Source organism: Pipistrellus hanaki (genome assembly GCF_964339955.1).
Source record: "Pipistrellus hanaki genome assembly, chromosome: 15".
Classification (NCBI taxonomy): domain Eukaryota; kingdom Metazoa; phylum Chordata; class Mammalia; order Chiroptera; family Vespertilionidae; genus Pipistrellus; species Pipistrellus hanaki.
Genome location: NC_140517.1, coordinates 29,293,558 through 29,403,369, shown reverse-complemented (window position 1 = coordinate 29,403,369; position 109,812 = coordinate 29,293,558). Strand labels below are relative to the sequence as shown.

General features: G+C 44.1%; 1 protein-coding gene and 1 pseudogene across 5 annotated transcripts; both read right to left on the bottom strand.

The window, feature by feature from the left end:
* Window positions 1–5,398: 5,398 nt before the first annotated feature.
* Window positions 5,399–105,238, bottom strand: GARRE1 (granule associated Rac and RHOG effector 1). Of its 4 annotated transcripts, none has more exons than XM_084905129.1 (15): window positions 105,153–105,230; window positions 77,890–77,944; window positions 69,548–70,819; window positions 41,602–41,802; window positions 33,358–33,498; window positions 33,047–33,142; window positions 32,769–32,930; window positions 30,944–31,102; window positions 28,228–28,325; window positions 21,771–21,896; window positions 19,064–20,097; window positions 13,449–13,614; window positions 11,852–11,989; window positions 8,683–8,761; window positions 5,399–7,935 (listed from the first exon to the last, which is right to left on the bottom strand). In XM_084905129.1, the coding sequence occupies exons 3-15, from the start codon at window positions 70,040–70,042 to the stop codon at window positions 7,627–7,629; spliced, it is 3,204 nt and encodes a 1,067-aa protein (XP_084761255.1). In that variant the 5' UTR covers window positions 70,043–70,819; window positions 77,890–77,944; window positions 105,153–105,230; the 3' UTR covers window positions 5,399–7,626. The 4 variants fall into 4 exon arrangements, with proteins under 4 accessions (XP_084761255.1, XP_084761258.1, XP_084761256.1 ...); XM_084905132.1 differs by lacking the exon at window positions 105,153–105,230 and adding an exon at window positions 97,788–98,102; XM_084905130.1 differs by lacking the exon at window positions 105,153–105,230 and adding an exon at window positions 84,181–84,203.
* On the bottom strand, window positions 56,817–59,835 carry LOC311633774 (serine--tRNA ligase, cytoplasmic-like; annotated as a pseudogene). The gene has a single exon. The product of its transcript is annotated as a serine--tRNA ligase, cytoplasmic-like (transcript).
* Window positions 105,239–109,812: the final 4,574 nt, after the last annotated feature.

Here is a 109,812-nt window from a genome sequence, read left to right as displayed (position 1 = left end):
GCCTCTATGTTTCCCAGCAGGCTCAACTATTCTGAATTTCCCCAATAATATTTTAGGTTTACCATCATACTTTGAAATTCCAAAGTTGCATATATTTTCTACATTAGCAAAAACTAGGTTCATACCTGGAAGGCCAAAAGTCACAGCAGCCAAGGAAAGAAAACAAAAAGGAGTAGAACAAAGGAAGATTGTTATTAATTGAAACCCTTACAACATTCAATTGACATGGTGATTATTCCTGCCAGTTTACTCTGTGCAGAGTTCTGTGCTCGATTTTCTCCTTTGCAACCCTCAAAACAGCCTATATTGTACCAAGCCTGGTCTGCAAACCTCAGAATATAGGGTTCAGGGTCCCAGGAATTCTGAGGGTAGTGAAGTTCCTAGGGGTCTTATGTGCCCAGGCCAGAGGCTGATTAACCACAACCGAGAGGAAACCTGGTTCAGAACGTTCAAAGACCCTGCTTCAGCGCTGGGCGCCTTCCAGTGATCTCAGTAGGCCTGACGGAGGAGTGAACTGGAGGGTGGACCTGAATGCAGAGGCAAGTTAGGAAGTCCCAACTTTACACAAAGGTTAATTTCAGAGCCTAAGGAAAACCAATTGGCTTCCACTGAATATTTGCAAAACTAGCCCTTACTGAGCCTGTGGCGGGCAAAGTTCCAAAAAAGAGCCCTGTTATACAGATGCGGAAACGGAGTCAGACCTTAATTTGGGGCCGCTGACAGGGCTAGGCAGGACCTGGAGACCAGGATCACCCGGCAAAGGAGGCCGAGGGGAAGGGAGTGTGTGGCACCGGAGCTGAAGCAGCCCGCGGGAGGTGGGGCGCGAGGGGACCCACCCATGACTCTTCATAAGCTGTTCCGGTTCCGGCGAGGCGCGCCCACCGGGGATGCTGAGTCACGGTGACTGACCGAGGCCGAGCGCCCCACGCCTCCCAGGGCCTCCGCGCAGCGCCGGGCGCCGCTCCCGCTCTCGCGAGGGGCGCTGTGCGCGTGTCTACCCGCAGGGAAGGCGGAAGGAGGACAGGCGGGGGGCGGGGAGCGGAGGGGGGGCACCCGCGGCGGCGTGTGGGCTCGCACGTCCGGGGTGCGTGTGTGCGCATGTCCCCGCGCCGAGTTGGGGGCGGGGAATGCAGAGGGGCGCTCGCCGACGCCCCAGCCCGCACGTTTGGGATGGACTCGCGCGCATGTGCGCATCCTCTGCGTGGGGATGGGGTGCGCCTGCGCACGCGGGAGTGGGAGGGGGCGCAGGCGCCCTGGGGGGCGGGGCAAGCTTGTCCTGCGTAGGCGTGACGCTTGGGGATGTCGCTCCGGTTTTCCGTGTGAATCCATTGTTAGGTATATTAACAAAATTTCTCCGCTACTCAGTCCTATCCACCGTTCCTAGTGTCAACCCCTCCTTGCGGTGGAAGAACAAACTCTGGTCATCACGTACTTCAGTCCTAAATGAGGAGGCGATTTCATTTTAAGTCTGGTTCTTTTTGCTCTATATTAGAAGTTTGCCTCTGGCCCCAGCAACAGCTCCTTCCGCTGGCTCGCGTGGAGCTGCTGCCCGCGGTTCTGTACCGGGACATGTGGCCATGAATGAGTTGCTCCTTCCTACCATGAAGCCCTGGTCCTAGTGAGAAACAAACTCAAACACACGATTCCAAGGGAGCACTAATTGCTGACCTGAGAAACAAAGCCGGGTGGAGGCGAGGCCTGGCCCAGAACTGATGGAGAGGCCCTGAGCAGGCGCAGTCCCAGGAGCACAGGAAAGCTGATGTTGAGGTAGCCGGGGTGTAAGGAAAACCCTGAGGCCAGAGAGCAAGGCAGGAGCGCAAAGGAGATGTGAGAGAGAACCTGGGAGAATTTAAATGTGGGTAAATATACACTGACAGGACTTCCTGAATGAAAAGACGAAAGACTGTCTTCTAGGCCATTTCCAGTCCCTTCAGACATTCAGAAGCCTGGGTGCAGCCCCCCTACCCCGCTGGAATCATAAGGCCAGCTATGTGTTACTTCCAGGAGCTTGCCCCTGACGGTTCCTGTGGTTGGGAGCATGCTGACCAGGTACAGTGCCTTTTGGCAGTCGAAGAGCTATTTCCTCCTCATCTCCAGATCACAACAGGGGCCACACAGTGCAGAAGGCCATCCCCTCCAAAGGGTTAGCATTTGGCATTTCGGCTACATCCTGGAGCTGGATGCCACACCCAGGATACCCCAGGTGAGAAGGGAGTATCGAGCCGAAACCGGTTTAGCTCAGCGGTAGAGCGTCAGTCTGCGAACTGAAGGGTCCCAGGTTCGATTCCGGTCAAGGGCATGTGCATTGGTTGCGGGCACATCCCCGGTAGGGGGTGTGCAAGGGGTGGCTGGTCGATGTTTCTCTCTCATCAATGTTTCTAGCTCTCGCTCTCTATCTCTCTCCCTTCCTCTCTGTAAGAAAAATCAATAAAATATATTAAAAAAAAAAAAAAAGAGAGAGAGAGAGAGAGAGAGAGAGAGAGAGAGAGAGAGAGAGAAGGGAGTATCCAGGCCGGTTTGTATGCTTCACATCTCTCAACGGGGGGGTGGGGCCTCCAAGGGCCCTCTGGAAACTCAGATGTAACTTCTGTTCTGCTTCCATCACCACCCATCCAGCACAGAAGCCAGGGCTGTATGAACCCCCTATCTCCACAATTGCTCATCAGGTCAGTGTTAATACCTGGTACTCGTGTTAAATAGGAACACACTTGGATAAGTGTTTTTCCAGCTAGCTTTTTTTTTTTTTTTTTTTTTAATCAATCTTTATTGTTCATATTATTACAAAGGTTCCTCATTTCTTCCCCCCTCCACCAGGTTCCCACCCCACCCTCTGCCCCCTCCCCATCCCCCATTGTCCTCATCCATAGGTGCACAGTTTATGTTCAGTCTCTTCCTCCCTCCCTTTCCCCGATAGTAAATCCCTTTTCAGATAGTAAATCTGTTACTTAGCATTTTCTCATATCAATAATACCTCCACATGCCCAATGATACATTTCACACAAAAGACATTTCCAAATAGGTCAACCAGCCTCATCCAGGCCCCACCCAAGGCACTCACAGATCAACACCCCAGCGCTATACTAACTCAACACATCCAGATCTAAGCCTTCATCACTTGATTCAGCAGACCCTCAAGTTCCCGCAAAAGTTTCCAGCCATGTCTGAGAGGCAGCCGTGGGCAGGGACAGGAGAGGAGCGAGCTGTTTCGGGCCTGGCTGCTCCGGGCCTGGCCTCTGTTGCTCTGGTTCGTTCCACAACCAGCTGCTCCGGGTCTGGTCACTGCCGCTCCCAACCTAGTTGCTCTGGACTTGGCTGTTGCTGCTACAGGCCTGGCCGCACCCAACCCGGCTGCTCTGGGACCGGTTGCTCCGGTCCCGGCCGCTCCGGGCCTGGCCGCTCCCAGCCTGTCAGCCGCTGCTCCTGGCCTGGCCGCACCAGACCCGGCTGCTCCGGGCCTGGCCGCTCCCAGCCTGGCAGCTGCTGCTCCGGGCCTAGCCGCTCCCAGCCTGGCAGCTGCTGCTCCGGGCCTGGCCGCTCCCAGCCTGGCAGCTGCTGCTCCTGGCCTGGCCGCACCAGACCCGGTTGCTCCGGGCCTGGCCGCTCCCAGCCTGGCAGCCGCTTCTCCAGGCCTGGCCACTCCCAGCCTGGCAGCCACTGCTCCGGGCCTGGCCGCACCAGACCCGGCTGCTCCGGGCCTGGCCGCTCCCAGCCTGGCAGCTGCTGCTCCTGGCCTGGCCGCACCCGACCCGGTTGCTCCGGGCCTGGCCGCTCCCAGCCTGGCAGCCGCTTCTCCAGGCCTGGCCACTCCCAGCCTGGCAGCCACTGCTCCGGGCCTGGTCGCACCAGACCTGGCTGCTCCGGGCCTGGCCGCTCCCAGCCTGGCAGCTGCTGCTCCGGGCCTGGCCGCTCCCAGCCTGGCAGCCGCTGCTCCTGGCCTGGCCGCACCAGACCCGGCTGCTCCGGGCCTGGCCGCTCCCAGCCTGGCAGCTGCTGCTCCGGGCCTGGCCGCTCCCAGCCTGGCAGCCGCTGCTCCTGGCCTGGCCGCACCAGACCCGGCTGCTCCGGGCCTGGCCGCTCCCAGCCTGGCAGCTGCTGCTCCGGGCCTGGCCGCTCCCAGCCTGGCAGCCGCTGCTCCTGGCCTGGCCGCACCAGACCCGGCTGCTCCGGGCCTGGCTGCTCCCAGCCCGGCAGCTGCTGCTCCTGGCCTGGCCGCACCCGACCCGGTTGCTCCGGGCCTGGCCGCTCCCAGCCTGGCAGCCGCTTCTCCAGGCCTGGCCACTCCCAGCCTGGCAGCCACTGCTCCGGGCCTGGTCGCACCAGACCCGGCTGCTCCGGGCCTGGCCGCTCCCAGCCTGGCAGCTGCTGCTCCGGGCCTGGCCGCTCCCAGCCTGGCAGCCGCTGCTCCTGGCCTGGCCGCACCAGACCCGGCTGCTCCGGGCCTGGCCGCTCCCAGCCTGGCAGCTGCTGCTCCGGGCCTGGCCGCTCCCAGCCTGGCAGCCGCTGCTCCTGGCCTGGCCGCACAAGACCCGGCTGCTCCGGGCCTGGCCGCTCCCAGCCTGGCAGCCGCTGCTCCGGGCCTGGCCGCACCAGACCCGGCTGCTCCGGGCCTGGCCGCTCCCAGCCTGGCAGCCGCTGCTCCGGGCCTGGCCGCACAAGACCCGGCTGCTCCGGGCCTGGCCGCTCCCAGCCTGGCTCCAGCTAGCTTTTAACATGCTTTCCTAATTCCCTCATGCAACATAGCTGTCCCTGAGGTGCAGGTCCCCATGCTCAGCTTCTGGGCATCACAGAAGAAAGAAGCATGAGTGGTGCTTTCAGCTAGAGTATATATTAATGCTCACACTAAGCTTATGAAAAAGTTTCAATCAAGTGGTGTCTTGCAGTAAATGAAATGAGTTGAAATTCCTCTGTAACCCAACCTCTAGTTGTTCTCGATGTACAATCTATTCTGCTTAGCAGGATGATCATCCAGTCAGACTAGTCCTCCTTACCCCTCTGAGGTCCGGTCTCTGCCATATATCGGGTCCCTTATCCCTGGGTCTGCTCCCTGGAAAGGCTGCCTGGGCAGCTGATCACACACATGCTTGGTGGAGTGTGGGTGCTGGCAGACCACAACCCAAGGAGAGCTGGTATCCTTCCAAGTGGTCTTCACCATGACACTGGCTCCGCCCACACAGAGACCTTAGCTTTGGCCTTGGGGAAGCCAGGAGAGGTGTGGTGGGTTGTCTTGCTTCCTGCGCTCTCACCCCAGTTCACCTTATAGCCTCAGTGGTCTTTCCCCTTTCACATTTTTGGAATCAGACAACAGACCAATTCAGGTGTAGCTTTTCCAAGTAACGAACCAGTTAGGGCTTCTCACATGGTTTCTGTTGCAGTTCATTTTAAACAGACATACAAAATATATTATTAAATGTATATTTTTAATAAAGCCAATAGTTAATTTACTTATAGGAGCTTTAAAAGTAAGATACAAAATGTAGAGTTCCAGTTTGGAAGCATTGTAACTACTCACACAATGTCCTGCTGATGCCTGAGCAAGGCAGCCATGCCGGACACACAAAGGACACGCACGCTCACACACGCAAACACACGCGCTTTGGAGACTCCTCTGCCAAGCGCAGCACCTGGGATTACCAGTGTTCAGAACGAGGTGGTGCTGGGAACCAGCACCTACCAGGAGACCACACAAACAGCTTCACACAGTCTCACAGCCCATGGAGATGCAATTAAAAAACGTCTTAAGAAAAACAGACTAGATTGGACAATCAGCAAATTTGACGTCAGCTGTGCTGGGGCATCAAGGACTGACCTCTGACCAGGGTGAGGTCTTGGGGAGGCACTATTAAAACAAGAGTACTTCAGTATATCAGAACTTGAAATACAGGGTACTGTGGACACACTGCTGAAGGAAATAGAAAACTATGTTACAAGTCAAAAGCCACAGACAACTTCAACAGAGTTTAGTGCACACACTGTGACGGCGAACACAGACAAGAGCCACGCAGGGTTGGTGCAAAGCACATGCCTGAAAAAGTCTATGTACAAAATAGTCTCTGTAAACATGGTGAGGTGAATGCTCAGAACCCACGGGGAAAGGATCGTAAGTACAGGCAGCACTGGCATCCCCACACAGCACAGGACAACACCCGGGCCTGGAAGTATTGAGAATTCAGGCGGCTGGGCTCAGACACCCTCAGGGCCCTCTATAATTAGTGTGTATACAGACATATATATATATATATTTTTTTCTTTTTGGTATTTTTAAAATATAAATTTACTTATATCTGTAGAAAAATGAGAACATAAATGTGTTATTACAATCTTTGCTGGAAAAGGTTATATGGAGTTAGAAAGAATAAACCATTTATTAGTAGTTAACATATATTAAAATGGTTTAATGATTTAAGAAAATATAAAAAAAATATTAATACTGTCAAACTTTCATACCAGAAAATATTACAGATTTTTCTCAATTAGACTTTTTCAAAGATGAAATATGAAAAATTTAAATAAGTTTTATATAAAGAACTTCTGTAACCTCAATTAATATACAGTGGGATGTCTATTCTATATAGATATATTTATTATTAATTCTCAATTTAAGCACCATTCAATTCTTCTGGATCCATTCTGGCTGGAAAATCCATAAATCCACAGGATGTTATCTATTTAATGGCACGTTAACTGAAAATGAGGTGGGTTTTTAAAAAAAGAAAATACTTTAATTCCTGTCTATATCTTAATTGGTTTGTCTTGAGCCAGCTCATAAAAGTTACTGCAATTTCAAGTGCCAGTGTCTCTGTCCAGCCCCCTGACCACACCCAACCTCTGGGACATATGAAACCTCTGGCCATGTGTGGAGGGACCTGAGGGCAACAGGTGTGTCTCTGTCCCGCAGACAGCAGCCAGCTGGCTCATCTCCACGCACCATCAGGAATACGCCTCCGACTTCAGTTTTATGATCCTGCTTTTGTAAATCGAATAAAAGCTGCACTCCCTGGGTGCTGCTGGGGTGGTGAGGGGCTGCCCACACAGAAAACCCAGGTAACTGCTTCTGGTCAGAAATATTCTATATGTTGCCCATTTTGTATAAGCTTAAATAAAAATAGTGTTGAACAAACCTCCAGCCGCTATTTTATCTTAAAAACTTCAATGCATTTTAGGCAGGAGATGTTTTAACTGAAAACCTCTATGAAAAATAGCTATAAAATACAGTGATTGGTGTGGTCATCACTTAACATGTTAAAAAGGGAGAGGTTTCAGAAGAATGGTCAGTTTTGCAGTCATTCTTCCAGCCTGATGCCTTCCCAGCACACACAGTGGGACTACAAACTTGAGAGCTATTTCTCAGAGTGTGGCCTGTGGCCCAACTGCATCAGAATCACTAGAAGTGCTTATTAAGCTTGAAGATCCAGCATTTCCCTGAGGAGGGTCAGAGACCTCCGTCTTCAGCTGGCCCTCCAGGGGTCTGATGCCTCCGAAGTTCGAGAAGCCAGGCCTTAAAGGCTTGGAGCTGCCAACCACCCCATCCCCAAGGATCTGTGCCTGGGACAGGGGTGCACTGGTCCTCTGGGGGTTGGTGCCAGCTAGTCAGCCCTAGGATGGGGACACTGGGCAGGCAGGCCTGGGTCAGTACTGGGGCAAGTAGGCCGGCCTGCGCTCAGCCTTCCCTGGGAAGGCCTTGAAGCCCTTGGGCGCTGCCTTGTGTGCTGCTGGGGGTGGGGGCTGTGGTGGGGTCTGCACGTAGGAGAAGGAGGCCGTGCTGCAATCACTGGTTGCAGCCCACACCGGGGACTGCAGCATCTGCATGGTGTCGTTCCATTGGCTGCCAGGGCTGGTGACTGCATAGAGTGGTGCACCTGGGTTAGGCAGTGTGCTGGGTAGCGGAGAAGGGTGTTGCCAGGGTGCTTTGGGTGGCCATGTTTTGGTTTTGTTATCCTGAGAGACAGAAGAAGGTTTTTAGTGGCATTTCTGGCAATTTATCATCTTTCCCACCACCCCGATCTCTGCCTCTCCCTCTCCCTCCCACAGCCCTGGAACAGCGCTGTCCAAGAGAACTGGCAGTGACAGGAATGTGGTCTGCGCTGTTCAGTGCAGCAGCCACACACCTGTTAAGGCCAGTGCAACCAAGGAACTCAATTTTATTTACATTAATTTCAATCCACATAGCTACATGTGGCTAGTGTCTACCTTACCAGGCAGCACAGTCCCGAGCTTCCTCTACATGTGGCTCTGAGTCAGCTGAGCTGGCTGCTCATTTAGACAAGATTATGGGAAAAAGCTGTTCATCACAAACAAAGATCCCATCATTTCTTTGATGCCCTCTTAAAATTTCAGCTTTGGGCTCTGGCTGGGTGGCTGGCTCAGTTGGTTGGAGCGTTGTCCTGTACACCAAGAGGTTGTGGGTTCGATTCCCCCAATGCCCAGTCAGGGCACATACCTAGATTGTGGGTTTGATCCCTGGTTGGGGAAAGTTTGGGAGGCAACCAATCAAAATTTCTCTCTCACAGCCATGTTTCTCTCTCCTCCTTCTACTCTCTCTAAAAATCAATAAACATATCCTTGAATGAGGGTAATGAAATAAATGAACAAATAAAAAATGAAAAAAATACTTCAACCTTGGAACCCTGCTTATGGTCTGAATCCACCAGAGCCAGCGGTATGGCCAGAGCAGAGCCCCAGTACCTGATTCACATCGTCCACCGTGGTAAGAAGAGGCGGCGAGGGCAGCGTGCCGGTCTCCTGCTCTCCACTGCTGTGTTTCCTGAAAGAACCAAGAGCTCAGGGCAGTGGTTGCCTTGTTTCTTGTCCAGCTTACCTCCAGGGGGCCCTTATCACTTGTCTCTGGCATTCTGGGGCACTGATTCTAGGTGGGTGTGTGGAGACGTGCTTGGATACACAGTGTATAGGGGGAAAAAGTGAGTCACCATCAAATGCTGCATTCCTGCAAGTCATCACAGGGTTGGGATAGAGTAGGGGTGGCAGGCATGAGGACAAATACTGGCCCTTTCAGCTGCTCTCTGAGTCCATCATCTACGGCCTTTTGTTAATTTATTCAACAGATATTATTTACCATGCAATGTGGATATGTGACTATAAACTAAAAGCACGTTAAGTTTCACAACTGACATGAAGTTTGTTTTAACAATAGAAAAGGCAGGATGTAGCAGGCTCAGAGCCAGGTAACGCAGTCTATCCGCGCTCCTGCACGCAGACAGCAGTCTCTGCAGAGGTAGTGCTATAGGTGACTTAGATGTCTAACCAGCCTTCCTGATGTCCCATGTCTCTGCAGAGGCAGTGCTATAGGTGACTTAGATGTCTAACCAGCCTTCCTGATGTCCCATGTCTCAAACAGAAGTCTTAACCTCCACCCTAGCTCCATCCTGCTTCTCCTGCAGTCCTCCCAGTCTTGGCTCATGGCACCCCCTTTCACACAGATGGATTGGTCAGGCCAAAAACTTGCCTATAATCCTTGATTCTTCTCTCTCACACATACCCCTCTGCCAATACCTCACCAGTTGTTCCCTCATTGTGTTCAGCTTTCTGCTCATCAGAGGCCTTCATGACTCTCATTCTGAAAACAGAAAATCCGCCTGACCCTTGCACTCTGCCCCCAAAACCCTGCTTTATTTTTCTTCATAGCATCTAACCTAACCTGACGTATTTTGTTGCTGTTTTAAATCTGCCTTCCCACAATAGAATATACCTTCCACAAGGAGGGGGATTTTGTTTTGTTTGCCGTTACATTATGGTGCCTGGTACATGATAGGTGCCAACGAATGAATGAATGAATTTAACTTTTCCGAGTGTCAACTTCTACACCTATGAATTGGGGGTAAAACAATCCTACAAAATACAGTGGTGCCTCACACAACGAACTTAATTCGTTCCAGGAGCAAGCTTGTTATGCGAAAAGTTCGTTATGTGAAACGCGTTTTCCCATAACAATACATGTTAAAAAAAATAATTCATTCTGTAGCATAAAATATGCTAAGATGACATAAAAAAAATATGCTAAGATGACATATTTTTATTTAGATACATCTAAAAACATAATTTTTTTTAAAAAAAAACACACATTTTTTTAATTTTAAGACAGACTAAGTAGAGTCTACCGAATCTTGCACATCTTCATCCATTTTCTGCTTTTTGGCCGATGGTTTCATGAAAAACCTGTCCAAAGTTCGCTGTGCGAGGCGTTCGTTATGCGAGGCACCACTGTAAAAGGCTAATATGCAAATGACCGAATGGTGGAATGACTGGCCACAATGATGCGCTCTGACCACCAGGGGGCAGACACTCAATGCAGGAACTGCCCCCTGGTGGTCAGTGCACTCACAGGGGGAGCACTGCTTAACCAGAAGCCGGGCTTACGGCTGGTGAGCACAGTGGCAGTGTTGGGAGCCTCTTCCACCTCCGTGTCAATGCCAAGGATGTCCAACCGACAGCTTAGTGGGCCTAAGCCATCAGTTGGACATCTCCCAAGGCTCCCAGACTGTGAGAGGGCACAGGCCAGGATAGGGACTCCCCAGCAAGTGCACAAATTTTGTGCACCGGGCCTCGAGTACTCATATAAGATGGTTGCTATGGGCTGCATTGTGTCACTCCTCCTCCCCCCAATTCATCTGTTAACTCTAGATTCATATGCTGAAATCCTAACTCCCAATACCTTATACTGTGAGTGTATTTAAAGATAAGGTGCTTAAACACGTAAGTTAAAATGAAGTCATTAGGGTGGGTTCTAATCCAATGTGACTATTGTCCTCTTAGGAAGAGAAGATTAGGACATGGACACACACAGGAGAAGACATGAAAAGATACAGGGAGAAGATAGCTGTCTGCAAGCCCGGGAAACCAGCCCTGTTGACACCTTGATCTCAGACTTCCAGCCTCCAGAACTATAGGAAAATAAATTTATGTCATTTAAGCCCCCAGTCTGTGGTACTTTGTAATTGTAGCCCTAGCAAATAAAAAGTGGTTGAGAGAACTGAGTGAGAAAATGTATGTAAATGCTTACCTGGGGCTTAGCTTGTATTAGCAATCACTGTCATTATCACTGTTACAACTCTGTGACTCACCTACCCGCTTCCCATCTCTTATCCACCAAGCCCAACTGTCACACAAGGGCCGTGTACCCTGGCCTCCCTTTCCTCTCCGCAGCATGACTTCCGACGCCCAGGCAGCCCTGCGTTCTATTTCCTGCCCACATCCTTTAGACTGCCACTTCTGGGCCTCTGCTTTCTCACACCCACGAAGTCTCTTTACTTCTCTATAACCAAATTTTCCTCTTATTTTAGGATCCATTTAAATATGAGATCTAAACTTCTTAGATCTGAATATACTATGTTACTATTTTTTTTCAACTCTGAAATATCAGTCAGACGTCATTTTACCCAGACCTATCTTTCACAAGGAAACTGAGGGTCAGCCTTTTGTTTGGAGCTGCAAAGCCTGCTGGGAGTCCTGATTAGAACTTGCTTGTCCTGGTCCTGCTCTCCTCCGCCCTGAACACACCCCCGCCTCCCCCACACACACATACACACAAGTCTGCCTCTTGCAAGGCACAGACCAACAGCGGCAAACCCTGTCTCAGAATTCTCCCTTGCCTGACATACTGGAGTATTTTGACTTCCACTGGCATGAGACTATTCTGCCAGCAAAAACTCAGCCCAATGTTAAGTCACCTGGACTACAAGCCTGTGTGGTGGCCTCTGTGGGACAGTGTGGGAAAAGGTCCTATGCCTTTTTCACACAAGGCAGATTGGGAACAATGGGCTCCTGAGCTTTCCAGAGGACTGAGCTGTGGATCACATTCACGTGCCCCCTGTCCTTTTATTTAGAAATCTCTTCATACCTTCTCTGCTTGACAGCAGCAACGAGGTCAGGCCCTGAAAACATGGAGAACAAGCTGTCGCCATTGGCAGAGGACGTCTCATCACTCGAGCTGGCTGAATCTCCCTGAGTACCCGACCAGCCGCTGTGCAGGCCATCCCTGAAAGCCAAAGAGAGAAGTTGGTCCTGGGCCCCCTGCAGCCAGCCTGGACACCGGCAGCCCAACTAAGCTCTAAAAGAAGTCTTTACCCTCTACTCAAATAGTGGTTTCTTTTCTTTTTTTTAATAATATATTTTATTGCCGAAACCGGTTTGGCTTAATGGATAGAGCGTCGGCCTGCGGACTGAAAGGTCCCGGGTTTGATTCTGGTCAAGGGCATGTACCTTGGTTGTGGGCACATCCCCATTGGGGGGTGTGCAAGAGGCAGCTGATCGATGATTCTCTCTCATCGATGTTTCTAACTCTCTGTCCCTAAATCATTTCCTCTCTGTAAAAAATCAATAAAATATATTAAAAAATATATATATTTTTTATTTTTTTACAGAGAGGAAGGGAGAGAGATAGAGAGTTGGAAACATCGATCAGCTGCCTTCTGCACACCTCCCACAGGAGATGTGCCCACAACCAAGGTACGTGCCCTTGAACCGGAATCGAACCCGGGACCCTTTAGTCCGCAGGCCAATGCTCTATCCACTGTGCCAAACCGGTTTCGGCTCAAATAGTGGTTTCTTATCTCTTATATGCAGGTCCACATGCAAGTGACTTGTGCAGTTCAAACCTGCTTTATTTAAGGGCCAACTGTAGTTTTGTTCCATAGTTAGGAACCCATGTATGCAGTCAATCAACTTAAATCTGTGTGGATTTTTAACTGCATGGTGGGTTGGTGCCTCTAACCCCTGTGATGTTCAACTGTAATACATACGCATCACTGCCCTTTATTCCTCTCAGAAACCTGTGGTTTACGTACAAAGTTCATCAGAGCAAATAAAAAGTTGAGGTGGTCTTTAGCTGTCCTGATTTCTTTCTTTTAATTTTTTGATTCCAGGGAGAGACAGAAGTATATGCCCTGGACCAGAATCGAACCCAAGACCCTTCAGTCCACAGGTCGATGCTCTATTCAGTGAGCCAAATCAGCCAGAGCAGCTGTCCAGATTTCTTAACCAGGTAGCAATAAGAGATGTGAAAAACCAATCCCCAGTTGTCCTTATGATGAAAATTCACAGTTCTCTCCTTTCATTGAAATCTGAACCATATACCTTTACCGTTTGTAAATGGTAAGGATCACATTCCATAAATCACATGGGTTTCATAGACATGCTCATTTCAGCATAAAAACTTTGTGAAACATGCAATTTCTTTATACTATCAAATAAGATCCTTGTCTAGAGTGGACGAGTCTGTCTAGAAAATCAATTTTATACCAATGGTGTATTCACAGGGGCACTTTATGCCACCGTGAATGCCACAGTCAATCACAAAACTCTGCCTCCTGAAGATCTGACCATTTGTCACTCTCACATTCGGGTTTGGAATTGAATTACTTAATAAGAGTGCACAAAGGCCCCATGGGGGACGCCCAGATCCCCAAATCAGCTTTACTGCCACACCCAGCACTCACCCTTCTGTGAAGAACTCTGGGAAAGGCCAGGTCCGATGGGCATCATCCATGGGTGGCCAGTGTCCACGGGGGTTGCCTGGACGGCGACCATGTTGGACTTGCCGCTTCTGCTGCATTGCCTGGCTCACTCCTGCCACGTAGCGTGCAAATTCAGGGTCTGAACCCACTGTGTTGAGACAAAGGGATAAACAGGGTTTGGAGCCAAATTAGCCTCATTTCCTTTGCTACCTTCTGAGGATGTGCTGGTCACACACACAGAAAAGTGGTGAGCTGCCAGCCTGTGCCGAGCAGTCTGCAATGGTGAGCTGGGGCTTGTAGCACATCGGTCCGAGGTTCACCTATGGTGCACATAGGGTTGTCAGGAAGGCTTATGCCTAAGACAGAGGCAGAGTGGATGTGAACAGGAGACAGAGAGAACAAAAAAGGTTTGTTTTATCCATGACTAAATATTAAGGACAAATACTTTAACATTTTCCAAAATCTAATATTACATCGGTAATAACCTGGAAAGTCATGTGAGCAGCCAACTAACCTGGACGTTATCAAAGCATCAGGGTTAGCCAGATAGAGAATATATGCCATTCCCACTTGGGCCCAACTCTGATAGAATATTTCCACGGATATTGGATGGCAAACCGCTCATTCAGTCTGAAGAAATAAGAGTGGTAATAGGCCCTGGCCCAGTGGCTCAGTTGGTTAAAGCCTTGTCTTGACATACCAAGATTGCAGGTTCGATCCCCAGTCAAGGTGCATATAAGAACCAACCAATGATGCATCAGCAAGTGGAACAACAAACCAATGTCTCTCTCTCTTTCCCTTCCTTTTTTCTCTCTCAAAAGTCAATAAATTTTAAAAAGAAAAGAAAAAATTGGTAATAAATAACACGAAATTTCCAGGTGCCTGGAAACATACTGGATAGAGCTGAGTAATGTGCAGGGCAGTAAAAGTGGGAGAAAAGAACAGCACAGAAGGTATCTCTCTTAGAGAAAGAGCCAAACAGAAAGCTATGGCATCTCTTCCTCTCTGAAATCAATAAAATTAAAAAACAAACAAATAAACAAAAAACCCCAACCTGTGTGGTTCAGCAGTTGAGTGTTAACCTACGAACCAGGGAGTCATGGTTTGATTCCTGATCAGGGCACATGCCTGGGTTGCAGGCTCGATCCCTGGTAGGGCATGCAGGAGGCAGCCCATCAATGATTCTCTTTCATCATTGCTGTTTCTATCTCTCTCCTCTGAAATCAATTAAAAAATATTTTTAAAAAGCTATAGCAGCCGAAACCAGTTTGGCTCAGTGGACAGAGCATCGATCGGAGGACTGAAAGGTCCCAGGTTCGATTCCGGTCAAGGGCATGTACATTGGTTGCGGGAACATCCCCAGTAGGGGTTGTGCAGGAGGCAGTTGGTCGATGTTTCTCTCATCATCGGTATTTCTAGCTCTCTATTCCTCTCCCTTCCTCTGTAAAAAATCAATAAAATATATTTTAAAAAAATAAAAAATAAAAAAAAGCTATGGCAGGCCCTGACTTTTTGGCTCAGTGAATAGTGTTGGCCTGGGGAATGAAAGGTTCTGGGTTTGATTCCAGTCAGGGACATGTGCCTGGGTTGTGGGCTTGATCCCCAGTGGGGGGCATGCAGGAGGCAGCCAATCAATGATTCTCTCTCATCATGGATGTGCCTATCTCTCTCTCTCCTTTTCTCTCTGAAATCAACAAAAATATATTTTAAAAAATAAAAGAAAGAATACAGAATCCAAAGCTGCCAAAACCAGTTTGGCTCAGTGGATAGAGCAACAGCCTGTGGACTGAAAGGTCCCGGGTTCGATTCCTGTCAAGGGCAAGTACCTTGGTTGCAGGCATATCCCCAGTAGGGGGTGTGCAAGAGGCAGCTGATCGATGATTCTCTCTCATCGATGTTTCTAACTCTCTATCCCTCTCTCTTCCTCTCTGTAAAAAAAATCAATAAAATATATTTAAAAATGAAAGAAATTATAACAAAGAGCTTAAAAAAAAAAAAAAAAAAGAATCCAAAGCTTCAGCATAGGTAACATCAACTCACCTGGATTATTTAAAAAACAAAAACAAAACAAAAAACAGTGATAAAATTCTGCCAAATACCATCTATGCTCTGGTTTACCCTATGTGACTGTCAGTAAATGTACAGATTGTTTATCAGCAATGGAGAAAATGTGCCATGTCTCTCTAGCAGTGCCAAAGCAGGCTTGCTCCTCCATAGCAGTTGGAGCTGTTTGCCCTTCCAGTACCCCAGGGTATAAGGTTCCCCACATCACCTACCCAAGGGCAACAAGAACAAGAAAGTATGAGCAGCAGCTTGAGAAATTTTTAGGAGAAATAAGAAAACACTTCTGCCCTTTAACAATTAAGGTTGCGTTGTTTTGTGAGGGAAACTCCTCTTCTTGTGTTAATATAAATATATACTAGAGGCCTGGTGCACGAAATTTGTGCACAGGGGAGGAGCCTATGTGTCTCTCAGCCCAGCCTGCACCCTCTCCAATCTGGGATATCCCTCTCACAATCCAGGACTGCTGACTCCCAATTATTCACCTGCCTGCCTGCCTGATTGTCCCTAGCTGCTTCTGCCTGCCAGCCTGATCATCCCTTAACCACTCCCGTGACAGCCTGATCGATGCCTAACTGCTCCACTGCCAGCCCAATTGCCCCTAATTGGCCCCCCCCCCGCCAGCCTGGTCACCCCTAACTGCCCTCCCTTGTTGGTCTGGTTGCCCCTAAATGCCCTCCCTTGCTGACCTGGACACCCCCAACTGCCCTTCCCTGCAGGCCTGATCCCCCCTCCCCCCCCAACTGCCTTCCCCTGAAGGCCTGGTCTTCCCCAACTGCCCTCCCCTGCTGGCCATCTTGTGTCCACATGGAGATGGCCATCTTATGTTGGAGTGATGGTCAATTTGCATATTATCCTTTTATTAGATAGGATAGTTACATGCAATATTTCAGAGTATTCCCCTTGTGAATAAAATGTCTTCTACTTCTGTATACCTTTTGTTAAATGAGAGAAAAAAAAGCAATTTTTATAAACTTACCTTGCATCTACACTTTATCAGATTTGTTTACTAATTCTACAAGTTTTATTTTTTTTTTTACCGAGTTTTGTTTTTTCCAATTCTATAGCTAGCAAAGAGATGTGCTTTATAATCTATCATTTTCTAAAGCTTATACCTCTTATTTCCCTTGTTTTTGTCTTGATGTATTTGTTAGAAAGTTCAAGACAAAGTTACATGCTATTGGTAGCGATAATTGCCACCTGTCTGGGTCTAGATTTTATTTATTTAAAAAAATATATATTTTATTGATTTTTTACAGAGAGGAAGGGAGAGAGATAGAGAGCTAGAAAAGTCGATGAGAGAGAAACATCGACCACCTGCCTCTTGCACACCCCCTACCGGGGATGTGCCCGCAACCAATGTACCTGCCCCTGACCGGAATCGAACCTGGGATCTTTCAGTCCGCAGACCGACGCTCTACCACTGAGCCAAACCAGTTTCGGCAGGACTTATTTATTTTTTAAGAACTGCTGGTGTCTTTTATTAAATGTCTACATGGTATCTATTACTATGAGTTTTTCTCATTTAATTGGTTGATCCGATGGATTACTGTACATTAACATAGTTCCTTCTACTGAACCACCTTATAACCCTGAAGTAAACAGGGTTTAGGTAACATATGTACTGATGGATTTTCTCACATATATCCACTCATGCATGAGATGCACTATAGTTTACTTTTTGTATAATTCTTATAAAGTTTTTGTGGTAAAAATCACGTTGGGCCGAAGCCGGTTTGGCTCAGTGGTAGAGCGTCGGTCTGCGGACTAAAAGGTCCCAGGTTCGATTCCGGTCAAGGGCATGTACCTTGGTTGCGGGCACATCCCCGGTAGGGGGTGTGCAAGAGGCAGCTGGTCGATGTTTCTCTCTCATCGACGTTTCTAGCTCTCTATCTCTCTCCCTTTCTCTCTGTTAAAAATCAATAAAAAATATTTAAAAAAATCATGTTGGCTTCATAATTGCCTTTATAATCTCTTCTACTGAAATAGATCTATAGATCTAGGCAGGTTTTCTATGTCTTGGTACAATTTTGGTAATGTATATTTTATTTGGAAAGAATCCATTTTCCATTAAGTTCTCAAATGTGTTGTCATCAAGTCATATATGTAGTAATGTTTTACGAGTTCTAATTGCTCCTGTATCTGTAGTACTTATGTCTTGTTCTTTTCTTTTCTTGTTTCTTTTAGCTGTCTCTTTTATTCATTAATCCTCACACAAAAATATTTTTTCCATTGATTTTTAGAGTAGTAAGGGAAGGGGGGAGGGAGGGAGGGAGGGAGAGGGAGAGGGAGAGGGAGGGAGGGAGGGAGGGAGGGAGAGAGAGAAACTTTGATGTGAGAGAAACACATCTACTGGTTGCCTCCCACACACATCCTGCAGGGGATTGAGCCTGCAACTGAGGTGTGCCCTTGACCGGAATCGAATCCGGGATCCTTTAGTTCGCAGGCCAGTTCAGCAGGGCTCACTCTCTCTTTTTTTAATCCTCACCTGAAGATGTGTTTTTGCACTTGTTTTTTTTTGTTTGTTTGTTTGTTTTGAGAGGAAGGGAGAGGGAGAGATAGGAAGTCAGTGATGAGAGAGAATCATTGATCAGCTGCCTCCTGCATGCTCCGCACTGGGTAGTGAACCCACAACCTGGGCCTATGCCCTGACTGGGAATCAAACTGTGACCTCTTGGTTTATAGGTTGATGCTCAACCTTTGAGCCACGCCAGCCAGGCGAGGATGTGTTCTTTTTTGTTTTGTTTTGTTTTTTGTTAGCCCTCACCTGAGGATATTTTTTCCATTGCTTTTCCAGACAGAGTGGAAAGGAGGGAGGAGGAGGTGGAGAGAGAGGAAGAGAGAGGGATATGTGAGAGACACATGGATTAGTTAGTTGCCTTCTGTGTGAGCCTAACTGGGCTGAGGAATGAATCTGCAACCCAGGTACATGCCCCTGACTGGGAATTGAACCCTTGAAGCTTCATTCCACAGTTGGCGCTCTAATCATTGAGCACACCAGCCAGGGATACTATGTTTTTCTTTTAAATTTAAGTAATCCTGGCTCTTAACCTTAATTCCTCCTCCTAGTTCATTTTTGTTTTGTTTCTAAGTTCTTTTTTCCAATTTCCTAAGATAACTCTGGTGGTATATTCACACTGTGTATGTTGGGAGAAGCTGAACTCTATGACGGCAGGAGGGTAACCTACACCTTTCCTAGGTCCTGGAGTGTAAGCAGAAAAGAACACCGCAGGAAAAAGCCCCCACTGCCGTGGCTCCCATGAGCGGGAGGGCCCTGACTGGAGCCCTCTTGCACTAGTAGCTTCTCTTATGCCTCACCCTGTCCTCTGCAAAGTGAGAAAAAGAGTTCCATTTATCTTTTCAGCCTCAACCTCACTGCTTCCCACCTTTGCTGGGTCTGTCCCATGCTTGCCGTCAGACAATGAAAAGGGGTCTTTAAAATCACTTCTCCACAAGGCTGTGGCCGACTGGCCCTGTGATGTCCTCAGTGATTATATTTATGTTACAACCCTGAGGTGGGGAGGGGACTCACGTACCTGCAGGATCAAAAGGCAGAATCTCTCCCAACATTCCGAAGACTCCATCACTTTGGTCACGATTTGGCCAGGTATTATTTCTAGGTCCCTGAGGCTTCTGCCCCAAAACCTCTGACATCATGTTATCCATGTAGCTGCTCACCAGACCCAAGCTGTACAAGTCAGAACTGAGGTCAGACATGCCAGGCCACTGGCCAAGAGGAGACAGACCCACGCCGACGGGCTGTGCTGGCTGCTGGGATGAGCCATGCACCCATTTCCCAGGGGCCCGAGGCTGGGGTGGGGGCTGCTGCGGTCCAATGGGTTGGAGCAAGTGTTGGTAGTATTGAACCTGGGGTGGTTGTTGCTTTGGGGACTGCTGCTGTGGTGCCAGGCCTGGTTGGGGTGTCAGAGGTGTGTGTCCCCCAGCCTGGGGTGGCCGTGGTGGAGGGGGCACAGGCAGTGGTGGCTGTTGTGGCTGCATGGCTCCTGCCTTCTGTTCCGTCACCATGGCTGTGGCAGCAGAATTACGCCTTGTCACTAACGGGGAGCCCTGATGTGACTGGCCCATATTAAAGCCGGAGAGAAAATCGATCACCTCCTGCATTTCCTGATCAGTTGGTAAGTTCATACCCTTCTCATCCTTGCCATCATCCCCTTGCAGAAAACTGTCACGCCTCTCCATGAGAAAACCATTGGCCATTTGATTACTGGAATTCTGAGCTGACTGTGAAGGGTCTGCAGTCCTAGGAAAATTACCAATGTTCAAAATGCTTTGTAACCTTGAATCAATATTACTGGGCATTTTGGCTTTCTCTTCTGAACACCCAGCTAAGAAGATGCTTTTGGAAGGGGTATTTAGGATGGAATAATTGGTGCTGCTGCCAGAGCTGGTACATGAAGCTTTCTTGGTGAAGCGGGAGGTCAGTTTGGAGAAGGTCTTTTGCAGGCCGCCTGAAGATTTGTTCCCATTTCCAGAAGGGAGGTCAGCCTGATTCCCAAAATCACACATCTCCCTTTGCAGCTGGATCTGTATGCAGGGCAAAGCTTGTTCCCTATTTCAACAGAAATGTGTGTTTTTTTTAAAAGACAAATATACAAATTGGATAATTAAATAGACCTCTTTATATTTAAGAAAGACTTCAAGAACAAAAAAGACCTCTCTGCATATTATTAGGTTCACTTACCTATATGTATAAAAAGCCAGCGACTGAAACGACCCTAATGACTGGTGATGTCCACTGTGGCCAGTGAACCTGCCCGATGGGGGCTGGGGCTGGCTGGACAACCTCCTGTAGCCCCTCCCCGCAGCTGGCCCTGCCCGATGGGCCCCCACTATCCCAACTGGCTCATGGCCCCTCCCCCAGGCCACTGGCTCCCAATTTGCCCCCCCCACCCTATTCAGGGGCGGGCCAGCTGGCCCACCACCCACAACCTCTCCCCACAGCTGGCCCCACCCTGGTCAGTCCCCACTCCCCCAACTGGTCTGTGGTCCTGCCCCCAGACAGCTTCACATCTGATCAATGCCCCCCAATACCAATCAGGGGTGGGGCTGGCCAGCCAACTTCCCACGGCCCCTCCTCTGACTGCTGATCCCTGATCAGCCCCCCCCCCCCCCAATTGCCTGTGGTCCCTCTCACCAGCCAGCCCGGCCCTGATCAGGCCCAATTGGAGCTGGCCAGTTGGCCAACCTCCCGCCATCTCCTCCACCTGATAGGCCCAGCCCCAATCCACCCCGACTGGGGTCAGGTTGGCCAGATCCCACCCCAAATTCGTGCACTGGGCTTCTAGTTTTATAGATAATTGTGCATAACTTAAGTACTTACTATCTATGTTTATTTTAAAGAAACCTATGGTGTCTAACATGGGACTGTGTTGAAAACTACATCAGGATTCTGGCTTGAGGAGTTTGAGCAAAACCCTTTAACTGCAGAATAGGAAAGCAAAGCAAGACTAGAGTGGGGATGTCGCCAACAGAGGCCTGCTGTGTGCCTGGAGAACAGGAATTGAGAGTCTGGCAGATCCAGCACAGGGACAGTGGACAAATTCACACAGCAAAGAGGGGTGGGTGGCGAAGACTCGGACACATATATATATGAGGCAGCACTTTTGTCTTTGGGAGTAATTTGCAGACAGTGCCAAGAACAAATGGCTTTTACTTCCAAAGTTTCCCGAGCAATCATTTCTGGCCCTGAAAGAGGGCCCTGGAGATAGAAAGGGCTCTGGGTGGGGGCTGAGGCAGGTGACGGCTGGTGCAACCCTGGATGAGCCATCTCACTGCTCCAGACCTGTTGTGTTCAGAAGGACACGTGGCTAGATTTTAAGGTCCCTGTTAACCTGTTCTAAGGTTAACAATTCACAAAGGGATAATTTTATGTGTCAACTACAAAATTTGTAAACATTTCTTTGCTCTTAGTTCATAAGGAGAATACAGTTGTGTTAAAATCCTTTGATGGACTTATTCTCAAATAATAAAACAAATGAAGACAAAAATGTTAACAAAATGGGGAGTCTGGGTAAAAGACAGAGAGCAATTCTCTGGACTATTCTTGTAACTTTTCTGTAAGTTTGAAATTATTAAAAAAAAAATTAACAAAATGTTTTCTTTCTTGTTTTATGTACTCACTCTCTCAGTGACATGAGCACACATGACACTGTACGTGGTTATACAGGCCCTTGGTGTGGACCAGAATGCCAACCAATTCAAGTGACAGTGGGAGACACCAACCTCCCTGCCCTCCAGCGGCTGAGGTCCAGCACAGCCGTGTAGAGCACGTCCACCAGGCCCAGCGTCTTCTCAGGATCCAGGCTCCTTTGCAGCAGGGACATGGTGGCAGGGTCTTCTTTCAGGCACCTAGGCACAAACCAGGCTGGGTCAGTCAGGGCTGCATTTCTCAAGAAGGCCTCACACAAAGGCAACAACTTTTTAAAAAATATGTTTTATTGATTTCAGAGAGGAATGGAGAGGGAGAGAGAGAGAGATAGAAACATCATCAATCAATTGTCTTCTGCACATTCCCCCTCTGGTTACCAGGCATGTGCCCTGACTGGGAATCGAACTATTGACCTCCTGGTTAATAGGCTGATACACAATCACTGAGCCACACCGGCCAGCCAAGGCTACAATTTTTACACTTTTGCACTGATTAAAAATTTAGTAATCGTAAGAACGTTAGTAAACGTAGAGAATGACAGGGCTAACAATGAACTTGTTGCTCTGCAAAAGGAGGAGGAAGCAACAGGACCTAGTGTGTCCACGGATTTCTAACTATCTAGAATGCCTAATGCCTTCTCACTTTCCAACACTGGCTCCGGCACTGACTTTCCTCCCTACCCTGTGTGGTTCTGTGGTCTGGCACCATATTTAGCCCTTTGCAAACTCTTTCTATAAGACCTCTGCCCCTCCCTTCCTCTACAGCTCTTCACACCTATACCCAAGAAACATGGTCAACAGAGGTGGAAATCCACACAGTATGCCCCGGACTCACTGCAAATTTGAGTAAGCAACAAACATGACCTTCCCATAAGTTAACGTTTTCCTTTTCCAAGATGACTTTCACCCCTCCTTGCCTCTCCTAAAGCACTGCCATCCCCACCATGTCGCCCATTTCTTCCTATTTCAACTGTCCCTTAACTGAGAAACCACATAAACAGATGAGATCTACTCCATCTCCCTCATCACTAAGTCCACCACCTCACCGTGTCCCTGCCCACCTCCCTGCCTTTCCCCCGTCACAGTGGAACACAGTCCCTGCTCTTACTGCAGGCTGACATCTGAGTGCTATGTGCCATCCTCTTGCTTGCCCACGGACTCCTCTTATGCAATCACCCACTCCTTCCCTGGACATTCCCTTTGGCAAACATACAGTCTCTCTACCTACCTTCTCTTAGCCCCGCATTCCCCTTTAAATACTGTCCCAATTCTCTGTTCCCTATTCTCCTCTCATTCCACTCTGACGGAGCTTTTATCACCATAACTTCACTAAAATAACTTTTTTGCCGGGTCAGTGCAGCTCAGTGGTTGAGTATCAACCTATGATCCAGGAGGTCACGGTTCAATTCCTGGTCAGGACACATGTCCTGGTTTCAGGCTTGATCGCCACCCAGTAGGGGATGTGCAGGAGGCAGCCAATCAATGATTCTCTCTCATTATTGATGTTTCTATTGCTCTCTCCCTCTCCCTTCCTCTCTGGGGAAAAAAAAAAAATTATATATATATATATATATATATATATAATAACTTTAAAAAATATATATATATTTTATTGATTCTCCACAGAGAGGAAGGAAGAGGGATAGAGAGCTAGAAACGTTGATGAGAGAGAAACATTGACCAGTTGCCTCCTGCACACCCCCTGCCGGGGATGTGCCTGCAACCAAGGTACATGCCCATGACCAGAATCGAACCTGGGACCTTTCAGTCCGCAGACCAACGCTCTATCCTCTGAGCCAAACCGGTTTCGGCATATAATAACTTTTTTGTTATTGCTATTAATCTGCACCTGAGGATATTCCTTCCATTGATTTCCAGAGAATAGAAGGAAGGGAGGAAGGGGGAGACAGAAGGAAAAAGGGAGAGAGGGAAGAGAGGGTAAAGGAGAGCGAGAAACATTGATGTGAGAGCCACACGTTATTGATTGCTTGCCTCCCACACATGGGCTGGGGATTGAACCTGCAACCCATATACGTGCCCCTGACTGGGAATTGAACCCAAGACCTTTTGGTGCATGGGCTGATAGTCTAACCACTGAGAGTATCGGCCAGGGTCCCATTAAAATAACTTCTTAAAATTTTTTAAAATTTATTTCGGAGAGGAAGGGAGAGGAAGAGAGATATAGAAACATCAGTGATGAGAGAGAATCTTTGATTGGCTGCCTCCTGCATGCCCCCCACCAGGGATCGAGCCTACAACCTGTGCATTTGTCCTTGATCAGAATCGAACCCGGGACCCTTCAGTATATAGGCTGATGCTCTACCCACTGAGCCAAACTGGCTAGGGCTAAAATAACATTTATCAACCAGCTTAGATCTCAACAAAGGGCCAGTTACCTGTCTCTACCTCAACCCCTCAACCTCTGAATGTTGTACAGGTTTCTTTTCTCCTGGATCACTGTCTCTGCAGCTTTGGTGAACCCAAACTTGCTCGTTTCCTTCTACCTGTCTGGCAGCTCCTTCTTGGTCTTCTCTGGACTCCTGCTCCTTTTACCCCTGCCTCTGTATTGTGGCATGATACAGGCTTTGTCCTCTTCCCTAGACTGCATCTGGTCCTGAGGCTTCACAGACCACGCTACACTGAAGATTTTCATATTTCCTTCACACCTAACAGGTAGCTCAAAGGTAGCCTCTGGTCAACCGGATCTGGTATTGCTCAGTGTGTAGAGCGTTAGCCTGTGGACTGAAGGGTCTTGGGTTCTATTCCAGTCAAGGGTACATACGTTGGTAGCAGACTTGGTCCTCAGCCTCAGTTGGGGTGCATGTGGGAAGCAACCAGTTGATGTGTCTCTCTCTCTCTCCATCGATGCTTCTTTCTTTGTGTCTTCCCTCCCTTCCATTTTCTTTAAAAAAATCAATGGAAAAAATATCCTCGGGTGAGGGTTAACAATGAGAGGAAAAAAAAGTAGCCTGGTTAGTACTACTTTTGATTCCTCTCTTACCCACAACCATTCCGATTCCTACAGATTTCCTCAATGACTAAACAACACAGCTGTCTACAGACCTATAAGCCACCTCTAGCTCCCTCATATCCTACATCAATCTATTAGCAAATCCTGACAGTTCTTCTTCCAAAATACAGTCTGCACCCAACACTTCTCACCCTCCCTTACTACTGCTCTACTCCAAGAAACCACCACCATCTGTGTGTCAGGAACACACTGCCAACTGGTCTCCTTTTCTCCTCTCTGGGCCCTCCAAGGCCCACCCTCCACACAGCAGCTGGAGTGAGCCTCCGACACCACAAAGCAGAACACATCCCTTCCATTTGAAGCCCTTGACTGGCAGCCTGTCATACTGAAGTGCAGTCTAAACTCCTCAGCCCAGCCCTCCAAGCTCTCTGCTCACACCTCTCCACCATCACCTCCGCTCACCCTGTCCTAATTACAAGGCCTTCTGTCACTCCCTGAATATGGTGGGATTGCCCACATCTCCGGACCTTTGCTCTTGCTGCTGCCTTCTCCCAACTGCTTTCCTGTGAGAGCTACTGCCCACCATGCAAGCCCCCAGTGCCCATGCAGAGCATCTCCACCAAGAGGCCTTTCTGAGAGGGAGAACCAGAAAGAGGTTGTCTGTCGGCTCCTGGGCACTCGGGAGTTAAATGGGGAGAGAAACACTGGCACAGCCACCCTGAGAGGCAGCAGCTAACTCTCCAAATGGCTGCACGAGAAGAAATGAGTGAGCTGGCCAGTTTCAGGAACACTGGAAAGGCAACAAGGCAAGCGCTGACAGTGTCGCACCAGCCTCTCGACTCCTGGAGAACTCAGCCAGTGGACCCGGCCCAGGTTTGTGCACTGAATCCCCTCAGCCTGGAGTTGCTCATTGTTAGGACACACGTGCTCTATGCTCCCAAGCCACCTGCTGCCTGTCATCTGGCTGGTCATATACGCTGGTCATGCAGAAAGGAGCACTACAGATCCTAGTAATAATTTCTATTTCTGAAAATCAACAAATTGGCATTTTTATTTTACTTATCCGTCTTGAGAACAGTCCCCTTTAAGAGACTAAAGCTATTCTTTTCACACATCACTCAGACTTGCTTAAGACCCTTTACCCATTCTTAAATATCCAAGTCTCTTAAGGACCCTGCAAGTCCTGGCGTCTATAAACCCTCCTCTCCCCCCACTTCTTAATCATCACCTACCATATCTCCCAGCCATGCTGGGTGACTCCCAGGCCTTTGTGTTCCTTCTGCTTGGAATGTTTTCCTCATCTATTCTCCACATGGCCAGCTCCTCTTAAATGTCACATCCTCAGAGGCCCTTCATAACTGACCTCATCCAAAATAGCCTCCCTTACCCATCTCTACCCTAGTTATTCTCTGTCATATGACATCATTCTGCTCTTATTCCCTTCATACACTCCCAGTATGAACTTAACTCTTATGCTTATTAGTTCTTCCTTCCTTGTCCCCATTACAAAGTCAGCTCAGTTAGGGGCAGGGACCCTATCTTTCTTACTCATGATTAAATTCCCAGGGCCCAGGCAATGTCTATCACACATTAGGTATTTAGTATTTGTTTAAAGAAAAATGGATAGCTCAAGTATGATAGTTTAAAAATTTAAGTAAAGTATTACTTTGGGAAAAAAATCTGGCAGCAAGGAATATAATAAATTCTTGACTGGCTTTGCTAACAATTTCATTTTCTCGAAGGTGCAGTCATCATTTCTATTTGAGTCCGTCTGTCTCAACAAGCACATAATTTTATAACTTGAAAGAAACAAGAAAGAAACTTTGTATTTTTACCAAAAGCAACCAGCAGAGGGAACCACTCCAAGGCCACATAACCCATCGAAGTTCAATGATTACAAAGGAAATCAATCATACAGTTTTGAAAGTAAACTGGAGTGCTACCCATTTCAGTACTAGCTGTTTATAATAGCCAAGTTATTTAAAAATTCAAACTTTTTTTCAAAATGGGAATCCAAGTTAAACAGACTGTTTCTTTTTTCTTTTTTTAAAGAGAATTAAAATTATCAATTGATTTATTTTAGAAAGAGACGAAGAGCGAGGGAGAGGGAGATATCAATCAGTTGTTTCACTTATTTATGCATTCATTGGTTGATTCTTATATGTGCCCTGAACTGGAGATAGAGCCTGCAACCTTGGTGTATGGGACGACACTCTAACCAATTTACCCAGGTTAAACTGAGAATTTCAAGAACTTGCACTGGAAAACAAATTAAGAAATTGGGAACACAAAAATCTTACAGAAAAATAAGCTTTAAATGTATTGTATGATAGGAATAAAAATATGCATATAAATTACTATTCATTTCAGAAAACAGTATACCATCTGAATAATCAAATTATAAATTTTGGTTGGGGAGGAGAACTCATAGATGGGAGATTTGGGGACATGAAGTGTACTGTCAACCCCTACTTGATATATCAACTAGTTCTAAAACTTTGGGAAGAATCTACTGCTGGACCCTCACATTTCAAGGAAAAATGGTTTAAATATAATTTGCATTTCTCATCTCTCACTTTAGTCCATACAAGCACCGACATTGCCACTGCTCCTTACTATATCTATTCCTATCTACATGCTTTAAATATTTTCTATACAGTTAAATATTAATTCAGATTTTAACTTTAATAGCAAAAGTCTCCCAATATATGTTTAATTTTTGCTGTTTACTGATAAAACTATGACTCTGGTCCTTATAGTTGAATCTGTACAGACATCACTGGGAAAAACCCCTACAGGTGGAACTGTGGAATTGCTGAGGTCGTATCTCTTATTTTAGGTCTCCGATACATTAAACTACTCTCTAGGAAGGCTGTCATTTATTCAATAACTAACTTCTGTGTCTGTTTTTGTACAGTCTGGCCCAAATACAGTATTCTAAAATAATATATTATTCCAAAACAAATCGAGCATGGTAGGCAAAATAGTACTTAGTGTTTCTTTACTTTGCCTTTATTAGGGGAGGTTACAGTTTCTCCATGTATTTGTTAACTATATGTCTTCTGATTTACCTGTTCCTTTATCTTGCCCATTTTCTTAGGAGTAGTCAAAATAAAAATTGTTCAGTTTGTCCCCAGATAGGCAATGACACTGGGTATGTAATGACATGAACTTGAGATCATCAGAGTTGCTGGAATAGACAAAGGTGGAGGAGGAATTCTATGTTCTGGACTCAGCTTTAGAGAAACACTGGTGACTTGGAGAAAATGATATATTCTGTCTAAAAGCAGTGGACAAAGAAAATAATATTGCTCATTATGATTCATGAGTATATAACATTTTAGTTATATTTTTGGTCAATGAGACTTGGCTTCAGGCACCTTGGCTTCCTCATCTTGGACTGATAATCATGACATGGCAGTAATACAGCACCACTGCCATAAACCTGCATAAACAGAAGATGTGTCCTATCAGCTAGCAGAGAATTTGTCCATGACAGCAATATTATCAAATAAGTGAAAACTTCTATCACAGCTTAGGCTTATGTTAATATAACATTACCATGTGGATGGGACTTGAACCACGATTCTTGAGCCTTCTAAACTGATTTGGGGGGCATAGGCTTCCTTATTTTCTATCTGTGCTGTGTCAACTACCACCTAAGAGAGAAATAAATATAATGATCAGCATTCAGAGAGAAAAATGTTCACAAACAAATCCCATACATGAACCTATCAATGCTAAGTGACTCTGGCAAGAACTATTCCCCTAGCAAAGCAGGTATGCAGAGGCCAGTCAGGTAGGTAATAAAGATGACTGAATACAGTAATCCTATATAATAAAAGCCTAATATGCTAAGTGTCCAGTCATCCAGGCAGCTGTTCAACCAATCAAAGTGTGCTATGCTAATGATATGCTAAGGCCACTCAACTGCTCACTATGATGTGCACTGACCACCAGGAGGCAGATGCTCCGACCGGTAGGTTAGCTTGCTGCTGGAGTCTGGCCAATCAAGACTGAGTGGAACAGGCTGGACACCCCCTGGAGCCCTCCCGCAACCCCTCCCCTGCTGGCCAACCTCCCAACCTCCCATGTCCCTCCCCAGCCCTGATCATACACTAATGGGGTCCCTCAGCCTGGCTTGCACCATCTTGCAATCCAGGACTCTTCCGGGATGTCAGTCAGACTGGTTGCTATGATGCACACTGACCACCAGAGGGCAGATGCTCCACAGTGGGAGCACCCCCCAGCCAGAAGCCAGGCTCAGGGCTGGTGAGTGAAGTGGCGGTGCCTGGAGCCTCTCCACTGCAGTGCTAAGCAGGCAGTGGGACATCCCCAGAGGGCTTCCAGACTGCAAGAGGGCACAGGCCGAGCCGAAGGACCCCCTGAGTGCATCAATGTCGTGCATCAGGCCTCTAGTATTTCAATAAATAGAAACCAATTTCTAGGTGTAGGATGTGCTGAATTTTGCAAGCACTTGTAGCACTTCTTCCAAACTATAAATGTTAGTTAGGAACTGCTTTGTTTCCTTTATCTCAGTATTTAAAAAATTTATGCACTTGAAAGGAGTAAAAATGCCACAAAAAATCAAACCAATGCTTCAGAAAAGCCCATCTATAATGACCAAAAACAAGCCAGAAGTGGATGAAGCTTTTCTTAAAGATCATTTTAGTCTCAACCATCAATAAAAACACAACTACTTCAGGAAAGGTAAAGAACCAGCCCTTCCTTCAATGGTTTCCTCTTATTTGGAGGACAGTCTTTAATATTACAGAATGATATAGTATCCTACATAATTTAGAGTTTGATAAAGTGATGAATTTTCAAATAACTAAAATAACTTTAAGAAGAGAATCATAAACCACTTGAAACCCAAGTCTGTGACATATCAGAAGGGTAAAGCCATGCAGAGTTGTTTATTTTGATTCCAAACACAGCCTGTGATGGAGCTCATTTCCACTGCTGTAAACAGTTCCCACAGCTGGTCTCATGTCCTGTGGAAAAGACTTCCTGTCCAAGTAATACCCATTGTTGGGCCAGGCAGGTGTTTCCTCTCTCCTCCAAGCCCCAGAACCATAATCTAAAGGTTCTTTGTCAGCCTGTACAAAGGTGCCCTGAGATCAAGGGGTATGGATCTAGAACAAAGTTTCTGATCTTTGAATAATAATGGGACTTTTTTTTTTAGCCTCCAACATACTTGTCTTTTTCTACACATTCCTTTATGGAAAACTGATTGCCATGGTTCTCCTAGCTTCAGTTCAATCTCCCAAAGAGAGTGGGCTATTCTATACTTCAGCAGGGGGTCTCCAGTCTATGCTTCTTATAGGATTCCTATACTGAGGAGCATGTATACCTCCCCAATGTGGACGGGCCTTCATCTGGCCTCTACAAGGCAGCACCATCCTGAGCTCAGCCACCGAAGCCTTCGCCCACATGAAACAAAGGGACAGCACCTGCCCAGCAGCTACTTTCATAAAGTAGGGATTAGACTAAAACACAGTTCTTTCATTTTCTTAGTTCTAATTAGCTTCTTTTAGCCCAACTGAAATGCTATATATTTTCAAAAAGTATTTAATTCAAGAAAGTACAAACACACACAAGGTTATGTGGGTCAGCAGTGTCAAATAAAAAGCTAAATGGTGACTTCAGATATTGATCCCATCCAACTTTAGCAAAAGTTATTCTCTCCAATGGTGATAAAGACTAAGCTTATTTCTGAGTTGACACTTACTCGATTGCTAAGGAGGAGAGAGCAGGGATACAAAGTAACTGGATGGAGAGTTACTTATACCACTGAGGTCTCTGAGAGGTGATATCTGAGCTGACATTAAGAAGACTGAGAAGAAGTGAGCTACATGATAATCAGAGAGTATTCTCAGGTAAGAGGAGCATCAAATGCAAAGGCCTCAGACAGGTAGAAGCTTGGCCTGTTTGAGCAACAGAAAGACATCCATTGAAGCTCCAGAGTAGTCAGGTCAAGTCAAAGGACCCTATCAAATCATTTCCAGTGAAATGGTTTCCTTAAAATGAGGAAAGCCTGCAACATCATTTTACAACTAGGTTCCCTACCAATACATATTAAAAATCTACAAAAAAAAAAAAGACTTTTTAATGCTACTCTTTCCTTACCTTTCTATCTGGTCTAAACTCTGCAGCACCCAGGAACCGTTAAAGTTACTCAGCATTTTCACACATGCCCGCACCCCATCCTCACATGCTTAAAACATCGTCTGTCTCTTTTCTCTCTCTCCCCCATCCATCACACATATTCACTCACCAGTCCAGCTTGGCCAAACAGCAGCTGTACAGCAGTCTTGCAGGCGCTCCGCCAGGTGGATGGGCACACCTGGTTCAGTACTTCAGTTACAGGAAAATCATCCCTTGGTGTGATTCCATTATAGCAGCCTGCCTCCTTGATCAGCTGTAACATTGTATGCTATAAATATATAACAAGAGTGGTCATATCTTAAGATAAAGCTACACAAGAGTGTTCATATCTTAAGATAAAATTGTAGACTGAAATGCATTTACAGGTACACAATAGTCCTCAAAAGAAAAGTATTTTGTTTAAGTACCCCAAATAATGGAATTTAATTTGTTAAGTAATTATCATCAGACACTCTCAGATATTTTCTCAATCCTATAGAGTGAATGATTATATACATCACATTCATTGATAACATGTTGGTATTTCTATACTAGTACAAAATGCAGCATTATCTAGCAATCTGGTTGAGGAATTTTGAATTCTGAATTCCTCTAAATAAGGAGACAAAATCATCTGGTAGAAGTAAATACCAATAAAAACCTCAACTTTGCTTTGGATTACCAAGTGGTCAGGTATGCAGGCTCTGGAAACAGATTGCGTAAGTTCAAATTCCAATCCACTACTTTCCAGCTATGTGACCTTGGGCCTTAGTTCCTCTTTCTCCAGTGGGGTGAAGGGTATGCTCATGAGTGATCATTAAAAAAGACGACACAAGTGAAATGGTTGGCATAGTAATGCTTGACTCATGTTGCTCCACAAATGGAAATAATTGTGGCCATATTATGACAAGATTTCTCCTCTTATTTTTCATGAAAGTCCACTGGAATATTAACCATAAAGAGTATTTTATAATGTGCTTTCAAAAACCTTTATGTTAGCCGAAACCAGTTTAGCTCAGTGGATAGAGTATCGGCTTGCGGACTGAGGGGTCGCAGGTTCGATTCCGGTCAAGGGCATGTACCTTGGTTGTGGGCAGATCCCCAGTGGGGGGTGTGCAGGAGGCAGCTGATCGGTGATTCTCTTTCATCGATGTTTCTAGCTCTCTATCACTCTCCCTTCCTCTCTTTAAAAAGTCAATAAAATATATTTAAAAAAAACAACCACCAAAAAACCTTTATGTTAGACATTTGAACAAAATTACAAATAAAACTAACTTGACAAACATCTCATTAAAAAAGTTACCATAGCCCTAACCTGTTTGGCTCAGTGGATAGAACCTCGGCCTTCGGACTGAAGAGTCCCAGGTTGAATTCCAGTCAAGGGCATGTACCTTGGTTGTGGGCACATCCCCAGTAGGGGGTGTGCAGGAGGCAGCGGATCAATGTTTCTCTCTCATCGATGTTTATAACTCTCTATCCCTCTCTCATCTTCTCTCTCTAAAATCAATAAAAACATATATATTAAAAATAAAAAAAAATAAAAAGTCACCATAGCCCTGGCCAGTGTGGCTCAGTTGGTTGGAGCACTGTCCCATACACCAAAAGGTTAGATTCCTGGTCAGGGCACATACCTAGGTTGCAGGTTTGATCCCAGGCCCTGATGCAGCACATGTGGGAGGCAAGCAATTGATGTTTCGATTGCTGTTTGTCTCTCACTTTGATGTTTCTCTTTTTCTCTTCCTGCCCCTCTCTCTAAAAATCCTCCCTTGAGGGAGGATTAAAAATAAATTCACCATAGTTCATTTTTAAATACCACTTTATAGAGAAAGGTTAATGCCTCCTGACCCAACTTCAGTTTTGTTTTTTAATCTATATTCTTTACAAGCCTTTAAGTTTCCTTAACAACTCTATTTTCAAGTTCACACCCATGTTGTTGGAACCCCATGGAAAGCTACCGTCTTAAGTTTCAGATTGTCAGCGGCTGACTCGTTGAAGGAGACTCCCTTCAGGAAGTGTGATCCAATCTGCACAGGGACAGTAGGAAGCTCACACTGCATGGGCTGCGGGGGCGTCTGCCTCCGCCCTGTTTGCTGTGCTTCTGCCTCGCTGCAGCAGCCCTGGAAGAGGTTTGGGTGGGAGAGAAAGGGTGACCCACAGCTCATCTATCAAGACACTTGGTATGGCGAGACTGCCATGCCACAGCTTCCAAGAACTACCAGAAAGAAAAATATACCTGCAAACTGGCTTCAATTGCTTTTGGATTCAAGTGGAAACCAGCTTTCATTGCATATTCACAGTGGCCTAAGCGTTCCAGAGCTATTTTATATGCCTGCAAAGAAATTATTTAAAAAAAAATCAAGATTACACAGATTATAAAATAACAAAGTCCAATGAAAATAGAAACTTAAAATTTCTATAGTTTTTAAAACACATAAGGTCAGCTACTATCATATTACTCTTTCTAATTGGTTCAATATCACAACTGAAACTCCCTCCCTTGTCCCTATCCCAGAGGTATCGCTGTGCCAGCTCTGAAAAACTTACTTGCAAAGCACTGTCAATTTTTATGTTCAGTTCTTTTAGCTGGTGCTCAGGAATCGCTGCACTTTGAGAACAGAAGAGCTGTTGAACTTCAATTCCTGCCAGGCGGCCATCACAGCCTCTTTCTCTGAGTCTAGATGTTGCCTGCAACATGAATAATTACTAGTAAGTAAAAGAGAATGCTGCAGACACTGGCAAAATTAAAAAGATAAAATACAAAAACAAAGGAGATAAAGCAAGAAATCATCTAAGCATTAAGATATAAGCCAGATATTCTGGATTGGTTGCATTAAGAAGAGGGCAGCCAGAAATTTTGGAAGATTCCAGCAAGCATCCTGAAGAAAACATAAGCCTGACACAACACCATCTTTAAGAAACCCTGGAAAGCTGGGCGAGTTTGGTTCAGTGGATAGAGCATCGGCCTGTGGACTGAAGGGTCCCAAGGTTCGATTACGGGTCCGGGCATATGCTTGGGTTACGAGCTCGATCCCCAAAAAGGGGGCATGCAGGAGGCAGTCGATCAATGATTCTCATCATGTTTCTCTCTCTCCTGAAATCAATAAAAATATATTTTAAAAAAGAAAAGAAACCCTGGGGGAAAAAACTTCCTGACCTGTTATTTTTTATATATAAAAATATTTGCATTTAAAAATTTTCTGCTCTAGCCAAAACCGGTTTGGCTCAGTGGTAAGAGCACTGATCTGTGGACTGAAAGGTCCCAGGTTCGATTCCGGTCAAGGGCATGTATACTGGTTGCAGGCACATCCCCGGTAGGGGGTGTGCAGGGGGCAGCTGGTCGATGTTTCTCTCTCATCGACATTTCTAGCTCTCTAGCTCTCTTCCTTTCTCTCTGTTAAAAATCAATAAAATATAAATAAATAAATAAATAAATAAATAAATAAATAAATAAAAATTTTCTGCTCTAGAAAAACAAGTAACCTAGAATATTGGCATCTGGTGTTTCCAGAATAAAAACAAAACAAAACAATGTATATAGTTGGGTGTTCCTATATATCAAAGTAAAAGTTATACCAATACAGAACAATAAAAAAAATATCAGAACATTAAAGGAAAAACAGAACTTTTGAAATATTAAATACTAATTATTCAGGCATCAAACATGTTTATGAAGAGTACATAAGCAAGAAAGAAAATAAGAAAAAACTAATCTTCCTTGTGATAAAATGTAAGTTATGGTTCATGACTACAGAGTAAGAAAAATAAGTATCTGATTTGTTAGGTGGGAGGAGAGCTTCAGGATGAACTCTCTGTCAATTCTCCAATGTCTATTTTTGTTGCAATAATAGTGCAACAAATAACATTTTTAAACAGTTTTGTTCTCTAGGCTAGTGTAAGAGTTGTAATGTTTACCAAAGATGTAGGACTAAGGAAAAGTAGTGAGCAACTCTCTATATACTAGAGGCCCGATGCACAAAATTTGGTCCCTAGGCCTGGCCGGCAATCGAAGTGCGAGCATCTGACATGGAAGGGCAGATCCCAGCTGACCTCTGGGCCCTGGGCAACACCTGGGCCCCCAGGCCCATGCACACCTCCCTCCGCCTGAGCCACAGTGCCTGAGTCCCCACATGGAGACGTGGTGAGTGCAACCTGATGCTGCGGGCCGCGGCGCAGCGTGGGCCTCTGGGCCACCCAGCAGCACTGCACAGAAGCCAGGCAGGCAGTGTGGTCTTTCCCGGCCAGCCTCACAGACACGCTCCGGTGCAAACCCACGGGGAGTCAGACCGGCCCCTGCGGTCCCGGTGGCTGTGGCCTTGCTCACCCAGAAGAGGCTGTGTGGGTACGGGGCAGGCTCCTTGCAGGTGCCCGGCACCTGAGTGCATGAGCTCTGGTATCCTAGTGGGGGGGTGAGGGGGAGCAGGGGGAATGAGAATGAGCTTGGTGGACAACCTGCATTCTATATAACAGCACCTTCATCCCGTCACCCCTTCCCCCAGGCAGCTGGCCAGAGGTCATAGCCCCCCGCCAGGGCACGGCGGGAGGTTGGTTGCTGCAACCCACCCCCAGTTCCAAGTACCAGCCCGGGGCCTGCTGGCCACTGGTTGCCATCTGTGGGGCGATCTTTGGGGTGATCGGGCCCCCACTTGCACCTGCCTTGGCCAGGCCTAGGGAGCACACCCGTGAACAAATTTCGTACACCTAACAAGACCTGTATGTCTTGGCCTGGCACTGCCCGCTCACCTGCTCCAACTTCCCACTGTGGTGCTGCTTTCATTGGGGTCCATTGGGGCCAGCATCTGCCATATTTCATGCTGCCCCCTGGTGTTTAACACATACCATAGCAAGTGGTCAAATCCCAGTGGAACAATTTGCATGTTAGGCTTTTATTATCCTAACTAATAAAAGAACGATATGCAAATTAACCACCACTCCGCTATACCAACAAGCCAATCAGGAGCGAGTATGCAAATTAACCCGACCAAGATGTCTGTGGCCATGGAGCAAGCAGGAGGCTTGGGTTTCCCTGGCAATGGAGAAAGCCAAGCTTTCCACACACCCTGGCCTCTGCTCAAGGCTGCAAAGTTTCAATTATAGAAAATAAATAAATCCCAACAAAAATGGCGGCAGACTTGGAGCTGGAGAGAACAGGAGGCTTGAGTTGCCCCCAGCAATGGAGGAAGCCAAGCTTCTGCCGTCTTGGTTGGCCTTCACTTCAGGCTACAAAGTTTCAGTTATAGAAGATACATAAATTCCCACAGAAATGGCTGACACCACGGAGCAAGCAGGAGGCTTGGTTCTGATCCAGGCTACAAAGTTTCAATTGTAGAAGATAAATAAATTCCAGATACCAGGGCCTCTGCTTGGGTCGCTGGGGGGTGTGGCCGACCTGCAAACCACCACAGGCCTCTCGCTCAGGCCGCCACACACTCCAAGGGAACCCCCACCCTGATCCGGGACACACTACAGGGAAAATCAGCTGGCCTCCACCCATGCACCAGGCCTTTATCCTATCTAATAAAAGAGTAATATGCAGATTGACCATCATTCCAACACACAAAATGGCTGCCCCCATGTGGTCAAAGATCCTGTTCCTGCCCCCATGACGGCCACCACAAGATGGCCAGCAAGGGAAGGCAGTTGGGAGGCACCAGGCCTGCAAGGGAGAGCAGTTGAGAGGGATCTGGCCTGTAAGGGAGGGCAGTTGAGGGCAATCAACCCTGCAGGGAAGGACAGTTAGGGGTAACCAGGCTGGCAGAAGAGGGAAGTTGGGGGCAAACAGGCTGGCAGGGGAGCAGTTAGACATCAATCAGGCTGGCATGGGAGTAGTTAGGGGGTGATCACATTGGCACGCAGAAGCAGTTAGGGACAATCAGGAAGGCAGGCAGGCAAGCAGTTGGGAGCCAGCAGTCCTGGATTGTGAGAGGGATGTCCCACTGCCCATTTAGGCCCAATCCCAGTGGGTCCCAGATTGGAGAGGGTGCAGGCTGGGCTGAGGGACACCCCCCTCCTGTGCACGAATTTCGTACACCAGGCCTCTAGTAGGATATAAAAGCCTAAGCAGCTATCGACTGTCCACCTGTTAGCTATGACCCACAATGACCACCAGGGGGCAGATGCTCCAACCAGTAGAGGAGGGAGCCCGATTTCTGGCGGAATCAGCTGTGGGTTAGGTTGCTGCTGAGGCACTGTCCAGCTGGAATCGGGCTGAAACCAGCTCTCCGATAGGGGGTCCCGGATTGCAAGAGGACACAGCCTAGGCTGTGTCCTCTTGCAATCCGTACCTTGGTTGAGGGACCCCACAGGTACACAAACCCATGCAATGGGCATCTACTAATGCTATAACGTTCCAAAGCAGAACAGAGTATTCAGGTATACCACTCCAACCATTCCCTGAACCTTAAGAGTCTCACAGTAACACAATTTGACTTTTTAAAAGAATCGTTCAATCAAATATTTCATACACAAGGTCTTGTTAGATGTCATTGGATAGACAGTGAAATACAAAACTGTTCCCTATTATCTTGGAGCTGGTAGCCTCATGGGCCAACAAGGAACACAAATAAAATATTTATCCCTGGCTGGTATAGCTCAGTTGGGTGGGCATTGTTCTGGGCACTGAAGGATTGCTGGTTCAATTCCCAGGCAGGTGTATGCAGAAGGCAGCCAATAGATGGTTCATTCTCACATCAATGTTTCTTTCTCTCTCTTCCTCATTCTTCCTCTCTAAAAATCAGTAAAAACATTTTAAATAAATAAACATATAAAACATTTAAAAATTAAAAATGGAGGCCTTGGCCGGGTAGCTCATTTGTTCAGAGCATCGTCCTGATACGTGAAGGTTGCGGGTTTGATCCCAAGTCTGAACTACATAAGAATCAACCAATGCATAAATAGGAGGAACAACAAACTGTTTTCTCTCTCTCTAAAAAAACCAATAAATAAATAATAAAAAAATATTTATCTAAAATAATTAAAAGTGGATAAAAGTACATGGACACTGACATTTAGGCTGAAAGTTTAAGGAGAAGGAGGTAGTCAATGGAAGTGTGGGATGGAAGTAGAACAGGCTGCCATAGCAGCAAAAAACGAGAACCAAGTGCACGAAGGGGACAGTGGCCCTGATAGCAAGGCCAGACTATGCAGAACTAGGCAGGTCATAGTGAAGGGCCCACACTTTACCCTAAGGAAATGGGATGCAACGTCACCCAATTTTATTTATTTATTTATTTATTTAGTTAGTTAGTTATTAAAAATATATTTTATTGATTTTTTACAGAGAGGAAGGGAGAGAGATAGAGAGCTAGAAATGTCGATGAGAGAGAAACATCGACCAGCTGCCTCTTGCACACCCCCTACTGGGATGTGCCCGCAACCAAGGTACATGCCCTTGACCGGAATCGAACCCGGGACCTTTCAGACCGCAGACCGACGCTCTACCACTGAGCCAAACCGGTTTCGGCCGTCACCCAATTTTAAATGGAAAGAGATGAAGAATGGCCAGACAGGAAGGGAGAAAGGAGTCTAGCCACTAAAAGTGGAAAGAAAGAAAGGGACATGGAAAGAAAGGGACATATCTGGGATATTTTGCAGGTGCGACCTATTAGCCTTTCTTATGGATAGATGTAAACATGATAGAAAAACTGGAGGATAAATCTCAGGCTTATTGCATGAATGGCCCTGAGTGGAATGGCACCACTTGTTGGCTTGGGAAATATTTTTTTTTTGAGAGGCAATAGGTTTGTGGGGATAAATTAAGCCTGAGACACCTAGATACCTGAGGTAAGCAGAAGCTGAATACGGGGCCTGGAGCCCACAAGAGAAGTGGACTGGTCACACACATCTGAGGGGCCCGAGAACACAGTTTTTAAAGACCCAAGATAAGATGGAGATTCCCTAGAATTGAGCCTTAAGAAACTCATATTCATAGGTTTTGTTGAAGAGAAGCAGCTAGCAAAGTAGATGGAGAGGATGGTCTGAGATGTTCAAGGGTGACTAAGAGCGCCTGGTTCCGAAAATGCCACAAGAAGAAAGGATTTCCGAGCGCTCATGTTGCTATGAGCTGCTGAATGGAGGCAAAGGGTTTCCTGGACTTGGCAACACAGAGACAGCAGTGACTTTGACAAGAGAAGTCATGTTCTTGTGTAGGAGTGGAGGCCAGATTTCAGTGAGCTGAATGATGCTATTCATACAGTTTCACATTGTATAAAATCAAACCTTATACTATTTATGAATATATGCATATAGAGCAAAAATATGAAAATATACACAGGAGTCACAGATTCCACACTCAAGAGGTTATCTTTACAGAGGAAGGAATGTAAATAAGATAGTGGAAAGGTATAAAGGGGATTCATTTGACTTTGCAATAATATTTTTCTATGAAAAATAGAAGGTATAGAGCAAATGTAGCAAAAGATTCATTTTACAAAGCTAAAAGGAAGATAGATGAGTTTGTGTGACATTTCCTATGTGCTTGAAATGTGTCATAATAACATTTTTAAGACTGAATCAGCCGAAACTGGTTTGGCTCAGTGGATAGATTGTCAGCTTGCGGACTGAAAGGTCCTGCAGATTCGATTCCGGTCAAGGGCATGTACCTTAGTTGCAGGCACATCCCCAGTATGGGGTGTGCAAGAGGCAGCTGATTGGTGTTTCCCTCTCATTGATGTTTCTAACTCTCTATCTCTCTCCCTTCCTCTCTGTAAAAAATCAATAAATTAAAAAAAAAAAAAAAGACTGAATCAATGGTGAGTTGAACAGTTCTAAGAAATTGGCTAGGGAAAGAGTAGAGAAACAGGGTAGGGCAGGGTGGACTTTTGGGATAGTAAGCATGTCTGTGCCCTGGTGGGAGCACGCTGAAGGGGAGAAACACAGGGTCCCACACAGAAGCCTTGAAGGCGAGGAGAGTAGGCCTTGGACAGGAGCAGAGGGCACCTCCTCCACGATAATGAAGGGAAGGAAGAGAGGAGGGTCTGCATTGAGGGAGGGATGTAACTTGGTGATGTGAAGAAGAGGGGCTGCTGCCGAGCAGATTCTATTTTCTCACCAGTGTGGGGCACTGTCGCTGGCTGGAAGCAAAGTAAGGAAAGGCAGAAACCTATGGGCAGACTGGAGTGAGTGAAGGACAAGGTCAAGGCGAGCAGGTCAAGGGACCCCCAGGAGGCCTCACGTGGGCTGGATTCCCAGAAGGAATGATGCCAACAGGTGGAGAGGAGAGCACGGTGAGCCAGGTACTAAGGACATAAATGTGATCAGGAGGCTGAAGCCAGCAGCTGCAGGACACACAGGATTGTAAGATGGCAAGACAAAGGTCTGGATCCTACTGCTCAGCCACCTGCAATCAAGTCAACAGGTCCCACTCTCACATTTGACCCCCAATTAGCACTTTAAAGGCTGCTCTGATAAACAGCAAGAAAGCTAAGAAGATAGTATGAACAACATAAACTGATGAATAAAAACAGATCCAGAAACAGAAAAGCATCTATCAGACTGTCAAACCTCAGAGGGAAGGTAGGGGAGGGTGGGGGTAAGAGGTAGAGATCAACCAAAGGACTTGTATGCATGCATATGGGCGTAATGAATAGACACAGACACCAGGGGGGTGAGGGGCATAAGGGGGGGGGGCGGGCAATGGGATGATAAGGACACATATGTAATACCTTAATCAATAAAGAAAAAAGAAAAAAAAAAAAATATATATATATATATAAAAGAAAGCTAAGAAAAGCCCTTAATAGGAAAGTGAGACCAAAACAAACAGGAAAAAACTGAAAGGAAATTCAAAAGAAATCACAACAATGCAGCAGAATAGTATAAAACTGAATTAAGAAAATGACAGGATATAAGATATCAAGGTGTAAAAAATCACATTTAAAAATTTGATTAAGCTCGGCCGATGTGGCTCAGTGGTTGTGTTGACCCATGAACTAAGAGTTCACCAGTCTGATTCCTGGTCAGGGCACATGCCTAGATTATGGGCCTGATCCCAGGTAGGGGGCTTGCAGGAGGCAGCTGACCCATGATTCTCCCTCATCAATAATGTTTCTATCTCTCTCTCTCTCTCTGAAATTAATGAAAACATATTTAACAAACAAAACAACTGTTCTTTAAAAAAAACTGATTAAAGAAGACCTCTAAAACATAAAATGAAAATTTCCCCAATTTAATTATGGAATGATTCAAACTAAATGTTATATAATAATATTTATATAATAAATATTATATAACCAATATACTACTCCTTATACTACTCCATAAATTATCTTTTACTCTGTAATTCAAAACTAAGTGCTAGTTAAAGTCCCAACTTGAAAAGGCTTCTTTTCCCCTGCCTTGGAAACAAAGGAATATTAAATTGCTGACAAGAAATGTGTTCTCACCAACTATATACCCACCCAGCTGCCTGGCTGACTACTCACCCTCTGCAGCCAGCTCCAGTCTGTCTTACAGAAGGAGGCACCTGCCTTTTCTCCCTGGTCCCTCTAGAAGCTCTGCTGCACTGATCCCAGTTGCAGGCAGGCCCCTTCCTCTGGGTTCCCACGCACCTCCATCACAGTCCCTTACCCGGGTTTGTAAGCCCTTTCTCCAACAAGGATGAGTAGAGGCCGTCACCCCGTGCCTGGTGCATGTCTGACACAAAGTGGGCATTTACAGAGACAATCTCTGATAAATGAACGAACAAGTTATTGGGTACAGTTTAAAATTCTAAATAAGAAGGCTCTTTGAAAAACCCACAGGCAAAGGCCTCGCCTGTTTGCACAGGGCAGCAATCTCCCCAAAGTCAGTTACCTCAGCAGCCCCTCTCCAGGATCGCACAGCTTCCTCCAGTTCAGGTGTGTGGCCCATGCCAGATAAGCTGCTGCTGCTCTTCTTTTCAGGCACAACCACCTCAGCAAAACAAGAGTGAGCCACTGACTGGACCTTCTGTAACGCCTGGGTCAGAAACTGGAAATGGACCTGCACCACGGTCAAGAAGCATCGCCCCAACACCTGTGAAAACAAGTGCCAGGCGTTTTTAGATTATGGGTTGCTACTACATTAATACAATAAATTCTCAGCCATTGACCTTATGCAGTTGTTGCCAGGATTAAATGAAATGATCTGAGTAGAAGGTTAACAATGAACTGGAAACCTGAAATTATATGAAGTTTAGAAGTCACCATGCTTTAGAAGGATCTTCCTTTGTTTTCATCTTTAGATCTGGATGCCTGATGCCTACAAGTCAACCGAATAGCAAGCCCCAAGGTTCATAGGCTCCTTCCAACTTCTCACTCTTCCATTCCTGTTCTCCACTCCCCTCACAGTAACCTGCCTGTCTGTGAGCTCCGGCTAAAGCAGAGCAACCCACAATTCCAATTATATCTACACAGCATTCAGAGTAAAAGCCATGTGATTAAAAATCTAAAAAGTCGGTTTTACTCTGAGAAGGCATTCCATTGGAAATGGAATCCAAAGATATAGGTTACTTTGGTAACAGTTATTAACATAGTTATTAACAGTTATTAACATAGCTTTATGTCATACCTCTACTCTTATAAAACAAAGCTGACAGACCAGTCTTCTAGGAGTCAACAAAACTTACTGGGCAATTCCATTTGTTAGTCCAGCAGAAACCCTCACCGGATCCATGTTAGTAATTGGTTGGTTGGTGAAGTAGTCCATTAAAGAAAGAAACTAATTTTAACCGAAACTGGTTTGGCTCAGTGGTAGAGTGTCAGCCTGTGGACTGAAAGGTCCCAGGTTTGATTCCGGCCAAGGCCCCTTCCTCTGGGTTCACACTCGAGTGGCTGTTTCCTTGCTGTGTTAACCCAGGCAATAAGGTGTTCTCTAAGATGAACTATTTCTTTTTCTTTAAAGGAGAGTAAGAACTTGCCACTTAAAAGGCAACTTGAGCAGAGATCCTCCAGGTTACTAATATTTCCCCTAATCTTTTTTAAAAAAAATGTATTTTATTGATTTTTTACAGAGAGGAAGAGAGAGGGATAGGGAGTTAGAAACATCGATTAGCTGCCTCCTGCACCCCCCCACCCCCACCCACTGGGGATGTGCCCGCAACCAAGGCACATGTCCTTGACTGGAATAGAAACCGGGACCCCTCAGTCCGCAGGCTGATACTCTATCCACTGAGCCAAACCAGTTTCAGCTCCCCTAATCTTTTACATTTGTTTTGTCCATACCAAATTTGACCATAAAAACTTTTGCCACTTTTATCATGTACCATAAAAATCACATTTTTTTCATGGAATGTATTTCAAATTTTACTGGCTTACATAGGAGGTTACTTAAAAAATTTACTTTATTGAGTTTGCAATTTATCCAACTGGCAGGGGCACAGATGCACTCAGTGAACTGCCTTGGGAAGGTGGTGAATGTTGGAAAACAGTTTCCATTGCCTTTTGCAAGGAACTAAAATCTTATGAAACAATGGCATTGTCCAGTAAGTTTTGTTGGCTCCTAGAAGACTGGTCTGTTAGCTTTGTTTCATAAGACCCCAATGCCGAGCCTGTGGCCAAGTCCTGTCCCTTGGAACAGCCAAAAATAAGACTTAAACTTGAACTGCTCTCTTCCTAGTGCACATTTCAGATGCCTGTTTGTGAGCTCCTGTCCCACTAGTCAAAGAGTTCTGCTTCCTGGAGAAAGAGACTCAGGGAAGTTCCTAGTGGTGACAATCCCTCTGAATTATTTTTCCTGGTGGAAATCTCTAGGACCAAACTAAAACAAACAAATAGAAATCTCACACCAAAATAGCCACCCTCTAAACAATCAGAACTACAAGCTAAACTAAAGGTACGGGTTTCTACTCACAAACCTCCTCAAAGCTATACCCCATCAGTGATCTGTGTCAGATGGGGCAGGGTGAGGGACACAAAGGAAGTAGACTTAGCAGCCTACAGACGAGGCATGAATGAAGTAAATGGCATTTAATTTGTACCATACTTAACAGCCAGCTTTAATAGAACACTCAGTCTGCATTTCTCCTATGTTAAAGATATCACATGGATCATTTCATTTAATCCTGGCAACAACTGCATAAGGTCATTCCCATTTTACAGAAAATAAGGCTAAGACACAGAAAGGTTTAAACTTTGTCAAGGGAACACAAACTGGATGTGGCAGAGTGGTCACAAGACTCAGATGTCTATGCACTTAGCCAGTATGTCCCACTGCCTTCAACAGGCTCTAAACAACTGGATACAGCTGTGGGCTGGATGCACTGAGACCAGGGACATGACAGAAACTCGACCTTAACTGGCATGCACCAGAATGAGGGTGTCCCGAAGCTCCACACAGTACAAACACAGGAGGAGGAGAGCTGGGTTCTCAGGTATACAAACTTCCTCCTCCTTCCTCAGTTTCTTGGCAGGCTACGGCAAAGGGAGGAGGAAGGGAAGTAGAGATGGCATGCACCTTGTGCTCTGGGGTCACACTCGAATAGCTTTAGACCAATACAACCAAATCATTCATTTTTCCAACAATATGTTGTATGTGAATGCCTGATGTATACAAGCACAAAAAAGGCCTGAAGATACTACCAGAAAGCAATAAGCAAATCCCTGTCCTCATGAGAGTTGCCTTCTATCGTGGGGAACAAATCAATAAGCAGATATGCAAAGGCAGGGCTACTGGAGGAGAAATGCTAAAGGGTGAGGTGGGAAGGAAGAGAGGACCAAAGGAACAGAGCGAGTTACCACATCCTCTTCTAAAAGGGACAACTCGGGAGGAATAAGTGTGGGGAGAGATGCTGCACAGTTGGTATGTTGTCTCCATTAACCTACTACATATCTGACCTTGGGTGAATTAGTCTAAATTTCCGCCCTAATAAGGACGGATGAGAACAAGAACTAAATCCCTCCCTACATGATGCATGGAACAACAACGTAAATATGTTTGTGACAAAATATTTGAACGATGAGACAGAGGGCCGGAGACCAGGACACAGGCTTTATTAGAGAAGGACCCTGCAGGGCTGCCTCCAAAAGGAAGAGAGCACACGTGCAGGGGTGGAGACGCCTTTTGAGGGGAGGAATGGGAAGGGATGGGGCTTAGGGTACTCGGTACACGATGACTGGTGATTTCATATAAGGCACATGATTAGGCACTTAGGTACTTAGGAATCGGGGGCTTAGGGTATTTGGTAGGTGCTGATTGGTGGTTCAAAGTACAGTCCATATAAGGTGCCTGGTTAGGTTCTCAGGAATGTCCAGGCTGCAGATACAGTTTACGTCATACTCGTCCATCAGTTGGGGAAAGGGAGGATCTATCAATATTTGTGTTGTAAGCAATTCATTGAAAGCCAATCAAATCCCAACCGGTATGGCTCAGTGGATAGAGAATCAGTCTGCAGACGAAGGGTCCCAGGTTCGATTCTGGTTAAGGGCATATACTTTGGTTTCGGGCACAACCCCAGTAGGGAGTGTGCAGGAGGCAGCTGGTCGATGTTTCTCTCTATCCCTCTCCCTTCCTCTCCATAAAAAAAATTAATAAAAAAAAAAGCCAATCAAACCAATAGTTACTCTGGACCTTAAAAAAAGCCCATTTCACAGAATATCTGCTCTAAGTTTGCATAAATTAACAGATGCATAAACAGCATATCCAGAGAAAGGATAGAGCTCAACCTCCAGCCTGCCTCTACCCATCCTTTCTTTTTTTACCCATCTTTTCTATACACATTGGCCTTAGCCCACCTCCCCTGTTGTAACAGACTCCACACTGCTTGACCCGGGGATGGACTAGTCCTTGGGATCTTCCTGAGAAATCTGGAGGAAATACAGACTCTAAAGTTATGAGCATGGAAGCATGTGATCCCAGGGCAGCGGATGGCTGCTTTTCACATGGAGAGTTTCCTGGACTGCGGTATTAAGTGAGGTTGCAGAACAGATGTCGCAAGCAGGGGAACAAAAGAGAGACATTTGAATTTAAAACGCCAGTGGAGCGATAGTTACAGCTCTATCAACAATAACCATTTATTGAAGGATTAACCCATACCAAGCACTTTATATGCAGTGAAACAACTCTGCGGGCGACATCCATTTACAGATGACACCACTGAGGCTCACAGAGAGAAACTTGATGTGTGTAGAGATCCAATGCCAGGTCTGTTTCACTCCAAAGGCTGTATTTCTAACCACAAGGCTGCTCTATCTTCCTATGACAACAGTGGGCGGATGCTCAGAGGAGGAGAGGAACCTGGCATCCTCCAGATTCTGTCAGACATGGGGATGGGAATGCAGACTGGGAGGCAGAGCTCAGTCTTCTCTGACAGTGGGAAAGGGACTGAAGCAAGAGTAACAAGTGGGGTGCCCTGTGGTATTCCTGTGTGACACAAGCCTCAAATTTTATGATCTCCACAGCAGAGAACATCTGCTAAGCCTGGATGGAAAAAGCAATGATAAACAGGAGGAAGGCTTAGAAAAAGAGCAGCTTCTCCTGCCTCTTAAGAAATTCCCAACCCCAAAACATCTGTCCAGTCCTTCAGTACATCAGTTTTACTCTTGGCATTTGCATTCAAAAAATAAATCCATTCACCCCAAAGCATCCCAAATGGATGGAATTTCAGATAACAGGGCATTATCATACTTTTGCATTAGGAGAAACCTTTGGGTGTGACTTAAATTCCTCAGTTACTGAGTATAGACAATCAGTGGCCCTTCCCCTTGTGCCTCCATGGAACATTCTGGATTATAAACATCAATCAAGGATCTGCTGAGACCGATTTTTCTGGGAATCCCTGATGGCAGAGAGAAAGGGCATGAATCCGCTTTCCCATCCCCCTGTATATGCACAAGATTTGCTGCTAAGGGTATTGTGTTTATGGACATAACTAGAAAACCTTTTCTTTTGGTCATTTTTTGTTGTTAATTCTCACTCGAGAATATTTTTTCCATTGACTTTCAGAAAGGGTGGAAGAGAGGCATGGAAGGAGGGGGGGAGGGAGAGAAAAAAAAGCATCAGTATGAGAGATACATCAACTGGTGCCTCCTGTACATACTCCTACTGGGGCCAGGGATTGAACCTGCAACCCAGGTCCATGCCCTTGACTAGGAATCAAACCCAAGATTCTATAGTCTGTGGGCCGCCTGGCCAGAGCCTTTTTGGTAATTTTTATACTTTATTAATTAAAACAGGTTTTAGTTTAAGGTCATCCTATTTTGAACCCTAAAAGACCATCTTTTCCACACCACCATAATTTTGAAGGATTTACTCAACTTTACTACTTCCTAGAATATTTCAAAAAAATTATTTTAAAATATATTTTTATTGATTTCAGAGAGGAAGGGAGGGAGAGAAATATAAATGAGACAGAATCACTAATTGGCTGTGCCCTTGACTGGAATCAAACCAAGGACCCTTCAGTCTGCAAGCTAACACTCTATCCACTGAGCCAAACTAGCTAAGGCCAAAAATTTTTTCATTATTCCTCATCTAGAGCTGAGGCCTAAGTCCTTAAGATCTGCTGTTGAAATTACAGAATACCGGAGACCTCCCCATCTCCCCACACACCAGTTATCTTTACCTCAATACACACAGTGTCTCACTAAGTTCATTTTCTGCTCAACCTCACTTAACATTTGTCTTTTTCAATCCCAGCAGAGTGAAGAAGTCTTATATGTCATAGTGTCAAACATTTCCAGGGATTTTAGCATTTATTTTTCATCAGTTTAACTTAGGGGTGTCGAACTCAATCAGAGAAGGGGCCAAAACCTAAAATCCAGCCTAAATCGCGGGCCGAATGGTTTACTGAACAGTCATAAACTGACAATGTCATAAACTGACAGTGGAGTGCAGTGATGACAGCACGGTGCTGGCCACATTGCAAGGCCTGGCGGGCTGGATTTGGCCCGCGGGCCTTGTGTTTGACACATGTGGTTTAAATGTTTAAAGTGAATGAAATGAAGTCGATTCAAATTGGTTGCTTTATTAGAAATTCCAAAGTCAGCCGAGATCGGTTTGGCTCAATGGATAGAGCGTCAGCTTGGGGACTTAAGGGGTCCCGGGTTCGATTCTGGTCAGGGGCATGTACCTTGGTTGCGGGCATATCCCCAGTAGGGGGTGTGCAAGAGGCAGCTGGTCAATGACTCTCTCTCATCGATGTTTCTAACTCTCTATCTCTCTCCCTTCCTCTCTGTACAAAATCAATAAAATATATTTTAAAAAATTAGATACATTTCAAAATACAGTTATTAAAAAAAAGAAAAAAAAGAAAAGAAATTCCAAAGTCATTCAATCATTTCTTTCTCCTCAATCCTCATACCTCAAACATTACTTTGTTTCCAAGTGTCCTCAACCTTGCTCTTTTGTTATTATGACAATTCCAGAGTCATTACATAATGACCTAAACAAAAGACCAGAACTTGATACAAAGATCTAAATGTGTCTCCAGAAGATAGAGAAGGAAGTAGACCACGCATCGCATCGTCTGTGCAAAGTGCCTTATGAAGATTAGATTACAGTACGAAAATGTAAAAAAACAAGCTTATGGAAACTAGCATGTATAGTTTGACCTAAAAACTGATTATAGTGAGTGTTTAAATATTTACAATTAAAAGAGCAACGAACAAAACAATAACAAAGATCTCTGTGCAGTCAGTATTGATTTAGTGCATAAAGAAGTAACCATGCTATGTTTAGGAGAAAGAATGAAGAAAAGCTAACATATGCCCAAGGGTGGCTGAGCCAACACCAAATGCTAGTCATTCAGACAAAAAATTATATTCTGCCCCTGGACATACTGCTTTACTGCTGGTGAGAATATCAACAGATGGTTTCTGAACTACTACTTCATGTGCCCAAGCGCTGTGGTACACAAAACCTTTTACATCAGTAATATATATTCACTGCAAATAAGTCAGGGGGAAAAAGATCAGCTACATATATAAATAAATGTACCAAATATTACTAAATAGAATAACCGCCGGGACCGGTTTGGCTCAATGGATAGAGTGTCGGCTTGGGGACTGAAGGGTCCCGGGTTCAATTCCGGTCAAGGGCATGTACCTTGGTTGCGGGTATATCCCCGGTAGGGGGTGTGCAAGAGGCAGCTGATCGATGACTCTCTCTCATCGATGTTTCTAGCTCTCTATCTCTCTCCCTTCCTCTCTGTATAAAATCAATAAAATATATTAAAAAAAAAAAAAAAGAATAACCACCCACTTACATATACATATTTTATACAGCCTACATTTGTACCTATAGATGGTTTTTGGAAAAACTAAATCATGTTGTGTGTTGTTTTATAGCCTTCTTTACAAAATAAAATACATACGTCAAAAATGTATTATCATGTCAACACAGAGGAAATATTATATTTCAGCTACACTGCTATAAATCTTAACTAATTAGGATAATTGTAAAATATCATCCAGGACATGAATAAGTTAAATGCAACTTAAGGTAACTAGGTATACATTAATTATAGTAAAAGAGCAAAATAATACTGTGGGTTTATGTAGGGCAGGGATAAAAATATATTTAAGTCACCAGACTGCAAGTGGCCTAGGAGCCTACTAGAATTTAGAAAATTCTTGTTGACATGAGTGTATTTTTTATTAAAAATTGTCACTTCAATCAAGAGGAAAATACTAAAATATTTCTATTGATAAACTGAAAAGGCAAAAGGAATTCACAAGTGGAAATCTGACTCCATAAACATTATCTTTATCACTTAGGAGAGGGGCTCTCTCTGCATCTTAGGTGATATGGCACTAGATGCCTCTCAGGTGTTACTTCATTGAATACAAATCCCCATGCCCCTTTGACAGGGATACCCCCAGCCACTTTTATTCACATGGTAACCCAATTGGTGATAACTGTGGCAAGTCTTGGGCTGAGGCAGGCAAGGAGGTCTCACATCTCTCAGCAGCATCTGAGATGATGGGCCTCCTTGAAATACTTGCTTCCAAGACACTGCACTGCTCCACCATCGTCCTCCCTCTTTGTTCCTTTTGCACCTTCCTTGGCTGCTTCCTATTCATTTCCTGACCTCTAAATGAGCCCAGGACTCACTGGTGCGAGATCCCCCTTTGGTTCTCTAGCTACATTCACTTTCTTGATGACCTCATCCAGGATCATTTTAGAGCTTTAAATACTATCTACTAACTGATGGTTCTCAAATTCCCATCTCCAGTATGGACCTCAGTCCCGAATTCCAAAACTGTATATTCAATTATTTACTTGACATCACCTCTTGGATGTCTAAAAGGCATTGCGGACTACCCTTCCCCAGTGGCCCCATCTCAGTATATGGCACCACCAGTGCTCATGTCATAAACCTTGGAGTCATCTTTGACTTCTCTCTCTCTCACACATACACACACCACCACCTCCACCACCCCAGAAAACTCTAAGGAAGGGTAGACTGGATATTGGGAGGAAACTAGCAGACTCTCTTCTCTTCCCTAGAGGCTACTTTCCATACAGGCAGCCTTATAAAGCAGAAATCAGATTATTTTACTCCCCTGTGCAAAATCTTCTGATGCCTTTCTATTACAATCAGAATAAAATCTAAATTCCTCATTGCGTCCTACAGTATCCTACATGATCCGGCCCCTTACTATTCTCTGAACTTATTCCTATCCCTCTTCTCTCTGCTCTTGCCACACCAGCCTTCTTGCTTTTCTCAATAATTTTAAGAACAGCTCCAGTCTCAAGTCTTTTGTACAAGCAATTCTTATTATTTCCGGGTTTCTCAACTTTAGCAGTACTGTCATTTGAGGTCAGAGAATCTGTTGTTGGGAGCACTGGTTGGGAGATGTAGCCACCATAATCACTCAGATCACATTATTTTGAATAAATTTTGAAATCTTTATTGTTGAAAAGAAAAGAGCAGAGTAGTCCCTTCCTCCTTGGACTTCTGAGGCAGCAGTAACTGCATAAAAGTATGAATGTGGCAGCAGAGGAAAGTTTTTGAGCATCCAGGTATCTATTTTGCTGCAGGATTAAAGTACAACCGAAGCACTGCAAGGAAGAGAAATATCTAAACTCCACCATCTCAAAAAAATTAGAATAGAAAATCAGGTAAATCTAAGAGTTTTGTGATCCTGCAAACTTAGGCCTTTCATGATCTGAGGCCTGAGTGTAGTTACCTAATATTCCATACTTTATGAAGAAACATCACCCACCATTGGTGTTTATGTGTTAAAAACTGAGGAGGGGAAAGGTATTGGTCAGAAGTCAAGAAAGAAACTAAGTACCTAAAAGATAAAAATTGTTCCCAAAACACACAGTCAGTCAGTGACATTCTGATTCCCTCATATGCAAGTCCAAATTTTTCACCCTATCATAGTCCTCCTTCAAACCACTCTGGGTCACATGAATTTTTTGGATCCCCAGTACATATAAAAGTTATGTGTAAACTACACTGTAGCCTATTAAGTGTGCAATAGCATTATGTCTAAAAAATGTACATACCTTAATTTATACACTGCCAAAGTGAACACATTCTAGTACACCTTAATTTTAAAAATACCTTATCACTAAAAAAATGCTAAATATCACCTAAATTTTCTGCAAGTCATAATATTTTTAAATATATTTTATTGATTTTTTTACAGAGAGGAAAGAAGAGGGATAGAGAGTTAGAAACATCGATCAGCCACTTCCTGCACATCCCGCAACCAAGGCACATGCCCTTAACTGGAATCGAACCTGGGACCCTTCAGTCTGCAGGCCGATGCTCTATCCATTGAGCCAAACTGGTCAGGGCAAGTCAGTCTTTTTGATGATGAAGAGTCTTATTTCAATTTGCAAAAAAAAAAAAAAAAGCAATATTTGCAAAGCACAATAAAATGACGTATGCCTAAATATTAAAACTTATGGCCAACACAACAGGATATATAACTACTGGAAGGGAACAGACATATGCAGATGACATAACTACATATACCAAAAAAAATAGTGAATGAAAAGAAACAATAGAATTATGAGTGCAATCACATAGGAGAAAAGATAAAAAAATCTATAAAGTTTCTTTAAATATTATTTCATTCATTATAGCACCTAAAATATAAATAACTTAATTGCAAAATGTACCCAGGTTCTAACTATGTTTCTCATCCTCTAACCCTCTCCAGCTGGCATTTGCAGTGTGCCTCCCTACATCAAATCCTTGTTGCTTTGAAAGCAGCCCCTCAGGAAATCATTCTGTCACTGCTCTGACTGTATCCCAGCCCCAGAAGTGGCCAATCAGTGATTCATTTCACCCTTCTGGCCACATGGTCCAAAGATAAGAAAGTGACCTAAGCCAAGCCAACCACATTAATTTGGAACTTTTGTCAGAATCCCTGGAAAAGCAGTGGTGCTCTTTCTGCCGAGTTGTTGGGGACTCGTGCACAGAGACATAAGTCTGCCTGGAAATGAAGGCAGAGAGAAGAGACCAAGGATGAATCTGTGCAGTATTGAAAAGCCCCCAGATGCAACCACAAAAAACTTACTTTCTTTTTTTTTAATATATATTTTATTGATTTTTTACAGAGAGGAAGGGAGAGAGTTAGAAATGTCGATGAGCTCTTCCGCCATGCTGCCAGCATGAGTGGACTGAGCCCATGCTAGCATGGATAAGGCTCTTTTGTTTACTGCATCGGACTCGGCTCCCTGGTGGTCCTTGGGGATCACTAATTCGTCTGGGATTCCCCAGCCAGGACCATGAGGGACCCCGGTCTGGAGAGCCTGACTGGCCGCAGTAGGTATGTGTTTGTCTGTGTTTTTGTGTGAGCTCTATGGAGGGACTGCCCCTCCATCGGGGCTCTCACCTGGGTGTTTGCCGACTGCTGCGTCAGCCAAGGTTTGAGCCCGGATTCGAATCTATAATAAATTCTAGCATGCTTTAAAAAAAAAAAAAAAAAAAAAAAAAAAAAAATGTCGATGAGAGAGAAACATCGACCAGCTGCCTCTTGCACACCCCCTACCGGGGATGTGCCCGCAACCAATATACATGCCCTTGACCGGAATCGAACCTGGGACCTTTCAGTTCGCAGACCAATGCTCTACCACTGAGCCAAACCGGTTTCGGCAGAACTTACTTTCTTTAGTTTCATATACAACAGTCCCCTCCGCCTCCGCCCCCGCCTTTATCAACAGGGGATAGTTGTAAGATCCCTCAGTAGAAGCCTGAAACCGCAGATTAGTACTGAATCCTATTTACATTATGTCTTTTCCTATACATACGTATGATAAAATTTACTTATTAACTTAATAAAATAGGACAATTGTAATAACAGTAATAAAATTTAGGTGAATATGGTCTCTCTCACAGTATCTCACTGCACTGTACTCACCTTTCTTGTTATGTGAAACTAGAGGCCCGGTGCACAAAATTCATGCACGGGGGCGATAGTGGGGGTTGTCCCTGAGCTCAGCCTGTACCCTCTCCAAAAAGGGACCCCTCGAGGGAATCTCACTGCACTGTACTCACCTTTCTTGTTATGTGAAATGATAAAATATCTACATGAGAAGATGAAGTGAGGTGAATGACACAGGCATCGGGACTTAGCTAAAATGGTCATTCTGACAAAAAGCACTTTATGACTTCTCTTTGGCATACCCGAATTGCCAGCATCACCCCCTTTTGGTCTGGGGCCATTGTTAAGTAGTATAAGGCTGACCTGAACACAAGCTCTGTGAGACCACCCAGTCCATCTGATAACCAAGATGCTTACTGACTAATGGGGAGGTAGCATATAAAGTGTAGATTCTCTGGACAAAGAGATGATTCACATACCAGACAGTATGGAGCAAGACAGGAGATTTCATCAGATCACTCAGAATGATGTGCAATTTAAAACTTGTGAATTTTTTATTTCCAAAATTTTCCATGTAATATTTTGGACCAAAGGTAACTGAAATTGTGGAAAGTGAAATCATGTATAAGGGGGGACTACTATACATTGTTTTGCTAAGAGGCACTATAGTGCTACGGTCGAGAGTTTGTACTCTGTAAGCCAGACTGCCTGGGTCTAAAGTCTAGATCTGCAATGAGACTTTTGATAAACTGCTTAATTTCTCCATATCTCAGTTTCCACATCAACAAAATAGGAACTCTAATAGTACCTAACTCATAAGGTTATTAATAGAATTCAGTATGTTAATGTGTATAGTCTCATCAAAAATATGGTGATGAGTCCAAGCCAGTTTGGTTCAGTGCACAGAGCATCAGCTGCAGACTGAAGGGTTCAATTCCAGTCTAGGACATATACATCAGTTGCACACTCATCCCAGACCCTGGTTGGGGTGTGTGCGGGAGGCAACCAATCAATGTGTCTCTCTCACACTGATATTTCTCCTCTTCCCCTCCTTCCCTCTCTAAAAAAAATCAGTGGAAAAAGTATCCTCTGGTGAGGATTAACAACCAAAAAAAATATATATGGTGATGGAAGGAGAATTGATTTAGGTGTTAAATACATAATGCAATATACAGATGATATAATATAGAATTGTACAATTGAAATCTATATAATCTTAAAGTCACCCCAATAAATTTAATAAAAATTTAAAAATGTGTAGAGTCTCAGAACAGAACATAAGTACTATATGAGCTTCTTTTTGCTTTTATTGTTGTTAAGGTATTTTGAGTTTGGTTTCTCTCACTTGTAGTCATAGTGATTTTTAAAAATATATATTTTATTGATTTTTCACAGAGAGGAAGGGAGAGGGATAGCTAGCTAGAAACATCGATGAGAGAGAATCATCAACCAGCTGCCTCCTGCACACCCGCTACCAGGGATGTGCCTGCAACCAATGTACATGCCCTTGACCGGAATCGAACCTGGGACCTTTCAGTCCACAGACTGACACTCTATCCAATAAGCAGAACGGGTTTCAGCCATAGTGATTTTTAAAAACAACTTAAATATTAGTCTCTTGCTTAAAATCCCCCTTTAAAAAAAATCCCATCTCATTCTGTATAAAATCTAAATTCTTATCAGGGCCTGCTCTGTCCTCATCCACCAGGAGTTAGGAGATTCTGGTATGGGGGCTGAGTCCTATCACAGAGAGATGGATCAGACTTGGTATTTTCCAATGCATCACAGCACTCATCATACCTGGTGTCACAGTCTACTTATTTATCTGTCTTGCCCACCGAGTCTGGAGCACTTTAGATGGTCCTCATTCAACTTTGCCAGTGTATAGCCAGCTCATCGGTATTCTACCCCAGTGGTAGCAGGTAGGTGTACAGGAAAGCAGTGAAATCTAACAAGCTGACCAGCAACCATAAAAACCCTATATAATAAAAGCTTAATATGCAAATTGTCCCCTCAACTCGGAGTTCAACCAGGACTTTGACCAGGGGGTGGGGCTGGCGGCCAAGGCAGGCAGCCGGAGGGAAGGGAGTCGCCCCCAGATGGCAGCCACTAGGGACCCTACCTATGCATGAATTCCATGCACTGAGCCTCTAGTTTAGAATAAGAAATAATTCAGGCCCTAGCTGGTTTGGCTCAGTGGATAGAGTGTCGGCCTGCAAACTCAAAGGTCCCAGGTTTGATTCCGGTCAAGGGTTGTGGGCACATGCCCAGTAGGTGGCATGCAAGAGGCAGCCGATCAATGATTCTCTTTCATCATTGATATTTCTCTCTCCCTCCCTCTCTGAAATTAATAAAGTATATTAAAATAATTCAGGAAAACTGGTTCTACATAGAATTACATTCCATGAAATATTTTGTTTCCTTCTAATTTGCCCACCAAACCAAAATTTTTCACTTCTGTCTGCTCAAATCTTCTTAGCAACTATGAAATTTTAAATCATTCTCCTAAAAGAAAGCAACATTGTCAGTTTAATCACCAATATTAGGAGCACACCCATTCTTTCCTTGACTCCTAAACCTGCTGCTAGAGTCCTGTCTTCAGAGGGATCTTCTCTCTGTTCTCATTTTCTTCCTTGAGCCACTTCTATTTTCTGTTTTCCATTCATCATTATTATCTTAATAATACTCCCTGCAATATTGTGATTTATAGTAAGGAACTTTTATATTTAGTTTACTTTCAAGGTTCCTAGCACACAGCTCCCTAAAACCTTTGGAATTTATCTAAGAGAGATAAAGTATTTGTAATATCTTTCATCCAAACCTGAGTTTATGTTGATGGTTTTTGGAAAGCCCCTAAGGATGGAGGCTTGTTGCAAGGGGAACCAACCAACAGATTACAAGTTTAGAACTTTCATCCATCTGCCTCTGGGGAGGAGAAGGGGCTGAAGGTGGAACCAATAATCCACGGACAATAATTTAATCAAATCACACCTATATAATGAAGCCTCCAAAAAGTCCAATGACCCAAAGGAAGGGGTTCGGAGAGCGTCCAAGGTGGTGACCATACGGAAGTGCTAGGAGAGTGGCATGCCTGGAAAGCGCATGGAAGTCCCACATATCTTCTACAGACTTTGTCCTATGCATCTCTTCCATTTGGCTGCTCCCGAGTTATATACTTTTATAATCGAATAAAACAGTTTTCTGAGTTCTGTGAGCTGCTCTAGCAAATCAATCACGGGACCCTCTGATTTATAACCAGTCTGCAAGGACAGGTAACACACCCTGGGCTTGTGATTGATATCTAAAGGGGAGAAGGGGCAGTCTTGTGCGAGTGAGTCCTTAATCCGGTGAGATTTGATGCTAACTCCAGATAGTGTCAGAAATGGCTGGTGTGGGAAAACCACCACACACTAGTAATCAGAAGTGCCAGAGTGAATAGAGTATCTGTGAGTAGACAGAAAATGAAGTTTTCCTAAATACTCCCCTTTCTGTTAGAAGACCACTTCACATGCACAAATCCCTCCATGAAATGGAACCTCTTATTGGGTATTCTTGATACATTACTCCTATCAAGTAGTCATACGTTTCTCTCTTCCTCTGTTTAAGTTTGGAAAATGTCCAAATATACACAAAAGCAGAGTATAACAAACACCAATAATCCATCAAAAAAGCTTCAATAACTACCAACGTTGTGTCATTTTAAAAATTAAAATCTAATCCCAAAGACATACTTTAAAAAAAATATGTATTTTTATTGATTCCAGAGAGGGAGAGGGAGAGGGAGAAATAGAAACATAAATGATGAGAAAATCATTCACTGGCTGCTTCCTGCACACCCCAATTTGGGGATTAAGCCTGCATGCCTCAACCCAGGCATGAGCCCTTAACTGTTACTGAACCCAGGACCCTTCAATCCACAGGCCAGCATTCTATCCAATGAGCTAAACTGGTTAGGTTAGGGCCATTGATTTCGGAGTCTGGAAGGGAGAGGAAAAGAGAGACATCAATGATGATAGAGAATCATCAATCAGCTATGTCCTGCATGTCCCACACTGAGGATCGAGCCCACAACCTGGGCACGTGCCCTGACCAGGAATTGAAGCATGACCTCCTGGTTAATAGATCAACACTCAACCAGAGACATGCCAGCTGGGTGCCATGCCATTTTTAAAAGTCCTTCTCCCCAACTCCACTTTTGTTGAAATGTTCTGAAGCAAATCCAATCAACCAAGACCTAGTTCACGTACAAAAACTTCCTAATTATTTTTTTAAATGTCTCTTTTTTGGTTTCACAACCCCAAAGGCTTTTTTTTTTTTTTTGCTTGTTTTTTGACCAATCCTCACCAAAGAATATTTTTACATTAATTTTTTTAGAGAGTGGGAGAAGAGAGAGAGAAACATTGATGTGAGAGAGCCACGTCGATTGGTTGCCTCCTGCACTTGAGGTATGTGCCCTTGACCAGTCTGAAATTGAGGTGTGTTCCCTTGACCAGAATCGAACCCTGGACTCTCTATTCCTCAAGCCAACACTCACATCCTTTGACCCAAACTGGCTAGAACTTACTGGTATTTGGTTTTTATATCTTCTAATTATCTTTCTTTCTTTCTTTCTTTCTTTCTTTCTTTCTTTCTTTTTTTTAAATATATTTTATTGATTTTTTACAGAGAGGAAGGGAAAGAGATAGAGAGATAGAAATGTCGATGAGAGAGAAACATCGACCAGCTGCCTCCCGCACACCCCCCACCGGGGATGTGCCTGCAACCAAGGTACATGCCCTTGACCGGAATCGAACCAGGGACCCTTCAGTCCGCAGACCGATGCTCTACCACTGAGCCAAACCGGTTTCGGCTTTTTTTTTTTTTTTTTTTACTTGCTAAATCGAACAACTTTCTTTAGGAGGAAAAGCAAAAGTGAGTGTGGTTCCAGGTGGAGCTGTGAGACAGGGCCTGAGCCCCAGGTGGAAGACTGCAGGCAAGTCCTAGCCTTCCCTCCGAGAGGCTTCATGACATGGTGCCCTCAGTCCTAGGCCCATGCAAATAGTTACCCTGCACTGTAAACAGAGGATGGTTCCAGTTTTAGCACTGCAGCCAGACGGGCCAGGCGATTAGTGGGTATGTCTGGCTTCCCTGCCCGTAGGCAGGCTCCTGGATCCCAGCTGACAGAACTGAAGGAAGGAATATTCAGGAATCAGTGACCTCCATGTTCTGTAGCTGGATCTCCAGGGTGACATCTCTTGCTGCCCCTTTCTTTTTGCTGCCCTCATGGTGCTGCTTCTGCTTCTTTGGTGGCTCCTTGTTAATGGGTGCAGGCTTCGGAGATCTGGAGACCTGGAGGCATAAACTCCTTCAACTTCTCAGGCACAATGATGCCCTTTTCCATATGGTAGTTCTCCAGGATGGCGTAGATGAGGCAGGTCATGGCACACATGGTAGCATTGAACTTATGGATAAACTTCACTTTGTCCATCATCACCTTGGTTTGCCCGTATCATATTCATTGCGTCGAGCCTGATAGTCTGTGAAATTAGAACAAGAGACTAATTCACGGAAGGCTCCCAAGTCTGGAAAGTAAGCCTCCAGGTGAAGCTTCATTCGTACTGGCAGTGTGATTCAAAGAACCTGTGATAATATTCACGATGTGGTGCAGGATCCCCAAAGACTGGCAGAATTCCTCTGCGGTGGTGATCATCTTTTCAAACATCTCCCATGACTTCTTGTTATGGGGTGACGAGCAGACAAACTGATGGACTCAAAAGATGCCACGGGTGTCCTAGTCAAGGAAGCCCACCTCTTGCTTGACTTTTCATGATTGGTGAAAGAAGGTGGACAGACCAGCATCCCTGATGGGCAAATCCTCTGACTCTAGCCATTCACCCCGGTGGAGCGCAGCGATGGGCTGCTTGGAGATGGCAATTAAGTATTTCTCATCATAGGAGTTGTCATCAGACTTTTCACTGCCTTTGCCAATCACCTTATAAAGTTCTTCATCAAACTGGATGAATTGTGCCACCTCCTGCATGACCTCTTTCCTCATGACAAACAGGGTATGAATGGGAATGTAGCCGTGACTTCCCAAAGTGCGAAGGGCATACCGGATGAGTGCCTGTTCTAGGAACACCAGGGCCCTCTTGACACCCAGCCACCACTACACCTATTTTGCCTTCAAAGCCATGAACCATCACCACGAGGTCCATTTTCTAGTACTTCTTCCTGACATTATAATCACCCCAAATCCTCTCTACTTTGTTGTCCACATCCTCATCGTTACCTGTGGGCACAGAAGGATGCAGAAGGTTTCTGATCTCTCAGAGGTTCTCAAATTGCTCTTCCTCTAGCTTTAATAGCTTGGCATCACACTTCAGGATGACTTCGTCAATGAGAAGTTGGGAGTTTTTTTTTATTTGTGACACTTTCACGTTAGCTAGTGTCTGAGGTGAGGTCATCGAGATTTAACACATCCTCCAGAATGGACTCATCATCTCCCACTATCTCTTTTTTCTTCATTTTCTCTCCAATTGTCTTGCTTCATATGTTCTTGAGCTTGTTCAAGTTGTCTGCCCGAAATCTGCATCTTCACCACTCGCCATCTGCCTTCAATAGCTGACCCACTAGTCCCAGGTCCTTGAGGCAGTTCTTTTGTGTCTCAGATGAGGGCTGGGTCCTCTCCTTTATCTACCCAAAACAAATCCAGATCCAATACTACCTTTCCTCCTCCCAGGTCAACAATAAGGAGAAATGAAGATTGTAGCAAGGGAGTCAACTTAACTCTCTTTGAATTCAGGTACTTTCTTTTTTTTTTATTTTTTTATTTTTTATTTTTTTTTTTATTATTTTTTTATTTTATTTTATTTTATTTTATTTTATTTATTTATTTTTTTTAAATCAATCTTTATTGTTCATATTATTACAAAGGTTCCTCATTTCTTCCCCCCTCCACCAGGTTCCCACCCCACCCTTCGCCCCCTCCCCATCCCCCATTGTCCTCATCCATAGGTGCACAGTTTATGTTCAGTCTCTTCCTCCCTCCCTTTCCCCGATAGTAAATCCCTTTTCAGATAGTAAATCTGTTACTTAGCATTATCTCATATCAATAATACCTCCACATGCCCAATGATACACTTCACACAAAAGACATTTCCAAATAGGTCAACCAGCCTCATCCAGGCCCCACCCAAGGCACTTACAGATCAACACCCCAGCGCTACACTAACTCAACACATCCAGATCTAAGCCTTCATCACTTGATTCAGCAGACCCTCAAGTTCCCGCAAAAGTTTCCAGCCATGTCTGAGAGGCAGCCGTGGGCAGGTACAGGCAAGGAACGAGCTGTTTCGGGCCTGGCTGCTCCGGGCCTGGCCTCTGTTGCTCTGGTTCGTTCCACAACCAGCTGCTCCGGGTCTGGTCACTGCCGCTCCCGACCTAGTTGCTCTGGACTTGGCTGTTGCTGCTACAAGCCTGGCTGCACCCGACCCGGCTGCTCTGGGACCGGTTGCTCCGGTCCCGGCCGCTCCGGGCCTGGCCGCTCCCAGCCTGACAGCCGCTGCTCCGGGCCTGGCTGTTCCCAGCCTGGCAGCCATTGCTCCTGGCCTGGCCGCACCAGACCCGGCTGCTCCGGGCCTGGCCGCTCCCAGCCTGGCAGCCGCTGCTCCTGGCCTGGCCGCACCAGACCCGGCTGCTCCGGGCCTGGCCGCTCCCAGCCTGGCAGCTGCTGCTCCGGGCCTGGCCGCTCCCAGCCTGGCAGCCGCTGCTCCAGGCCTGGCCGCACCAGACCCGGCTGCTCCGGGCCTGGCCGCTCCCAGCCTGGCAGCCGCTGCTCCAGGCCTGGCCGCACCAGACCCGGCTGCTCCGGGCCTGGCCGCTCCCAGCCTGGCCGCCGCTGCTCCGGGCCTGGCCGCACCAGACCCGGCTGCTCCGGGCCTGGCCGCTCCCAGCCTGGCAGCCGCTTCTCCAGGCCTGGCCACTCCCAGCCTGGCAGCCGCTGCTCCTGGCCTGGCCGCACCAGACCCGGCTGCTCCGGGCCTGGCCGCTCCCAGCCTGGCAGCTGCTGCTCCGGGCCTGGCCGCTCCCAGCCTGGCAGCCGCTGCTCCGGGCCTGGCCGCACCAGACCCGGCTGCTCCGGGCCTGGCCGCTCCCAGCCTGGCAGCTGCTGCTCCGGGCCTGGCCGCTCCCAGCCTGGCAGCCGCTGCTCCGGGCCTGGCCACACCAGACCCGGCTGCTCCGGACCTGGCTGCTCCCAGCCTGGCAGCTGCTGCTTCGGGCCTGGCCGCTCCTAGCCTGGCAGCCGCTGCTCCAGGCCTGGCCACACCAGAACCAGCTGCTCCGGGCCTGGCCGCTCCCAGCCTGGCCGCCGCTGCTCCGGGCCTGGCCGCACCCGACCCGGCTGCTCCGAGCCTGGCCGCTCCCAGCCTGGATTCTTCGTGGTTGTCTACTGCTGTTCTGGGCCTGGCTGCTCCCAACCCGGCTGCTCTGGGCCGGGCTTCTCCGGGCCCAGCCACTCCGTGTCTGGGTGTTCCTGGACTGGCCACCCTGGGCTTGGCCGCCTCTGCCTCAGGCCTGGCTGCCACTGCCCCAGGTCTGGCTGCTCCAGTGCTGGCCGTTGATGCTCTTGTTCTGGCTGCTGCTGTTCTGGGGCCTGGCCACTGCTGCTCCGGGCCCAGCTGCCACTGCCTTGTGCCTGGCCACTCTAGGCCTGGTCGCCGCTGTTCCAACATTCTGTCCCTTTTTTCTCTTCTTTTTCTTTTCTTTTTTTTTTAAAAAACAAAACAAAACGCATTTATGTTGCAATGTTGACTGGTGCGTTGAGTTCTGACTTAGTCTTTGATTTTTCAAGATCTTCTTTGTATTCTTTCTTAAGTAATTTTACTATCATTTGCTCTCACTTGATTTCTTCACATTGAGAACTTCTTTGGTTTCTTCCTCCTTGTCCTGGGAGCTCAGCAGGTTGGCCTGTGGCACCCCTTTGTTCTCCGCGGGCTCCCGCGCTGCTCCAGCCTGTTGCCGGGGTCGGCGCCGCCCAGGAAGCAGCCCCCGTCCTTGGCTCCGTTGCCAGCGCTCAGCAGTCGAAGGCTCAGGGGCACCCCCCCCACTGGGGGCCCCGTCGCCCGGCTCCTTGCTGGCGCCCGGCTGGCCGGTGTCCGGCAGGGGCTCCTGCTCCTCGTGGCGTTCCTCCAGTCTGGAGCTTTCTTTCTCCCTCCCACTAGGGGAGTCCAGGATCAGAGTCAACAGACTGTCCTCTGCGCACAGTGTGCGCGACTCCGGGGGCTCGGCCTTTCGCCGCGCTCCCAGGACTCCACCTCACAGCTCCGTCTCCCCCTGCCCGAGCCTGGGTCCCCAGGGACTGGCCCAGACCTGGAGTTCGGGGAGGTCTGGACTGAGGCTCAGAGCTGCCGCCGGAGGCTTTGTTTCTTCCGGCTAGGGTAATCCAGCATCAGAGTCAACATTCAGTCCTCTGCGCGCCATGTGTGCGCGACTCCGGGGGCCCCGCATTTTGCCGTCCCCCGGGATTGTCTCCCCCTGCCGGAGCCTGGGTCCCCAGGGTCTGGCACATAACTTGGGGCTCAGCGCTGCCGGTTCGGGGGTTCAGCCCAGGCTGGGGGTTCTATTTCCTTCCTGCTAGGGAACGCCAGGCAGCACCCAGCCCTCTCCTCCTCTCCGGCTGCGACCTCTCCGCGCGCGTGTGCGTGCAAGCGCGCAGCATGTCTCCGTACCTTAGGCTTTTTTTCAGTTCCTCTGATTTTCCTTCTGGTTTTCTCCCTCCTTCCTATTGTAGAGTTTTCAGTCAGTCGACTACCTGTAGCTCTGGGCAATGTCCACTCTACATTTTAGTTGTATTCCTTTGAAATTGTTGTGAGCTGCTGCGGCTAGGTGTATACCCGAGCAGCCATCTTGGATCCTCTCGAATTCAGGTACTTTCTACCTAATGTTTTTAAAGGTACTCAACTTGTTGAAGAAATCAGGTCAATTGCCTGTAGAATATGCCACATTCTGGATTTATCTGATCGCTTCCTTGTCTTATTGTATAACTTGTTCCAGTATGTCTCACATTTCCTGTAGACTGGGAATTTATTTTAGAGGCTTGATTAGTTACCCCCCCTGGGGGGAGGGGCGAAGTACAAGAATATATTATGGGGGTGATGCTATGTCGTTCTTATCAGGAGACATGATCACCTGGTTATATCAGATTCAGTGATGCTGAGGTTGACAAATGGATTTGGCTGGGAAAGGGCTGATCCCTTCCTTATGAAGTTTCCCCTAGAACACATGTGTCAAACACAAGGCCCGCGGGCCAAATCCAGCCCGCCAGGCCTTGCAATGTGGCCCGCACCGCGCTGTCATCACTGCACTCCGCTGTCAGTTTATGACATTGTCAGTTTATGGCTGTTCAGTAAACCATTCGGCCCGCGATTTAGGCTGGATTTTAGATTTTGGCCCCTTCTCTGATTGAGTTCGACACCCCTACCTAGAACCTTTCACCAAATGGTTTTATCCTCTACTTCTAAATAGAAGAAACTTATTATTATTCTGTGTGGTTTATTATAGTATATTCTGTATACATATAGTATACTGTAGAATATACATATACATATAGTATATACATATAGTATACTGTAGAATATACTGCAATATATTCTAAGTACTAGACAAATCTTATCCATTAGGGCTATTTGTTTACCCTAAAAAACAGTCTGTACCAGAGAGGCAGGGAAATTTGCTAAATTTTTTTATATTTCTCCTTTATATTAGTAATTTTCAGGATAATAAATTGGTTGCACAGCGTGTCTTGACAAATCAACATCAAAGGGTCCAGTCTCCCCAGAGTGGCATATGCCCTCTGGCTTCACTGGCTTCTACCCACATAGAATGTGCTGGTCAGACAGTAAATCTTGTTTGTTGTTCACAATTAAATTTAGAGACTCACTCAAAGGTCAACTACTTAATTAGCTATAGGCTCTTCTAAATGCTAAAATCTGAAGACAATCTAGATAATAGAAGATTCACCTCAATAAAAGAATAAGCCAAAAAGAGTTACTAGAAATTAGTAACAACTTGAAAATGGATTCATACAAGTTTTTTATAAAGTGAACTACAGTTTCTGGTTAATAGCAGCAATTTGGATTTTCATGCAGTTAGGAAATATTTACACCATAATCTGTTATGGAAGATCTATTATTCAAAACAAGAAAAAAGTAACACTGAGTCTTACTTTTAGGCAAAAAACAACACACACACACACACACACACACACACACACAAAACCAACAAATAACCAGTATGCAAATTTAATTTCATTAACATTAATGAACACTGCATTTTAAAATGAGCTTCTAATATTTTCCATTATTGTTATTCTACAGTATTTTTGGCATTAATCTATCCTAAATAAATGTTAATATATGCCTACATTAAGGTCAGTCAGTCAGTCAGCATTCACAAATTATTTTAAAGTTTCATAGGTAATCACGTAGTATACAAAAGACATCTGTCAGTGCATCAAACTGAAAGCCAAGGTTCAATTACATAAAGATTTCATTTGCCCTAGCTGGTATGGCTCAGTAGGTTGGGCATTATCCTGTGTATCTAAAGCATGCGGATTCGATACCTAGTCTGGGCAAATGCCCAGATTTGCAGACTCAATCTCCAGTGCGGGGCTTGCAGGAGCCAGCTGATCAAAGGTTGATGTTAGCCCTACTCAGTTTGGCTCAGTGGATAGAACGTCGGCCTGCAGACTGAGGGTACCGGGTTCGATTCTGGTCAAGGGCACATGCTCAGGTTGCAGGCTCAATCCCCAGTAGGGGGTGTGCAGGAGGCAGCCAATCAATGATTCTTTCTCATCATTGATGTTTTTCTCTCTCTCTCTCTCACTCTTCCTTCCTCTCTGAAATCAATAAAAATATTTTTTTAAAAATGGTTGATATTACGCTCTCATGTCAATGGTTCTCTTTCACTTTCTCTCTCTCAAAAAACCAATAAACTATTCTTACAAATGAAGACATAAAGATTTTATTTACTAGTAAAGTATGCCTACCCGTTTACAAGGTGGTGATACTTCGTCACTAAAAGTGCTGACAGATAAAATACAGTCCCCTTAAAAACATAAAACTCCTGGGAGATCTGTAGCTGCCCTGGACTTCTGGAATGCCTGTACAGAGCACCTGCTCAGGGGGCCAAGATCTCCGAACAGTGAGGCCCCACCATGACACCAGAGCCCTGGAGCTGCCAAAAAATGAAGCAAGCAAAGGGAGATGTGGCATCACTGCTTCCTGCACAAGGACAGCAGATCCTGTCCTGCTGGCCTCCCTGAACCTGACTTTCAGAGGCTGACCTCTTTACCTCTGACCTCATTCCTAGTACTCTCCCTTGGCTCACTGTTTCAGCCACAATAGGTCCTTGTTGCTCTTCAGCCAGGGTCACTCCTGCCTCAGGAACTTTGCACTAGCTGCTCTCTCTGCCTGGTGTTCTCTTTTTCCTGGTTATCAACAGGGTTCACTCCTTCAGGTCTTTACTCAAATGACACCTCTTCAGTGGTGCCTTCAAACTGTCTTATCTAAGATTGTTGTCCTCTTATATCCATATATACAAAGGGAGGGATTTCTGTCTTATTCATCACTATATCCTGTATCTGAAACAGTACATAGTACAAGATAAAGGGAGCAATGGATATTTGTGGAATAAACGTGAAAATCACAAGTCCATTTGATTATTTTATTTATATTTTCACTGAAAAAGTAATTTTACTCAAGACAAATGATAGATGTTTGTAAAGAGGTGGACATTTGTAACTTTCTAATAAATAGAAAACCAAGTTATAGGGTTGTCTGTAATTCTTAAATATGAACTACATGTTTTAATTAAAAATGACCCTTAGGATAACACATTTCTAGGACAAATGAAACTGAGGTAGACAAAATCAAAGAGAAATCAGCCACTCAATCGAGCTAGCCTGGCATTTTACAAGAACACTGGAGTTAACACAATCATAAAAACCACTGGTGGAAATGCTTCTAAACTCAAAAAGAAGAAAAGATACAGAGAGCTGGTCCTGTATAGTCTACCACTAAAAAGCATTTGGGTAGCATGTCAAAGCTTTGTACAAAGAAAAAGTTCAATACAGAAAAGCATATTTTTCCTGAATTCACATTTTAGCTGGACTGACAGTGTGAAACTTATACAAAGGAAATCCCATGAAGTACTCAATTAAGATTCTATTTCTCATTTTAGACAAAATTCTTTCTATATAATGTAAACAACACATTATCTATAAATCCAGTGAGGGAAAAGTGTCAATTGGCTGGCTTGTTCAAAGTTCTCAGCTACTACAAGTGTATTCAATGAACCACTCCCCCTCGCACCCACACACTCCTTTTTCATGGCCCCATTCTAGATGCAAGGCAAACAGAGCAGGAACTACCGGTGGAAAGGGTTCTCTCAGGCTTTTATACTGAAAAGGTCCTGGCAGTTCCTGCCTCGGGAAGGTAATACTACTGCCACCTAACAACACCAGAAGGGAAGATACAGAGGGGAAAGAACCTGGAGAGAAATGAGCAGAGCAAATGTTCTGGGAATGGTAGCTTTTTCCACCTAAAGGAGTTCCAGTTAGAAGAATAATTTACAAACTTCTCTCTGATGTTGGTTTTGTGCATATTGTGCTTCGTACTTCAGACAAAAGCTAAGAGTACCTTTCAAGCCATGTTTGAAACAACAATAATAAATGATAATGATGGATGCAGAGTTTTACACATACCACTTGCTTCTGATCTTCACAAGAACCCTGGAAGGTGGGTGGTAATTCCATTTTATAGATAGGCAAGCCGAGGCTTAGAGGTGCTACATTTGCTCACAGCCACTCAGTCAGTAAGCAGTGTTAAATTTTAAACCCAGATCTTCTGACTCCAGGACCCTTACCAAACTGTCACAGGCACTAGTTAACTATAGACCATAGTCGCAACTCATTCATCTAACAATGAGACTGTGAGGGTGAACCACACAAGGTAAGCGGCAAAGTCACCGAGGGCAGGACTCACATATACCCAGCCTTGCCCCAGAGCACAAAGTAGACAACTGCAGTTCAGGATCTGTCAATCCCAAACCTGGCTGTAAATAAGGGAATATTAGAAGCATGCCAGGGCACCTTCAGAGTGGGACAGTTGGATTGATACTTTGTCTTAGGTTTAAAATGGTCAAGCAGCCCTAGCCGGTTTTGCTCAGTGGTTAGAGCGTTGGCCTGAGGACTGAAGAGTCCTGGGTTCGATTCTGATCAAGGGAACATGCCTAGGTTGTGGGCTCAATCCCCAGTGTGGGGTGTGCAGGAGGCAGCCCATCAATGATTCTTTTTCATCATTGATGTTTCTCTCTCTCACTCCCTTTCCCTTCCTCTCTGAAATCAATAAAAATGTATTTTAAAAAATGATTCTAGCCCTCGCTGGTGTGGCTCAGTTGATTGGAGCTGATATAACAGATCAAGTTTAATAAATTATTTCTTAAATGAAGAAAAAGGTCATTTTTATTCTAATCTTATAACTTAGAGCCACCTTAAAAGAGAAAAAATATTTCATTTTGAGTATCAAAGACCCAAAGAAATATCCTATATAATAAAAGGTTAATATGTAAATTGTCCCCTTGGGAGTTCGACTTATCAGGAGTTTGACCGCTTGTTATGATGTGCGCTGACCACCAGGAGGCGGCATGGAACAAAGGAAGGCCGAAGCCAGCAGCCAGAAGGCCCTGAATGGCCCTGACTGCCAGCCAGACCTAGGGGCCCTACCTGTGCACAAATTTCGTGCACCAGGCTTCTAGTATCCAATAAGAATCAAATGCATCCAACTGTGAATAGCTGTGAATTTAGAATTGAAAAAATAATTTAAACATGTGTGGAACTTCCCACAGTAAACAATGGTTCTATATAATGACAATTTACAATAAAGCTCATAATCATATCTCTACTCTGTACTTTTAATAGTATCCTATCTGTAAATTCAGTTACAACAGGTTGATTTGTTTCTTTAATAATCTTTTAACCTACTTAATTTGAAATGAAAGCAATTCAGAACCTGGCACACAACACTCTTTTTTATAAGGAGGGAGTATGAAGCCTGGCCAGCATTCTAGCATTCTCAGTGGTTGAGCATCAACCTACAAACCGGGAAGTCATGGTTCGATTCCAGTCAGGGCAAATGCCTGGGTTGTGGGCTTAATCCCCAGTGTGGGGCGTGCAGGAGGCAGCTAACAGATGATTCTTTCTCATCATTGATGTTTCTCTCTTTCTCTCACTCTGTGACTTCATTTCTGAAATCATTATATACATATACAGTATATTATTTTTTAAAGAAAGAGACCCAGTCAGTTTGGCTCAGTGGTTGAGCATTGACCCCATTAACCAAGCGGTTACCAGTTCAGTTCCCAGTCAGGGCACATGTCTGGTTATAGGCTCAATTCCCAGCAGGAGGCACCAAGAAATGTGTTTCTCTCATCAATCCCTTCCTCTCTCTCTAAAATCAATAAAAAACATATTTAAAAAGAAAGAAAGGAAGAAAGGGAGGGAGGGAAGAAAAAGAAAAAAGGCAGGAAAAAGCCCTCATCAATTTGGCTCAGTGCAAAGAGTATCAGCCATCAGTCTGAAGGGTCCCAGGTTCTATTCTGGTCAAGGGCATGTACCTGGATTCCAGGCTCAATCCCCTGGATTCCAGGCTCAATCTGGTTGGGCATATGGGAGGCAATCAACAGATGTATCTCTTTCAGGTCGATATTTCTATCTCTCCCTCCCACTCTCTAAAAATCAATGGAAAAGTATCCTTGGGTGAGGATACCAACAACAACAAAAAATTAAAAGAAAAAGGAAGAGGATGAAGACCATCATTACGATGATTTGGAGGAAAACTAAGACACCGTTTTCTCTCTCTCTCTCTCTCTCTCTCTCTTTTAAATAAGATACCATTTATTTTTAAAAAATAAAAAAATAATGCCGACATTATTTCATCCATCCCCAGGCTTGTCCCCTGCTTCCCTACCACCTTCCCCGGGGCTCCCTTCCTCCCTGGCTGTCCTGTGTAATGAAGAGAAAACAATGAACTGGCTTTGTCAGGCACAGGGGAGGGAACGCAGACCCAGGGAGAGAAATAAAGATGCCACAGCAACTTAGTCCTGAATCACGGCAGACACAAGCACATTGATATAAAAACATTCATATAAAAAAGGGGAAGAGTGCATGCTGGGCACAGTGCCAAGGGTGAAGTGCTCTGGTGCCCAGACACCTGGGTGCCCCCCCCCATCCCCCTTCCCCCCTCCCCCCGAGGGAAAGCCTGATAAAAAAACAAGGAAACCGGGAAAGGGAGAGACGTCCAGAGGGAGAATCCTGGAGGGCTGCAGACGGGCTAGGCAGCCTGGAGCTCCCCCTGCTGCTTTCAAGTCAGTGTCCCCCCAATCCTGCCCCGCCATAAGACAATATTCTCACTTACCTCTGGAATACATTTCCCTACCCAGTAATGACACAGAAGATACACTACCTCAATGTCCTGGAGACTGAATTCCTTCTGATCTGTAAAGTTTGCAGCCCCAGCACTAAGTTCCATCAGCATCTTGGCGATCTCGGGCTTTATGGCTGAAGTCAGCCGACTGGCTGCTTCCATGACATGCTCCTGCACATCTTTGAGCTGCATGGCTGCCTTGGAGTAATGAGAGTTCCTGAACACAGTGCTGAAGAGATCTGTGAGGAAAGTACTGGCACGGCAGAAGACATTGAGGGCATCCAGGTACTTGGAGATGCCCTGCTGGATGTCGGCGATGGGAGTGGAGTGGGGCATGGCATGGTGGCAGCTACCTGCAGCGGTCAGACTGCCCAGGGGGGCAGTGGTGGCTGTAGATGCCAGGGGAGCACTCAGTGCTCGGCCCAGCTCAGGCATCGGGTATTGCTGGTGCTGTTGCACCTTCTGCTTGGACCCGCCAAGCAGGAAGCGCCGCTTGTAGTCCATTTTACTGTCCTGGGCACTGCAGCAATACATGCGGGAGAGGGAACTGTCCCAGTGACTGTGAGTGAGTCAGGGTTCTGAGCCTTTTATCCCCCAAATTGTAGCTAGGTATAAAAATAGTGGAGTGCTGAAAATATAAGATTTAAAAAAGGCATTTCTATGAGGCAGGTGATCATGGGATCCAATATAGATGTGAGAAGGACAACAGGTTTATATAATTAGTATTTTCAGTGTAGGCAGGACCTCTGACAAAAAATAAATGTGTCCAAAATGCTGTATAAGAACTATTAGCATTCCACTCTCTTAATAAAAAGATATGCTTGAGAAAAATGCTCACCTATCATTGCTCTGCAAGAATATTTTGATACTTGTATTTACAATGGCAGAAAAATAACTTTAAAAATGTAATATAATAATGTATCTGTAATATACCAGAAAAGTTAGAAAACAAAAACCTACAAGCTGATCAACAGCAATTGAAAAAGCAGTACGGAATTACTTTACTCTAAGTTCTTAAGAAGGAAGATTAAATCCCTGCAGAGTTTTGACAGAGCCTGCCTGACAAATCCATTTACCTGTAAAGCTTCTTTTAAATGCAAAAAAATGTCAAATTTTCTTTAATATTTTCTGAAAACAAGTTGTTTTTTAAAAAATGGCATTTGTTTTTATAAGTTTTCTTTCCTTTTGTTTGCTGAGGTAGCGGTTTCCTTGTAACATTAATAAGAGCTGCTTCCAGACTGGGTTGGCCCTCAATTGTAAAGTCCAAAGCAAGAATGCACAGATGTAATTGTAAGGCCTCTAAGTCATTTCCTGTAAGGGGGAAAAATAAGATAAAGTTAGGAAAGTTACAGGACAATGAGTAATTCTGGAACAATAACTTCTGAAATGCTATTATCCACAAAGGTGGACTACAAATGCATTAAGAAATCATATTTAGAACCTTACAAAACTAGGCATAACTGTGCGATTTGAACTATGACATGATGATTACTAGAAAATTCCTTGAGTTGTAGCACAAAAATAATGCAACAAGAAAAGTTTGATTCCACACCAAAACCCCCAAAGCTAAGGCTAGTAAGTGATACATCAAGCAGGGCCTGAATTCATGTTGACAAGTACAGCACCCATAAAACTTTAAGGGGATTTGGGGAAAGGAGTGATGAGCAAAGACTTGAGAGAAATCAGGAAAGTTCTTATGAAGAAAACTAGAGGCCCAGTGCATGATATTCATGCACGGGAGTTGGGGGGTCCCCTCAGCCCAGCCTGCACCCTCTCCAATCTGGGACATCCCTCTCACAATCTGGGATCACTGGCTCCTAACTGCTTACCCGCCCCACCACCAGCTGGTTGCCCAAAACTGCCCCACTCCCACTGGCCTTGTCATCCCTAACTGCCTCCCCTGCCCGCTGGGTCACCCCACACTGCCCCACCCCCGCTGGCCTGGTTACCCCCAACTGCCCCCCCTGCTGGCCTGATTGCCCCGTGCAGCCCACTGTTCAGTCATTTGGTTGGCCCTCACTAAATCTCCTGCCGGCATGGTCACCCCATGCAATCTGTTTGGTCATCCTTTGGATTGTTTCAATTGTGATGGTTGCTTAGGCTTTTATATATATAGATGTACTACTTGGATGTAGGCCTTGATTACAGGATACGTTGTGACAAGTGCAAAAGGGAAATGTGTGGCTAATCAGGTAGAAAGACCACGATAGCAAACAAAGGTCCTAAAGCAGGATGGCACAGGGTCTAATCAGCATACCCCGCTGAACCAAAGTGCAGCATACAGAAAGACAGAGTCTGGAGAAGAGAGTGGCTGGCAGGAGGTTTGCAAATAGGATGTTTTTCATCCTCACTCAGGTACCAATTTCTCCTCCAGATGTTCAAAGGAAAAATTCTGAAGAACCCCTGACTCTGGATAGGTTCAAATAACAATGTCTGTATATTTCTGGTTGTAGTTACCAATACCTGGTGTATCAATAGTGTAATTCTCACACAGCTAATAGCAGGGTTCACACTTGCCTGAACTATCTGTTCTCCCAAACATAGCAACAGTTCAAATATAGTCTATATTAAACTTCCAACTTGTATGATGTCTCCATATAGTTTGGTCTACTTATTGATAACTAGGTTTTTCTTTCTTTTTAGTTTCTTTATTTTGTAGTTAAAAATAAATACAAGTCATACTTTGTTGCTTATTATGGCCAATATACCATGCCTCCTTTATGGTTCTGTGAATGGCATAAGGAACCTAGAAAAGTAAGTATGTTAAACAACAAAAAATGAGAAAAATGCTATACTCTAAAAGTATAGCAACCCTAGGCTGGCCAGTGTGGCTCAGTGATTGAGCATCAACCTATGAACCAGGAGGTCATGGTTTGATTCCTGGTCAGGGCACATGCCCAGGTTGTGGGCTCGATTCCCAGTGAGAGGCATGCAGGAGGCAGCCAATCAATGATTCTCTCTCATCACTGATATTTCTATCTCTCTCCCTCTCCCTTTCTGAAATCAATAAAATAAAATAAAATCTTATATAATAAAGAGGTGATATGCAAATTGATCCTCACATCCTTACACAAGATGGCTGCCCCCATGTGGTAAAAGATGGCCACCACAAGATGGCCAGCAGGGAATGGCAGTTAGGGCCAACCAGGCTGGCAGGGGAGGACAGTTAGGGCCAACCAGGCCGGCAGGGGAGAGCAGTTGGGGGTTACTGGGCCAGCAGGGGAGGGCAGTTGGAGGCAATTGAGCAGGCAGAAGAGCAGTTAGGCATCGATCAGGCTGGCAGGCAGGTGAGCGGTTGGGAGCCAGCAGTCCTGGATTGTGAGAGGGATGTCCAAGGGGTTCCAGATTGGAGAGGGTGCAGGCTGGGCTGAGACCCCCCTCCCCCCACCAGTGCACGAATTTCATGCACCAGGCCTCTAGTAAATAAAAGTATAGCAACCTTATCCCAGCTAGCATGTCTATTAACTAAACTGGCCACCAACTGTAACTCTGTGTTCAAGAGAATCTTCATTCTTAAAATCTCATAAACTTTTCAGGAAATAACATATCAAATAGCTACTTGTAAGAAATATGCTCCCGCCAAAACTGGTTTGGCTCAGTGGACAGAGTGTCAGTCTGCAGATTGAAGGGTCCCAGGTTTGATTCCAGTCAAGGGCATGTACCTTGGTTGTGGGCACATCCCCAGTAGGGGATGTGCAGGAGGCAGCTGATTGATGTTTCTCTCTTATCAATGTTTCTAACTCTCTATCCCTCTCCCTTCCTCTCTGTAAAAAATCAACGAAATATATTAAAAAAAGAAAAGAAAGAAATATGCTCCCATATATTCTTTCTTTCCAATTCATGGCAATTAAGCCATCATATCTATCTCTACCCAAGGGCTCCATTATAATCAATGTGGCTTTATAAACTCTAATGTAGAATAGAAGTGCTCAACAGAAATGCTGAAGGAGGAAGGCTGTTCACATGAACACTGAGTGGTCTGTGAAGGAGAAACCATCATCTTGAGTTGGCCATAGGGAGCCTTGAACAACCCTTCTTTGTTCTGTGTTATACATTAGTGCCTCTGGCTCTGAAAGTCCACCCTATTACTCTGCTAGATGGTTCTAGAAGGCCAAGTAAGAACCACATACTTATCTAATTTTTTAAAACGCATCAAAATTTCTTTTTTCATGTTACATGTTTCCAAGATTTATTTAAATGAAACTTAAAAATATACTTCACCAAATTCATCTACAAATTCAATGCAATCTTTATAAAAATTTGAACTTTTTTAATAGAAATGGGCAAACTAACCCTAAAATCATATGAAAATGCAAAAGACCCAAGATGGCCAAACAAATATTTAAAAAGTATGTTGGAAGACTTACACGTCCTGATTGGAAAACCTACTTAAAGCTATAGTAATCAAGACAGTGGACTACTAGTATAAGGAAAGATATGTATTTTTTAGAATTGAGAGTTTAGAACAAACCCAAATATCTATTGTTAACTGATTATAGGCAAGGGTGCCAACTCCATTCAACTAGAAAAGAATAGCCTTTTTCAATAAATGCTGGGACTAGATATCCACTTGCAAAAGAATGAATATGGATCCCTATCTTATATCATAAAACTTAACTCAAAAATGAATCTAAAACATAAATATAAGCAAAGACTGAGAGAAATCAGGAAGGTTCTTATGAAAAAACACTAGTAAAATTCTTAGGAAAAAAACAGGTAAATCTTTGACTAGGAAACGGTTTCTTAGACATGACATCTAAAGCACAAACAATACAAGAAAAATAGATAAATTGGACTTTATAGAATTAAAAATGCTTATACATCAAAGGTTAATCTCTATCAAGGTAAACAGACAACTCATAGAATGGTAAAAATAAATAAATAAATAAATAAATAAATAAATACCTTAAAATCATATATCTGTTAAGCATCTCTTATCCAGAATATATAAAGAACTCTTAAAATTCAACAATAAAATTATAAATACCCAATTAAAAGATGGATAAAGGGTTTGAATAGACATTTCTTCAAACATATAAAACCGTCCAATAAGCAAGTGAAAAAATGCTCAACACAATTAGTCATTAGGGAAATTCAAATCAAAACCACAATAAGACACCACTTCACACAACGCTAGAATGACTACAATAAAAAGACACCACTTCACACAATGCTAGAATGACTACAAGAAGTTAAGTTTAGGCGAGAATATAGAAAAAAAATGGAACCTTCGTACATTGCTGATGAGAATACAAAATGATGCTGCCACTGTGAAAAGCAGTCAAGCAGTTCCTCAAAATGTTAAACAGATAACTGCCATATAACCAAGCAATTCTACTCTCTTCTTTTAAAATATATTTCATTGATTTCTCACAGAGAGGAAGGGATAGGGTCAGAGAGTCAGAAACATCAACCAGCTGCCTCCTGCACACCCCCCCCCCTGGGCATGCACCCGCAACCAAAGTGCATGCCCTAGACAGGAACTGAACCCAGGACCCTTCAGTCCGCAGACCGATGCTCCACTGAGCCAAACCAGTCCCGGCTCTTCTTCTTCTTCTTCTTTTTTTTTCTTTTTTCTTTTCTTTCTTTTTTTTTTTTTTTTAAGACAGATCAAGCAAGCAAGGGGGAAGGATGGAAAGAGGGGAAAAAGAAAGATTTGTTGTTCCATTATTTATACATTCATTGGTTGCTCCTTGTATGTGTTCTGACAGGGGATCGAACAAGAAACTTTGGCATAAAGGACAACACTAAACAACTGAGCTATCAGGCAGGGCAAGCAATTCTACTCTTAAGAAGCCAGACACATGAAGCCACATATATGATATGATCCACTAACATGAAATGTCCAGAATAGACAAATCCACAGAAACAGAAAGTAGATTTGTGGAGTAACTGCTAATGGGTTTCTTTATGGGAGGTGATGATAAGATTCTAAAGTTGGATAGTTGGGATGGGTGCACAACTCTGAATATACTAAAGCACATATGGTCCGTGACATATTATTTCATCTTTCATTTCCGTTTTCCCTATGTAACTTCTTATTTAACAGCAAAAGGCATAAAAACAAGTACATAAAAATCAGTTTCCCAGGGATACATTTAACGTTAGACCTAGTCTTCTTTTCATATTCAACTAGAAACCTGTATTTACTAGTAAATGCTGCTATCCAGACTTTGTCCCTTGAAGATCATATAATTTAAGCCCTTCCATTTCCAGATGAGAAGGAGAAAATGCCAGGATACTATATGTCTTGCATATATCACACAGTGTCAAAATCAAACTTGGGTATCTTGAGTCTCAGAACTCTAAACACATACATAAACATTCTGTTCTGAACTACTCAGATTGGAGATAAAATAAGCTAAGCTGATTGATGTTTCTCTCTCATCAATGTTTCTAGCTCTCTATCCCTTTCTCTTCCTCTCTGTAAAAAAATCAATAAAAATATATTTTAAAAAAATTAAGATCATGTAAGGAGCCTCTGGGACAACTTCAAAGGTTCTAACATTCGCATTATAGGGGTGCACAAAGGAGAAGAGAGACAGCAAGATATTGAAAACCTATTGAAGAAATAATGAAAGAAAACTTCCCTACCTGGTGAAAGAAATAGACGTCCAGGAAGCACAGAGCATCCTAAGAAGAGGAACCCAAAGAGGACCACACCACCCTGCCCCTTTTAAGCAAGTTTTTCACAAGATGCTGTATTAATATCAACCTTATAAACTAAGATGAAAAGAAAGAAGCCAATAAAAACCAATCATGGCTGAAGGACTTCTTAATATTAGAATCAGAATACCATTCTTAATGGAATGACTATTAAAATGCAGATTCCTGGCAATGGCCAGTGGGTTCAGTTGGTTAGGCATCATACCACACACCAAAAGGTCTTGGGTTCAGTTCTTAGTCAGGGCAAATGCCTGGGCTGTGGGCTCCACCCCTGGTAGAAGGTATGCAAGAGACAGAAGATTGATGTTCAGCTCTCACATCGATGTTTCTCTCTCTCCCATTCTCTCTCAAAATCAATAAAAATATTTTTTAAATTCAGATTCCAGGGTACAATCCAAACCTAAAGAATCAATCTCTGGGGATAGGAGCAGATACATGCTTCAAAATCTTTCCAGGTGATTCTGGTGCATGCTATAATTTGAGAACCAAAATACTCAGTTGAAAACCTGCTGAAAGTAACAAGGATTGAGGGCACCTTAGCATGGACATCTGAAAATACTGACCACATGAATACCATTTAACGCAACTCAGATATTTCACCAATATTCCTATACGTTCAAGAATCCAGAAAGTATCTCACCATGAGGTCATAGTTTGATTCCCAGTCAGAGCATATGTCTGGATTGCGGGCTCAATCTCCAGTGGGAGGTATGCAGGGGGCAGCCAATCAATGATTCTCTTTCATCATTGATGTTTCCATCTCTTTCTCCCTCTCCCTTCTTCTCTGAAGTAAATAAAAACATTTTTAAAAAAGTAATATATCTAAGAACTTAGGTAAATATTTGTGTGCACTTTAAACTTAAAAAAAATTATATATGTTTTTATTAGAGAGAGGAAGAGAGAGTGATAGAAAGCTAGAAACATAAATAAAAAGAGAGAATTACCATTGGCTGCCTCCTGCACACCTTGCAACTGGGCACATACCCTGACCGGGAAATGAACTGTGACTTTCTGGTTCATGGGCTGATGTTCAATCATTAAGCCACACCAACCAGGCCTATATATCACTTAAAAAAAAAAAATTCTTCTGCCCTTGCCAGTGCACAAAGATGTCACGGGTTCGATTCCTAGTCAGGGCACATGCCCTGTTTGCGGCCTTGATCCCCAGTGGGCAGGAGGCAGCTGAGTGATGTTCCTTTCTCACAGAGATGTTTCTTTTTCTCCATCTCTCTAAAAATCAATAAAATGTATATATTTGAAATACAATAAATAAAGTTCTTGTCAATGCTTTTTTACTGTATTTTTAATGGTTCCAACACCCCGTATTTTTCTGCCTGAAGGACTAAAACATGTTTGTATGTCTTACTGTGCGTGAGATTCTCAAACACATAGCAGAAAAGGACACTTCAATAGATGTCACATCTTTTCAACACCACAAAAGTTCTCATATTAAAATTAAGTTCAAAACTTATTACATCATTTAAAATAAAGCATTCCATTCTGCAACCAAAATGATCAGCAATTTCTATTTCAAACAACAACAAAAAGCATGCTACATGAAGTTTAAGTGAAGAGGGTTTTCTTATATCCATAACTGATAAGATATAAAAAGTGGTCATCCTAAGAAAATCTGAAGGACTTCCCTTTGGAGAGTACAGTGGATAAGGTGGCCTTAGGGCAGACTAACTGGGTGAGATCCTGGCTCTGCCACTTACCAGCTATGTGACCTTGGGCAAGTTCTTTAACCTCTCTGTGCCTCAGTTTCATCGCCTGCAAAATAGATATAATAACAGTAGCTACTGTTATTGATTTAAATTTATACATATAAAGAAAGCACTTAGAATCATGTCTAGCACATATGAAGCACTATAGATAAGACCTCATTATTTTATTCCTACACAATAAGGCCTTGCTATCTCTGCTTTTCTGGAATAAAGTTTCTAACAAATAAGAAAGGTCTTGCCGAAACTGGTTTGGCTCAGTGGAGAGAGCGTCGGCCTACGGAGTGAAAGGTCCCGGGTTCGATTCCGGTCAAGGGCATGTACCTTGCTTGCGGGCACATCCCCAGGAGGGGGTGTGCAAGAGGCAGCTGATTGATGTTTCTCTGTCATCGATGTTTCTAACTCCCTATCCCTCTCTCTTCCTCTCTGTAAAAAATCAATAAAATATATTTTTTAAAAAGAAAAAAAGATAGGTCTTGTAACGCCACCCAATCCCTGAACTGAGTCTATGTATGTATCCTAGGACGGGCAACTTCAAGCTTTAGTGAAGTGATAGCTATATTCTGTCAACATAAAGAACAAATTTTAAATCCATTCCAGTTATTGAGCCAACAGACAAAATAGAGTGAAAAGCAGTCTTGTTGATAGCAATGGTATGGCACAAAGTAGCCTCATTTTAAGATGACCAGTTAAATTAATAGTCTCATGCACTTACCTACCCACCCTCTCCAAATCCCAATGACATAATATCAATAGTAAAGACGTTTGAAAAAGGGAATAGCAGCATCCTATCTAATAAAAGAGTAATATGCAAATTAACCACCACTTTGCTATATCCACAAGCCACACCCAACATCCAATCAGAGCAAGTATGAAAATTAACCCCAACCAAAATGGCTGTGGCCACGGAGCAAGCAGGAGGGAGACTTGGGTTTCCTGGGCAATGGAGAAAGACAAGCTTTCTGCCTGCCCTTGCCAGGCTAGGCCTCTACTCAAGGGTACAAAGTTTCAATTATAGAAAATAAATAGCCGAAACCGGTTTGGCTCAGTGGATTGAGCATCGGTCTGAGGACTGAAAAGGTCCCAGGTTCGATTCCGGTCAAGGGCATGCACCTTGGTTTCGGGCACATCCCCAGTAGGGGGTGTGCAAGAGGCAGCTGATCGATGATTCTCTCTCATTGATGTTTCTAACTCTCTATCCCTCCCTCTTCCTCTCTGTAAAAAAATTAATAAATTAAAAATAAATAAATAAATAAATAAATTCCAACAGAAATGGTGGCAGCCACAGAGAGAACAGGAGGCTTGGCTCTGCTGCAGGCTACAAAGTTTCAATTATAGAGGATAAATAAACCCAGATACCAGGGTCTCCACTTGGGTTGGGGGGGGGGGGGGGCGTGGTCGGCCTGCTAACCACTACAGGCCCCTCGCCCAGGCCACCCCACACCCTAAGGAAACCCACAGCCTGACCCGGGACACCCTTCAGGGCAAACCAGCTGACCCCTATCCATGCACCACTATCTAATAAAAGAATAATATGCAGATTGACTATCACTCCAACACATAAGATGGCTGCCCCCATGTGGACACAAGATGGCTACCACAAGATGGCCAGCAGGGGAGGGAAGTTGAGAGGGACCAGGCCTGCAAGGGAGGGCAGTTGTGGGCGATCAGGCCAGCAGGGGAAGGTAGTTGGGAGGAACCAGGCCTGCAAAGGAGGGCAGTTGGGGGTGATCAAGCCTGCAGGGGAGGGCAGTTAGGAGTGACCCGGCCGGCAGAGGAGGTAAGTTGGGGGTGACCTGGCCTGCAGGGAAGGGCAGTTGGGGAGGACCCAGGCCTATAGGTGAGAATAGTTGGGGGACCTGGCCTGCAGGGGAGGGCAGTTAGGGGTGACCAGGCCTGCAGGGGAGGGCAGTTAGGGGCAAACAGGCTGGCAGAGGAGCAGTTAGGCATCAATCAAGCTGGCAGGGGAGTGGTTAGGGTGTGATTAGGTTGGCAGGTTAGGTTAGGGGCAATGAGGAAGGCAGGCAGGCGAGCAGTTGGGAGCCAGCAGTCCTAGATTGTGAGAGGGATATCTGACTGCCCATTTATAAACGAGCATTCGGACATCCCCTGAGGGGTTCCAGATTAGAGAGGGTGCAGGTTGGGCTGAGGGACACCCCCCTCCTGTGCACAAATTTCGTGCACCAGGCCTCTAGTAATAATAAAAAGGGCTGAGGGTCTATTTTAATGCTGAGCATTTTCTAGAAGATGGAGAGAAATACTGGTAAGTTAATCATATGACAAGATACACCAGAGCAGAGCTGGACACTACATGTAGAACATGCAGTCAAAGGTGGGCAGAAAAACAGAGCCTCTTTTCCTGGTAAAGCTGGGTAAATACCCATTTTGAGTGAGCAGGTACAGAAATCAAGAAATAGGTTCATCTACCCAATCTCCTCCATACTTCTCATTCTGATCAATGAATTTGTCAACTTGTCTTGAAAGAACAGGAACTTCTTGTCAATTCCTAGATTATCGGCTCAATTCTTGATTGACAAGGATCGCCAATTAGTGCAAGAAAACCAAAAGGACCAAAAGACAACTAAGATGAAAAGCAGGTCATTACTTTGTTAGCTTAGTGTCTACATATCAATTGAAGGTAATTATAGAGAATATTTACTGAATCCAGGGATTGCATTATGAAATCATTTTAATTATATTTTCTGAAGTACTCAATGTAAATAATTTTTAAAAACATTATTATTTTTTAAATATATTTTATTGATTTTGTACAGAGAGGAAGGGAGAGAGATAGAGTCAGAAACTTCAATGAGAGAGAGTCATCGATCAGCTGCCTCTTGCACCCCCCCCACTGGGATCTGCCCACAACCAAGGTACATGCCCTTGACCGGAATCGAACCTGGGACCCTTCAGTCCCCAAGCCGACGCTCTATCCATTGAGCCAAACCGGTCCCGGCAAAACATTATTTTTTTAAATATATTTTATTGATTTTTCACAGAAAGGAAGGGTGAGGGATAGAAAGCTAGAAACATTGATGAGAGAGAAACATCAACCAGCTGCCTCCTGCACCCCCCCACAGGGGATGTGCCGCAATCAATGTACATGCCCTTGACCGGAATCGAACTCAGGACCCTTCAGTCCGCAGACCGATGCTCTATCCACTGAGCCAAACCGGTTTCGGCTAAAAACATTTTTAAAATTACAAAACCTCTGGCTGGGCAGCGTAGTTGGCTGGAGTGTCTTCCTGTACACCAAAAAGTGTTGTTCCGGTTAGGGCACACACCTGGTTGGGGTGCATATGAGAGATGTTTCTCACTCTTTTTTCCCCACTCTTTTTAATTAAAAAAAAAAAAATTGATTTCAGAGAGGGAGAGGGAGAGACAGACACATCAATGATGAGAGAGAGTCATTGATTGGCTGTCTCCTGCACAGGGATCGAGCTTGTAACCAAAACACGTGCCCTGACCGGGAATTGAACCCTGACCCTCCTGGTTCTTAGGTCGATGCTCAACAACTGAGCCATGCTGGTCGGGCCTTTTCCATTCTTTCTAAAGTCAATAACCATATCCTCGGGTGAGGATTAAAAAAAAAAAATCATATGAGACCCCAGAAAAAACTATTTTAATCCTAGAAAAAGACCTGAAAAGAAGTTCTAACATCTACAAAGAGGTTTAAAAAGAAAAATCAAAAGGAAGCAGAAATCAGGAAAGAATTCTTGGAAATAGGAAATATGATTGCCAAGATGAAAACAAGGAAAGAAATAAAATGGGAGTGGAGTAGGGTATAGGAGATACAAACACAAACACACACACACACACACACACTTGTCTATATTTCTTAAAATGAAGCAACAGAAAAATAAACCAATAGCCAGGACCGGTTTGGCTCAATGGATAGAGCGTCGGCCTGCGGACTGAAAGGTCCTGGGTTCGATTCCGGGCAAGGGCATGTACCTTGGTTGCGGGCACATCCCCAGTAGGGGGTGTGCAAGAGGCAGCTGATCGATGATTCTCTCTCATCGATGTTTCTAACTCTCTATCCCTCTCTCTTCCACTCTGTGAAAAATCAATAAAATATAAAATAAATAAATAAATAAATAAATAAATAAACCAATAAAAATGATTTCCTATGAGGTATAGAAAGAAACAAAAGCAGGAAGGAAGCCATACTTCTCTCAATCTACCTGGCTTCATAGCTTTATTAGAGGCCCGGTGCACATTTGTGCACCAGTGGGATCCCTCAATCTGGCCTGTGGGATTGGGCCAAAACTGGCTCTCCAACACCCACCGGTGGTCCCGGATTATGAGAGGGCACAGGTCAGGTCTATGGACCCAATTGGTATATGACTGAAGTCAGGGAAGGGACTCAGGAGGTTGGCCAACCGGGGAGGGCTCCAGAGCATGTCTGGCCCATCTCACTCAGTCCCGATAGGATGGACCCCAGAATTGGTCAGAGCATCTGTCCCCAGTGGTCAGTGCACGTCATAGTGAGCAGTTGAGTGGCATTAACATATCATTAGCATATTATGCTTTGATTGGTTGAATGGCCAACTGGACATATTAGGCTTTTATTATATAGGATCTTTAGAATCATGTGAATATTGAACATAACTTTTAAAAAGTAAATTTTAAAAATCCCTAAAAACAAACAAACAAGAGAAACCAAGATGGTGGCATAAGATAAACACCTAAACGTAGCCTACCACAACAATTTTAAAATTACAACTGGAAAACAGAGCAGACATTGTCCAGAAACACCAGAAAGCTGGCTGAGTGGAAACTCTACTAACTAGAAAAAAAGAAAAAAGGATGCTGAGCCTCAGGAGCTGTGGAGGTGCGGAGATCCGTGAGCATGGAAAGGGCAGGTGGCTGAATCTGCTGCTGGCTTACTCACGGCGTGTGGAGAGGGCGGGCAGCTAACAGCGTGGCTAGTTTTCTAGTTCAGGAGAAAAACAAAACCTCCCGATTGCACTGATAGCCAGCTCCGGTCGGGGAGAAATTGGACTGTCAGGAAGCAGGCGAAACTCAAGAGCAGCCTTCTCTCAGAGGTGCGCGCATGTGACCAGCAGCCATTGCTGTGGGACTCGAAGAACAGGGCCCTCTTAAGGCAGGGCTGACGGGAAACCAAAGCTTGTCTGCGTCATCATGAGAGTCCGCCCCATCCAAGCTGAGCACAGAAACCCTCCTAGCGATACAATGCTGATTATCACAGCATTTTTCTTGGAGATCAACTCTCCCCAGCGATAATAACAAGCAAGGCTTAACTACAACAAGACTGCTCAAAAAGCCCACAAAGGGCTGCACCAAGAGGATCCACCACAGGTAACTGGGGAGGCTGAGCTACTGGGCCCTGCTAGGACACCTAGCACACAAAGGCACTCCATCAACTCAAGGAAGCAGCTAAAATGTGGAGACAAAGAGGCAGGCCTCAATTGAAGGAAATGAAGGAAAGCAAAAGTCTGGATATAGAGTTCAAAACCACAGTTATAAGGTTTCTCAAGAATTTCCTAGAAAAGACCGATAAATGAGATCCTTCAGGATATGAAAAGGAATCAACTAGAAATTAAGCATTCACTGACTGAAAAAAAGAATATTATACAGAGACCTAAAAGCAGACTAGAGGATCGCAGGAATCAAGTCAAAGATTTGGAATACCAAGAAATTAAAAACACTCCTCTGGAAAAGCAAAAAACAAATAGAATACAAAAAGTTGAAGACAGTGTAAGAAGCCTCTGGGACAACTTCAAGCGAACCAACATCAGAATTATGGGGGTCCCAGAAGATGAGAGGAGAGAGAGCAAGATACTGAAAACCTATTTGAAGAAATAGTGACAGAAAACTTCCCCCACCTGGTGAAAGTAATAAATTTACAAGTCCAGGATGCACACAGAACCCCAAACAAAAGGGATCCAAAGAGGACCACACCAAGACACATCATAATTAAAATTCCAAGAGTAAAAGACAAAGAGAGAATTTTAAAAGCAGCAAGAGAAAAGCAGTTAGTTACTTATAAGAAAGCATCCATATGATTGTCAGCTGATTTTTCAACAGAAACTATGCAGGACAGACGGGAATGGCAAGAAATATTCAAAGTAATGAATAGCAAGAACCTACAACCAAGATTACTCTAGCCAGCAAAGCTATAATTCAGAATTGAAGGGCAGATAAAGAGCTTCACAAAAAAAAAAAAAAAAGTTAGAGGCCGAAACCGGTTTGGCTCAATGGATAGAGCGTCGGCCTGTGGACTGAAAGGTCCCGGGTTCGATTCCGGTCAAGGGCATGTACCTTGGTTGCGGGCACATCTCCAGTAGGGGGTGTGCAAGAGGCAGCTGATCGAGGATTCTCTCTCATCGATGCTTCTAACTCTCTATCCCTCTCACTTCCTCTCTGTAAAAAATCAATAAAATATATTAAAAAAAGGAAAAAAAAAGTTAGAGGAGCTCATCACCGCCAAACCAGATTTATATAAAATGCTGAAAAGTATTCTTTAAGAAGAGGAAGAAGAAGATAATGATAAAAATTATGAACAATTATGTAACTATCAACAAGTGAATCTAAAAACCAAAGGAATAAAAAATCTGATGAACAGTATTAACTTGTGAATATAATAGAATCAGGGGTATAGAAAGGAAGTGGACTGACGATTCTCGGGGAAAAGGAGAATGGGGGGGTGCAGGAAGAGACTGAACAAAAATCGTACACCTATGGATGAGGTCAGTGAGGAGGTAAGGGCAGAGGGTGGGGTAGGAATCTGGTGGAGGGGAGCTACTGGGGGAAAAAAGAGGAACAATTGTAATAATCTGAATAATAAAGATTTATTGTTAAAAAAAAATTACACACACACTCAAAAAAAGAAAAAAACAGACAAATGAACCCAATCTATTTATCAAGAAGATTTCACTGTGAAGTAAAGAGTGTTTTGACTGTACCTCTCTGATGTTATTGTCAACAAAGGAAAAGAGACACAGATATGAAATAAAAATTCTTTAATTATCTGAATTTGAAATATCAGCCTGAAATCATGATATTTTTTTTTCCTTTCCAAAAAATACATACTTTACAGAAAAGACCTAGAATTCACATCCCAATTGCAACAAATGCCCCTAATACGATTTCCCACCAAAAGAAACAGAGTTCGTTACAGTACAGAAATGGCTGATTCTAGATCTCAGGCCAGAAACAAAAAGATAATGCCAAGATCGGTTTGGCTCAGTGGACAGAGCGTCGGCCTGCGGACTGGAAGGTCCCAGGTTCGATTCCGGTCAAGGGCATTTACCTTGGTTGCGGGCACATCCCCAGTGTGTTGTGTGCAGGAGGCAGCTGATTGATGATTCTCTTTCATCGATGTTTCTAACTCTCTATCCCTCTCTCTTCCTCTCTGTAAAAAATCAATAAAATATATAGTTAAAAAAAAAAAAAAAAAAAGATAAGCCCTAGAATTTTTATCTGGCCAGATCCAGGGAATCCATCTTATCTGGTTTGTGTCAAAAGGACCCAGAGTCAACCTGAAGAAAAAGCTCTATAAATGGCCAATTATGAGACAACTTAAGCATAAAAAAGAATAACTTTTCAGGAGAAAAATTCAAAAAATATATAAAAATTAATGAATTTGGACTTGGCAATGATTTCTTGAATATCACACCAAAAGCACAGGAAACAATAGGTTAATTAGACTTCATAAAAATTAAAACTTTTGTACATCAAAGGACACTATCAATTGACTGAAAAGGCAGCTCATAAAATGGGAGAAAATATTTGTAAATCATATATTTAAAAAGGAATCAATATTCAGAATATATAAAGAAGTTCTACAACTCATGATAAAAAAAGCAAAGGCTACTGAGTAAAAAAACCAAACAGTCCAATTGTAAAATGGGTAAAGAACTTTAATAGAGCCCTGACTAGTGTGACTCAGTGGATGGAGTGTCGGCCTGCGGACTGAGGGGTTCTGGTTTTGATTCTGGTCAAGGGCATGTGCCTTGATTTCAGGCACATCCCTGGTTGGGGGGGAGTGCAGGAGGCGGCTGATCAATGTTTCTCTCTCATCAAGGTTTCTGGTTCTCTCTCCTTCTCCCTTCCTCTCTGTAAAAAAACAATTAAGTATATCTTTAAAAAAAAAAAAAAAAAAAAAAAAACTTGAGTAGAAATGTGTCCAAAGAAATAGACAAATAGCCAATAATAACAAGAAAAGATACTTAACATCACTAATCATTAAGGAAATGCCACGTAAAGCCACAATGAGATATCATTTCATATCCATAAAGATAGCTATTATAAAAAGGGGGAAAAACAAGCAGAAAACAACGTTAGCAAGGATATGAAGGAACTAGAATCTGTGCATTGCTGGTGGGAATGTAAAATTGTACAGCCCGTGTGGCAAACAGTATGGCAGTTTCTCAAAAAATTAAACATATAGCCAAAACCAGTTTGGCTCAATGGATAGAGCATCGGCTTGGGGACTGAAAGGTTCCGGGTTCGATCCGGTCAAGGGCATGTACCTTGGTTGCGGGCATATCCCCAGAAGGGGGTGTGCAAGAGGCAGCTGATCGATGACTCTCTCTCATCGATGTTTCTAACTCTCTATGTCTCTCCCTTCCTCTCTGTACAAAATCAATAAAATATATTTTTAAAAAATTAAACATATAAATATCACATAATCCAGCAATTCCAATCCTGAGTATATATACAAAAGAACTGAAAGCAGGAACTTGAACAGTTATTTGTACACCAATTATCACTGCAGAAGTAGCAAAAAGGTGGAACCAAGCCAGATGGACATCGACAATGAACGGATAAACAAAATGTGGTATAACCATACAATGGCCTATTAGCCTAAAAAGGAAGGAAATGCTAATACATGCTTCAGTATGGATGAGCCTATATCCACCTATGTGGCAAGCTATCTCTCTACCTGACAGGCCTTTGGTTTGCCAAAACCTGGCAATAGTTGCAGTATCTGTGCCTTAGGGTGGCTACTTCAAAGCCAAGGCTAGATAACAGGATCATCAAACACACTCAGGCTTGATATGGGTGGAGAGTGCTGGCTATTTCTGTGGGGAGCCCGTCCTTTGTCCTTTTATCTTTTATGTTTACAGCATCTTGCACTACACACACACACACACACACACACACACACACAATTTTTTCTTTTCTCTAGTCAAATATGTTCATCTGTTCTTTTACAGTCTCAGGTTTTGCAACTAAATATAGAACCCTCTGAAGCAGATATACAAAATGGCTAACAAGCACATGTAAAGACGCTCAAAATCATTAGTAATCAGGGAAATGCAAATCAAAACCACAAGATCCCACTTCATAACCTCAAGAATGACTATAATAAAAAAAAACAGACAATAACAAGTATCGACAAGGATGTGGAAAATTTGGAAGCCTGTGGAATGTAAAATGGTGCAGATACTTTGGAAAACAGCCTGGAAGCAGCTTAAAAGGCTAAACATAGCCCTGATCAGGGTTCTCAATGGTTAGAGCATTAGCCCAAGCATCAAAGGGCCTTGGGTTTGATTCTCAGTCAGGGGCACATAGCTGGGTTGCAGCTTTGATCCCGGTGCAGGAGGCAGTCAATCGATGTTCTTCTTCCATCGATGTTTCTCCCTTTCCCCCTTCCACTCTCTCTAATAATCAAAGAAAAAAATAATCCTTGTGAAAGGATTAACAAAACAAAAGGTTAAATATTAAATTACCATATAACCAAGTAATTCCACAACTATGTATATACCCAAGAACAATGAAAAATGTGTTTACTGAAAACTATATGAAAGTTCAGAGCAACAATATTCAAAATAGTGAAAAAAGAGGAAACAACCAAATATCTATCAACAGATAATGAATTAATAAAATGTAATCTAGGCATACTTACTATTCAGGCATAAAAAGGGGAAAAAAGTACTGATACGTGCTATGACATAAATCAGCAGTCGCTAACCAGTGCTCTGTGGACCACTAGTAGTCTGTGAGGTCTGAAAGATTGGTGACCGCTGGTTTAAGGAAACCTTTGCAGCAGTGGTAGCCAACCAGTGGTCCGAGGACCACTGGTGGTCCATGAGGTCCAAAAAGTTGGTGGCTGCTGACATAAATTGAGCTTTGAAAACATCATGTTACCCTAGCTCAGGGGTCCTCAAATTTTTTAAAGTGGGGGCCAGATCACGGTTCCTCAGAGAGCTGGAGGGCCGAACTATATGAACTACTAATTCCTACTGTAACACCTCGGCTGCGCTCACTGCCCAAAAAACCTGGCGGGCCGGATCAGACTCCTCTGCGGGCCGCATGTGGCCCGCGGGCCGTAGTTTGAAGACCCCTGCCTAGCTGGTTTGGCTCAGTGGACAGAGTGTCAGCCTGCAGACTGAAGGGTCCCACCTTCTATTCGAGTCAAGGGCACATGCCAGGGTTGCAGGCTCAATCCCCAGTAGGGGGCGTGTAGGAGTAGCCGATCAATGATTCTCATCACTGATGTTTCTATCTCTCCCTCTCCCTTCCTCTCTGAAATCAATAAAATATATTTAAAAAAAAAGAAAACATCATGCTAAGTGAAGGAAGCCAGACACAAAAGGCCACATATTGTATGATTCCATTAATATGAAATGTCCAGCATAGGCAAATTCATTGAACCAGAAAAATTAATGATTGTGTAGGACTGGGTTGATGGGAAGAATGAGAAATGACTGCTAATGAATATGGTTGTTGTTGTTTTTTTTTAAGTAATGAAATGTTTTGATATTAACTGTAATGATACCGTGTTTCCCTGAAAATAAGACATCCTCCGAAAATAAGACCTACTTACAGGTTTCCTTCTGAGTGAAATATAAAGCATCCCCCAAAAATAAGGCCCCCTTTAGGCTAAACATGAGAGATTTGGTCCACTGATTCTGAAAGAAATGGAGTCACAAGAAATTTACCAGGAAATTCAGGAATTGGATTGTTATGATGATGTTCCAGAAGATGATGACATGATTGTCACTGAATAAATGAGTAAATTCTTGATACTAAAGGATTCACAGTTTGTCTGGTTTGTGTTGACAGCTACCGTACTACCGTATCGTATACAGGTAATAAATTTCCTTTATTTTCATTTAACAATAAATGTGTACCATATTCTTCTTCATTGAAAAATAAGATCCCCTGAAAATAAGACCTAGAGCATCTTTGGGAACAAAAATTAATATAAGACACTGTCTTATTTTCAGGGAAACAGGGTAGTTGTATAACTGTGAATATACTAAAAATCATTGAATTATACATTTTAAATAGATATTGTGGCATGTGAGTTAATTTCAATAAAGCTATTATTTATTTAAAAAAAACACCAACAAATACATAACTATCAACAAGTAAATCTAAAAACCAAGGGAATTATAAAATCTGATGAACAATATGAACTGGTGAATATAATAGAATCAGAGGTATGGAAGAGGAGTGAACTGACGATTCTTGGGGAAAAGGGGAGTGGGGGGTTGTGGGAAGAGACTGAACATAAACTGTGCACCTATGGATGAGGACAATGGGGGTGGGGAAAGGGCAGAGGGTGGGCTGGGAACCTGGTGGAGGGGAGCAATGCGGGGGGGGGGGGAGATGAGGAACATTTGTAATAATATGAACAATAAAGATTTATTTAAAAAAAAAAACATGAAAGACTCCATAAACAATTTTCTCTTCATAGGAAAAAGATACAAAAATTTTTCCTCTCTAGTTCACAACAATGTAAATTTAAATACCTACCCTTGCTAATGTCGAGACACTACAGGAAATTCTTTAGGGAGATTAGTGAAGTTATTGTCTATGAAGTTCAAAGCCCAACCATTTCTATGTTTTTTGGCAGTTCAGGAGGACACAGGCCATATTTAGAAATGCACTCCAGAAAAATGCTTTGAAGACTTTTAGTTTCAACATTCATAAATTAAAAATACCTACCCAGGCAAGAAAAAATGCCTGAAAGATTTAGTTCTCTTTCTCTCTCTTAGGACTCTCCTTTTTTTTTGCTGCTCTTCTATGTTGCCACATTAAAGAATGATATGAAAGGATGGTAGTTCTAGCGCTCCTCCTGCCCCTTTGGCCATTCTTAGTTGCTTCTGAGCCACACACCCCCTCTGACAGACCTGAAGTGCTGAGTGGTTACTCAGAGCTCTAAACTGTGCCCAGTCTGTTTCAACATATTCTCCCTGGGCAGGGTTCCCTAACCCACCTCTCTAAGCCAATCTTTCTCCTGTGCTCCAGATCCCAAATACCCAGATCCCTACTAAACAGGCCTCCACGTCAATATCCAAACCAACTCTCCCCGTCTTTCAGTGGCAGCACCCTTACCTACCTGAACAAGCCAGAAACCTGGAAGTTATCCTCTACTCCTCGCTCACCTTTACATCCAGTTAATCCTTTAGCCATATCCTTCCTGTCTTCTTAATGTCTGTCAGGTCTTTTCCCTTCTACCTTCACTGCCAATCTTCTTGCTTGAATTGCAGAGCGCCTCCCGAGTGATTCCCCAAATGCCTGGACTGCTCCCCTCTGGTTGTTGTGTGGCTGTTCTAGAGTCAATGTAATCATGCCACTCTCCTGTGTAAAATCCATATAGCTCTCCACTACACTTCGCAACTTTCTTACACCACCACTCCCAATCTCTGCCCAACACTGCCCAGTTCTTGCTGTGCCATCGTCCCTCTCGCCATCTACACATTTAGTTCCCTCTGCCTGGAAAGCTCTCCTGGCTCACTCTCACTCCTCCTGGGTATCTAAATCAGACACCACCTCCTCTGGGAAGCCACCCTGACAAAAACTGAGTTAGGAGCAACTCTGTGTGCTATCATAACACCCATTTTGAGGCCCATTTTAGTATTATTTTGCTGTACCATACCGAATCACAACTGCCAGTGACCTTTGTACTTCCTGTCATTCAAGGTATTGAGAATGCTAAGCACACTATAAACATTCAACAGGTATTTGTTGAATGATTAGTTCATTTTTAAAAAATATATTTTATTGATTTTTTACAGAGAAGAAGGGAGAGAGAAAGAGAGCCAGAAACGTCGATGAGAGAGAAACATCGACCAGCTGCCTCCTGCACACCCCCCACCGGGGCCGTGCCTGCAACCAACGCACATGCCCCCGACCGGAATCGAACCCGGGACACCCCAGTCCGCAGACCAATGCTCCACCACTGAGCCAAACCGGTTTTGGCAGTTCATTCTTGATATTATTTAAAGGCTATGTCTATACAGCATTCACACAGTCAGCCTTGTCATTCACAAAGGCAGCAGTTAAATGCTGATAATAAAGTTCTGCTTTATTTAAAAAAAAAAAAAAGCTACTGATGACATATCATGTTCACACAAAGTACTCCTCAGCAAAATGAACCATTCATTAAATGTCTACAATGGAGCTTTAGATGCATAGTCTCATTTTTAATGCTCAACTAGAACTGTAAAAGAAAAACAGCTGACATTAACTAAATGGGAACTAAGGGCCAGGCATGTGCTATCCACTTTACACTTGCTACCAAATTTAATGCTCACAATGACCCTGAGAGGTAGGCGAGGCATCTAAAGAGGTTAAGTGAACTCTTCAAATTCTTGCCTCTTGGATAAGGTAGTAGTCACCAATAGAGCTGGATTTGGGGCCTGGTTGTCTGCCACTAGAGGCTGAGTGCTCTATCACTGTACTATTCCACCTCTGTCAGTCAAACATCTAGCCAAAGAAATTCTGTTTCTCACTCTTAGATGATTTAAATAAAGATGTAGGCTTCTTGGAATTGACATAACATTGAGCTGGAGCAAGGAAAAGTGACCTCTCTTTAGAATATCATACCCATTGCATTGCTGATGATCCCCAAATTCAACTCTCCAGACAAGACCTCTCTTCCCCCCCAAGACAAGACTCACAAAACATCTACTAACATATTCAAATTTACCTAGTCATCCTTCCATCCCCTGCTCCTCCTGCTGTATTTACTGCCAATCTTGAGCCTAAACCTAAGGTGTTATCCTTGTCTTGTTTCCTTACTTTATATCCCTTAAATTCAATCCTGCCAATCTTGTTCACTACAGTTCACAGTTGGATCCTGTTTACCTGTTCTACGCAACTACTCCATAAATGTTAGCTACTGTTATGTTACTACATCCTAAATGCTCCTCGTTCTCTTTTACACCACACTGTTCAGCTTCCAAGGAACTAACTAGCCTTCCAGAACCAGCATTTGAGGCTGAGAATGTCTTTTATGAGGACCAGAAGCCAAACTGCCAGATGCTCAGACCCCAGCTCTTTAAATGAACGCACACAGAACGTATATCTCAAAGCTGGCTGATAGACAAGAACAAAATCTCAGTAGCAAACTAAAAATGTATGAGAATGTCAGACACTGGAATTAGTAACTAACAAATGGCTCCAATCCCAAGGAACCAAACATTCCATTTTATTCCATTTCACACAAGTAGTAAGTCAGCATTCATTCCATTAGCACAGCAATTCTCAATAGTGGAGATGATTACACACACATTTGCATGCCCAGGAGACATTCAGCAATGTCTGAAAACTTCTTTTTTAATCCTCATTTGAGGATATGTTTATTGATCTTGGAGAGAAAAGAAGGGGAGGGGGAGAGGCGCATCAATGTGAAAGAGAAACATCAATCAGTTGTCTCTCACAAGCACCCCGACTGGGGATTGAATCTGTAATCTAGGTTATGTGCCCTGACCAGGAATCTAACTCACAACCTTTTGGTGTAGGGGACAATACTACAACCAACTGAGCCACCTAGCTAGGGCCGAAAATATTTTTTAGTTGTCACAACTGGGGGAGTGCTAGTGGGGAAGGCCAGAAATGCTGCCAAATATCCTACAATGCACAGTACAGCCCCCTGTCCATGGAAAGACAAAGAATTATCCACTCAAAAGGTCAACAGTGCTGCTAATGAGCAACTGCTAAACAAACGCTTTGAGCTCCTTCTATATTCAAGTTACCTAATGTACAAAAAGTTACTTCTTCCCGGGAAGATGATACAAACTTCCCCCAAATTAAGCTACAACAGGTCCGTAAGACAGTATCACTGGAAAAGAGGTCGGTAAAAGCTAAATAAGTAGTTTAGAAACAAAGGCCATGAGTTTAGAAGAAGAGCGCCACAGAGGCTGAAACCCAGTCAGAGAGCTAAGAGAGCAGCTGGGGCTCCTTAGTTTCACTCTGGGCCTGCCAGTCAAGGCCTCCAAAATAACCAGAATCCACCTTTCAAGCCTTAGTCGTAACAGGGCCCTTCAACCCACCCTGCTGTTAGCACTGAAAACCCCTCACCTACTCCACAAAAGCTCTGCCCTCCAGCTGAGCAGCACCTGTTCCTGCCCCCACAGCTGAGGAGGATATATCGTCATATCAACCTAATGGTGTTCCTATGATTCCTACAGGAAGGAGATAGTGGAAAGACAAAGATGGAAAATGCTTTAAATGGCTCAGGCCCCAAGGCCTTGTCTTCGCCCACCTAAAATCAGTGCTTTGCAGCAGCAGCCAGGAGCTGCCTCATTTCCTGTAGTTGCTCCATAAAAATAGGAAGTGGGGGAGGAAGTTCACAAAGCTGAAACAAAAGTAATCACTGTCCAGCTTCCTGAACACAAATCACTGAACAGGGAAGGTAGCATTAAAACATCAAAACGGAAGGCAGGCCTGGAGAGCCAAGGCCAGAGGAAAGGAAGTGACTCTTCTGGGTCCACAGGCCCAGACTGTCCCCAAATAAAAATATGTGCAAAACTGGACAATAGCCTATTATACAGAAACAGTTTCCAAGGAACTAAATTAATTAAAAGCATGTTAATTTAAACAATCATGTGAAAATTCTTGAAACATTAAAGTCCTATCAGTAAAAAATGTCAATGAAAAAGTTTCAAGGAGGCCAAGATTAAACTATTTCCTTTTAGTCAAGAAGTAGCTACTAAAACTGCTGTTAAAACAAAATAAAGTTATTAAATGGCTGATCAGTTGACACAATCAATAGCCTAATGTCCTGCCGAAACCGGTTTGGCTCAGTGGATAGAGTGTCGGTCTGCAGACTGAGGGATCCCAAGTTCAATTCCGGTCAAGGGCATGTACATTGGTTGCAGGCACATCCCCAGTAGGGGGTGTGCAAGAGACAGCTGGTTGATGTTTCTCTCTTATAGATGTATCTATCTCTCCATTCCTCTCCCTTCCTCTCTGTAAAAAATCAATAAAATATATATTTTTTTAAAAAGCCCAATGTTCTAAACTGAGCTATCAAAACACAAGTCTATAGAAAAAAACACTATTAAATAAAAATTCTAATCATTGAATTCTAAACAATTCTAATCAGAGCATAGTTAAAATAAAGGTGCTTCTACACCTGTCCCTAACGAACTTGGTGAATGCTGTGAGGTGGGCCTACGGGCGTTAGCCTCTCAGCAGAGGCTAACAGTTTCTACTGTCAAGAAGTTTCTGGTCTGCCTCCACATGGTGACACCTGTCAGACCGCCTTTTTAAAAAATATATATTTTATTGATTTTTTTACAGAGAGGAAGGGAGAGAGCTAGAGAGCCAGACACGTCAATGAGAGTGAAACATCGACCAGCCGCCTCCTGCACACCCCCTACCGGGGATGTGCCTGCAACCAACGTACATGCCCTTGACCGGAATGGAATCCGGGACCTTTCAGTCCGCAGACTGACGCCCTATCTACTGAGCCAAACTGGTTTCGGCCAGACTGCCTTTTGTATTGACACATGCTCTATAACAATTTGTCACCACAAAATATGACATTCCTCTACAAAACAAAGCAAGTTATCATTAGTGGATCTGAAGAACTTTTATATTTGGTAATCTACAAACAACTGATAATTCTATTAAGCAGAAGGAAAAAAAATTCTAATCACAAGTCAACAGAGTTGAAATTTAGTTTCAAAATAATACAGATAAACAATACAACAACAACAAACAATCAAACCACAGGCCAAATATGTTAAAATAGTCATATAGATGAAGGACAGTTTAATTTTGTTTAAACTGAGGGTATTTTGGTGTGGGTGAGGATGGGAGGGTGGAAAAAGAGGAAGATCAAAAGCTAGTTTAATTTTTAAAAACAGTCACTACATAAATAAGTAGAAAAGTAAATGAAATGAAAGGTAATTACCATATCTGCAATATCATACAAAGAAAAATAGTGGCCCTAATCTGTTTGGCTCAATGGATAGAGCATCGGTCTGCGTACTGAGGGGTCCCAATTTCGATTCCGATCAAGGGCATGTACCTTGGTTGCAGGTGATGTTTCTCTCTCATTGATGTTTCTAACTCTCTATTCCACTCCCTTCCTCACTGTAAAAAATTAATAAAATATCTTATAAAAAATAATGAACATTTAATTTTTAAAAAAATATATATTTTGCCAAAACCGGTTTGGCTCAGTGATAGAGCATCGGTCTGTGGACTGAAAGGTCCCGGGTTCGATTCTGGTCAAGGGCATGTACCTTGGTTGTGGGCACATCCCCGGTAGGGGGTGTGCAAGAGGTAGCTGGTCGATGTTTCTCTCTCATCGACGTTTCTAGCTCTCTCTCTTCCTCTCTGTAAAAAAATCAATAAAATATATTAAAAAATATATATATATTTTTTTATTTTTTTATTTATTTTTTATTGATTTCAGAGAGGGAGAGGGAGAAACAGAAACAACAACATAGGCATGTGCACAGACCGAGAATCGAATCCTGACCTCCTGATTTGTAAGGTTGATGCTCAACCATTGAGCCATGCAAGCCAGGCAAACATTTAATCTTTTAAAAATCCGTTATTACTTAGTCCTGCTGAGAACAACCCTAGCTATCTGATTTCCTAGTAATAAATTAACTTACTATATTCTAAGACTGGTGTTTTACTCTTCTAATGAAGTCAAAAGACTAACTCTTAAAGGCTGTTGCCATTCAAACAAAAACAGTATTAGAAGTTTTTAAAGAATTTTATTAGAGAAACACTCTGAGTTCAAAAAATCTTTGTCAAACACAAATCTTCTAAAGAAGGGGAATAGGGTGGGAGGGACGAAGCCTTGCCAAGAAAATACTTACTGCCCACCTGTGCTGGCTCAGTGGTTGAGAGTGTATCTATGAACAAGGAGGTAGAGATTCCAGCTTCTGGGTTATTAGCTCCATCCCCAGTGGGGGGCGTGCAGGAGGCGGCTGATCAATGATTCTCTCTCATCATTGATGTTTCTATCTCTCCCTCTCCCTGCTTCTCTGAAGTAGAAAATACATTTTAAAAAAGAAAATACCTTTATATAAACAATTACCACACACCACCAAGGGGTGAACAAAGTGGCCTATGTAAAATGAAGTTTTTATCTATAAACTAAAATGGCTTTGGACCATTAAAAGACTTCATATCAAATGCACCCAAGCATTATGAAAACATTCGCAAACAAAAGCTGTGCTGCTTGATGGAAATTCAACTGTAAATCAAGAAGAATAACTATTTTAAAGTAAGTAATTTTTTAAAACCACAAAGCACTGATGTAATTTTTAAAATATATATTTTAGAGAGAACCATCGATGAGAGAGTGAAACTTCGATGGGCTGCTTCCAGCAGGCCCCATACCGGGAAACCAAGCCCGCAGCCCAGGACAGGAACCTGTGACCTTGGGCATGGGATGGTGCTGGACCAACCGAGCCACACCAACCAGGACAGCACTGATGTAATTTTTCAAGCCCAATTTGTTAAAAAGGAAAAAAAATTTCCAAAAAATCTATATCTATTAGAAATCTGGAATTTATTTCTATTACAGAATGAAAAAGCCTTGATCCACTCAGCTCTTTTTAAGCTTAGTTTTAGCCAATTATCCAAAATTTCCAAATTTGAAAAAGTTGAACTAATTAGTGAAAACTAATGTATCCTTTAGAAAGTTTTTAAAGAAAACTTAAAATTTTATAGTGCTACTCACTCTTGACAACTTACACTATGGAACGAAACTATCCAAAATTAGCCTCAAATGGGAAAAACAAGTATTTATCAAGAAGCAGATATACAAATAGGTAAATCAAACTGTAATTTGGAAATTCTTACTATGGAGAGGGATTATATAAATTTTAGATAAATACGCTTCAGATCCAGAACCATTTCTGAAAATGTAAGGCACCATAAAAACTTTACCAATGGCCCTCCTCCAGGCTGGGAACACTGACTCCAATTCTATACACCCAGCTCTAAAAAAGAACAGCAAGTCAGTCACAGGAGGGAGCCCATTCGTAAACGGAAGCTACCGCTCCATAAACTCTTAAAGAGCAACAATGTGTCTGTCTCATTCACCACTGCATCCCCAGTGCCTGGAGCAGTGCCATGTAGATAGCAGTACCTTAGTAGATGCTTAAATATGTGAAGGCTCATGGCCTACATAAGTGACAGATCCGGGAAACCAGTCTGGTGAGCCACTGCAGGACTGCTCTCCAAGGCTGTCTTCCTCAGAGGAGAGACCTCTTTAATGTCCGCATTGCTAAATATCTGACCTGCTGGAATGTTTGTGGGGAAGAATGGACCGGGGTGGGGAGGGCTAGGAGGGGTCGATGGGGGAAGAAAGGGGAAACATGTAATACTTTCAACAATAAAGATTAAAAAAAGAAAAGAAAAAAACAACTTTATGACTTTAGGCAAATTACTGGACTCTTATGCCTCAATTTCTTCAGTTCTGTGCTGAGGATTCAATCCATAAAGGACAGCACTTGGCATATCTTGAATCTCACTCAGTAAATGGAAGCTACTGCTCTAAAGAAGCCAGGGACTAGTTAGAGGGCAGCATTTTATCTTCTACTGAAATTCTTCATTCTGTCTCACCATTAGTAAAATAAATAAATAATAAATAAACTCCCCTCCCTCCCAAACTACTTAAAGTAGTTACAACTACTTTAAGGCATATTACTTACCTTCCGGCACCTCTGGCCCCAACTCCCAAGGTCCTGGAAACAAACTAAGAGTGCTGCCCTGTGTCCTCCAGAGGGAAAAAGAGGTCACGGCTCCTCCCACTGCCCGGCCTATTACGCCCTCCCCGCTCAGCCCCCGACTGGAACATGGACGGTGCTGCGGAATCCCTGAAGCACAGGACGTGGTGTATGTGCTCTCTCCCACCTTGAGACTCGGACAGAAAGGGTAGGTCCCTGTGAGGGTGAAAGGGACCACTTTGCCTCTCCCTACACAGGTCACCACAGCTGCACTGTCTGGGAGCCCCGCCAGCTTTCCTCTGCCTGTGTTCTCAGGCACACACACATCCACCTCTGGGACGTGGGAGTGGGTGGGAAAAGACTCCAGTATTCCCAAGTTCCCCAGTCATAATTACCATCTCACTAGCACCTAATTCTCAAATCATTTTTACCAGGAAAATTATTATTATTATTATTATTTAGTTAATACTTAGCTTTAAGTCCACACTAAAAGACTTGTCCATTATGATTTTTTACAACTACAATTTTTTTTTCCATGAATGACAAATCTGGACAAGACTATACCACTTTCTTTTAAAAAAAATTTTATATATATATATATATATAATTTCAGAGAGAAAGGGAGAGGGATATAGAAACAACGATGAGAGAGAATCACTGGCGGTCTTCTTACTGGGGATCCAGCCCACAACCTGACCCCGATCCCGACCCCATGTCCTTGACTGGAATCCAACCTGGAATCCTTCAGTCCTCAGGCCGATGCTCCATCCACTGAGCCAAACCAACTAGGGCTACAACTACAAATTTTAAAAAGCACAGTGGCCCAGACACAAAAAACATAGTCGAAATTGTCTTTTTAAAGGGGGGGGGGGGGGGGGGCAATAACATCTAGAAATAAATCCTAGAAACTGATTCAGGAATATGGGAGTCTGGATTCAGCATGCTCACTGACAGCACTGGTATAAGCATCAACCTGGAAGTAATAACCCACATGTCCTGCATTAAGGGAGTCATTAAATAAATTATACAGAAATACCTCCCCATCTTAAATATCAAGGTAAAGCCACATTTCACAAGCCCAAGATGTTATCACTTATAAGTCATTATTTCACATATGCTAAAGGAAAAATTCTGCCATATAACCATGACCTGCAATCGCATGGCACATTCCAAACTCAGTCTCCCTGAAGGCTCTTTCCTGTCTCACTCCTCTACCTCAGTCCATCTGGAACACAATCACCTTGGAACAAGTCCCTTTGTGCCCTTTTCTCTCCTTTCACGTTTTCTAGAAGTTACTCTTGTTTAAGGTCCACTGTTTCAATGAAACCAACTTTGGCCCCTTTTCTGATCTCCTGCAGCCTCCACCGCCATTGCTCCTTTTAGCTTTGTATGCTTTCCCCGACCAAATGAACTGTGAACACAGAGACTGAGGCTGGACCCATCTTCACATTCACTGCAGTGCACAGAACAGGACCACATCACCACCAACACCAACAAAAAAACCACATCTGTCAGGAACTGTTCTAAAAACTTCACAAAATAAACTAATTTTAACCTCACTATAACCCCTGGAGGTAGATACTATTAACTCCCATTTTCAGAGAGGGTCAAATGAGATAAAGGTTATAACTTAGAGGTTAGTGATTAGTAAATGGCAGAGGCAGGACTCAAACCCAAGCAATCTGAATAAAGTACTTGCTCTTAACCTCTAGGTTTCATTTTCTCCTAAATGACTGCTATCTACATAGCATTTAAAATTTTATTTTTATTAATTTTTCATTGAAACAATTCACATACAGAATGAAAAAACTCAATACACTTCATAAGAGTACACAAGAGTTCTAACTGGTTTGGCTCAGTGGATAGAGTTTTGGCTTACTGACTGAAGGGTCTCAGGTTTGATTCTGGTCAAGAGCATGTACCTTGGCTGCGGGCACATCCCAGACCGACGCTCCATCCACTGAGCCAAACAGGCTTCGGCTCATCAATGTTTTTAACTCTCTATCCCTCTCCCTTCCTCTCTGTAAAAAAATCAATAAAATATATATTAAAAAAAAGTACACAAGAAAAACTAGGTCAGTCTAACAGCCTAGATTTCCCAAAGACAACCACTATTTCTTTACTATTATTCCAGAAACTTTAGTACTTAGAAACCTATTTCAGGTCTCTCTCTTTTTTCTCTTTATACAAATGGGTACATATACATTGTTCTGTGTCTTGCCTTTTTCACTGAATGATATTTCTCTAAGCTTGATTCATTATTTGCACCCAAGCTGGTTTAAAAATATATATATGGAAGAGGGAGAGAGAAATAGAAACATCCATAATGAGAGAGAATCATGGATTGCCTGCCTCCTGCACGCCCCCTTACTGGGGATTGAGCCCATAACCCAGGCATGTGCCCTGACCAGAAATCGAACCCTGACCTCCTGGTTCATAGGTTGACGCTCAACCACTGAGCCATGCTGGCCGGGCATACCATGCTGTGTTAAGATACACATATTTTCACACTTTTGCCAGAGATTGTTTCATGAGGCCAGAGGATCTTGGTGGGCCCGGGCTTCATCAGGAAATAGGAGTCACAAAAGGCTTTTAAATGTACAAAAGATATCAAGGGTTAGCCTTTCAGAAATGTGCATGTTGAATCAACAGAGACCTACCAGGTGACATTCAACATGTCACTTCTCCTAAAATAGTATTAGCAAGTACGCACATCACAGGGTTGTTATGAGGACTAAACAAGGTAATGTACACAAAACATTTAGCATAAAACCTGACTAGCACAGTAAGTCTAAGACTGTGGTCGGCAAACTGCGGCTGGCGAGCCACATGCGGCTCTTTGGCCCCTTGAGTGTGGCTCTTCCACAAAATACCACGGCCTGGGCGAGTCTATTTTGAAGAAGTGGCGTTAGAAGAAGTTTAAGTTTAAAAAATTTGGCTCTCAAAAGAAATTTCAATCGTTGTGCTGTTGGTATTTGGCTCCATTGACTAAAGAGTTTGCCGACCAGTGGTCTAAGAGATTAACACAGCACCTGAGGCGCTGTTAGTGCCCAATAAGTTAGATCTTATTTCTTCTGGTCCGACTTTCCTCTCCAATCTCATTTCCTCTATTTCTCTATTCATACCTGCCCATCCTTTACCCTACATCTCCTGAAGCTCACATACCTCATGCTTGCTCACATGTACACCTTTGTACCTGTCAGTACCCTGCCTAAGTGTGCCAGACTTACCCCTTACTGTGGGCTGGACTCACTTTTTCCCACAGTACTCAGCTCAAGCACAACCTTCTCCAGGAAAGGCTTCCCTGACAAGTGCAGCTGGGTGCTCTGGATGACCAGCTTGGGAAGAGCCTATCTGTCATGCCTTCACCTTACGATGCTCAGCTTTGTCAGTGCTCCCAAGTTCAGGGGGACTAATTCAGGCTAAGCTCAAAGATAACCAATGCATTAACCAGAAGATCAGTTACTGGTTTATAAATACTAATGAGAACTAATACTGAACACTTAGCAGGTGCCAAGGCAGTGAAGAGGAAGATGTTACTATTATCCCCATTCTACAGATGGGGAAACAGAGAGATCAGCCAGCATCTCAAGCCCAGAATCTGACCCAAGCAATCTGGAAGCAAACTCTCAACAACTCACATTCTCACCTTGGTAGGAAATCTTCATGTGAAGCCATGTTCTAATCAGAGGGTATTAAGATCATGGAAGCAAAGCAAGAGATTTTCCTGACTGAAGGCATGTGCGCCTCTGGTAGTGCAGAGGCCTGCTGGGGAACTACACATACAGCTCCTCTGCTCTTGGCCTCCAGACAGTGCACAGACACATCACCTAATTCCTCACTTGGACCCACTACCCCAATTCCCATAGACACATCACCTAATTCCTCACTTGGACCCACTACCCCAATTCCCATAGACATCCCAACCCCCTCCCTCTAAAAAAATGCAGTCTTTCTTCTGAGGATACTAAATTAAGTTTAAGTATCCAGGCTACAAACAAATTCCAATCATGCTTTCCTGGGGTTATAACTGGGTCATTTTGATTGAACTTAAAAAGTTTTCCTTGAAATTCTCCAAACTACATTTACAAAATGTCTCTTGGCTTATATCTTTTCCATAGATAGCTGTTTTGTGTAACATTTATTCTGATTTCATTTCTAGATGATCACTGATTCATTCATTTCATTTAACAAAAACTTAATCGCTTCCAGAACATTGTGTTGTAGGTCCTAGAGATGAAACAGGCAAGATATTTTCTCTAAAACCTGGTTGAGCTTATATGTGCCTCCTGCTTCTCTATGCACTTATGATGCATATGGCAATGGATTATTTGTTTTTTAGCCCCAGGCTGGGCCTTGTGGCTCTGTATTCCAATCTTCCAGTTTAGTAATTAGCTTACGCTGCAAAAATTTCATAAATATAACCTGACTAAATTCACTGGATTTCATCTTTCTTATCCAGGGTGGAACCAGAGTATGTCTGAGGTCCATGAGCAAAGGTACAAAGTTTAAATCAACTTATAGGGATAGAAGCATATGCCAAATATAACCCAAATCAAGAAGGAAGAAGAGATGTGCTATGTCAACGAATAAGAACCTTAAGGTCATTAAGGACAGGCCACCTTGGGAAGCACTGAAGGGCTCCATGACCTGGAGAAAGTATGGGCTCAGGAGCACGTCCAGGGTCAGTGAGAGAGATAAAGAAATCTCCCGCAGCGAAGTCTGAGTTGGGGTTACTGAGTGGAGGCAGGGTGAGGGGGTGACGAGCATCTCTATCTAGAAGTCACATGCATATCCAGTGAGTGGGAAGGAGCATGCATTAAAGGACAAGGAGAGAGGCAGGAAGCTAAGCGTTTAGACAATGCTCCCGGGTCGTAGCTGGTCTGCCTGCGGACTGAGGGTTCCCAGTTTGATTCTAGTCAAGGGCCTGGCCCCTGGTTGGGGCTCAGGTGGGAAGCAACCGATCGATGTATTCCATAGATATTTCTCTCTGTCTCTCCCCCTCCCTTCCACTCTCTCTAAAAATCAAAGGGAAAATATCCAGTGAAGATTAAAAAAAAAAAACGAAAAAAAAAACCCCACAAAAACCAAAATGCTCCCTGGCAGATGCGGGAAGAAAAGCAGGAGACAAGTGAAAAAAGCACAGGCACAAAGTTAAGAAAATGACCACAACAGCTCTAAGTCAAGAAGGCCAACCAAAAGGAGACTCACAACAGCAAGAAAGTATGGCTCACCATGCCAAATATTTATGGTCAAGGTCAAGGGAAATGAGTAAACAGCAGCCACTGCATCTATCAATCAGGGGACCCTCGAGAGGGCAGTTACAATAGAGATAAAGGCATATGAAGCACAACCTGTGACACATCCAGGCTCTCTCCGAACTTATCCTAAGAGGAAATGGCATCCTGCTTTTTCTGTAACTCCAAAATAAAGCAATTCCTTGTTCAAGCCAACTTTCTTCATCTACCTAAGAAGATCATCATTTTCCACCAACGACAGTCACAGGAAGGAACGAGAGAGTGGACATCCAATCCATCTAATGCCCCAGCCTTCTAACTCTGAGATACAATTATTTTCCTAAAGACGTGGAAGGCCCACTTAACATAAAGATGGTGTATTAGATTTCAGGTTTTCAACAGAATGAACACTTAGTAAAATTTTCAACAGAATCATGTGCAACTTGTTTAAAAATTTTTAAGGATGATGATTAAAACATGCTGTCTTCAAAAAATCCAGAGATAATTTTAGATTGCCAAGGGAATCTGAGAACTTTTCTATCTTGGTCTCCACTGCTAACCTACGTATTGGTGTGCAAAAATAGAGGAAGATTAGAATCTCAAATGCCAGACTGAAAAGTTGCCACAACAAACCTGAACTCTTCATATGGTTTGTTATCTTGTCAGCAAGAAAGCAAATGAAACAGCAATAAACTCAACTTTTTTACTTTAAGAAAGAGAAAATAAAAATCTCAAGCATGAAATATTTCCTGGACTTGTAAAGGAACATGATTTTAAAAAATACTGTGAATAAAATTTAAAAACATCATATACAAAATCTAGATATCAAATCTGTAAGTAATCCTCTTACAAAAACATACTTAGAACCTTAGGTCTAAAACAGGATAAAAAAGCAGTTATAACTTTTCAATAAAATCAGAACTAACCCATATGGAAAATATTGCATATCTTAAACCAAAACCAAAGTAGATTAAATAGATAACAGTTAAAAAATAAAAGAACAAAAACCGTGAAATGAGAAGTAAACATGAAATTTTTAAACATCGGAATGGAGAATTTTTCAAACATGTCAACAATGAAAAAAACACACCCCTGTTTGTTTAAAAAAAAAAATACTATGTATTTTTAAAATGAATGTTACCTTTTCCCTTATTTGTAAAATTCTGCTATAATAACCATCAGACAAATGCTTTTGACACAATTGTTAATCTTGTGACAAAGTGGAAACAATCTAAATGTTAATTTGTAGGGCTTGGTTAAATTTATGATATGCAATGGTATACTAGTAAGTCCATAAAAATATACATGACTATTTATTGATACCAGCAAAATGTTAGCAATGGTTGTCACTGAGTGATAGGTTGGTGGATGACTGTCATTTTAAAAAGTATTGTCACAATACTTTTTGTGTTGTCTTGAATGTGAGGAGAAGAGAATTGATTTTATAATGGAGGGATGGGGAGGGAACGAGCTATATTCAAACTGCCCCCTCCCCAAGCTGTGTGTTTACCTGGCAAATTTTGCAAGAACTATAAACAAAATTCTTATCATGCCAACCAGGCATGCTTCTTTCCCGGTCCTGCAGGAAGACACACCCCTGACCCTGCGCTGGCCGCGCGCGCGTGGGTCCTTCGTGCTCCCCGGCCCCGTCCTCCCGGGGCCCCCGCGGCACCGGCCCGGCTCCGCGAGGGAGGTGCGCGCCGCAGCCGGGCAGCCGCGGGGCGGCGTGAGGGCCACGTCCCCAGCCGGTGGCCGCGGACCCCGGCCTCCCACAGGCCGCCGTCCCTCCGCCGGCCGCTCCGAGGGCTTCCGGGCGCCGGTCTGGGCGCCGGCCCGAGGCAGCGCCGGTCCCCCGCCTCTCCAGCCCCGCGGCCTCGGGGTCCCCGCCGCTCCTCCGCGCCGGGCGCGGGCCAGGAGGCCCTCCAGGCTTCCGCCCGCCGGCCAGCGCCCCCAGAACCCGGCGCGTCCAGCGGACGGGCGAGGGGCGGGAGCCCACGGCTCGGCGCCCTGCGAGCTCGTCCCGTTCCCGGCTCCGGCCGCGACCCGCCCGCCACCGGCCGCCCCGACCCCTCCCGCCCGCGCCTGGCAGCGCCCGCTCGCGCCCGCTCCTCACCTGCCTGCGACGCACCCCGGCCCCAGCACACCGCCCCGACCGGCTGTGTACACCGGAAGTGACGTGCCGCCCGGCCCCGCCCCCGCGGCGGACGCCGGTGTGGCTGCGGCCCCGGCCCCGCCGCCGGGAGCCCTCCTCGCGCGAGCGGAGCGGGGCGGGGCGGGGCGGGGCGGGGCGGGGCGGACCCTCACCTTCTCTCCGGGGCCGAGGACCTCCGTGTGGGACAGCTGGGGCCGGGACGAGGACCGGCGGCCAGGCCCGCAAGGCCAGCCCGGTCCTGCACTGTGGCTTGGCCTCCTGGCGGGAGGGCTCAGCGGCTTCCTCCAGGATTTATTATTGTAATTTATTACTGAAGTATTGAGCGCTTCCTAGCTGCCGGGCCTTGACAGGCACTGTAGGACTGGATAATTCCCTCACCCTCATAGGTTTACCCTCATTGATGGAAACAACAAAATTGTCACAAATACGCGTGATGACATAGTTAGTGCCAATTGTGACAAATGGTAGGAGGGGAAAGTGGAAGAGGGAGCAGAGTGTCCCCTGACCTAGAGAAGGCTGGTGATCAGGAAATTCTTCCCCCAGGAAATGAACAGGAGTTGAAGTCTTTTTCTTTTCTTTAATTGATTTTTTACAGAGAGGAAGGGAGAGGGATAGAGAGTTAAAAACATCGATCAGCTGCCTCCTGCACACCCCCCACTGGGGATGTGCCCGCAACCAAGGTACATACCCTTGACCGGAATCGAACCCAGGACCTTTCAGTCCGCAGGCCTACGCTCTCTCCACTGAGCCAAACCGGTTTTGGCAGGAGTTGAAGTCTTAAAGGAAAGAAGAAAAGAAAAACTTGGAGAAGCTGGAAGAAAAGGCAGTTCTGCAGAAGAAGCAGCAGGTGTCTTCAAGGGCTTTGTATTCAAGAAACTAGGGTGGTGAGGTCTTATCTAAAAGCATTGGAAAACTGAGTCTTAAGGAAGAGGCGATTTTACCATACTTGTGGCTTTAAAGGGATTACTTAGGCTATATTGTGGGAGGCAAGAGTGAATGTAGATTGTTCATAGTATTATTCATAACCAAAAACGTAGATACAACCCAAGTGTCCACCTTGGATGAATGGATAAACAAAATGTATATCCATACAACAGAATATTATTCAGACTTTTTTTAAAAAGACATTCTGACAAATACTACAAATGAATAAACTTTGAAGTCATAAACAAGCGAAATAAGCCAGTCACAAAAAAACAAACCAATCTTCTATAATTGCACTTATATGAGGAACTCAGAATAGTCAAGTTTATAGAGACAGAAAAATGAATGGCAGCTGCCAGGGTAGGGGAGCATAGGGAGCTTGTGTTTATTTATTTATTTTTAAATATGGAATGCTTCACGAATTTGTGTGTCATCCTTGCACAGGGGTCATGCTAGTCTTCTCTGTACCATTCCAATTTTAATATATGTGCTGTGGAAGCAAAGGAGTTTGTATTTAATGGATAGAGTTTCAGATTGGGAAGATGAAAATTTCTGGAGATGGACATAGTGATGGTTGTACAATAATATGAATGTATGTAATGCCACAAAACTATACATTTCAAAATAGTTATAATGGCCCTAGCTGGTTTGGCTCAGTGGATAGAGTGTCATCCTGGAGACTGAAGGGTCTAAGGTTCAATTCTGGTCAAGGGCACATGCCCCAGTTGCGGGCTCGATCCCCACTAGGGGGTGTGCGGGAGGCAGCCAATCAATGATTCTCTCTCATCATCAATGTTTCTAGCTCTCTCTCTTTCTCCATTGCTCTCTGAAATCAATGAATATATATATAATGGTTATAATGGTATATTTTACCACAATCTGTCAATCAATAGATGTAGAGACCAGTCAGGAGGCTATTTTGATTATCCAAGCAAAAGGTAATCCTGATTTAGACCAGAATCTCCACATTTTTTTTTATTCTTAAATATCCATAGCTAAAAGTTTGACTATCACCTAGATTTTATTTATAAATTACAAATATATATATGCACTAATATGCTATTTACATTATGAAACATATGTAAAAAGAATTTTAAAAGAAAAAAATAATAGTTTATGTAAGTTTTAGGCCCTGACTGGGTAGCTCAGTTGGTTAGATATGCTGGTTGGATCCGGTCGGTCAGGCTACATACAAGAATCAACCAACAGCTCAGTTGGTTGAGTATCACCCTGTGCACCAAAAGGTTGCTGGTTCTTCTGGTCAGGACATATGCCTGGGTTGTGGGCTCCATCCCTGGTAAGGGGTATGCATGCAGAAGCATGCAAGAGGCAACAATGTTTCTCTCTTACACAGATGTTTCTCTCCCTTTCTTCCTCTTTCTAAAATTAAATTTTAAAAAGCTCTAACAGTTTATTCCTGTTTACCAGAAGATTTAGTTCTTATATTAGTGGGTATGTGAACCTCACTTTGAAAGCTGCTCAGACTGTGTGTGGTAGTGGCAATAGGGAATAAAGTTAATCTATATAAATAAAAATGTAAATGTTCGTTTGTTCAAAATCTTAAATCTCTGAAAGTTCTTCACCGATTGCTTTGAAATTTTGATACAATGTTGCATTCGAATACACACGTGTTTTTATATACCTTATACCTACTAGTATATAGATGTCACACCTGTGACGGATAAAAACATGCTTTTTTGAAAAACAGCGCCATCTGTTGGACGTAAAAGCAATACACGCTATACTAAATATTTTATAATTCCATTTCAATGTTTCCTATTTACGATCCATTTACGATCTCCAAATTTCCAATTTTATGATTCCATTTCAGTGTTGATAATGATTGAATATTTGTGCTTAGAAATCGCAAAGTTCTCAATCAATTGGGAATGCCATCACCGAATGGATCTGCTGCTGCTTCGTTCGATGTAGAATTGCGTCGTGAACAAAATTACAACAACGGTGATCTTTTGTCGTATGTGCAATCAAATATTCCTAAGCTAACGCTTGAGCAAAAAGACATTTATGATCAAATAATGCAAACTGGCCGGGACCGGTTTGGCTCAGTGGATGGAGCGTCGGCCTGCGGACTGAAAGGTCCCGGGTTCGATTCCGGACAGGGGCATGTACCTTGGTTGCGGGCACATCCCCAGTAGGGGGTGTGCAAGAGGCAGCTGATTGATGATTCTCTCTCATCGATGTTTCTAACTCTCTATCCCTCTCTCTTCCTCTCTGTGAAAAATCAATAAAATATATTTTTAAAAAAATGCAAACTGTCAATAACGGGGTTAGAGAAATCTTTAAAAAATATATATTTTATTGATTTTTTACAGAGAGGAAGAGAGGGATAGAAAGTTAGAAACATCGATGAGAGAGAACCACCAATCAGCCGCCTCTTGCACCCCCCCCCCACTGAGTTGTGCCCACAACTAAGGCACATGCCCTTGACGGAATTGAACCTGGGACCTTTTAGTCTGAAGACCGACGCTCTATCCACTGAGCCAAACCGTTTTCAGTGAAATCTTCTTAGATGCGCCAGGAGGAACTGGTAAAATGTTCCTAATTAGATTGATTCTGGCAGCAATTCGATCCCAAAATGACAGAGCCTTAGCTCTTGCATCATCCGGAATAGCTGCGACATTGCTACCAGGTGGAAGAACTGCTCATTCTGCTTTGAAATTGCCATTGAACATGCAATTCATTGAAACTCCCACGTGCAACATTTCCAAAGCATCCAGCATGGCAAAAGTATTGCAGAAATCAAACTTATTGTTTGGGATCAATGCACAATGGTGCACAAAAAATCGCTCGAAGCTCTTGATTGATCATTGCAAGATTTGCGTGGAAACATCAGACCATTTGGGAACGTATTATTATTAATATTGCTTGCAGGAGATTTCAGGCAAACATTACCTGTAATTCTTCGATCGACACCAGCAGACAAAATAAATGCTTGCCTGAAATACTCTATTTTGTGGCGACACATAAAGATGTTAAAATTAACTTCAAATATGTGTGTCCTGCGGCAAAACGATCGATCAGTTGAGATATTCTCACATCAATTGCTGGAAATTGGGAACAGAAAGGTGCCGGTTGATCTGACCTCAGGACGAATTTCATTGCCTCACAACTTTTGCAACTTACTGATGTCAAAAGAAGAATTGGTTGAAAAACCAATCATCAGAATCACGATTGTCTGAGTGAACGAACTATTCTTGCAGCCAAGAACAAAGACATCTACGAACTTCACAGTCTAACATTCAAAGTGAGGCAGTCACATACAAGTCTGTTGACACTGTTGTGGAAGCAGATGAAGCAGTTAATTATCAGAATTTTTGAATTCACTCAGTCTGCTAGGAATGGCACCGCATGTATTGCAATTGAAAATAGGCGTGCCAGTTATCATGTTGTGAAATATCAATCAGCCAACGTTTTGCAACGGCATGCGGCTTGCAGTACAAAAATTAATGAGCAACATCATAGAAGCAACAATCTTGACAGGACCTTTCAAAGGTGAAGATGTCCTCATTTCTCCCATTCCAATGATTCCAACAGATATGCCATTTAAATTTAAGAGATTGCAATTCCCCATTCGATTGGCCTTTGTAATCACCATCAGCAAAGCTCAGGGCCAGGGATTGCTTGTTCTAGAGTTGGGAAACCAGACAATCTCTATATCTGCACAGACAATGGAACA

Excerpts from the sequence above, each read along its gene's own strand:
- GARRE1 (XM_084905131.1), bottom strand. The coding sequence starts at position 70,042 with ATGTATTGCTGCAGTGCCCAGGACAGTAAAATGGACTACAAGCGGCGC. Across the intron at positions 33,143-33,357 it reads AAATTGACAGTGCTTTGCAA|GCATATAAAATAGCTCTGGA; the intron begins GTAAGTTTTTCA and ends ATTTCTTTGCAG. Across the intron at positions 11,990-13,448 it reads CCAGAGTTCTTCACAGAAGG|GGATGGCCTGCACAGCGGCT; the intron begins GTGAGTGCTGGG and ends TTTGGCTTTCAG.